General features: G+C 42.9%; 5 protein-coding genes across 6 annotated transcripts; 4 read left to right on the forward strand and 1 right to left on the reverse strand.

Moving 5' to 3' along the window:
- The first annotated feature begins 19,050 nt into the window (after positions 1–19,050).
- On the forward strand, positions 19,051–43,181 carry LOC149277513 (RNA-binding protein 20-like). The gene is made up of 14 exons (XM_089502802.1): positions 19,051–19,137; positions 23,194–24,051; positions 26,287–26,348; positions 26,469–26,554; positions 26,981–27,081; positions 30,948–31,088; positions 31,516–31,647; positions 34,988–35,067; positions 35,191–35,843; positions 36,345–36,418; positions 40,029–40,647; positions 40,886–40,987; positions 41,215–41,336; positions 43,071–43,181. Exons 1-14 carry the CDS (start codon positions 19,051–19,053, stop codon positions 43,179–43,181), a joined length of 3,228 nt encoding a protein of 1,075 aa, XP_089358928.1.
- Positions 43,182–59,929: 16,748 nt separating this feature from the next.
- LOC149277514 (programmed cell death protein 4-like) lies at positions 59,930–72,184 on the forward strand. The gene is made up of 11 exons (XM_089502771.1): positions 59,930–59,975; positions 61,375–61,629; positions 62,077–62,171; positions 63,037–63,150; positions 67,624–67,845; positions 68,711–68,808; positions 69,237–69,351; positions 69,475–69,582; positions 69,782–69,892; positions 70,653–70,792; positions 72,124–72,184. The coding sequence occupies exons 1-11, from the start codon at positions 59,930–59,932 to the stop codon at positions 72,182–72,184; spliced, it is 1,365 nt and encodes a 454-aa protein (XP_089358897.1).
- A 3,950-nt stretch (positions 72,185–76,134) lies between these two features.
- Positions 76,135–77,218, reverse strand: LOC149277515 (BBSome-interacting protein 1-like). The gene is made up of 2 exons (XM_089502804.1): positions 77,173–77,218; positions 76,135–76,301 (listed from the first exon to the last, which is right to left on the reverse strand). Exons 1-2 carry the CDS (start codon positions 77,216–77,218, stop codon positions 76,135–76,137), a joined length of 213 nt encoding a protein of 70 aa, XP_089358930.1.
- Positions 77,219–88,571: 11,353 nt separating this feature from the next.
- Positions 88,572–97,032, forward strand: LOC149277516 (leucine-rich repeat protein SHOC-2-like). 2 transcript variants are annotated; one of them, XM_089502773.1, is made up of 8 exons: positions 88,572–89,265; positions 91,575–91,712; positions 94,002–94,132; positions 94,831–95,019; positions 95,224–95,346; positions 95,631–95,768; positions 96,258–96,375; positions 96,824–97,032. In XM_089502773.1, the coding sequence occupies exons 1-8, from the start codon at positions 88,572–88,574 to the stop codon at positions 97,030–97,032; spliced, it is 1,740 nt and encodes a 579-aa protein (XP_089358899.1). The 2 variants fall into 2 exon arrangements, with proteins under 2 accessions (XP_089358899.1, XP_089358901.1); XM_089502775.1 differs by lacking the exon at positions 91,575–91,712.
- A 14,988-nt stretch (positions 97,033–112,020) lies between these two features.
- LOC149277517 (alpha-2A adrenergic receptor-like) lies at positions 112,021–113,322 on the forward strand. Its single transcript, XM_089502776.1, has one exon. The coding sequence runs from the start codon at positions 112,021–112,023 to the stop codon at positions 113,320–113,322; it is 1,302 nt and encodes a 433-aa protein (XP_089358902.1).
- The last annotated feature ends 30,857 nt before the right edge of the window (positions 113,323–144,179 follow it).

A 144,179-nucleotide genomic window follows, 5' to 3' on the forward strand; every position in this document is an offset into this window, starting at 1 on the left:
TGCTAAAAATGAGTAATTTCAGTACAATCTTTAAAAAATGAATGAAATAATAAATAATCATGTTATGTGAAACTTTCGCCGCGTTTTATTAATAAATAAGAAAAAAAAAACACTTATTTATAAAATAAAGGTATTTAGATTTACTAAGGAAATATCAGATTGTAGTCACAATCCGTTTTAGTTTGATTTTTATTTAATTGCCGAATTTCTATATTTTTTGCGTCAAAATGCTGCCTTAATAAGAGACGTAAATGTTTAAAATAGTGAAATGAATTGATTTTTCACGAATAGAATCGTGTTTGGATATATCCAATAATCGTTGTTTTTCTTCCCCCAAAAAAGCCCAATAATTCCCTGGACAGAGTGAGGGGCCGCATTCTGTGGGGGCAGCAATAGACACAGCGGTGGGGGGAGGGGGGCAGATGCTCCGGATTTGGGTAATTCACAGAGGCGTGAGACTCTCTCAGGCTGAGCTTTTATGAGTGAGGCTCATGTACCTATACTTACATTACATTAACCCTTCGCGCGCAGGCGGTTTAGTCCTCCCCGTCACCAGGGTATAGCCCTCTGAGTTTATGTCAACCATATTTTTTACTTTAGTTACTGAAATGTGAAGTTCCTTTAAAGCTTAAAGAGACGGCGCGCCTTTAATGCTGCAATTTTTAAAAAAAAAGTTTTTTAAATGTTTTTTTTATTTTTACATGTTCTAGCCATCTGGCAAATGCCTGGTGCACGGGGGGGGGGGGGGGGGGGGGACCGATAGGGTCATAAATTTACCGAACCAATCGTCGCATGCTTTGAGAATATAAAAGCGTATCCGGCCGGTGACCGCGCTTAACGTCATTTCGCACCCACTGGCCTTAAAGCGCCGGTGCCACTCAGTTATCCCCAATCCGGCCCCCTGCATATCCCCGGCCACTAGGGGGGGGTTGCACGGGGAGTGCAGAAAAGCTCATGCGCAATAGACCTGCCGGGGCTACTAGCCCAGAGCCAGGCAGCGGTGGCCAGGGAAGTAAATTCAACATATTTCTTAGAGCGCTACGCACAAGAGGTTAATGTTTTTATGTAATATTCTTGAGGCTGTGATGGATATTTTTGAACCAGATGACGTCATAACAATTCTATGAGGATAGAGAGTATAAAAAATGTGGATTTTTCCCAGAAAACTCTTTAATTCAGTGGATTATTGACCGGCCACCCGGAGGGTTTCATGGGCCGGGAACGCCCGCTATGCTCTCTGCAGAGTTTTTCGGAGGCCGTAAAGTTTTTATACGTTGCAGCCTAGTAGCCCCACGCTGGTTACTGGAAAGCATTCCGACGTTTTATGACCTCATCGGTCGTGCCTCGGGCTGGTTCTGCTTCATTTCCGTGGTCAAGGTTTATTACATAATAGTAAAAAAAGGAAAAATAATAAAAAATACATTTTTAGATAAAAATTAATTTGATCTCACAGGTTCTTCCAATACAACGAGGCTCGGGTAACAATTTAGCGGACACACAGTGGCATTTCACACACACATCCCTAGTAATCATAAATACATATCTGCCAGCTGTTCCGAATTTACTAAGACAGTCCCGAGTTTTTTGTTTAATACGTCCCATTTCCCAGAAATTTGTACGATTGAGCGTGTTTTGTAAAAAAAAATAAAAAATTATTTATTAATAAAAAAATTTACGTCACTTTTTCATTGGCTGTCTCTTAACCTCAGTACTTCATCCCGACTCGGGAAAGAGGACTATTTTTTTTTTTTAAAAAAAGCGTAAACTGACTTTAGGTCAACTTTAGCATCTAATTTTATTTTTCATATTTTAGTGGGTGTATATTACACTAAATACCCGATGTGTGGATAAACTATATATACGATGATCTCTATAAAACCCCATATTATTATAATTTAAATATTTAAATAATTGCTAGAATTAGTGATTTTTTTTTATATATGTAATGAAACTGTTATTCATACTTTTATTGGAATTTGGGATATGGATTCATTTTCCTTCTCTTTGATTGTCGCTTTCAGATTTTTTTTTAATCATAGATAATATTGTCCCCCCTGCAAATTGCAAAATAGATTCTCCCAGCAGATCGGCCCCCGTCTAGTCGCCCGTTTCTCCTGCTGTAAAGACTCAAACCTTAACCAGTCGTTGGTCTTGTCATAGATTCAGGAGCCGTATGCCTATCCCATGCGTGTTTAATCCCCCTCACTGTGTTACCCTCTACCACTTCTGCTGGGAGGCTGCTGCACTTATCTACCACCCTCTCTGTAAAGTAAAACTTTTTATTCTGCAAACCATTTGTAGCCCTCCTCTGACTCTCTCCAATGTGTCAATATCCTTCTATAGATGGGGTCTCCAGAACTGTCGCCAATACCCTAGGTGAGGTCCGACCAGAGATCTCCAAAGTAGCTGAACAACTTTCCTCTCCACTAATGCCCCTCACTATACAATCCAGCACCCCTTTTATCGCATTGCCTGCTTACCTTTTAAGTCCTCAAAAACATTTACCCCGAAGTCCCCCTCTTCTTTTGTCCCTGACGGCACAGGGTCCCCAGCGCTATATTCTGCATTGAAAATCCCAAGTGCATTCCTTTACATTTATCAACGTTTAAATATATCCATGTATGCTGCATCCTCTAGATTGTAAGCTCTTATGAGCAGGGCCCTCCTCACCTGTTGTCTCTGTAAGTCAAATTGTTCTGTTATAGACTACTTGTTATGTCCTGTCCACCCATTGTACCGCGCTACGGAATATGCTGGCGCTATATAAACAATAAATAATAATAATAACCATTGGAGGTGAATCCAGAGCTCCCAACTGTCTCAGAATTAGTAGCGTTAGTACTGACCTTAACAAGTTGCTTATGTTTACCCACAAGGCATCTTGGCGCCGGGATCTTGTGTTTGTTTCAATGTTGCGACATTATATCTACGCAGCAGCGGGGTAAAACCCCGATCTAATTGCGGAGCTGGCAAATTTAACACAAATTACCAGCCTTCCTCGCCTAAATCCGCAGGAATGTATCTGCTGGGCTGGAGGCTTTTGTATTCTCCTTCTTGCATAATTTCCCTGAATATTTGGCACCCTGGGAGCGTGAAGCACACGGCGGTCACTATTTGTGGGTCGGAGATTGGATCTCTTCTTGGCCCGGCGGCCTTCGATTTATCCAGACTTGTCTCTGAAATCACCAAACACGCAGCGGCTCCGAAGATCCTGGTTTTTGGGGTTTTTTCGGGAATTAAAAAAATTTAACGTCGGAAAAGCAAAATGTTCCGGGGGATTGAATGAAAATTTTTTTTAAGATATTTAGAAAATACAATTTTTCCTGTAGGTTTTATTAGATCCGTTTTATTTTTGGGAAGTCGCGAAACCCAAAGGGATGACCGGGGTTTGATTCGTCGGCTCGTCGCCCCGGAACCGGTCCCGAAGCTGCCATTGGTCGGGATCTCAGCTTCGTTGGCGTATTAACGGTCAATGTGTGGGGATTAAAAGAAGGTTTTTTTAATTCATTTATTTTCCGATTTCTGATATTGAGGATGTTTGAGTCGCTTTTCTTCCGTACCGGATCCTGGTGAGTGAATCATTTAATGATCATCATTATCTTTTATTTATATAGCGCCAACTATTCCCGAAGTGCTTCTTACAGTCCCTACATTCAAAGGGTCTAGAAACGGCAGACTAAGGCGACCCCATAAACTATGTCAAGAGTGCTCGGCTCGCGAGCTTACAATCTAGAGGCTGGCATTGAATGACACCCCCCCATGATATATTTTACATATCCATAATAGATTCAATATCTTTATAAATTATTCAGTTTCTGACCCTTTCTGCCATCACAGAGCATTCATTACAAATGAAGGGCCCTGTTCAACAGAGCTTGCAATCTAGAAGGCGTTGGGGGTATATTTCACAAGATGTAACATGATTCGGATGGAAAGTTTTGGAAAATGTAGCTGTAAATTAGGCAAGTGTTATAACTGAGTGCTTATTATACGCGAGGTTTATGGGAATTAATGTGATCTTAATAAACAATAATAACCGCCCTAAATTTAAAAAAAAAAATTGGATTTTTAAAGTTTATTTTTAATTTGATATCCATATTTGGCACTGGAAAAATGTCATAATAATAATTATAAGAGCAGATAACTGGATATAGATATTAGTAAGAATATATTACCATTTTTTTTACATTTAAGGACATTTGAGAAGTGTGGATACAAGTAAAAATTATATAAATATGTTTTTTACAACATATATCAATTACATACATTATTATTATTATTATGACTATTATTATTATTAATTATATGGCGCCCTCATAGTTGTATCTGATTAATATTTTTTTATATTTGATTATTGAGGCTGAGAACTGGTTTAGAATTATGTTAAATATATAAGTGACAGCAGATATGCGCTGAATAAATAAGCCCCCCACCATGATATCCAGAAAACTTCATGGCAGATCGGCCCCATTCGGCCCCCGTCTAGTCGCCCGTTTCTCCTGCTGTAACGACTCAAACCTTAATCAGTCGTTGGTCTTGTGTTAGATTCAGGAGCCGTATGTCTATCCCACGCATGTTTAATATGTTGTAATATCCCAGTCCCATGTAATAACATAAATGTGACAATAGAATATTTTCATACAAGAATAAACCCAAAGTTTTTTTCTATTAAAAAAAAGTATATATTTTTAAAAAAGTATATTTTTTTTGCAAAAAGCTCAGGATATTATGTCTGGAATGAACAAATGATTGTAAATGATGAAATAATTCGTTTAGATGCAGTTTATGAAACATGAAGGTCTGTGTGTTAAAGAATGACCTCTCAGAGCTGTGACATTGGCCGGGAATTACTGACAGCTGTTCCTGTTCTGATGTCATCGGCACGAGATGGAACGCTTACTAATTTGCAAAATGCCGAGTTTATTAAATTTAATTAATTTCCTATCTTTAAAATTCCAATTTTCCACGTGACAATTATAGCGCAGGCTTAGAACGGAACTCCTCGGAACGGTAGATAATCTGTAGAATTCCGCGGCGTAATTCAGTATTTTTCAAAATATATTTTTAAAAAAGAATAAAATATACACTTTTACGTGGGGGTTGAATCTTTAAAAACAAGCACTTTAAATTATTATATATATTTTTTTAATTTAACTTTAATATTTAATGTATTCGATTGCAAAATCCTTTAAAATTTGACAGCAAAAGAAATTAATAAAAATGTATCAATCCTTTGCCCTTTTTTTTTAACACAGCCAACCTCCTGCAGTTAAGATACTGAAACAATATAATTCTTTAAAAAAATGTAGGTTTTGGTAAACATCGCAAACTCATAGGGCTAAAGAAGGGTTAAGATGTTGACGTTTTCGCAGCCCCACAGACCCCTTCCTTGTTCCGGGGACCCCAGCATTGGGTTCGGTTTTGTCCTCCAGCTCGAGGGTCTTTAGAAGTCGTTGGCAGGCGGTCCTCGCTGGCTGTGCTGTGCCAAACATTTGTAAGACTACTCCGGTGTTTCAGTGACTTTCGGCGACAAGGACGGGGACAAACGGCACTTACTCAGCGAAAGACAAACTTTGAGAGAAAAGTAACACTAATTGTAAATCAATCACGGCGACGGCGAGAAGTCCCGAGACGTCAAAAACGAAATGGCAATTATTTAGGGCTCGGGGTTTATGTTTCATTTCTTTTTTTTTCTTCTTCTGAAATGCTTTTTTTTATTATTGGCCTTGGGAAATCTGTTGGCTGTATTCGGAAGCGGTTGCTTCACCCAGACAGACGAAATGCGACCGTACGTGATCGAGAGACACTTTGGAACGTTCTAGAAAGCAGGAGGTTTGGAGTGGGTAAGCGCCAGAGTCTTCGGTCACGCCGTGGGGTGATGTCTCCCGTCATGCGCTCAAAGTAGCCAGAAGCCAAAGGAGGCGACTGATTCCACTGTCTACGGAGCTGGGAAGTCTGTTTCTCCTCGGAAACTGTATACAATAATAACCCCCCCAGCGCTATATACAGTAATATAACCCCCAGCGCTGTATACAGTAATATAACCCCCAGCGCTGTATACAGTAATATAACCCCCCCAGCGCTGTATACAGTAATATAACCCCCAGCGCTGTATACAGTAATATAACCCCCCAGTGCTGTATACAGTAATATAACCCCCAGCGCTATATACAGTAATATAACCCCAGCACTGTATACAGTAATATAACCCCCAGCGCTGTATACAGTAATAACCCCCCAGCGCTGTATACAGTAATATAACCCCCAGTGCTGTATACAGTAATATAACCCCAGCGCTGTATACAGTAATATAACCCCCAGCGCTGTATACAATAATAACCCCCAGCGCTGTATACAATAATAACCCCCCCCAGCGCTGTATACAGTAATAACCCCCCCAGCGCTGTATACAGTAATATAACCCCCCAGCGCTGTATACAGTAATATAACCCCCAGCGCTGTATACAGTAATATAACCCCCAACGCTATATACAGTAATATAACCCCCCAACGCTATATACAGTAATATAACCCCCAGCGCTGTATACAGTAATATAACCCCCAGCGCTGTATACAGTAATATAACCCCCATCGCTGTATACAGTAATATAACCCCCAGCACTGTATACAGGAATATAACCGCCAGCGCTGTATACAGTAATATAACCCCCCAGCGCTGTATACAGTAATATAACCCCCAGCGCTGTATACAGTAATATAACCCCCAGCGCTGTATACAGTAATATAACCCCCCAGCGCTGTATACAGTAATATAACCCCCAGCGCTGTATACAGTAATATAACCCCCCAGTGCTGTATACAGTAATATAACCCCCCAGCACTGTATACAGTAATATAACCCCCAGCACTGTATACAGTAATATAACCCGGCCCGTATACAGTAATAACCCCCCAGCGCTGTATAAAGTAATGTCAGTTGGTGCCAAAAACCTGGTTTTATCTCATTTTGCTCCAATAAACTCCTTTTATCTGCAGACCCGGAGCTGCCGTTGCTGTCAGTCATGTGATATTTTGGGTGAATTTCCTGGCTCAAACACCACACTGAGCTGACGCTTTATGGCAATGCTAATGAAGTCCGTCACTCCATAGACTTTCATTAGTCAGAGAGTCTGACTTGGTGATTGAGACTGAGCCATTCTATTGTTCCCCACAGGCAGTATAATAAGGAGTCGGGGTGTTTAGTAGATCGGGGGGTCAGATAACAGAGCGAGAATCATACAAATGGCTGATATGCAGCTGCCTGAAAACATTTATATTATGGGGGCAAAAACTACAACTAGTTTACAGAAAACACATGTCCCTAGCTTACTCTTGAAGTTGGCCCAGTCATATAATCATTTTGAACTGACTTTCTTACTAAGAATATATTAACCAGATATTTCCTTTTAACTTAAATATTAATATAAAAATGACTTTGTTAAATATATGTTGTGCTGCACATGGAAGCTATGGAAGTTATCTTGCTGCCCCGTCGCGGGGTATAAATCTCCCCGTCGCCCTGAGATATCTGTGATAATAGCGTTACGGAGGGACCTGCGCGGCTGGAAACAATCTCTAGCGCTAGAGGCTCATGCGCCGTCCGCTAAAATAACGCGGGGAGAGAACAGGAAGCAGCTTACAACTTCCTGCTTAGGCTGACGGGAAGATTCTGATACAGTCTGCACTGAGGGATCATGGGAAAGGAGGGGAATTTGCATGAAATGTATACCTTTAGTGAATTTTAGTGCTAAGAAATATAAATATGAAAATCCTAAAAAAGAAACGTTCGTTAGAATGACCTCACACGTGACAGATGGGTTTCAGTGCTGCATTTAGCGGCGGGGTGAGGTCATTTATGATGTCATGGTTCCCTCATAGTTGTCATTCCCATATACATTTTGTTCTCCCGAGATAATGTAATGTTGTTGTAATATTGTAGAAGGGACGATGCTGTTGAGTGATGAGTAGTAATCATACCTGGGAACATTTATTTGTATGCAATTAAAATTATTGTTTTAATCAGGTTTAATAATGTGTTTTTCCCCCCCCTTAAAATTTAACATAAATAGGCTTAACTTTTTTATGTCAGTCGGTTTTGGAGAGGCCCAAGAAATCATTGGTTCTATCGATTATAAGATAATTAAGATGCTTATTCCTCCCCATTGAAGTTGCAAGTCATTGTGCCACGCTCGTTAAATATACCCCATTAAATGCGTTGTGCGTTTCCGTGGACTGGAGAGTCCAACGCGGGGCAAGAGATTGACAGCCACATCTTGATCATAATGACAGATGTGAAAGTGCTGCGTCCGCAGACTCCCCGGTGAGGGTGGGCAGTCTGCTCTGCGAGAGAGCACCGTCCGCAAAGTGGCCAGACCACAAACCACGTCCCCCCCCCCCTTCCCCGTTCAGGGGCAGTTTTTTGGCCCATTAACCCCCTTCCTGCCCCCTTTACAGAACCTAGAATACCTTTCATGGAAGAGACGCTTAAAGTAAAGCTGTCACCTAGAAAAAAATTATTCATGAAAAATAAAAAAAACCAACAAAAAAAATGTTGGGTTATGTAATTAAATGTTATTAAATTTAAGGTTTTGTTTTAAAAAAACCCAAAAAACAAAAATAGACAAAAATAGTTGCTAAATGCAGTCATATTTTCAGTTTTTATTTCCTCGTTAATTTATAAATGTAGGTTTTGTTGTTTTTTTCTCAAATATTATATATTTATATGTATTATTTTTGCGGCCAAAAATTGCTTTAGCATAAAGTGGAAAGCAAATATATTTGTGCCTTAAAAGCTGTAGTGTGTTTTTCAGTACATTTTGATTTTTTTATAAATATTAGCAATTGAAGATTTGCATTTTTTTGTGTAATTTATTTATTTGTGGGTTTTGTGGGTTAAATCATAACCATAGCCACTTTAATAAAGTTCCAAATAAAGTTGGAAATGTGTGTGTTTTTTTTTCATGAAATATTTTCTCTATTTATTTATCTTATTTATCTTTATAATAGTACATTTTCTAATTTTTTGGGCGTAATGTTGAAATCTAATACTTTTAATTTTGGCAACAAATTATAATTATTGATAAGGATAATAATGATTATTATTGAATGATTTTGAGAGCTGCTATGAAAATGTATGGAAAAAAATTATATTTTAGGGATTATGGATATATTTAAAATATTAAATTTTTTTGGTTTGTGTTTTGAGAGTCTGTTTTCTTGATTGTATTTCTTTCATGAGTTAGTTTTGCTAAACCCATAAATATAACATCCTCTCCCCCAGACATGGAGTAAGTTGGTGTCTCTCTCGAGATATCCAGCAGTAGTCACAGAGATAAAGGGGTCTCTGTTGGGTCTATGGAGAAGTCCTCTTTGGCCGGCTATGGTCGATGGTTAAATGTAGCCTTTGAAGTGACTGGACATGTTGGCCATCCAAAGGCTTGATGTGGCCCTTCGGGTCTTCATATGGCTGGTTAAGACATACCGGTACAGAGAAGAAGACCCTGCTCTTGAGAGCTTACGATCTATTAAGAGGTTGAGGGGGAATGAGGCAGCAGGAGATGGAACCCTTTGGATGAGGTTGACTTGATTGGAGGAGGATGTGGAGAAGTTAGTGGCAGGGAGATCATGGGGAAGGTAGATGGCTGGTATCAGGAGGATAGAGTGTAAGCTTCTCTGAATAGGTGGATAAGTAGGGGGAGAGCGCGGTAGGGAATTCCAGAGAATATGGTCAGATCCTGGATAGTGGGAAGAGGTGATAGCGGTTGAAGAGAGACGTCATGGGATGAGTGAAAGGGATGGTTGGAAAAGTATTTGGAGATAAGAATAGAGATATAGGGGGCAAATATTTGTTGAGGGCTCTGTAGGTCAAGAGTTTGAATTTAATTCTGGAGGGTGTGAGGAGGCAGTGGTGAGGATGAAGAGCGGCGGGAGAGGAAAGGTAGTCTGGCAGAGCTGTTCAGTAGGGAGTTGTAATAAATCAAGATGGGACCTCTTTTTCAGCAGTGTCTTCTCTGAGGGAAAGGCACATTTGTAAAGTTCGGCAGGTGAAGGCTGCGGGATTTGGTGACTGGGCTGAGGGGGGATTTGGGCAGTTTGGTAGATTGCGTAATTCTCAACAGGGGATTGGAGAAAGAGAAGACGAGGGGGGAACCACAAGATGTTGAGCTTCAGGAGGTGGGAAGCCATCCAGGATGTGATTTCAGAAAGACGGGGAGGTGGGTTAGAACAACGTGTGAGCGGTCAGGAGGGGGGAAAATTTAGCACTTCATCGGCACTGAGGTGTTACTGGAATTCAAAAGAAGACAATGGTTTTCAAAGAGGGGAGATGTAGACAGAGAGAAGCCGTGGAACGGAGCCCTAAGGCACCAACAACGAGCTGTCCTTGTCATTAAGTCATATTCTTTTTTGAAGCTTCGAGGTGAGGAGGACTTCACGTCAGGGAATTCATTGGAAAGCTGATTTTGTCTTCTTTTGTCTCACATCAAACATTCCAAACGACCAAAAAGGGATTATTTTATTATAACCTAACATTATTTATCTAACACCAGAAGCAAAACTTTACCCAGCAATCCCCTTGGTGCTTAATTTGGGACATCGAGAAACCAATAGATTGTTTAGAACAATCAGCCTCGGGAACCCAAATCCCTCTCTTCTCCCCTGATGCCCCTCTTTTCTAGGAGCTTCGAATACTTGTATGACTCCTTATCATACTGCCTGTGGGGAACAATAGAATGGCTCAGTCTTAATCACCCAGCCGGGCTCTCTGACAAATGAAAGTCTATGGAAGAACGGACTTCATCGCCATAAAGCATCAGCTCAGTGTGGTGTTTGAGCCGGGAAAGTCACCCAAAATATCACATGACTGACAGCAACCGCGGCCTAGGGGCTATTACTGTATACAGCGCTGGGGGGTTATATTACTGTATACAGCGTTGGGGGTTATATTACTGTATACAGCGCTGGGAGTTATTAATGTATACAGCGCTGGGGGGTTATATTACTGTATACAGTGCTGGGGGTTATATTACTGTATACAGCGCTGGGGGTTATATTACTGTATACAGCGCTGGGGGTTATATTACTGTATACAGTGCTGGGGGTTATATTACTGTATACAGCGCTGGGGGTTATATTACTGTATACAGTGCTGGGGGTTATATTACTGTATACAGCGCTGGGGGTTATATTACTGTATACAGTGCTGGGGGTTATATTACTGTATACAGTGCTGGGGGTTATATTACTGTATACAGCGCTGGGGGTTATATTACTGTATACAGTGCTGGGGGTTATATTACTGTATACAGCGCTGGGGGTTATATTACTGTATACAGTGCTGGGGGTTATATTACTGTATACAGCGCTGGGGGGGGTTATTACTGTATACAGCACTGGGGGGTTATATTACTGTATACAGCGCGGGTCTTTCCCGGCATGTGGCGGCCGGTTACACTTGTGTGTGACTTGGAAGAGAAAACGCAGCCATTAACCCAACGGCCGCGGTGTGACTTTCACGCAAAAACCTCCCTCCGCGCAACGAGACAAACAGCAGTAAACCTATGAATTGTCTCGGCTGCCAAAAAGATTGTGTTTCATATAACATGGTTTATCCCCCCCGGTAATTCCAGCTTGGCAGTGAAAGGGTTCCCCTGGTACCCGATTACCACCCAGTGGGGTAACTTATTGGATATCAATTGATTTGCTCACCAGTTTTATTTCTGACATCGCTGCACTAGTTACAGATTCCAACGCACATCATGTAATCATTTTTTTTTTTTACCCCTTACCAGTTTTTGCCCCTCTACCTGGGCCTGGTAAAAGGTGTTCAATTGCCCTTTATCACTCCCATCACTCCTGTGTTCCAATGGCCCTTTATCACTCCCATCACTCCTGTGTTCCAATGGCCCTTTATCACTCCCATCACTCCTGTGTTCCAATGGCCCTTTATCACTCCCATCACTCCTGTGTTCCAATGGCTCTTTATCAGTCCCATCACTCCTGTGTTCCAATGGCCCTTTATCACTCCCATCACTCCTGTGTTCCAATGGCACGTTGTGTTCGCTGATCCAAGTTTAAGTTTAAAAGGCTAATTGATGGTTAGAAACCCTTTTGTAATTATTGTTACAGCCAGAAATTTCCTCGTTTTCCATAAAACCAGCTGAGTGACCCCAAACTTTTGTGTGTAAATAATATTCATCTTTCGCAGGTTGGCGCAGCACTGCCCTCTGCTGGCTCGTGTAGGAATTTGCTTACAGGCCTCATTCCTTTGATTTATTTATGAATGTTACATTTGTAACAACTATCAACACCATTAACCAAAGTCCAATTCATTTGGGGAAGGTCAGGATCCTATGAAAGAAAAACAAAAAACATTAAGTTAAATTTTCCCCAAATCCGGCAACTTTGAGGAACTTCATTCCCGTCTAAAGACACAAATACAGTGAGGGTATTAAACATGTGTGGGATAGACATACGGCTCCTGAATCTAAGACGAGACCAACGACTGATTAAGGTTTGAGTCTTTACAGCAGGAGAAACGGGCGACTAGACGGGGGCCGGATGGGGGCCGATCTGCCGGCAGGTTGTATCTGTGATTGTTGGCTTTTTTAATCAGTTCTGTGTTTTTAATGGTAATTAAAGCGCCTCTGTGTTGGTTGCTCCGTCTTCTTCTAGTGTTCTGGGTATTGTTAGTAGGGGGTACCTGCGGCGTGGCGGGGGGCCGGGGGGTCCTTTCATGTACCTGATGTGTGGTGTAGGTTGGAGAGAGAGAAGCGAAGGTGTGAACGGGATTTCCTGAACAAAAGGCGTCCGTGAGAGTAAATAACAAAGAAAACATTGAGCGGAGAGGCAGCTGCTCGGACGGCGATGTCAAGAAAAGGAGGGTCTTAGGAAGCCTCGGGCCGAGCGAGCCGAGCATCGGAGGCAGAAACCCCTCGGACTACGCCGGGAAGGATTTATTACGGCTCCGTCCTGCACAGGGCCAGGAGATTTGGGCTCAGTCTGATGGACGTCACAAAATCCACTCCGTCCAGGTAACGTCAGGATGATGGGGAACGCGGGAATTATGTGGACAATGTTCCGATAAAAGATATTAATGTGACTGAGAGCACTCAGTGGAGACGCGGCTTCTAGAGATAATTATTATAATAGCGTTCCCTAGACTCTGGAAAGTTCCCTAGGCTCTGCCGGAAGATCGGCCCCCATCCGGCCCCCATCTATTCGCCCGTTTCTCCTGCTTCAAACCTTAATCAGTCGTTGGTCTCGTCTTAGAGCCGTATGTCTATCCCATGCATGTTTAATATCCTCACTGTATTACCCTCTACCACTTCTACTGGGAGGCTGCTGCACTTATCTACCACCCTCCCAGTAAAGTAAAACTTCCTTCCGTTCCATCTGTGCCTCTGACCCTCTAGTTTTAGTAAGCGGCACACTTTTGAAATGTTTCAGTAATTATATATCCTGCAAAAATTGTTAATTAACTCGATTTTTGTTACTGTAACAATAGTTACAAAAGTGTCTTAAAATACGCAATATTGTATTCGTTCACCAGTTGTATCTAAAAGTAACGCTGTTGAGCCAGACCACAATATTACATCTGATCTACGTCCAAAACACGTCCATTCTTATTCTTTGGGCAAGTCGTGGGATTAATTAAAAACACAATTTGGCATAAAGCGTCCCTTTTAATGTTACATTAATCAGTCTAGGATATTATTATTATTATTATTATTATTATTATTATTATTATACTTAATTTATAAAGCGCCGACATTTTCCGCAGCGCTGTACAAAGAAGAAAATGTTACAGATATATTATAACTATAAGAGTTGCCAGCATACAGCATTAGACACTTACATTTGTACAGCGCTACAGAATATGATGGCGCCACATACATCGATGCCTGCCCAAAGTGCCCCTCAGCAGCTAGAATGAAATATTATTTATTTATATTTTTATTGAATATTTTTTTTTTATTGAAAAACTGGCCTGTGATGCTTAAAAGAAATAGAGAGTTTTATTGGATAATAAAAATATTAAATATAAATAGTTAACCCATTAAACACCCGCTAATGTAAGGTAGTTTAAAGAATTAGATTGCTAGCTCTTGCGTCATATTATGAAGCAAGATATTATATTATGGGCCCCCTTCTCCTTCTGTACCCGTACGATTCAACTTGTGTTCATGTTATTGTTATCTTTGTTAAATGTTTGCACTGCCCCCCCTATTGTAACAGCGCTACGGATTCTGCAGGCGCTGTAGAAATAAATGTAAAGAAAGCTCAGGACTGTTTTTCCCAGCGAGGGACTTCGGGCCGCGCGGAGGGATGGCGTGTGCTGTAAAGCGTGATCATGTTGTGTGATATGAGAGCCCCGTGCTCTGGCTTCGGCCCCTGGCGTGCCGGAGGCTTGTGACCGGAGCACGTGAGGCTTTATCACCCGGGGAGAGAACGCTTTGAGAGGCTGGGGGGCAACGGGTGAGGGGCCGACCGGGGCATTTGGATTTAAATTTTCTGTACCCCTCTTTTTCTTCCCCTTTTGCCCCTCTTTTTCCTCCCCTGTTGCCCCTCTTTTCTAGGAGGTCAGAATGTTTGCTGGGTATGAGGGTATCGCAGGGTTCTACTGCCCTAAAAGCCCCGATAATGTGTATAGAAACAGCGGGGCATTATTCATATCAGGGCAGATTAACACTCGGGTTGAATCCTGCTTAGTGTTAAAAGCTGATGTTTGTGACTTCCTGGTGTGACCACTAGGTGGCGCTCCTGCTATAACTGCCCCCCTCCAGCCCCTCACGCTGAATGCATACGGGTGTTGCTGCTGCTGAGTTCCTACCTGGTTTCTTACCCGCCATGTCCAGGAACCCCCTGGTGCGGACCCCCAATACCCCATTATATGTGGTGAACCTCCCCCCAAAAGCTCCTTCTTTTAAGATGAAGCCCCCTGTGGATTCCTGCAGGGGGCAGTTTGAGCTTTTGCTTGGTTTTAGCCCCTTAATTCCTGATCTGCAGCCTAAAATTATTAATTGTATGTAAAAAAAAAATTGCCCTAGAGGGGGCTAAATCAGTAAAAACACTGATTCACTAAAATCAGCCATTCACAAAAAAAACCCCTACTGACATCTTGCCATCGGAACTGTGGAGAGGCTTTTTCCTTCGTTTAAGGGGTTAAACAGGTGGTATTCACTGTGTATCAGCAGATTAGAATAACCACTACTGTGTACGGCCAGGGCAAGCCTGCCGTGGCCTCCAGCAGCCTCCCGCCTCATCCAGTAGCCGGCTGTGGCCTCCAGTCTCCTCCAGTAGCCTCTAGTAGCCCGCTGTGGCCTCCAGTAGCCCACTGTGGCCTCCAGTAGCCCACTGTGGCCTCCAGTAGCCCACTGTGGCCTCCAGTAGCCTCCAGTAGCCCGCTGTGGCCTCCAGTAGTCCGCTGTGGCCTCCAGTAGCCTCCAGTAGCCCGCTGTGGCCTCCAGTAGCCTCCAGTAGCCCGCTGTGGCCTCCAGTAGCCCGCTGTGGCCTCCAGTAGCCCGGTGGTGATGTTCTCATTAAATTCCCGCAGCTGTCAGGAGGTGTTAAATGGAATAATCAGCACTGAAGTACAGCTCATTCCTCTTCATTGACAGATCGCTTACGGGGCATCCCCCCCCCCCAAATTATCCAAATATGTTTTTTCTGCCTTACAATCTATTAATGCGGCAGAATCCTGAGCTGAAAATCCTATTCTAAAAAAAATATTTTTCATTTTATATTTTATTTTTACATTTTATATTTTTAATGTATTTTGCAAATGTATCTCTCTATAAATTTCTGCGATGTATAGATTGATTATTTCTTTTTTTGAGCCCACGCCGTAAGCACCATTTAGGTGACGGCAGCTTCAAATTAATGCCCCTAAATAGAATAAAATGTATTAATTTATTTATTTTTTTTAATTTATTCATTTATTAAACCTCCTCCGTTTTATGGATGATTTTTTGTGGCCTTTGTGCTGCGTTTAAATAATAATACAAATAAATAATAAAAGATAGTAAGCAAATAAATAAATACAGATTTAGGGGTTCGGGGTGTATTATCCTGTACCTTAGCTGTATGACGGTTGGTGCTTTAAAATGGGGTAAAAATTAGCGGGTCCGAGGCTGAGATGGAATGGAGGGAAGTTTTACTTTTATGAAGGAGTTGTAGATAAGGTGAACAGTCTCTCAGCAGAAGAGGTAAAGCTAACCATTTTTGCCCCAAAAATCTATTAAAATATCTCTATTTCCAACAAATAAAACATAAATTAAAAAAAGTTCAGTTTAATGATTAAATCTGGATTTTCGGGGCCGTCTCGGCACCCAGCCTGGAACGATCGCATCCCTTTCTGAGGATTAAAATATCATTGGCTGAGGTCCCGACCGATACAAATGTTGTGAACCAGAACCTCGCCTGGAGAAGGCAGAAGGTCGCATATAGGAGGTAATCGCAGACATTGAGAGCGGTGATCGAGTGGCCCCCGCGTGCGCGCCGGCGTTCACAGCAGCACATGGGAAGGAGCCCCCGGGCGGCGGATCCGGTTACAGAGCCGTACCTTCCCCTAAATAGCCACATGGTGTTCCATGAATGCCGGGTGCTGACCCTCTCTCGTACGGCAGGCATGTTCAGCTGGTGGCCCTCGGGGGTATAAATCCTCCAGGACCGGCTAGGGTTTCCAAATATACCGGCCTCGTGCGTCTAAACTCCAAGTCATCGTTCTGTCGGCAGAAGCCGCCGAGCCGCCGAATATCGTCTAACGTTTTATTCAACTTTCACAAAACTCACTAAAATATTAGAACATTACGGGTAATTTAGTCGGCTTTATTAAACCAATATTATATATTTTGCTCGTTTTTGTATCGCATACTTTTGTGGGGAATGTTTTCCCCGCTCGCTATTTGATTTTCCGGGGGGGGGGATTAAAGGAGCAAATCTAAAAACAAGAGGATCAGAAGCTTAGATGGAATGTAATTAAGTTTTACTTTAGTGAGAGGGTGGTAGATAAATGGAACAGATTCCCAGCAGAAGTGGTAGAGGGTAATGCAGTGAGGGTATTAAACATGCATGGGATAGGCATACGGCTCCTGAATCCAAGACGAGACCAACGACTGATTAAGGTTTGAGTCTTTACAGCAGGAGAAACAGGCGACTAGACGGGGGCCGGATGGGGCCGATCTGCCGGCAGGTTCTACGTTAAGTTATATACAGTCATTGTACAGCGCTACGGAATTTGATGGCGCTATATAAAACAATAAATAATAATAAATACAAAAAGCTTCATTTAGCTCGCTGTTACCCTTTTGACCTATAGAGGGCGGCATCGCTTCCCGCACTGAATCTTAAAAAGAACAATTCACGAAATTCTCGTAAACGTCTCGTCTTTGAGCGGGGGGGGGTGTTGGGGGCTGCGTGACGCTCACAGGTGGCCGTTTAAAGACCTGAGAGCTGTGAGATCCCAAGTATGTTGTGAAAAGTTTACGAGACGTTACCGAGCAGAAGAATAATAGGAACTTCGGGCTTAGGAAGGACTTAGACAGCTGGGGTTTAACTGGGGCGGCAACTTTGTATGGAAGCGGGGCTGGGGGGGGGGGTTGTGTTGGTTCCGTGTAGCACGAGCCATTAACCTTCAAAAGTTTCCGACTTAAAAATAGCTTTTACAAGAGTGCGGTGGCTGAAGGGTTAATTACGGGTGACACTGAAATGTACCATTAAGTTCCACCTGCTGGGCAACAAATTACCCGAGAATGACTTCATGGCAGCCGATGGAAGCATACGTTATACTGTAGTAATATACTAAGATATATAATATGGGATGAAGCCCCCCCCCCCCAGTATAAAGCAGGGAACATTTTGGGAGAAAATGAATGAAATGTTCTATTTCTGTGGTAAGCGAGACACGGGCGGCATCGTCACCCTGCGGCTACGGAACGCGGAGAGATCATAGATACAAAATGACATTCCTAGAATCTAAATCTAGATATTAATGAAATCATTTATCACACTTTAAGATATTTTAATTATTATAATTCTCGAAAAAAAAGACTTATTTAAAACGAGTTGTTTAACCATCAAAATAATGATAATAATTTATTTACCCCGTTTAATTTATAAAGCCGTTTCCTGCTGTTTCTATACACATTATCGGGGCTTTTAGGGCTGTAGAACCCTGCGATCCCCTCATACCCAGCAAACATTCTGACCTCCTAGAAAAGAGGGGCATCAGGGGGGGGGAGAGGGGCATCAGGGGTCCAGGGACTGGTTATTTTAAACAGGGGCACTTGGGAGGTATGGGTTTATTTCCTGTGGTGTATTTCAGTGTAATAAGTATTTTTGTTCACCATTTAGCAATTTGTATGTATTTTTTTTATTTATTACGTTAACTTTTTCAGTCATCAAGGTTTCTGTCTCTAAAAACCATTTAAAAAAAGTTCTTCTAAAATGAAATTTGAAAGGGTTAAAATGAATGCAAACCAGAAAAAAACACCAATTAAAAAAACAAACAACTTTTTAATACTAAAATTTACCTGTATTTATATTTTTTGTTGCCTATTTATTATTTTTTTATTTTATTTATATAGCAGCATCATATTCTGCGGCGTTGTACAATACTTCATAAAAACTGTGTATTCCAGAAAAACAGAGAGATTTGGAGCCTGAAATTAACTTTGTACTTTGTCATTTTTTTGGGTTGCTGTTTTTTTTATTATTTATTGATTCAAATAGCACCATCCTATTCTGTGGCGCTGTACAATAGTTAAAAAAAAACCCCACAAAAATACTGTGGATGGGAAAAAAAATTGCCGTGTTTGTAATCTGGGAGAAAAAAAAAATGTGTTATGTATTCGGACGGCGGGTTTAAAAATAGAAAAACACAACATGGAAAGAAGTCAAAGTCCCGGCTCGGCTACTTTGCTGGCTGCGAATTTAACGCATCCAATTATAACGAGAGAATCCGCCGGGAAACATTCTTCGCGGGTTGGGAAGCCGGCGATCTCGGACCGTCAGCGGCTCCGGCGGGGGGGGGGACATCTGCTACGGTCATCAATGATAGATACCGTCTTCCCCGAGGAACACGTGACGGCCCTGCCAGCCCCTCCGCGTCTCTTCAGCCTGGGAGACAGGGGGCAGATTGTAAATACGGCGAGCGCCGAGCCGACACGATGTGAAGGGACCCCGGCGTGCAAATAGTGCCAGCGGGGAAGGGATTTCCAGACGCGCCTGACACAAAGCTGTGGGAATCGCCGCCCGTCGGGCGTAAGGTAGGATCGTCCGAGGGAGACGCTTCGGTGCGCGTCCAGAAACCACTTATTTTACGAGACCTCCTTTAAAAAAAATTATTTTGGGGGTGTGGGGGGTCTGTATGTGACCTCAAATGCCACGTAAATGCCACAGACACCAGATTATCGGTGAGCGCCAAGGTCACCGGGGACACGGAGAGCATTACCCGTCAGTGCGGACCCCCGCGGGCTCCGCCGTTACGATTGTTAAGTGTGTTGAGGTGTGAATTCTGCCCCTGACCCCGTCCCGGCGGGGGGTTGTTACTACGCAGCTGGGTCGGGGTCACGGCACTCTTGTGCGAGTAACTAAATAAAAACACAAGCCCCGTGGATATCGTCACAGCTGTGTGCGTCACACTATCATATATATATATATATATATATATATATATAAAAAACATCGGCCCCATCCGGCCCCCGTCTAGTCACCCATCTATGAAGACTCAAACCTTAATCAGTCGTTGGTCTCGTCTTAGATTCAGGAGCCGTATGTCTATCCCATGCATGTTTAATCCCCTCACTGTATTACCCTCTACCACTTCTGCTGGGAGGCTGTTCCGCTTATCTACCACCCCCTCAGTAAAGCAAAACTTTCTTACATTTCATCTAAGCCTCTGAAACTCTTGTTTTATTTTGAAAAGGTATATAGTAACACACACTGTATTTTGATAATGTATATAAAATCATCTTGGTAAAGGGCCAGGATCTGGGTGAAAATCTCCATTTCTGGACTTTATATATATATATATTCCTGGCTCCAAGCATTTTACTGCCGCACATAATTTTTATACTATCTTTGTAAATATATATATACTCTTAAAAAAAAGCCTATATTTAAATATGCTAAAATTGTGGTGATTTTGTTAATTGTGTGAAAGTCCTAGAAATGTTTTTTTGTGCATGAATATAATACTAACCCAGTGCCTTAAAACAGAAAAAAGTTGCATTTTATGTTTTTTTAATTTATATTTTTAAATATCATGTGCAGCGGGAATTTATTTAAAAACATTTAAGAATTTTTCCTATTGGTGGGAATTTTAAGCTAATGAGCAACAGCCCGGTAACCAAGGTTTCATTTGAAGGTCATTTAAACAATTGAAAGATTTTTTAGGCTACATTAAAATACATTGTATCTGAATACATATTAAATTAATAATAATCCTAAATTGTAGCCAAACTGTATCCATATCATATCAGAGGTCTCTACTTTATGATTCCACCTGTAGAAGAGACCTCTGAGGCCCTGATGGTTTACGTGGCTGTATATTTTTCTGTGCTGGCCCAATAAATGATATTACCTTTGATTAAAGTCTCCTCTTGGGCCAATTTGGTGAGATTCTTTATTATTATTATTATTAACATTATTATTAATATTATTATTATTATTATACGAGCTCCACAATCAAAGCCACAAATCACTCAATGCTGGCAATGAAACCGTTACTAATAAAATTATTCGTTTTGGAAAGTTTTATAAAAAAGTTAAATTTTTGGAAGTTTGAAATCTATGATAGATAGACATAAAACGTAAAGCCGCGACGTTCCAAGGAGGAGGCTACCGTGTTTTAAGATAAAGTTGAAACGTTGGTTCGCAATAAATTACTGTTTTAGTGTCGATTGTGTCGTGATGTCATCGTCACCGAACCTTACCAAATAAGGTGATTTCATAAGGTTGGCTAATTTTGAAACACACATCACTTAAATATAGACTGGGGGCCAATGCACCCCATATGTGAAGAAGGGTCATTGGAACCATATAGAATATATATGTTGGATCTCCATGGGGACTACGGCTCCATCAAACAACATTGCGGTTTCCTTGATTTTTTTCTGTTAAAAAAAGCAAAATTAATTGCAGAATTATCTAATTAATCCATATATATAAACTAATATCCCAACTAATATCGCTACAGCTATTCTCCCCTCCTTTGAAAGCCGTAGACGTTGGTTATCCAAATGCATGTTTTGCTTTATCCATACAGTTATATATTCTAAAACTAGTTTTAACTTGACTGAGAGGGTGGTAGATAAGTGGAACAGCCTCCCGGTAGAGGTGGTAGAGGCTAGTCCCTAGTATTCGGTTGCGTAAGTTAGTAGCTAGTAGCGGGAATTGCAAGCGCTGCTTGTTTTTCTAATTTAAACATTTCATCACATCCATACCCGGCATTGCTTAACTAATCCCACAGCCTTGACACTTTAGCTCCGTGGGATCGTAAATAAACTGCCCCGGCCCCTTAACAGCACCGAGCGAAAAGGCGCTGAAAAGAGTTCTATAAATGCAAAAAAGCCCTTTTTATGTATAATATGAATATAATATATATAAAAGGGGAAATCTCTCCTTCTCGGCTTTTGCCGTAACTCTAAAAATTTATTAAAATGACCAATAATTTGTGTTTTTTTGTGTATATGAATTTAGTGTTTTGGAGACGTTTGCTTTAAAACTCCTACCAGGCTGGGATCGGTGGCAGCCTGTGGCAGAGCCAGCAATATCTGATCAATTGCCAGTCCTGAAGTTCTCTCCCTTCTCCCTTTCCCCCCACCGACCCATAAGTCACCCATCGAGTGGAATCTAAACGATTGTTTTAAAAAAGAAACTCCTGTAAAATATCAGAATTTTGGCTAAATATATAAATAATCCATATACTGCATATTCCTTATTTTATTCTGTAAGCAACATTAATATTCAGGGCACTTAATAAAAAAAAGACATATTGGAGCTTGCAGCTACAAAAATAATAAGAGGAACGGAGGAGTTAAAAGGCGTTTTAGAGAGAATATGATGTCATTATTCAAAATAGGTACAGAGATAACACCAGCCGTTTTCTGATGACCTGTTCATTAATAGAACTCTAAATAGAACGAGAGGCCGTCCATTCAGACTGAAAGAAATACATTTTTACTTAAAGCAACGAAAAGGGTTCCTTATAGTAAGAGCAGTAAAGATGTGGAATCCGCTCCTCACAGAGACTGCGCTATCAGATCCAATAGATGCCTTTAAATACAGGCCGGAGAGTATATAATATATAATATGAGGAATATACAGGGATATAACGGGTTATAAGGACGGGATTAGTTATACGGCCAGAGAGTATATAATATATACTATGAGGAGTATACAGGATATAACGGGTTATAAGGACGGGATTAGTTATAAAGCCGGAGAGTATATAATATATAATATGAGGAATATACAGGGATATAACGGGTTATAAGGACGGGATTAGTTATACGGCCGGAGAGTATATAATATATAATATGAGGAATATACAGGGATATAACGGGTTATAAGGACGGGATTAGTTATACGGCCGGAGAGTATATAATATATAATATGAGGAATATACAGGGATATAACGGGTTATAAGGACGGGATTAGTTATACGGCCGGAGAGTATATAATATATAATATGAGGAATATACAGGGATATAACGGGTTATACGGCCAGAGAGTATATAAAATCACTGCATTGAGGGGTTTTTTCTTCTTCTGGGTGATCAGTGGGGTTAAGCTTGATGGACTTGGATATTTCTCTTACTAAGTTGTTTAGCGTATGTATGGTTTAAAAAAAGGGACAGGTCGGCTATAATTATGTTAAAGGTTCATTTACCTACCAATTGCGGACATGTGATAGTTACTGTGTAGGGACTGAAATGCAGGTTTCCAGGAAAGATGGTAGAAGCAAATGCGCGTTGGGGTAGGGGGCGAATGCGTAAGACGATACTTTGCACTTAATATGTCTTGAGTCGTCTCGCAGTTACCAGACAAAACACCACTTGCTGAATGAATGCGATCTTTGGGAGGTTTTTGGCTCGCTGGGACTTTGGGACTAATAATAAAATTTTTGGGGTTTTAACCGTAAATATATATATTTTTTCGTTTTCTTTTAGTGCATCCCCCTTTGTGGATAAGAATCATTTCAATGCCGCTCTGAGCGGTGGAGCCGCCAACCCTCTCTTGCCGTCTCCGGCCAGCATCCAGCTCGCTCAGCTGCAGGCTCAGCTCACCTTGCAGAGGTTAAAATTGGCTCAGACCGCGGTGACCGGTAACACGGCGGCCGCCACCGTCCTCAACCAGGTCCTGTCCAAGGTAGCGATGTCACAGCCATTGTTCAACCCGCTGAGAAACGCCATGATCGGGGCATCTCTTGGACCTTCCATGCACAATAACAGATTTCCGTCGAGCGGAATACCGTTTTCTGCCCAGAATACCCCGGTGGCACCAAAACACGTTCAGAATCCCAACCAAAACTCCACGCCTGGCTTTGGGAAAGGCGGGGGTGGAAACAAGCCTGGTTCCTTTTATGCGGGGTCTCAGGCCTTCGCTCCAGATACTGACCAGTCGGCGTACCACAGGTTCACAGCGGGGGCCACGGGCTCCGGCACAGATGGTCATTATGGTTCCCAACATGGATACAAAAAGGAATATTTTGATAGCCAAGGACAGCATCATCCCATGAACCAGAAAGGAGATCTGGGTCCGACATCTCGTGGAAACCCAGCAAACAGCCAATGGGAATCAAATCGCATGTGGCAATCGCCCCCTCAGCGCTACGAGGCGAGGAGTGACCTGTACAATCCAGAAGAACCCACTCCCGACACCAAGTTCAGCCCCTCGAACTCCCCGGCGTTCAGCAGGCACAATAACGGGAACGCGTCCAACTGCGTCACCAACCTCCAGCCACATGAACTGAATGACATCCACGGGATTCCCCCGCTCCACCTTCCACACACCTGCAGCATCTGCGACAAGAAGGTTTTTAATCTAAAGGTACGTAACAAAAAGGGTCTGTCGGTGCTAAACATAAAGACAGGAGCTGCGAGAAAAGAGGGGCATCGGGGGGGCGATGGGGAGGAAAGAGGGGCATCAGAAGAGGAAGAAGAGGCTCAGGGGAGGAAAGAGGAGCATCAGAGGAGGAAAGAGGGGCACAGCAGATGAAAGAAGAGCATCAGAGGAGAAAAAGAGGCACAGGAGGAAAGAGGGCAACAGAGGAGGAAAAAGAGGAACAGGGGAGGAAAGAGGGGCATCAAAAGAGGAAAGAGGGGCACAGCAGATGAAAGAAGGGCATCAGAAGAGGAAAAAGAGGCACAGGGGAGGAAAGAGGGGTATCCGAGGAGGAAATAGTGGAACAGGGGAGAAAAGAGGGGCATCAGAGGAGGAAAGAAGGGCACATCAGATGAAAGAGGGGCATCAGAGGAGGAAATAGAGGAACAGGGGAGGAAAGAGGGGCACAGGGATTTGGAGTCCAGGGAGGGACTTTATTTTTACCACCAAATAATGAGAGGGAGACTATGGAACACATAGCTTTATATATATATATATATATATATATATAATGAGTATCCCATATAGTGTGTTCATCTCTAATTAACCGCTCACCCAATATTAATGGACAGCGGGGAGAGATCCTTGACTTTTTTACATTTTACAGCCACAGATAATAGATGGAGATATGAAGACGGTTATTAATGATGGTGGCAGCAGTGGGATACTTTTCAGCAGTTTATGCTCAGTGAATGTAAAACGCGCTGCAATAAATTCCCTGACATGTTGAGTGGCAGCTCATTCATTCACACTCATTATACTCATTCATCTCGTTAGATTATTGAGGTCTGTTTCCGACATAACCAATAACTGGGAATTAAATGTGGATTCTTTTTTATACTGTAATTTGTTAAAAAATATTGTTTCAATGATGTATCATTGCATTGAAAGTTAATTTTATTAACCCTCAGTCCGTGGCTGTTTAATGTTGGGTGAATTTTTAGTGGGTCTGCCCCTCTGACAGTGAAAAGGTTAAACCCCCCCCCGGAAAGCCTCTGAAAATGTTGATGCAGCAGGATATGCAGAGCACACTCGCGCACGCATAATCCCTCAACACGCTGCCACGGAGGTATGTCAGATTTAAAAGTATCGTCTGATATAATCCAGGGGCGTTGATATTCAGGAGCAACTGCCGAGTGATACAGCCAATGTCAGCCTGACCCTGGTCTAACCCGGCCTTGGCACATGCGCGGCATGCCTCATTACACCTCATGTAATCGGGATGCCTTTCTAGGATCACAAAGATCTCTGTCACTTTATAAACCTGGCCCCGGGCCAGCTAAATCCCATAAAACGTCTAATAGGTTAATGGAGGTATAATGATTGGAGCGGGGCAGAAGCTGATATACGTGGGGTAAAAGGATATGATCCACGGGCCTGGGGTAATTACGGAGTCTGAGTTAGATTGTTTGCCCCTAAGAAACAAATATAATCAGTCTGAGAATCGGGAAATAGCACTCGAGATATTAGATTTATTTTATAACTGTTACAAATGCCCTGTATAATGTATAAATCAGTGAGCCGGCCCCTGTATAATGTATAGATAAATCAGCGAGCCGGCCCCTGTATAATGTATAGATAAATCAGCGAGCCGGCCCCTGTATAATGTATAGATAAATCAGTGACCGGCCCCTGTATAATGTATAGATAAATCAGTGAGCCGGCCCCTGTATAATGTATAGATAAATCAGCGAGCCGACCCCTGTATAATGTATAGATAAATCAGCGTGCCGGCCCCCTGTATAATGTATAGATAAATCAGTGACTTGCCCCTGTATAATGTATAGATAAATCAGTGATCCGGCCCCTGTATAATGTATAGATAAATCAGTGAGCAGCCCCTGTATAATGTATAGATAAATCAGTGAGCAGCCCCTGTATAATGTATAGATAAATCAGTGACCGGCCCCCTATATAATGTGTAGATAAATCAGTGATCCGGCCCCTGTATAATGTATAGATAAATCAGTGAGCTGGCCCCTGTATAATGTGTAGATAAATCAGTGACCGGCCCCCTGTATAATGTATAGTTAAATCAGTGAGCTGGCCCCTGTATAATGTATAGATAAATCAGTGCGCGGCCCCTGCATAATGTATAGATAAATCAGTGATCCGGGACACTTCTGGATCCAGAATCTCTGATGTCACCTGATGTCTAATTGTTCTGTTTTTCCTCCCCAGGACTGGGAGCTTCATATTAAAGGCAGGATGCACATTCAGAAAGCTATGGCCGTGTCTGAAAAGTGAGTTGGTTGTGAGGGGGTTTGCACATCGCTGTGCGGTGGGAGTAGTGGGAGTAGTGAGTGTGGGATTAGTGGGAGTGGGAGTAGTGCGGACACTAACCTCCGTTTCCATCTCTTTAGTGCCGGAATACACTGCATGTCCAGCGCGCCCGACGGGATCTCCCCATCTTCCATGAACGCCGAATTTAACCCCCTCGGGAAAGACGGTGAGCGATTCCCTGACCCTGCGCGAAGCTGCCGGCCGTCACCGAGAATAACGAGCGCCCCGCCGCACATTTATTACCAAATCCGCACATTTCAGGACCCAAAAACATTCCATTTAAATCACTCAGGAGCCGGAGAGAGAAATCCATCGGTCTCCGGCTCCTATAGGTTACAGCACAGTTCTTATAGAACTTTATATGTATTCCACATACACCGCATGATTATTCCTCCCCATTAAGTTATCTCTACTACCATAAAGTCTCTTCTCCGTGGTAGTGCTGCTCAAAAATTCTCATTTGTGTCTTTCTTTTTATTACCGTAAAGTTGAGTAACTTTAATACATTTTGGTTAAATCCGCACCCTGTGGACATGCGCGGCTGCAATCGCCTGCATTCCGGACCAATTCATTAATCTATCGACCCCTCCAGGTTACGGAACAGAAATCGACCAATTATTCACGCCGGCCGCCCCGGCTGCTGCTTTCCTTCAGTCCGGATTGTCCTTCGCCGGACCCCCCTCTGGAGTCAAGGTAATTGCCCCCGCGATTCAGCAGCTGGTCTGTATTATTTGGCGAAAATGCAGAGATTTGACTTATCGGTAGCACTGTCAAGGAATTTCCAGGGGGGGGCAATTTTCCAGGGGGGGCAAGTACCCCCCCTTGTGGATGCCCCCCAAAAATAATTCTTAAATTAAATACAATTTTGTCCAATTTCTTTTTTTTTTGCCAGGACAGCCTAATTGTCACGTGACACTAAAGCAGGCAGTGATAGGCTGTTACCATAGAAACTGAAAATGCTTTTTTTATGTGATTAACCCTTTCAGAGAAGAGGATAAAGTGAGCAATCTGCTAAGATTTGTTTTCCCAGCATGCCTAGGGGTTCTCTCCATGTTTTGCGTAAAGTTATTCTCGATGAGACACCTCGTCGAGTTTCTGTGCGAGTGAGAATTAGAGATCATATTAAAGAGTCTATTAAAGAGCGCAGCCATTCCGACCCCGGCCAAGAGAGGGGCAGGAGGTTCCGCTCCGTCTATAACTGAGGTCTCGGCGATCCATTTCTCAGATGTTGAGCTGGCAGCGCCGGTCGCGCAGCACGAAGGTGATAATAGCTTCTTCTAAGCTCCTGTGAGATTTACGGGAGCTTCGCCACTCGAAAGGGTCAGTAAAGCTTTAGCACTGACGGCTTTTACTTTTTGATATTAGATTGTAAGCTCACCTGCGCAGCGTCGTCCCCAAGTTGTTAAATTGCGTGACGAATATTACAAAGCCCCGCCCCAGTCATGCCTCTAGCCACACCCCCTTAAAAAATGCTCAGTCATTTAAAATGTTGGGAGGGACACGTCTGTTTGGGGTGTGGAAAGGGGTGGGGCATGTAACATACAGTAAGCATCCCTTTAAGGGAAGAGGACTCTGGACAGGAAACAGGAAGTGGGGAATTGGCTTGCTGGGAGCTGGGACTTGGAAGGAAGAATATGGTGATGTTAAGAAAGAAAATAAAGAAAGTTGCTGTTAAAAGTCATCTCTGAGTGTCTGCTGTTTATGACAATATTACAGGGAGACGCTGGAATTTGGAGGGGTTGGGGGTGTGGCCAGCAAGCGCTTCCTGGGCTGGTCAAAGGAGATCAGGGGGGATCCGGGGAGGTCAGGGGAGGACAGAGGTCAGAGGAGATCAGGGGAGGACAGAGGGGGTCAGAGGAGATCAGGGGAGGTCAGAGGAGATCAGGGGAGGACAGAGGGGGTCAGAGGAGGTCAGAGGAGGACAGAGGGGGTCAGAGGAGGTCAGAGGAGATCAGGGGAGGACAGAGGGGGTCAGAGGAGATCAGGGGAGGTTAGAAGAGAATCTCCTCAACCAGCCCACGCTCCCCTCACTGCCTGGAAAAGTGAGACAGTGGGGTAGCTATCCAGGCCAGTTGGCCAGTGCCTGAAAATCATGACTGTCGCCCCCCCACTGGGCGGTGTGTGAGAGACACAGATCTACTAAAAGGAGATTTGTTTGCGTATAAAAAAAGTTCTAGATTTTACTTCTTATTAGCGATTGGCTCGTTCGCGGTTCTTCGGAGAGCTCTATGCGTCTCTCAACTAAATAAACAAACCTTAAATAGAATTTCATGACTTTTTGTTTTATAAAATAACTTTTTGTTCCCTAGAATAATTACGTAAAAAAAAAAATGAAAAAATTAGCATGGGGTTTTGGGACACTTGGGAGGTATGCGTTTCACAGCCCCGCCTGCCCTTTGTCTTCTGCAATTAGCACTGCGATCGTCTGGCGATGTATCGGAAGATCTTTTTGCACTCAGAGTTTGTTTGGGGTTACCGTCTGGCCACGGAGACCCCGCCTGGTTATAATTCAAATCTAATGAGCTTCAGCTGCTGGTTTATCGGGGGCTGTGGCTGAATTTAGCCGAATTCCTGTGCATCTGAAACCCTTTCGGAGGACATTCGTCTTCCGGACGACATCTCACGGGCGCCGAACGGACTCGTTTCGGGCAGAACTCACCGCGCCCTCCAGCAAAACTGGGATCAGCCAACATTTTTTGAACAATTTTGGCCAAATTGCCCAATTGCGTCGGGTGTGTTCCGTGCGCCGCCGTCGTCCCTCCGCGTTGAAACTTGGGAGAGGCACAAGGGACGCTCGTCACCAAATTTAGTTGGTTGTAGAGGACGTCCGGTGAGAAATTTCTTTAGCGGATACTTTTGATGGCATAAGATTAAAAATTAATTTGAGCGGCAATATTCACTTCCAAATGAAGCGTCAGCCTTTTCGCTCCGCCGGGCAGCAGATACACTTTGGCCGCCGGGTTTTATCATAAACAGAGTGGTCAGGTTTCGGAGAAGAGTCCAGCCACGCATTCTGCAAACGGATATTTATGTCTTCGGCGAGCAGATCCCAGCTGCTATCACGCCGGAGCCGTATTCATGAACTTCGCCGACCGGGGATTGGGTTCTGATGAATAAATAGAACGACGCGGTTCTCAGCAAAACCCTAAACGCTTATATCTGTCGGAAAAAATCAGCCAACAAAAACCCTTCCTAACCCTGAATCTAAGACGAGACCGACGACTGATTAAAGTTTGAGTTGTTACAGCAAAAAACACGGGCAGACTAGACGGGGGGCGAACGGGGGCCGGTCTGCCAGCAAATGAAAAAAGAATTATGTTTCTGTTTTATATGATTATGGCATGTTTGTAATAATATGAATACGGTCAAACCAAATCTTTGCACAATTATTTTAAATGTCTTGGAAACAGTTAGGAGTCGTTAGTTAAAGTTAGAGGGGTTTTTTAGGACATAACGTGAAATTTTTTTTCTCAAGCCTTACAATTTTTTTTACATTTTTTATTTAAATAAAATAGAAAATAGGCAGACAGTCGGAATGAGGCGTATCTACCGGGAATATGTTCTACCACATGCCAGGTTAACCAGTGGGTCCAGTGAGGTCATGTGGCTCAATCTTGCTATATGATGTCATCGAACACTCTCTCTTACTGGAGCGGGCTGAGAAGAACCGGGTGGGATCCATATCAGAACAGATGTGTGGTCATGGATCTCCTAGTAAACGGGTATGGGTGTCCACAGAAATGTTTCCAGAAGGGGGAACATTTAAGACCCCATCCAATGGGCAGCCCATAGGGAGAATATGGTGCCGGAGAGAGAACCACCTTGGACTTGATTATTCTCCCTTAAAATCTTGTTTTTATGACATAAATGATGTAGTTATATTACACAGCAATCAATGACTTCATTCTAGACGCTTCCCGAGAACACGCGTTCCTCACTCAAGTGCTTGTCTGTTTCTTTTCCGAGTCCCGGAGGACATTCCCAGATACGTCAGATTATTCTCAGACAGACTAAGTTTATTGTCCACCCAGGAACATGCGTGTCGGGGAATTAGCTCATCTCCATGTCCATCAGTAATCAAATAGATTGTAAACTCACCAGAACAAGGCCCTCTTCTAATCCTGCAGTATGTCTCAGCGTGCGTTAATCTTAACGTCCAATCGTATTTTAGGAATTTTAATGTTCTTTTTATTCATTGTACTTGTTTTAAAAGCCCCACGGAATCTGACGACGCTCTATTAATATGTAATGCGATATTTCTTGGTGGCTGATGAACCATTGGATGGAAACGTAATGGAAGCAGCCTGTAAAAACATTTTGACTGCTGTAGCATGGAATCGAGGAGTTTCCATGACATGAAATCTCTTACTATAATCCTCCATGTCTGAATAAATACATTTATTCTGCTCTGGTTGGCGTCTGCCCTCGAGAATGTTGACATTCCCACCTCATCATCTTAGAAGCCCATCCGAGAAGCAGTTGGTTCTTTTCTGATGTCGACGTAGAAAAAAGCTTGACCGTCAAGTTCTGATAACTCATCTTTTCTTCCCCCATCCCAGTTCGCCCAGAGGAAGTCCAGCACGGGTCGCGTGGTCCATATTTGCAACCTCCCAGAAGGAAGCAACGAGAACGATGTTATTAACCTGGGGTTACCTTTTGGGAAAATCACCAACTATATCCTCATGAAGGCTACAAATCAGGTGAGTTCATGGATACCATGACGACAAGAAAGTTGTGCTTGTTCGGTCCAGATTCTGATGATTCCCTTTATTGTATGTATTTGCATCCAAAAATAAAAATGTTTCCCTTCCGTTATCCCCCTTGTGCTGTATGTGGGAGCCGCCATCTTGCTGCCACGTCACAGGGTATAAATCACCCCGTCGCCCTGAGATATCTGTGATAATAGCGTTACGGAGGGACCTGCGCGGCTGGAAACAATCTCTAGCGCTGGAGGCTCACGCGCTTCCAACTTCCTGCTCGGGCTGACGCAGGGAGAGGACAGGAAGCAGCTTCCAATTTCCTGCGCGGCCTGGCGGGAGGCTGCCTTCTGCACTAAAGGATCATGGGAAACGGAGGGGAATTGGCTTGTTATTTGCTTAAATTCCTATTTGTTTTCCCTCTAATAAGGCGTTTCTGGAAATGGCGTATACGGAGGCCGCCGAGGCTATGGTCCAGTTCTACCAGGAAAAGCCGGCAACGATCAACGATGAAAAGTTACTTATCCGCATGTCGAAGCGATACATAGAGCTGCAGCTCAAGGTAAGTTAGCAAAGCCGAGGAACTTGCTGATCTCAGTACTTTTTTTAACCTGGTGACACTCGAAGGGATGTGAAGTCTGACGCTCGCGGGTAGACCATGAGATCTGACGTATCTGCGAAGCCGGTCCCGGAGGCTGCCGGTGTTGGAAACGCCGAGTCTCTGTTGTTCTGTCTCTTTAATTTCATGGTTTAGTTACCTTCGTATGTAACAAGTTTGGAACCTCGCAGGAATCCTGAGAATCGGTTCGCTGGCTAAGCCCCTCCCACAGTTTAGCGTAGATAATGTTACCGACGCGCGCTGTGCTTGCCGTCCCTTTAAATGTCGGGGCCGGAGGCATTTACTGCTCTGCGGGAGCTCTCTGCACGTGTCACGGAACGTACTGTCCTGGTCATCAGGTCAGAATAACATCTAAGTAATTCAGCTCAGTATTCAGACTTCTCAGCTGGAAACCCCGGGCAATGGCGGAGCGTCTGGTGTTTCACCCCCTACCTTGGGGGTCTTTTCTCTCTTTCCTCTTTTCGGTGCGGATCTGCTTCATACACATTCCATGATTTTTCTCCGTGTCCTTCTGACCTCTTCTGTGTTTCTGTATTTAGACAGTCAGGGTAAGACGGGGCATCAGCCACACAGGGCTAATTCTTGGTGGGCTGCTGCCCAAGGGCAATTCTCACTTACTTTATTGGAGGATCGGGGGAGAGGTTTTGCCCAGAAGCAGATAACAGAGCGAGAACTCATACAAACAGCTGCCTGAAAACTTTATTTTATGGGACAAAAACTACAACTGGGGTAAAAAAAAAAACACGCAATGTTTTTGAAAACGTATTTTTAATCTGATACGAGGAATAAAAAACCGACTGTCTGCTCGTAGCTTAGAGTTATTTTGTATTTGATCTTCGTCAATGTCTTGGCTGTTGGCACCTTTTTGGTCCACAATAAGTTTCATCGCCCGGGAAGGACATTTTAGCGGAAGGTCGGCCGAGAACCCATTTGTCCATAAATTTTGTCGCTGGATTCCAAGAGGGTGAGGTTTTCGTTACCAAACGGTCACAAGATGACATTTTTAACGCCGTAGGAATGTGTTTTTACCAAAAGCTGAGCTCAGGTTGTCGAAAGGAATCCAGGCCACCCACTGCTCTCGGCCAGCGCTGGACGGGTCAGAAATGGAAACCGCATTCTCCAGAAGAGACAGCTGTTTGGATTCAGTGTTCACACATCCCTGCCTCGTCTCAATGAGACACTTTACTGTTCAATTATTTTTAATTAGTTTGCCAATTACACAACTACACCACCGGAAAACAAGGACATTTCTGGCTGTAACATAAATTACAAAAGGGTTTCTAACCATCAATTAGCCTTTTAAACTTAAACTTGGATCAGCGAACACAACGTGCCATTGGAACACAGGAGTGATGGGAGTGATACAGGGCCATTGGAGCACAGGAGTGATAAAGGGCCATTGGAACACAGGAGTGATGGGAGTGATAAAGGGCCATTGGAACACAGGAGTGATGGGAGTGATAAAGGGCCATTGGAACACAGGAGTGATGGGAGTGATAAAGGGCCATTGGAACACAGGAGTGATGGGAGTGATAAAGGGCCATTGGAACCCAGGAGTGATGGGAGTGATAAAGGGCCACTGGAACACAGGAGTGATGGGAGTGAAAAAGGGCCATTGGAACACAGGAGTGATGGGAGTGATAAAGGGCCACTGGAACACAGGAGTGATGGGAGTGAAAAAGGGCCATTGGAACACAGGAGTGATGGGAGGGATAAAGGGTCTCTGTACGCCTATGAAGAGATTCCATTAAAAATCAGCCGTTTCCAGCTACAATAGTCATTTACAACATTAACCCCTTCTGCGCTGGATTTCTGACCAATTTCATGTTATTTTAATGGAGAAAATGTGCTTTCTTTCAAAAAACAAGGACATTTCTAAGTGACCCCAAACTTTTGAATAGTCATGTTTATAAAGTATACCATATGCATCTTATAGCTGAGAGATCCTTTTAAATTTACTGATTCAATCAGCCAACCGGTGGTGAGAATCATTGGAGTACAGAGGAGGGGGGGGGGGGTCTGCAGCTTCACAGCTGCAGCTTCTACTAAATGATTATATTTATATTTAATTTCTAAAGAATGCATATTAAAGCACTCATAAACGAATATTCTCATAAACTCATATTGTAGTAATAGGATTTGCTTTATGTTGCAGACACAATGCCCAGAGCATGAGTTAAAAAAGTATTTATTCAATAAAAAAAATTGAATAACAAATAGACAATTTTTACCTGGTTTTGATTTATGTCGATAATAATATTTGATGTTTTGCGTTATTTAGCTGCGTTATTTTTAAGAGTGTATTTGGGGAAGACAGTAGCGGTATCACGCTGTTTCATGGTGGTGATTGAGAGGGGTAAATGTGCCGGGGATCCATGCAGATGTGAGAAACCCGATAACCGTTACATTTCACACGAGAGCAGATACACAAAATAGTAAATCATCAATGAGCTGCGCGTTATTAATAGAGCGAACCTGATAGCTGCCAATGCGCGGCTATACATTAAATGAGGATTAAGCCCGTTAGTAGGGGAGGCGATGGGGGGGAGGCTGTTTTTAGATGTTCTTTCTGAGTCTTATATAAAATCTGTACACAGTAAGACCCGGGCATTTAATTATTATTCCAGCCGTGTAAATCACATTGCTCAGTGGACAGGGACTTATGTACCTAGTTTGTGGGGTTTTAGTGGTAGTTTTCAGCTCTTGTCCATATAATTTATGTTTAGTTTGGTACCCAGATCCCTGTGCCCCTCTTTCCTCCCCTGATGCCCCTCTTTCCTCCCCCGATGCCCCTCTTTTCTAGGAGGTCAGAATGTTTGCTGGGTATGAGGGTATCGCAGGGTTCTACAGCCCTAAAAGCCCCGATAATGTGTATAGAAACAGCCGGTAAACAAAACCCCATTATTCTTCTTCTAAATGTAAAAAATATGACTTTGCGGCATAAAGAAATTATTTCTAATCCAGGATGACTTGGATAATATAAGTCATTGTATATCACATGAGCGACTTAATAAATAATAAATATTATTAAATAATAAATATTTTATCAGGTATTCAACACTGGGATACTTTCTTGCTTAGAGATTTTCCATTTGCTTGTTTGTTTTTAGTTTTTTTTGAAAAAAAACATAAATCCCTTTTCTATATAAATCTGTCCCAATCGGAACATATTTGTATTAGTCGTGTAAAATCTCACATGAAACATCCCCATCTGTTCTCTATTTTAGGAGACAAACTACAGGTTGATGCCTTTTCTTTTATAGCTTTTTCTGTTTCTTTGTAGAAACCGGGTAAGAATGTCGATGCCATAATCCATGATATCCATTCACAGAGGGAGAGGGACCTGTTCCGTGGAACAGACAGGTACATTTGAGATAAAAAAAACACTGTGTTGTTATATTCTGGGTGAATTATCCTCTGTTTAAGGTGTATGTGACGTAGACCAATACTGCAGCATCCATTGTCGTGTTTTATCTCCATGCGCAGGTACCAAAACGGGAGAACAAGGTCTCGTAGCCCTGTGAGCCGTTCCTTGTCCCCGAGGTCTCATACGCCTAGTTTCACCTCCTGTAGTTCTACGCACAGTCCTTTAGGAGCATCAAGAACTGAATGGGGGAACGGGAGAGAGTCCTGGGACCAGTCATCGTACGGGAGGTGGGAAGATGAACGGGAACAGGGATCATGGAGGGACAATGGAGAAGACAAGAGAGATAGGACAGACCACTGGGTGCACGACCGGAAGCATTACTCCAGACAGCTGGAAAAGCAAGATCTGGATGATCGCGTGGACGGATTGAGAGGACACCGGGATAAATACAGTAACTCTCACTCATCCTCTAGATACAAAAGCAGGGAGGGAGAATACTATAGGAAGGAGGCCAAGTCGAAGGCAGATGGAAAACCTCAAGACACGCTTGGAAAATCTAAGAGAAAAGAGGAAGGGAAAATGCGGGAGGTCAAAGGAAACCATAAAGAGGAACCGAGTAAGAAAGACACACAAGAGGCAAAGGCAAACAAAGAGTGCGATGGCAGCAGTCAGAAGAACACGGAGAAGAACCATAAGGGTAACTCAACCGAGGAAGAGACCACAGAGAGCGTTCAAGAAAGCAAAGAGAATGAACAGGTAAACCTCATGGAGGGTTGGCACAGATAGATTGGTGCTATGAAGCCTATGAGCTACTTTCCTCCCCATTTGAAAAACATCTTAGGGTTTAGGAGTTCCACTCGAAATAATGGTCTAAAGGAGGATTCTCGCCCCTGTGGATGTTCTCATGGGATTGGGCTGATCTCGCCAAAACCCAGCAGCTGATGAATGAGTTCAGGTGTCTCCATTAGCTGAGCCGCCTCCAAGAACATACAAAACCAACATCTATTCCCAAATCCCAACAACTTTCAGTCAGACTTTTTGATGGGATACAAAAGTTTAAAAAAATAAAAATAAACATGCTTATTAGATGTTTATTTAAAATAAGTGATTTTAATTAATTTATTCTGGTTAAAAATATATTATTTTTAATAATACGGACCTATAATTATTATAATTATGGACCTAATAATTTCAGACCATTACTATATTGTGTTCTGTGAATATTGAATATATCAGATTTTTCTGTTTCCATCTCAGGCAGAAGCAAAAGAAGACAAACATAACTCTGCGTTAAGCAAAGAAATGAAAGAACCGGAGGAAGGAAGGGCCGAATCAGTAAGACTTAAGGTATGCTGAGCCAGCGTGACTGCGTCCCAGACCGCATAGGAACATACAGGGCCGGCCCGACAATGGAGCCAAGTGGGGCAACCGCTCCAGGCGGCACTTTTGGACGGGCGGCACTTTGCTGCCCCAAGCCCTTTTTTTTTAAAAAAAAAGCGAAAGAGAGAAAGGGGCGCCGAGTGGTTTTCGCTTACCACGATGTCAGTACCCGCTCGGCGCCCCTCTCTCTCTCCTCTGCGGCGAGTCTCCCTGTTCGGTCTCGGTGCCGGCTTGTAATGCTGAGTGCCGGAAGATTTCCTCATAGCCGGCACCGAGACTGAACAGGGAGACTCGCCGCAGGACTGCTGAAAGGTAAGTACAGGGGGGGGGGGGGAGAGGAAGGGTAGATAATGGGGGGGGGCAGCAGGGATGGAGGGAGAGGAAGGGTAGATAAGGGGGGGGGCGGCATTTTAAAATTCGCCCCAGGCGGTATTTTGCCTTGGGCCGGCCCTGGGAACATAAGAAAATAAATCCATAAGTAGATAAATGATAATTCAGGTATAGGGGCTCTTGACTGATTTTAGCCCTATCATAAGTTCCTTTCCTGGTCATTCCAAGGGAATGACCCGTAAGATGTGTCTTCCTCTAACTTTGACTATTAAAACAGTAAAAATATACATTTTTATTTAAAGATAGACCAGATGGGAGTTAGAATCATAGATCTATAGATTGAAATAAAATAGCGGAGTCTTCACCAAATTCAGGCTATAAATAAGCCAGATATCGCTGCGTACAAAGTAACACCACGCTCTACGGGGCTTCGCCGGGCCATCCGCTCCAAGGCAGTGCTTAATATCACTGCAGCAGTACGGAACCAGCCTGCTGGGTTTTGGGTTTCATAAGATTAGGTCACTTTTGGGTCTGCCGTCTACCTACTCGGGACCCTAAACTGCGGTATAAAAGCTGACTCGCGGGGAATGTGACTTTTGTCCCTATTGCCGGCTACAAATGTCCTGGCAGCCGCGCGGCACGCGCACAGACAACCCGGTCATCTGTAATCCTGGTCACACTCCACGGGACGCGTCAGACTAATAAAACGGGACTCCAGCCTCTCGGTCTCATACGAGAACCAAGGAACTGTTATTGTGCCTCCGACAGCAAACCCGGTCTTGGGGTCTGTCTACGCAGACACATGGAGCATTCAGCCCTGGTGTTTGTTATTGAGCCCTCTCCCGGAACTCAGTTAGTTGTGTTACCGCTAATTGGTGCTCACTATTAGTTACATGGACACTCCGGTCCCTAAAATCCTAGTGGCTGCCTCTCAGCTTGTGAGTATGCAGATTGAACCCTTATTGGTTCCCATTGGAGCTCATTTTGTATATATATGAGTTTAGCTATCACACGCTACTGCGCATGTATGGGCTACAGACTCATAGTGCACGCTACAGCTGAAATAGGTGAGAGGATAAAGGTGACAGAAGTCTCACTTTCTAACATATTAAAAGGTAATATTAATATATATATATATAATATTACTGCAGTCCACGCAAAATGTTCCATTACACTGTGCGGCGAAGCCGCTATCCACAGAGAAACTGTGCTTCTGACTTTGCCTGCCCTAGATGGTCATATTAATAGGAGGAGAAATGTTAGAACAACATGAGGCCGTAATCTAAAACTAGAGGGTGAAAGTCTTAGATATAATGGAGTGGAGTTTTATTTTATTGAGAGGGTGGTAGATAAGTGGAACAGCCTCCCAGCAGAAGTGGTAGAGGGTATTAAACATGCATGGGATGGACATACGGCTCCTGAATCTAAGACTAAGAGTCTTTACAGCAGGAGAAACGGGAGATTACCCGGGGGGGTCGAATGGGTCTTATCTTTCAGCAACTAAGAGTTAAAATGAAGAGGTGTCTGTGAGTTCCTCTCTGATCTACCTTAATTCCTTGATCCTCCAGCATCTCCGCTAACACGGCCTTCAGCCGAATAATAAATCAACAATTTGCCGTGTTGAGCAGCAGTCATTAAGCCGCAGGGCTGCGTGAACTTAAACTATAAAAAGAACTGGATCCATTGATGAAAATGATCCCGTCGACTTGTGCCCCGGCCTCTGTTATTTCATCTGCACAAGTCAGGCTGGATATATGGCTGACACCGGTTTGCATAGCTGTTGTCTGAGGGATTTGCCCCGCGCTGACCTCCCCCTTGTAACTTTGCTTAAGGGAATATCCAGCCTTCAGAGCGTGCCTGGCCTGGTCCGGGGCATCTGAGTATTTCATACCGCACACGGAGCGTAGACATATATGTTGTGTCCCGCGTTCTATACACACGTAATAGAAGCTTTGATGCGTTCTGATGGCATCCCAGCGAGGGGAGTTGAGGTTAGTGCATGGCTGGGGTTGAAGGGATATGTCCTTGGAGAAGGTCCAGCTTGGTATGTTTCTAATCATGAGCTAACGGTCAGATGGAGACGGTATCAGTGTCTGCGTGGGCAGGAATCCCGTCCAGTTAGCACGGTAGATATGGCAGAACCAGTGTTTATTTTGAGGTCTAAAAGGGGAGTATTATTAATATTATACCGGCAGGTATGGCTGTGATGGGCAGGGCCGGCCCAAGACTTAATGCCGCCTGGGGCGAAGTTTAAAAAGCCGCCCCCCCTGCCAACGCCGGGGGGGCGGCATTTTAAACTTCGCCGACGCCATTATTTACCCCCCCCTTTGTACTTACCTTTAAACAGTCCTGCGGCGAGTCTCCCTGCTCTGCCACGGTGCCGGCTTGTAATGCTGAGCGCCGGAAATGAACGTCACTTCCGGCGCTCAGCATTACAAGCCGCACCGAGACCGAGCTGGAGGGCTCGCAGGGGAGAGAGAGGGGCGCTGAGCGGGTAAGCGAAAACCACTCGGCGCCCCTCTCTCTCCTCCGCTTCAAAAAAAAAAAAAGCGCTTCGGGCAGCAAAGTGCCGCCCCTTCAAAAGTGCTGCCTGGGGCAATTGCCCCACTCGGCTCCATTGTAGGGCCGGCCCTGGTGATGGGAAATTAGTGAAAGCCCTCCGTGGTACATAATCCGATAAAAATAAAAAAATGTAATGTTCCCTGATTCGTATATCAATTTATAACTTGAGCCTCCCCTTACCCATATCTGGGATCTCTCAGGATTTGCCCCCGAGTCTCAGGGTTTTTGCCTTCAGGGTGAAGGGACAGATTCTGGGGGTCACACAGTCTGACTGCTTCCTATCCCCCCCCCCCGCTGTGATTATATAAAAGACTCCCAGTTGGTATGTTATGGTTGATATTCCTGCTTGAATGCAGGTGACTCAAGTAAGTGTATCTTTAAATAATGACAAGTCAAAGAGGTATGTGAGCCATTTGGGTGACACATTTGGCAATCACTACTTTTTTAATATTTAAGTTTTTTTTTGCACCCTATTTTGCAACAAAATACTAGAACGGGGCATCACAGTTATTTACACGATCAGACGACGTTTGGTTGGAAGTCTGCTGGTTACTGTAGCAGGATCCGGGTGCTGAATTATTCTGATCGCAGAGGTCGGATGTTGTCTGTGCAAATCAGATTATTAATTATTCATGTTAATAATATAAAATATAATATATAATATTGATTTCTTTATCAGGAAGAGGACTGGGAAAGCGAAAGTGACGTTTGGTATCCAACAAATATGGAGGAACTGGTAACTGTGGATGAGGTGGGAGAGGAAGACTTCATTCTAGAACCCGATATCACAGAACTGGAGGAGATTGTTTCCGTGGAACCGAAGGACAATGATAATTGCGTTCAGATGTATCCGCATGGAGTCGGGACTTTGGATCTGGAACGCCGCTTGAGCCAATCGAGCCGAAGCGAATGTTCCTCTCCTCGTGAGGCGTCCATCGCGATGAGCTGTACATCGCTGAGGGAAACCGCGAGTCCCGACAGCAGCTGCTGCGATCCAGTTGCCAGCGTCCCGGATGTCAGCCTGAGCGCTGAGCAGAAGTTCCACGACGTGGAAGAGAACCGAGTTCCTGGCAGACCAAGTTGCGTCCGAGAGGAGGAAGGACGGGCGGAAAGTGCGGAGGGTGAAAGTAAGACCACAGAGCTTCAAAACATGGACTACAGAGGGGAGATTGGGGACAATCCAGATCCATGCGCGGATATTTATCAGAGGACAGAGCCTCAAGCAGACCATAACCTGAAAGCGTGGAACGTCCAGAGCCAAGAAGAAAGGCGGGACGGGAGAGAAGCAAATCTCTCCATCTCCGGTAACTGAAATCACATTTCTTGGCTTAAAGTTGCTTATTATTAATTATAGTTTTTATCCCAAAAAGTATATTTCTCAGCCACCAGAACAGACTTGGCTAGCACTAAGTACTTGCTAATCCATACCATGGGGAACATGTACGGCGGGGGGGGGGGGGGGACCAAAGAAACCAAATATAAATCTCTTTATGCACTTAGATTACGAATGGATTTATTAAGGCCAATTTCTTTTGTCTTCAGAAGGGAAATCTGTTGAAGTCTCAGAATTTGGATCAAAAGAACTTCATTCATCACCGTCATGGGAACAAGATGACATATTTACTGACCTCAGCATACCCCTAGGTAAGAGTTTAACAGTAAACAGATTATATAACTCTAGTTGTGCCACTTTCTGCCACAGATCGTAGCTTCCAGGGGTAAATTAGAGCTTACTTTTGAATAAAAAATGTTACCGTCTCGTTAACGCGCTGTTGGCTTCCTTCATGGCGCCGGCCCGGCCTGAGGAGAAAGTCTCGTGAATGTATCCAGTGCTGTCTAAACGATTCAATTATTGTAACATTGTTTTTAAGGTGTGGAATTTGTGGTTCCGCGGACGGGTTTCTACTGCAAGCTCTGCGGTCTCTTTTACACCAGCGAAGAGACGGCGAAAACATCTCACTGCCGGAGCCGGGTTCACTACAAAAACCTCCAGGTATGTTATCCCCCATGCTGGGGCCGGGGCCACGGAGCCCCGCAGTCATCCTTCCCACAATTTCACTGCTGATGCTACATTGTTACGTTGATCTTATTAAGAAAGCCGACTCTTAATATTTTCTGTATAGATTTGCCTTGTTTTGGGGCACCTTTTAGGTTGGCCGTCCCAACCTGATAATATATGTATATATAAATGTATATATTGCACAGTAATAATCAAATCTCAACAGGTTTGACCCTCACAGGTATCCTTAGAAAGCGTATCTCATACCCTCTCCAGTGCATGTGCTAGAAAATAGGGGTAATTATAAAATGTCGTCCCCCCCCCGCCAACAATCCTTTGGAATCTTGGCCTGGCTGAGTACTTGATTAATATTCTGTTTAAATAAAAGTTAGTTGTCCGAAATGTAAATTATTTTTGGTGTAAACGGTTAAGAAAACATCCGCGGCCCAAGTAACTGTAATGTAACCTTCGGCAGCGTTATTACCGCAGAGATTAAGCCGGACGAGAGTCGGCGCAGCACCGTTAGACACAAGATATCATTAGCGAAAGCTTTTTGTATTCCCGAAGGGCCACTCTCTAGCGATGGACTCGGTCGCTGTCTGACAGCCCTCAGATCCCACCTTACCAAACGTTGTTTCTCAATAAAGCCATAATCCGAGTGCAAGTGCGAGTGAAGGATGAAGACAGATGCTCTCGCTTAAAAGGTTTAAGCTCCTGACATAAGTTGGGCTTCGCCCCCGGGATGCGGACACTAAAAGGCATGTTACGCTTGTCATTTTTAATTGCTCTCTGCTATCGTTATCCCGCAATTAAGGCTCCGAGTCCGAGGCCAACATTTAAACTGCGAGCGCACAGATCTCCGCGATAAGCGGGGAGTTCCTGTAGGAAGCCGTGTCTTGGACACGTGCCACTGGAACCCATTAAAAATACATTAAAAAAACAACATTAATCAGTAGAACGTTGAAAAGTTCCTGGTTTCTCATATTTTCCAAAAAAAAGTTTAGAACTTTGATAATTCGTAATAATTCAGCTGATATTCACATTCCAAAGATCTGGCTGCACTAAGGAGATGGACAGAACATACCCTCAGCCGGACAAACGGATGTTTTTTAACATGCGTATTTTTTGTGACTCCAAATATATATTTTTATTTCAGGCAATAATATTAAGTCTGGTTTTATTTCACGGCCCATTGGATTGATTACATTTTTATCTTCCAAGTGGATGAGTAATTTCGCCTTTTTTTTTTATTATTAAAATGTTTTTATTTCCTTTGTTTATTTTATGGAAAATAAATTATTTCGATTATTTTGCTCAGAGCTCTAATCCTCTGACTCTTCTCTGCCCCCTGCTGGCACTAAAACGAAAGGCATGCACAGTTGGTGACCCAAGCGCACTTGTCATCAAAGTCCTTCTAGTGTGCTTTCAAGCCGAATTGGCAAGTAGACACTTGGTTAGCTTTCTACTAACCTACCCCTAATTTAATTTCGGTGGCCGGTCCACTGTCGTAAAGTTGGACAAGTTGGCCCATAACCCTAGAGAGACCCGTCCTCTGGAAACACAGGAGTTTGAGTTGGCCGGCGTCCAGCTTGTCCTCCTGTGTCTCATGATCAGCTGGACCGAGCAAGGAGCTGTGATGGAGCCGAGTACCTCAAGCACAAAGTTTAGGTTAAAATAATAGTTCTAGTTCTAATTCAATGCCTTTTTTTTCTTCTTTTCTTCTTCTAGAATTACTTGTCGAAGCTGGCGGAAGGAAGTTTAGGAATAGGAGGAGTGAATGCAGGGTCCCAGCAAGAAGATGTTGGTATCGTCCCTCAGTTTGAGAAGAACAGGCCATAAAAATAAGTTGCGTTCTGAGTGAAGAACAATGGAATAGTTCTAGAGCAACGCAAAAAAGGGACGCGTCTCAGCCATTAACCCTCTTATATCGAACGCCGAGCAAGTAGGGGAAGGGCAGAGATACAAATAAATGAAAGGCTGCTCGACCGAAAGCATCAGTCCTGGAACCAAAATCAACTTTTAGGATTCATTTCACCAGGAAACCCCCGTGAGAAGTTTGGATTTCTTTCCTTGAAAAACCAAAAACCCAAAGTGTGAGACGAACCACAAGAGCTCAAAGTGCGTCGTCAGACCGGAAGATCACCCGCCACCGAAGTGCCTTTTAGATAAAAACTGAACAACCTCAGAGATTTTTGGGTTTAATTTTTGTACAACGTCGATAGAATTTCCTTTTAAAATGATAACGTTTGGAATTCTATGCGACAGAGGTAAGAAATTTGTAGCATGGATGAAGAGGTTTAGGGTCTCCCGTGCAGACTGTGAAAGTATTGGAAGTATTTACGACGTGGTGACAAAAAGCCACGAGGACCCTTTGTGTGCCCCCCCCCCCGAAAAAAAACACTCCTGCACCCCTGTGTCCTTATAAATACAAATTCATTTTTTCAAGAACTTTTTTTTTTTTTATTCTAAATTCTCAGGGACCTTTTTTTTTTTTTTTTTTAATACAATGTAACTAAGAATTAGTTTATGTAACGACCGGTTTTGGTTAAAAGATGCTTAAACTAAAATAAAACTGTTATACGGTAAACGAGTTGAGAATAGGTAAAAGTCGGAGCTGAATTTATACTTGTTTGTCATTTTCCTCAATTGTGTGAAACGTCGTCGCTGTTTGAGAGGGCGGCCCGGCCAACCTGTTTCGAGCAAAAATTCTGGTTTTCAGAATTGTGAATTTGTATCTACGATAAGAAATTGTATAATACACATCGGATGGATGAATTATTCAACTAATACAAAGTTAAGAGTATTTATTTATTTTGAAAGCTATATTTATTCTACCGAGACCATTACTTTTTTCTGATTTGCTATTTAATACGTTGCGCACGACACATAAAACGTCTTGATTTTAAAGGGGAACTGTCACGTTCCAGATTATTCTCAATTCCTATAATGTTCTATTTACTTAGATATTAATATGAAAAGTACCTTTCATTGCACTGTATTTGGGAGCCGCCATCTTGCTGCCCCTGCGCAGCTGGAAACAATCTCTAGCGCTAGAGGCTCATGCGCCGCCCGCTAAAACAACGCGGGGAGAGAACAGGAAGCAGCTCACAACTTCCTGCTTGTGCTGACGAGAGGGAGAGAACAGGAAGCGGCTTACAACTTCCTGCTTGGGCTGACGTAGGGAGAGAACAGGAAGTGACTTACAACTTCCTGCTCGGGCTGACGGGAGGATTCTGATACAGTCTGACCGAGGGATCATGGGAAGCGGAGGGGAATGTGCATGACATGTTCTGGCTATACCTTAGGTGGGGGCAGATGCCCTGTCAAAGCTGGCAACTTAAAAATGATACATTCAATAAACATAACAATATGTTACAGATGTTCTTCAGTGCCAGATTCAGGTTAATTATTATATTTTATATATATAGTGCCAACAATTCCCGCGGCGCTTCTTACAGTCCCTACATTCAAAGGGTCTGACGCAACTAGAACCAACAGACTAAGACGAATACATTAGGTGAAAAGGGCTTGGCTTGAAAGCTTACAATCTAGAGTTAAGGCTTGTATCTTAATTGTGACAGTTCCACTTAAAAGAAAAATATTACTTATCGTTAAAAGTATCAAACAGTTTGTTTCTGAACAAAACCAAAAAGCTCTCCCGTAGTGACCCCTCGGCTTCAGTGGAGATGAAGGGGTTAAGCTCCGGGGGTGAAGGAAGACACACACGTGTTATCAAATAATCCCGAGGAGCGCCTGCTCTGCAGTTTCACGTTATTTACATTTATCGTCCTCCGCCTTTCACCAAACGGATCTGTTACATTGTCGCTTTTTCTGCACACGTGTGGCGATTGTCCCGTGCGTTTTGTGATGCGTGTTTTTTGTATGATATTGTAATCTGTTCTTTTAGTTCTTATGCTGAGTTTGGCGTGTCCGGTTATCGGCCGATTCTCATTTCCTTCCATGTAAACTGAGCTGCACTGAGCCGCGAGGAATATGCCCTTGGGGGGGTGATATAATTTACTGGAAATTTAATTTGTGGCATTGTGTCTGGTATGTCTTGTTGGGCGTGCGCAGCCACGTGCCCAGGGGTTACAGGTGTGTCGCATGTCATTTTCACTAATGGACGCTCACTTTTTATGCCCATCAGCACAAGAGATGTTAGCACCATAGCACGTCACACCATTTCGCTTACACTGAAGGTATACGGAACGTGGGATACGGAAGATTCCGCCCCTAGAACGGATCGAGGAACGAATCCTGACTTGATCCGGAGTGAGGGTTCATATAAGCGGCTAATTGAGTATATTAGCCACCTTTATATGTTGGTCGTTGGGGCAGACGGGTTTAACCGCTCGGCCAAGGACGTGAATAGTTAGGCTTCCTCTAGGCTGTTGCGATGTGGAGTATATATGTGTCAGGACCTGCAGTGGGTTGTAAGCCACCTGAAGAAGAGACCTCTGAGGTCCCAAAAGCTTGCCTAACTGTACCGAGGAAGCATAACCATGCGCATACTTTAAGAGTCGCTGATTGATTCTTGCCGTAGAAGGAGTAGAAGCTCGGAACCGGGAAATTATTATTAGAGTTATATTGGTTTTGCCCATTTTGCCATATAGCTTTTTTTTTTTTTTTTTTTAAAGTCACAAGTCCGTCAGGTTCAGCCTCTCTGTTTAGAAGAAGGAAGGGTGAAGGGTATATAGCGTTTCTCTATTAGTTGCTGTGGCCCCCACATTGCCCCCCAGGCTGCGTCTTCGGTTATCTTCATGTGAAACGTTTAGTAAATGAAGTCACGTGTCGTCCATAAGTTTTAGGTGCAAACGGCTCCTGAAATGTAACAGAACCATAAACCCGTAGACATGATCTACCCGTGTTACGCTATAATAGGTCGGTACCGCCGGGCCGCACTTCCCAGCCGCACTTTACTCTTTCTTCACTTACAGTAAATGCCACAGGGATCAGTAATGGTTAATTAGACCCAGGTACTCTTCATGGCCGTGCAACACGTACCATATCACTGCAAGCCTAATACTCGAGCCACATAGACCACACGCCTCCTTAGCCAAAGGGGTGTGTATATATATATATACCCCAAATCCTTGGCCATGACCCCACACTGGACTTTTAGGTCAAAAATTACTCCAAATGTCCCTTTAAAACACACCCATCAATTAAAATAATAAATCACAGAAAGGGAAATAAAGTGTCTAAAAATTAGTTTTTTAACTTCTTTTTTTTTTTTTAGCCTTAACCGCCCTTCGTGCTTATCCTGTTCCCCATCATTCACCTGAACCCCTCTTTCTGATTGGCTGCTCATCTTGCATCGGTTTGGAATTGATACTTTTTATTCTCAGGTTTTTACTTCCGTTGGGGATTCCCTTTAGATTCTTCTATTTATACAGTTTAACATAAAAGGTGTTTAAATAACTTATCTTTCTGTATTCATTTTATTTCTGAAAATTATTTTTGTTTGCTCCATAAGTCATTGCAAAATAATTCGAATTAATTCACAAATAAATAGATGTAACAGTTCTGACATAGATTTTAATTTGCATTTATTTACATTAAATTAGCCCAACAGCAGACAAAGGAAAGCAGAAGTTGTCAGAATCTATCAACATCAGAGCGATCTTGTTTTGCTGCTGTGAAATAGCGTTAATGATGATAATTTATTCAGCTGATAATTATTATTATTATTGATGTATATAGCGCCATCATATTCCACAGCGCTGTACAACGGGTAAACATTTCATAACAAGTAGTGCATCACATAACATTTTTGAGGGGTTTGCCCAATAAGCTTACAATCTAGAAGAGAAAACAGTTTCTAAATAACGAATGATATTCCTCAGACTATTACAGTGTATGCAGCTGCGTTATATTAAAGGTCATTTTAACAAAACCAAACAATTATGATCACGAGGTGAAAAAATAATATTAAGAAACAAAGTGTAAAAATGCTTTCGGAATGCTTTTGTGCTTTTTACGCTATTTTTGATAATATCCGCACTTTTGCCGCCAAACCTGTGCTCATGCGCAGCGTTACCGTCAGACTGTGTTCAGGAACTCTGTGTCCGTGGGTTATGAAGCTGTGATTGACACGTTTTTACTTGAATTGGACCAGAAATATATATATTTATGCTTTATTTAAATAAGCGCTCGTCTGTCACCTGATTCCTCACCGCAGCTGCACCGTAAAGCATTTCAAACTGTTTGATACAAATTATTTTAATAAAGAGGATTTTCATGCATTTTGTTTTAAACGTTTTTATTATTGTGCCCATATTAAAGAGCATAATTCAATCGATCTACACACACACACTAAAACGGCCAGATACTACGTAGCGGGCATCCACATCACCCACAGACACCACGCAGCGGCCATCCACATCACCCACAGACACCACGCAGCGGCCATCCACATCACCCACAGACACCACGCAGCGGGCATCCACATCACCCACAGACACCACGCAGCGGGCATCCACATCACCCACAGACACCACGCAGCGGGCATCCACATAGTAAATAGTTCTAAGCTATGTAATAATGAATGCAATATTTTTAGCATCGTTTTAATCATACAATGCTCTGTCCATATTTACAGAGGACAGACTGAGGTAAGAGATCTGTAATAATTAAATAAATCATTAAAACAAGATTCATTTGTCATCCGATGTTTAATGTTTTAAGACAAAGGGTTTCTGTACAAATGGACCTGATCTAACCACCACAATGACATACATGGGAACGTTTGCCCCAGGGTCTGCGGGTACGGTGTTACCGGGCTTTCTTTTGACCACTGTGGAGGGGGGGATATTAATAAGCCGTCCCCAGGATCTGCCCGCTGTCCTTGAGGTTTTTATACCCCTTTCTCTCATTTAACCCTAATGTTTGCTGATCCCAGGGTACAGACTGGGTGTATCCTGCAGCCAAATCACGCACAGGGAGTAAATATGTTCTCGGCACTGAGTACTACTGATTGATGATGGGTAACTAATGACGGAATACGGCTGCCTCTGATACAAATCCTGTGATTATTTCTTTGCCCTCTCCTGGAAAGCTTTCCCTGCTTATTCTGCTCCAGTCGCTTGTCTTCCAGCCGCTGTCCGGACTGAGCGGAGACTCATAGATCTTGTCTATGATAAAGGAGTGGAACACTCCCTGAATTGAGTAGACGTGTTGACTTGTCCTTGGGTGATGGGTCGCTTTAAATGTTAAGCCTCATATCACCTGCTGCTTATAACAGGATACAATAAGTGACATGTTATAACCGGTCCGCGTATACACAAGAGGTGGCTTGTATTATATACAGATGATGAAATCGAGGGCTTTGTTGGTGCTGAATAAACAGCGTTTGAATGCCTGTGAAGAAAGGGGTGCCGGCTCATGGAACCGCAAATACTGATACTACAGGAGAGGGAAAAGGAAGATTCAGAATACCTTGCATTAGGATCAGAGAGAAATGAAACCTATGCAAAAAAAAAAATACAAAAATAGAACATTTGCGTTTCTTTAAAAAACAAGGACATTTCTAAGTGACCCCAAACATTTGAAGGAGGCTGGCTGTTCAAAAAAGAAGGAAACAACTAGAATGTTCTCATGTAAACCCAACGGCGTTCTTTTATTTATTGTAGATATCCTCTGCTCGAGACCCCACAAATAACCTTCATTACAACACATTACATTTAATTATAAAGCACAGGCAGGTTCCGCAGCGCTGTTACAGTCAGTAGAAAGAATTATAAACACATACAATAAACTGGTGCAAAGGAGAAGAGGGCCCTGATTTTGTGAGCTTACAATCTAATCTTCCAATTCTCCCGAGAAACTTCTCATTACACAAAATCTCCTTCTCACTTGACTCCTTTGTTCATTACAATCAGTAATACGTTTGTTTATTACTTAAAATACCATCTTTCCTTTGTTTTTGACCAAAATGTCACTTTGTTTTGCTTGTAGAGAAAGTCTTTCGGATACAATTGTTGGAGAAGTTCATTAAGTTCCTTGACTAAGTGCCTCAATGTTTGTAATTTTATCCAGACCTCCATGGACTCATCAAACGAGCAATTACCCCTAATTGCCCCACCAGTATCTATATTACCGGTACATCTGTTTCCCTCCTTCATTCAAATCTTAGAAATGTATACTTCGAAATAACCAAAATGTCTTCTATAACCTGGAGCCAAAAGATGCATATCCCATGTCTATCGTGTAGTGCCAAGAACTATTTATTTACCCCAGTATCCAAGTAGAGAAGCTTAGATGAAGCACAAGTTGCATGATTGTTGTATCTAATTTTTGAAGGTAAAATGTTTTATTGAAACATTAGTGCCGTAAATATGTCGTTTAGACCCAGCGCTCCCTTGCACACCCACAGAGTAGATTGGAGGTAGATAATGAATACAGAAAAGAAAAGTAGAATGCGAGAAACAATGATTTACTGGACAACAGAAATTATCATTTAACCCCTTAAACCCTTCAGTCCCCTATGGACGTACTGGTATGTCCAAAAAACCCCCCCAAAAAACGCATCCCAAGAATCCCCTATGGATTCTTGCACACATCCCTGCCGCTACACGGGAGATCAGCCTGGGCTACCCCCTGACAGCAGAAGCCAGCATCACCGGCTTTCTGCAGCCCGATCTCATGTAACAGCTTCTGGAATGAAAGCTGGAAAACTGTTTCATTTTTAAAAATTACAGATTTAAAAATAAATAAATAAATAAATAAATAAACCAAAATAATACAATAAATAATAATTTAAGAAAAACAGTAGCTAAGTGATGTCATTGTGACATCACTGGCATGTTCAAGAGGTCCCTTATATTTAAAAAATATATATATATAAAAAAAAAAAAAAAAATGTATGAATAATGTACACCTTATAGTATAAGTGCTGGGAAAGTATGGAAAATCTATATAAATTAGGTATTTCTGAAATCAGGACACCTGAATTGATAAACTTGGAGGGGATTTTCCATCAGTGTACCTAATTTTGTGAGGATTCAGAGGGAAAATGTATAAAAAAAAAATAAAAATTGGTGTTTTTTTTCTAATTTTTACAAAATTTCTCATTCTACATTTTTGGCTAATCATCTAACTATGGTATCAAAAGAAAGCTCTATCTCTCCTTGAAAAACAAATATATAGTTTACATGGGTACACTGTTCACAGGAAAAGAGAATAATCACTCAACCGACATGGGATGGGCAGCTGCTGGGGGGTTAATGGGAGCTGAATGGTACTCCCTAAAACAATCGCCGACACAGAATCCCGGCTGGGAAGGGCAAGAAGGACAGTAGAATGAAGTGTCCTTCCTTTTGCCTTTCATTCGGCACACTCTGCATTCCTTTTGGTGGTTTCTCTTTTTGATTGTTGGGGGTATTTTATAAATAAAGTGGGCTTCAGCAGTCCTTCCCACTGCTGAAACTGCCGAAGGGCCAGGTGCATCAGAAGTCAACATTTCGGAGATCAACCGGAGCTGAAATTGGAGAAAAGTTTTTGCTCCCGGGTGTGACTTTTTGAAAATGAGGAAGGCATTGTGGGTGGCAATCTGCATCATGTAGATTGCCACCTTTTTGTACCACGCCCTACACTTCCTCATGATAAGGTATGGCTGTAGCAGCTGGTCTGCCAGGTCCACGCCTCCCATATGCTTGTTATAAGCCCTGACGCACACTGGCTTCAAAGTAACCCCACCTCTGCCATGGACAGGAATGCCCATAGTGCTCTCATTATGGATAGTGCTGAGCATCCTCACATCCTTCTTGTCTCTAAACTTAAGTGCTAGCAGCTCCTGCTGGCGCAGAGCAGAGTATTCCCCCTTTTTTAACTGGGTCTTTGCCAATTGTGCTGGGAACCCCTTGCGGTTACTCCTTATAGTACCACAGGCGACTGTCTCGAAGCAGTAAAGCAGTCGGAACAAAGGGACACTGGTGTAAAAATTATCAAGGTACAGATGGTACCCTTTGTTCAACAGGGGGAGCATAAGGTCCCACACAATTTTAGCACTGGTTCCCAGATATTCTGGGCAACCAGGAGGGTCAAGGTGGCAGTCCTTTCCCTCATAGATCCGGAATGCATGAACGTACCCACTTTCACTCTCACAGAGTTTGTAGAACTTAACTCCATACCTGGAGCGTTTTGATGGTATGTACTGTTTGAATGCGAGTCTCCCCTTGAACTTCATGAGAGACTCATCAATGGCCAAATTCTGCTGGGGGGTATACAACTCAGCAAATCTGGCCTGAAAGTGGGTAAGAAGGGGCCGTATCTTATATAGCCTATCATACCGGGGGTCTTCTTTTGGGGGGCACTGGCTATTATCATTGAAATGCAGAAAACCTAACAGCATTTCATAACGTAACCTGGGCATTGTATGGGGGAATATTGGGGTAGACATAACAATGTCTTTGCTCCAGTAGGAGCGTATAGAGGGTTTTTTAATTATGCCCATGCAAAGGGTAAGGGCCCAAAATCGACGGAGCTCCATGGCATCTGTTGGATCCCAGTTTTGCTGCTTGGAGAAGCTGCAAGTTGGGTGGGCAGCAATATAATTCGCTGCATAAATATTAGTTTGGGAGGCTATCATAGTCAGAATATACTCCCCAAGAAAGAGGTCCAGATATTGGACCGGGGTAAAACCTGCCACATCCACCTTTATGCCAGGCATGGCAGTAAAAGGTGGGATGACTGGTGAGGTTTGGTTTGGGGGAACCCATACGTCACCATCACCTGCGGCAGGTGAAGGGTGAGTAGTATGGCTCCTCTTTGCTGCTGGCTCATCAGCAAGAGGAACTGTGACGCTGGCATTGCTGTCAGTGTCAGAAAACTGACCTGGGTCAAAGTCTGATGCAGTGTCAGTCTCGTTACCATCAGAGGGAGATGCCAACATGGCATAAGCCTCTTCAGCAGTATACTGCTTCTTCATTATCAAAAAAAACTAAAACTAACTCCTAATGCAAATTAATTCTAACTGGATATTTGGGGAAAGGGTACCTAAACTACTACTAACAAGTTTTTTTTTTATTTTAACAAAAAAAAACGCAATAAAATAAAGATGAAACAAAAAAATCAAATAATCATATAAGAAAATAAATAGAAAATAGCAATGGAACCTCCCACTCTATTTGCCATATACATGATGCCACTGGGGGACATCATCAGACAACATGGATTAAGACACCACTATGCAGATGACATGTAGCTCTACCTTTCCTTTACACCAGGAACTAAGGATCCAACATCTCTTTTCAACAGATTCTTATCAGATATCTTAGAATGGGTGCAAGCTAGCTGGTTAAAGGTAAATCCTGATAAAACAGAAGTCCTGTTGATCAGAGGACAAAGGATAACTGCGCCAATCCTAGGAAATACTAACACAACTGGCATAGAATTCGGGGGTTCAGAGCTACTCTGTGAAGTGCGAAATCTCTGAGTACTCCTTGACAGTGGTTTGTCACATAAACGTCAAATCTCTGTTGCAACAAAATCTGCCTTCTTCCACTTGAGGAATATAGCCAGGATAAAGCACCCAATCCCACCAGAGGATACTTCCACCCTTATCCATGCATTTCTGACATCTCGTCCGGATTATTGCAATGCACTGTATGTAGGCCTGCCAGAAAAAGAACTTCACAAACTGCAGTTGGCTCAGAACGCAGCAGCCAGACTATTAACAAATCAACCCCGCTCTTGCCATATTACACCTATTTTACGGTCTCTCCATTGGCTTCCTATCAAAGAGAGAATTCACTTTAAGATAGGCGTGTTGTCATTTAAAGCCCTAAATGACCAGGGACCCTGTTACCTGAAAGAGCTATTAACACCCTACATCCCTGCTCGCCCCCTTCGATCCACACATATGTCTCTTCTCTCAATACCTAAAGTGTACACAAAATCTGACTCCAACGCATTCTGTCATGCTACTCCCACATTCTGGAACTCTCTACCACTATCAATCAGAGAGGTTCCATCTTTAGAGACTTTTAAAACAAGACTTAAAACCCATCTTTTCTCCCAATCCTTCAGATAATTCACTCTTTTTCTCGTATGCATATACCTGTAAAATGCTTTGAGTCCCACCGGCAGAAAATCGATATATAAATACTTGTTGTTGAATAATGTGATAACTGCTCAGTAACACACAAAGCCTCCTCTCTCTGATACAAGATCAGAAAGTTACGAAGAGGTTGGGCTTTGTTGGGTCACGAAACGGTCATTTTTTGGGATGTGACCACTGTGATTGTGTCAGGACCCAGGCAAGCAGGTCAGATAGGAGCCCAGTTGCAGGGGATACTTGGGAGTCTGTCTGTACCCCTTGATGCATCTTGGTAGCGAGACAGGGGAACTGTAGCGAGATAGAACTGTAGCGATACACACGGCTTGGAAGTCCTCAGGCAGATCAGACGGCAGGAAGCCCACTGGCAAGGCGGACGACAGGAAGCCCGCTGGCAAGGCGGACGGCAGGACGCCCGCCGGCAGGGAGGACGGCAGGACCCTTCTGGCAGGGCGGACGGCAGGAAGCCTGCCGGCAAGGAGGACGACAGGAAGCCCACTGGATAGCTGAGTTAATGGGGGTCCGCACTGAGTAGCTGAGCTCAGAAAAGCCAGATATGGTAAACAGGAGAGTGGTCAATATCAAGCCAGGTCAGAAGCTGAAGATCAGAAACAGGATGCCAGGAACAATTCAGGACCAGGTACAAAGCCACAGCAATAGACTGCTAACACTGTAATGCAAAGGCATTGTCTGAGGGGCAGAGCCGGTTTATAAAGGTAGGCCTCATCTCCGATAACATTGCTCAGCTGGGAAGGGTGGCCACTAGTGGTTGCAAATAAACCTGAGCGTAAATAACGACTGCATGGTCCAGGCTGAGCAGGGTGGAGCCTGACAGTACCCCCACCTCAAGGAGCGAAAACGCTGCGATCAACAGCAAATAACGCTACCATGTACATGTACAGGCATTGTCACTAACAGATTGCATCGTGACCCCGTACATGTAAGTGGATTGTCACTAAGGGGTTAAAAGTGCATCAAATGCACCACTGGATGTTTTCTTCATGATTTTTACTTTTCTCTTGCTGGCCCGACTTTTTGGCTGGCAAATTATGGTTTTGTTCTTAAAATGCAAGACATGAGAAGGACGCAAGTTCCGAGCGAGCTGTCCGCACAGACGAAGGGTCCGTTACCTTACCACGGTTTGCTGCACCAAACCCATAGTAAGAAAAAAGGAGCACTGAAAAGCGAGGGAAGTTCTTACTTTGTTATATTGTGACGGGAACGACCTGTACCCCAACTGGGTACTCCCACCAAACACTGCTTCCTCCTGCCGGGACACCAACATTTAACCCCTTCACTGCCAGACAGAAGGGGGGATGCCGCTGCAACAGGGCTGCTTTACCACTGTGGCTAGCCGAAGCTGAGCTACACTGTGTGGCTATTGTCCTGAAAAGGACAATAAAGGATCATAGATAGCAGCCCACCCCAAGCATCAGATAGCACAGTCACTTCCACTTCACCAAAAGCAAACCATGACACCGCAAGTTTGAAAGAACTGCATTTATATTAAAAAAAAAACATTTTTTAATGGCAAATTAATAGTTTTGGGGTAACTCCTTATGTCTAAAGTGTCTACTCAGCTCTTTTTTTGGGGTAAACTAGGCTGAGTACCTTTAACCACCTTTGAGCCAAGCGAGTTAACGAGCGAGCCTTCATATAATGTATATTTGAGGACCGGCTCGTGATTATTGACTAATGTTGCCAGAAATCATAATGACAGATAATAGAATGAAGCAGACGGCTTCTAAAAAGCTAAACACGCGCCCATGAGTGCTATTCATGGTGCGTCACGTTTAGAGACCCAGCAAACAACTGAAAATGTCACCGAAAGTTACTCAGGCAGACAAAAAAATAGAAGAAAGAGTTTTGGAAATGTCTGAATGTAAATCAGGCCTGAATTATAATGATATTATTGATTTATATTGCGTATATACAAATTAGCAGGCTTTGTCCGTATTTCTGTTGCAGAGAAGATACCCCCGGTGGGTAATTTTGCTAGGGTTTAGTCCCAATAAACCCGTGCATAAGATACGCCACTTTTTACGGAGTTGTTGACCTGAAAAACTTTCCATCGTCTCTGTCAAAGTTTCTCGCTCCTTACTCTTGCTTTTCGTGTCTACGATCACTTTTTTTTTAACAAAACGTAAAAATAAACATGACATCTCGAATGAATAAACGAAAAAAGGATTGCTGCATTTACACGGATAGGGAAAAGGGCAGAATTTGGGGTTTTATCTAGGAATTTACAGGGGAAAAGTTAGCATGACGCCAACAGCTCTGCATAAACTCGAGTTTTTTCTTGAAATCCTGTCACAAAAATACTGGAAAATTAAAATACCTAAACATATAATATTATATATATTATTTCTGACAGAATATTAGATTTTTGTAGTTAAATCATTCATGATACTTTTCATAGGAGGAATGCTGTGGAAGAAGGCCCTTTATATAATCTACCACAAATAAACGGCAGCAATTCATATTTCCGTCTGCCTGGGCGTGAATGCCGTGGCACTGTGGCAGACCTAACCAAGTCAGCCCCATCCCTGACCCACGCGTCACGAGTGTTTTGACGTGACGCGTGACATGTGCGGACAAGATCGACACAAAATGGCCGCCTTTGCCAGAACCAAAGTCAGCCTGTGCCGTGACGTCTCCCTCACAAGCCGCTCCCGCCCTAGGAGCCCCGCCCATTCCCGCTAGTTATTGGCTACCTCCCTCGCACACCCTTCTCCGTCGGCCAATGGGTGGCGTCTCCGTCCTCCTGTGCACGTGACACTGTTACTGGGCAGACGTGCTGAGGGAGGATACAAAAATATTGGGATCAAAACAAAAACGGCGAGTGCGCGGTCTGGACCTGGGGGAGCGCGGACCGGGGTGAGCGGGGGCCCCGCACCTGGACTGCTGGGGGGGGGGGAGATGGGTAGATGCATAAGGAAGGGGTTTCATGGCCTGGGCTTGTCAGCTGCTGCAGAACCTCTTGATATTTAATTTGCTCTCCGAGGGTGACACCTGACAGAAATAACATGAGCGCCGAGAAGTTCTGCAGCAGCTGCGTCAGGGCCCGATAGTCCTGACAGTGACTGGTTTCCAGTGTCCTGCGAGTAACTGCCTCCATTGTGCATTCTGCGTGTGTATGGGGGGGCAGGGGGTGTGTCTGCCCTGTATAGTGATATCCCCCAGGGGCAGTTAGATGTCTAAAGGTAACTGGGTTTTATCCCCCTCATTAAGGGTCATCAATATACCGTAGTATTTTTTTTTTTTTTTTACTTTATAAAAATTAGTGGTGTGGTGGGAAAAATGTAACTAACACTGGCTGGGGCAAATGGGCTAGAGTGGGGTAAGTTTAATTAGGCATCAATCAAGTACCCATGAGTGGAGACCGGGGCAGTTGGTGACACTCAAACTGCAAAAAGAAGCTCCCCTATAGCTGTGACGTAAAGCTGATGGCCAGGACCTTTCCTGCAGTTTTAATTTCTGGCAAAAGATCTGCCCCTCCATATGTATTGGGGGGGGGGGGGGTATATGTTGTGGATATATTACTGTAAAGATGGTTAAGCATTTTTGGTGAAGGTTATAACTTTATTGGGGAACTAAATTGTAAGCTTTCAAGGCTATTTAGGTCTGTCTCTCTGTGTGTGTGTGTGTATATATAATATATAAATCTATCCATATCTCCACTGTACTTTCCTGCCATTTAATTGCTATGGTTACGTCGGTTCCTGAATTCTGGTCTCCTAAATTTTAATTAGATCTCTCCACCTGTCTGCACCAGCTATACTGGTTTTTGCTATGTATTTTTTTTTTTTTTGGCCAGAATGTACTGTTTATGGATTTAGTGCAGCCCCCGCAATATGCATCATATCCCCAGTTAAATGGAAAATCCAGCCATGTCCTTCAAGAACAACCACAAAGTTTTATATTAACCCTGCTGTTTTTCTGTGTAGTTGGAACATCGCTGAGTGTCCATAAGAGGCTGCAGATATACCATTAACACCATAAGAAAAGCTGATCGTTGTCCCTCGTGTTTGCAGACAGGTAACTACTATTATTATTTTTGTTATTTATATAGTGCCAACAGTTTCATACAGCCCATACGTTAAAGGGGCCTGACAAAAGTAGGACAGACAGACAGAAAGACAGACTGAGAAGAGCCAATACACTGGGTAAAAAGGGCTTGCCTTTCAGGCTTACAATCTAGAGGGCAATCTGTTAATATATACATATCCTTTTGTACATTTTGATAGCATTCTAGAAAGTCTGAGGATTTCCTGGATAGAGTTTCTGGCAGTGGAGCTTGCAGAGCTGCAAAATGTAACATTTAGCCATATAAAAGTTGGATGATACTTTGTGTATTAAGGATTGTTTGTATGGTCAGATAGAGGTCCTGTTTGCCTCCTTGTTACTGCTGTCAGTATACAGAAAAATTAGGTTTATGGCCAAGAAAAATATTGTTTCTGTCAGTGCTATAAAGATCACGTTACGGTATTTATTGGACCTGCCCATCCAAAGGTCGGAACAACACACTTTAAATCTAAGCTATTACCTTGCACCTTTTTTGTAAGCATCCAGGGATCACTGCTTCTTGTTTCATTCATCTGGATTGTTTTTAGGAGATGCAAGAATCAGGAGCTGAAATTTCCCTGAATCCTGAGGATATGGGTGTTTTGATATAAACTACTGCTCAAAGGTTTGGGGTCACTTATTTTGAAAGTAAAATCGCATAACATGAAATGGATCAGAAATCCAGCACAGACGGGGTTAATGTTGTAAATGACTATTGTAGCTGGAAATAGCTGATTTTGAATGGACTCTCTTCATTCCCATCACTCCTGTGTTCCAATGGCATGTTGTATTCGCGTATCCAGGTTTAAGTTTAAAAGGTTAATTGATGGTTAGAAAACCCTTCTGCAATTATGTTACAGCCAGAAATGTCCTTATTTTCTATGAATTCAAACTTTTGAGTGACCCCAAACTTTTGTATATAAATGTTATGTATCTGCTTAAGGGTGACAAATGCATGGACGGTTCACAACCATGTTCTTCAAGTTTACATGCCAAGGCAGTCAGTTTGGATTTCCTGAGCGCTACCTCCTGTGCTGTAAGGCAGATCTGGTTTGAAGCGCTTATTCTAAAACCTCTGCAAGTGTTTATTTGGATCCTTGTCCATTGTTAATGGCTTTTTCCAGCCTTAACACATGTTCTTGTTTGTTGAACCATGTGCAAACATATAGTTTTATCTGGTACAATGCACTGAAAAAGAACATTTAAATAGAACAACTTATAGATAACATTTAACCATTTGTGTGCAACACCTTACATCCTTCTAATTGGTAATGGCATTATTCCAGAGTCTCCATTGGAATGGCTAATTTATCCCTTTTTTCCCACCTACTGTTGATATAATGTGGAATTCCACACATTTTATTTATAAATACAATCCAACATCGGATGTATTAATCAGAGAATTAGGTGATTTGTTTCCGAAACGTGATCTTTGAATAAACGATTTTCTAAAATCCAAAAACAGATTAAAAGCCCAAATGCTTGGAAATATTTGATAAAAAGCTGTGAATAACGGCGCTAATTTGCTACTTTGCGTGTGCCATAATCCAGAGCTGAAAAACTTGGTGTGCAAACATGTATGTGCTGATGTGTGGTTTTTCACTTAAAGATGTTGCTTCACTTGTAAACCTTAGCAGATTTTTTTTAATTTTTTTTTTCCTGAAGTTAAGAACAGATAAAACCACCACCAAAACTTAGAAAGCTATTTTATGGTTTCCTAAAGCAACAGCCTATCAGTGGCCATTATTGTGTCATATGACGATTAAGGGTAAACGTTCTAAACAAAGCTAACTTTTCCTGGATAAAATTATTTTGGGGAAGGGTTCAGGCTCTTAGCGGGGTTAGGAATGTTGTTTCTAAGGTTGGATGTAGTTTAAAAAAAATATTCGGTAGGTGGAACGGCACCTTCGGCTGTAATCAAATTATGCAAGCCTTGGTTCATGCGGTGCACATACACAACTTCAAATTTTAACCCAAATATGTATGTGTGTGTGTATGTGTATATATATATATATATAATGGCCCTAGACCGTAATGCATTCAATACTTAAAGGATGTGCCCCCTCCCCACCAGCATTGAGGTTCTAAATCACTGCATCAGGCTGATAAAGACCACCTTTGAATGTTGTGATAGACATTCAGGGTTTTGTAAGTGTGTTGTATTATAAAGTGATTCTGGTGCAGAGTTATAGAAGATCACCGAGCAGCAGGAACATTCCTCTGGTTGCTAAGGCATTACAATCAGTTTATCACTTTGCACCCCGGGTTCTGTTTAACTTGCCCTCCTTTTAGTCCACGTTTGCATTTCCAAATGTTCGTTGCAGCAGCACATACGCGCGGCATGTCCTGCATTTAGTTATATTATTTACCAATACAGCATTTTTTTATTTATTTTTTTCTTCTCTTTTCAAAAATCTTTTTTAGGTGATACTAGGAAACCAATCAGAATACTCGGAAATAATTCACAATGGAACTTGAGAATCCAGTTGAAATTAATGCTAATGTTGTTGTTGGTAAGTATCTCATCGCTCCATTTCGCTTTTAGGGGTAAATAGATGTTTACTATTGCTTGTCCCGCTGGGCCATTTTCTACAGACTGCTCAGATTTTACTTATAATCCTCAGACCGTTTTTGGGGGATGTTCTTGTTTATTATAAAAAAATCAAGTGATCTTTCATGGGATTTCCAGAAGCACTGAGGAAGTTTACACAGAACAGAATGTTTGTGGTTACAGTGGTTTGCTTTTTTTTTTTTTTCTCTCTTTCTTTCTTTCTTTGTGGGATCCAACAAAAAATGACAACCAAAACCGTTTGGTTTTTATCAATTTACTATATAAAAATGTATTTATGCCCTTACAAAGTCCTACAACTATCTCTTTTCTACTTACCTCATTTGTTTTTTCTTTCTGTTCTACGGTTGTTTCAATCAAATGTGACCACTGTCTTCTGTGCATCGCCTGATTCCCTGATACATTCATTATTGCTCTACTTTATGGATAAACGATCTCCTTTGATTCAATAAAATTCCAAGTTATAAAAATGTGTATCAGTTTGTGCTTTTTCTGTTGGAATGATTCCTTGGTCTAATACCATATTTGCTGCTGTGCCTTAATGGCATATAGAAATGTATGTGACCTTGAAAAACAAAAGTGTGTGTGTGTGTGTGTGTGGGGGGGGAAAACCAGTTTAAATATTTCCAATTTAGCTCTGACATTTCAGTGAATACAGACAAGGGTGGAGAAGAACCGCCGGTGCAACATTACAATCTGAGTTTCGGCTTTATAACTTTTTGGTGGGGTATTATTCCACTCGGGGGCTGTTGTTGAACATAAATCAGGGCTTTTGTGATCAGTGGCACCTAATTTGTGGGGGGAAAAGATACTATGTAAAATTGCATATTCATTTATTTTCTGACATTTCGTTCATGCTACATGACAGACTATACAAAAAAACAAACGTATAGTTCCTTGAAGAGACAGTATATTTGGCCAAGTACATTAAACATGGAAAAAGGGCAAACATGATATGCCATAAATGGCAAAATTGCTTACTTATGGAGGAACCCCCCCACCATGTCACAAAGGGGTTAATGTTTTTTTTTATGTTTAGTTGCAGAGCTCACGCTGGCTTATTGTTGGTAATCACTTGACTTGTGTGCAAGGCTGACATTAGCCATAGCCGCGTTAGTGTTTTCACAAAATATTTATGCAGTCCCATTGTACAGGCGCTCTTTATCTGTTAAAATTGTTAGGCTTCTTTAATTCATTGGTGTATATAGGCCACCAAATGGTGCAAATGCCCATTCTTTTGTGTAGAATATATTAACAAGGGGCTAGTACATGTTAAGTCTGTAAGAAGCCATATATATTTATTTCAGAATCTGATGGTCTTAATGATTCACTCTTTTATGGAGATGAAGATCTATCCGGACTAGAAGAGAGCAAGAATGAAATCAATGGGAACTGGCCGGTAACGTCGCTGAACGAAGCCAAGCTCAACGCCAAAGCAAAGCGTCGCTTAAGGAAGAATTCTTCGCGGGACTCTGGAAGGGGAGACTCCGTCAGTGACAATGGGGAGGGACATCGAGGGATTTTACCCACAAGTCCGAAGACAAAGCTTATGGACAGAAAATCTAGAACAGGGAAAGGAAGAGGGCTGCCTAAAAAAGGTACACATTTATTTTTGGGTCTCATTTATTTTTTAAGAAATTGCAGAATATGCTTTTATGTAATATATATATATATATATATATATATATATAGTCTGAGCACATGCACACAGTATGTCCCTAAGTATATCACATGGCAGTTGTTGTGTTTGACCGAACACTTCTGCATAACAGGTACCTGGGGCAGGGAAAGTCTGCAGAGCTGCCTCCCATTGCATTACATGCATGGGACACCATGACATTTTAAAGGCACCTCTCTATTACATGCATTAAAGTGCACCAGATGGCTGAAGTGTCACTTTAAGTAATTATTAGCAGCACTTTAACATTATATGAAGAGATTTGCAGTAATACATGGAATAGAAAAAATAATAAAACTCCATGTGGTTATACATTGTATATTTATGTGCTCTATACAGCTTCTCAGTTTTTGCACTTTCTAATTAGGAGGTGCTGGTGGTAAAGGAGTCTGGGGCCCACCCGGACAAGTGTATGATGTAGAAGAAGTTGACATCAGAGACCCAAACTATGACGAGGACCAGGTAGTTGTCAATATTGTTTGGCAGAAGCTGTAACAAATTATCTGCATGAAACTTTGGAGACTCCTTGATCACACAGTGATATTTCTTATTTATCTGATGGTTCAGGGGAAGTGAAACTCTATAACCGGACAGGCGGGATGCATCTCTAAACAGTGAGCTCATTTTAGGGAAAATCCAATGTGTCCCTGAGCTCAAAAAAACCTTCACAACATATATTTTTGATGGTTGGACAAAAATAACAAGTTCTTCCACTTGTGCCGGTAATATGTCCTAATGCCGCCAACCCTGCATAAAGGAAAGGCTTTATAAAAATATTCCCATTAGAGCAGTCCATGTTTTTACTGCCGCAGGCCAATGTTTGATTATTTTTTAATTTCTCCAACATTTGCCTGCTAAATGCATTCAGAAAGTTGTGTAAATGTCTTAATATATTTTAGCCATGGTGATGTGATTTTAGAGCACACCATCTGCAAAGATCTCTATTTCCAAATGTGGGTATGGTTGAGATTCCCTTTTCTTTTCTGTATGGTACTGTTAATTGGTGGCGTTATCATGCCCCCTATCTGGGAACCGTAATGCCAAAGAGAAGCAAAGAATAGAACAGCTGTAAACCTGTCTCTTCATGACAATGGATCCCTCCCCTGCGAACAAGTTAAGCCTATAAAACAGTGTGTACCTTGCTACATACCCCTCATTGTTCTTTAAAATATTGTTGACTACCCTTGCAATGAAGAGGTTAAGGGGGTTAAGCCGTCTGACTGCTGACTTATCAAACGTGGGAAAATACACGGCAAAAAGCTTCTTTTGTTTTCACGGCCACATTTGCTGATCCTGCATTTTTTTCCCCTTGTTTGAATTTTTATAGGAGAACTGTGTTTACGAGACCACTGTCCTTCCTCTGGATGAAAAGACATTTGAAAAATCAGTCACGCCGATTGTTCAGGAGTATTTTGAGCACGGGGACACCAATGAAGTAGCAGTATGTTCCTTTTATTTTCACTACTGTAATATGTCGCATGTATCTTTATTAGGCGGCTGCTTGTGACGGCTACAGGGACTGGGAATTTATATAGGCTTATTCCATTCACTGGCTTTTAGGACACAAAGGAACATGTCTACCCTGTTCCTTAAAAACTTGGACCCCTGTAAGGTCCCTTACTTTATTTCCCAAAGTGTTGGTGCTTTAACAGCATGCACAGCGCCAAATTGCTACCTTAACCTCAAATTTGGTATTTGGGGTACCTACTGAAACACACATAGAAAGATAACCCTGTGCGAGACACGATGTCTTCTCTGTGATTTTGAAACTGAGCGTGGTAAAATGAACACACTTTTCGTCTGTTTCACGCTCCTCAATATTGACCCAGGTTCTTTTTTTAAAAAAAAAAAAGTAATTTGTACATAAGCATGCGCAGCTTCGCAGTTTAAATAATTAGCTGGCAGACTGCTATCCCTTGATGGGCATTATTTTCGGGAAGTACAATGCCATTTTTTCCAATAATAGGGAGTATAACTTGCTTGGTTACTTTAAGCTTCATATAATAAGTCGGATGTGTTTTCATTTTATTTTGAACCCATGGGCCAGTAGTAGTGACCGCTAGGGCTGTGGTGGGAGCAGAACATTGGCTTTTGCCCCATGGTCTGTAATAGGACTAATTCCCAGCATTTGAGGTGCCCTCTGTGTCTGTCTGGGATGCTTCAGCCTCCAGGGAAGGGCTTTTATGGTGGCGCTGTCTGACTCTGAGTGAATATATATTCTTTGACACACTAGTTAGAGGCTTCACATTAACGTTTAATTACAGTTGGTTTTAAAGGAACAAAAGAGTATTGTGTAGTCTCACGGTGGCTGTGTTTTTAACCCATGAGGCTTGCCTAGGAATTTTACGTTTTACGATTACAAACTGATTATGTAACCAATAACACTAGCCCCCTTTACTGACACATGGCACCGGGCTAACGTCAGGGCTGGCACAAGCCTGCCTTTGGCATTAGCCGCATGCAGGAGCATGGTGTATTAATATAGCAGATGGGCTCATTGGTCTTGTCGTGGCTTTGAGAGCGAAAAAGAGAACATGACTGAGTCGTCGGGGAAACTAATACGATGGGGCTTAAGAGAAGAAAGCGATGACGCTGGAGAGGAATCAAAGAAGAAAATGCTAAGAGGGTGCATGAGAACTCTCCGATGCCTCTGTGTGCCATGCTGGTTACATTAGTTTCTAGTCCTGCATTCGGATTTTTTACCATTTACTGTTAGGATTGGCAGGGAAATTAGAAAGTATTAGTGAAAGCACTTATTTTTACAGTATAGAAATATCTGGGTAGAGTCTTGAAATGTCTCCGTTTGACTCGGACTGGGTAGTTTGCTGAAAATTGCTGTGTGTTTCTTCCTGAAATCTTTTCCCTTTTTTAAAAGTCTCACTTGTTTGGAGGAGGCGTTCGGGCTGATTCTCCGCTGGCGTTTGGAGGCTCATTCTGAGACAATCCAACAAGGGGAAGGAAAGTTTCTTATCAGCAGAACAGATTTGGCTCCATAACAATTCCCGGTGGGGCGTAACCTTGAATTCCTTGTCAGAGGACTTCACAGCCTCGTGCCAGGTGTTATTTTTCAGATCTGTTTGCCACTGTAAACACAATCTAGGTGAAGCTACATGAGCAGCAAAAGCTGGGTCTGGCCTGATTACAGAACCGCAGTCTGTGCATTTAATCAGGTCAGATATTTCCTTTCCTGGGTGGATGAATCCGTCCTTCTGTTTTCGAATTTTAAAGTTTATAGCCAACTGCATCCTTACCCATTCAAATTAGCACCAGCATCTGTATTGATGTAGACGTACAGGTATGTCCACAGTAGGTGCAGCAAAACTACTTTTTAGGACGTACCTGTACGTCGTGTGTTTTTCACAGCTGCGTGGGAGATCAGCCTGTCTAATGCACCCATACAAATGATACACCCTTTCTTTGTATAAAAGATACTGGCTTCTGCTGACAGGGGGTAGTCCATGTTGTCAATAAACACGGAAAAGGGGAATCATGATTAAACCAACAAATGAAAACGTGAGGTTAAAAAAATCCAGGTCCAGATGGCATTCACCCCCGCGTTCTAAGGGAGTTAAGTAATGTAATAGACAGACCCCTATTTCTAATATTCAAGGACTCTATAGTGACAGGGTCTGTTCCCCAGGACTGGCGCATAGCAAATGTTGTGCCAATATTCAAAAAGGGGACAAAAAGTGACCCGGGGAATTATAGGCCTGTTAGTTTAACTTCTGTTGTGTGTAAACTGTTTGAGGGTTTCCTAAGAGATGCTATTTTGGAGAATCTCAATGAAAATAAGTGTATGACTCCATATCAGCATTGGGTTTACAAGGGATCGGTCCTGTCAAACTAACCTGATCAGCTTTTATGAGGAGGTGAGCTCAAGACTGGATCGGGGTGAATCGCTGGATGTCGTATATCTTGATTTTTCCAAAGCATTTGATACGGTGCCACATAAAAGGCTGGTACATAAAATGAGAATGCTTGGGCTGGGGGAGAATGTGTGTATGTGGGTAAGTAACTGGCTCAGTGATAGGAAACAGAGGGTGGTTATTAATGGTACATACTCTGAGTGGGTTACTGTTGCTAGTGGGGTACCACAGGGGTCAGTTTTGGGTCCTATTCTTTTTAATATATTTATTAATGACCTTGTAGAGGGATTGCATAGTAAAGTATCAATCTTTGCAGACGATACTAAGCTCTGTAACGTGGTTAACACAATAGAGGACAGCGCACGATTACAAATGGATCTGCATAGGTTGGAGGCTTGAGCTGGGATGTGGCAGATGAGGTTCAACACAGATAAATGTAAGGTTATGCACATGGGGAAGAAAAATCCAGGCTGGGAATATGTATTAAATGGGAAAACACTGGGGACGACTGACATGGAAAAGGACTTAGGAGTTTTAGTTAACAGTAAATTTACCTGTAGCGACCAGTGTCAGGCAGCTGCTGCTAAGGCAAATAAAATCATGGGGTGCATCAAAAGGGGCATAGATGCCCACGACAAGGAAATAATTCTACCCCTGTACAAGTCACTAGTCAGACCACACATGGAATACTGTGTACAGTACTGGGCACCAGTGTACAAGAAAGATATAGTGGAGCTGGAGAGGGTTCAAAGACGGGCAACCAGAGTAATAAGGGGAATGGGAGGACTACAGTACCCAGAAAGATTATCAGAATTGGGGTTATTTAGTTTGGAAAAAAGACGGCTTAGGGGGGATTTAATAACTATGTATAAATATATAAGGGGACAGTACAGAGATCACTCCCAGGACCTATTTATACCCAGGACTGTATCTATAACAAGGGGACATCCTCTACGGCTGGAGGAAAGAAGGTTTCTACACCAGCACAGACGGGGGTTCTTTACAGTAAGAGCGGTGAGATTATGGAACTCTCTGCCAGAGGAAGTGGTGATGGTAAACTCAATAAAAGAGTTCAAAAGGAGCCTGGACGTGTTTCTTGAAAGCAATAATATTACAAGTTATGGATATTAGATTAATAGGGACAGAACGTTGATCCAGGGATTTATTCTGATTGCCATATTTGGAGTCGGGAAGGAATTTTCCCCCTGGTATGGGGCAATTGGCATCTGCTTCATAAGGGTTTTTTGCCTTCCTCTGGATCAACACAGTAGGGACACAATATGTATATAGGTTGAACTTGATGGACTTTGGTCTTTTTTCAACCTTATGAACTATGTTACTATGTATGGAAAGGGTTAAAAAGATGCGGTTTGAAGATAATTTTCCGGTGAGTGTAATAGGAATCTTGTGATATCTGTAGCATCCATAACATGCAGCCAATTGCCTTTTTCTCCTGGTCCGGAAAGACCTTGTAGGATTGGAAAAGCTCGGGAGACTCCAAATTTCTTTCGGTTCGTTAACTAACTTTATAACTGCAATAAGCATAATTAAATAAGGAGTTGGCGCTGTTGTCGAAGCGACTTCTGTCATTTTGTAACTACAATAATAATCTAATCTGAGTCACAGCGACGCTGACCTAACTTTACAAAGAGAACACTTGATGTGCAATTAGCAGACATTTTGGTGTAAACATCTTTTCCATTTTTAACGCGAAACATATAATAAATATATTTATTCATACTCGCACCCAGATCCTATAAAGTAGGGGCATAGGGATTTGGGTCCTGCAAAGGGATTTATGGGACAGTTTCGAGTGTAGAACAGTTCTTAAAATGGGCATAGCATTCTTTTTCAGTGGAACATTGTAACGTTCATGGCATAGGATTAAAATTCTTTCCAGCATACAAGTAAAATGCCAGATAATTAACAGACACTATCCTTTCTGTCAGTGGTATATAAAGACCCAATGTCTGTCTGTCTGTCTTTTTTTAAATCTAATTAAATCTTATTACCTTTTTTTACCAATCTATTTATTTGATTTACTGCAGGAAATGTTAAAGGATTTAAATCTTGGTGACTTGAAGTGTGGCCTCCCAATGCTGGCGGTATCACTGGCCTTAGAAGGAAAGGCAAGTCACCGAGAAATGACATCCAAGCTTCTGCATGATCTGTGCGGCACGCTTCTCAGCGCTGAAGATGTAGCTTCGTCTTTTGACAAACTTCTGCAGGAGCTGCCTGAACTGGTCTTGGACACCCCTAAAGCACCACAGGTATGTTCATAGGGGCGCACCTACCTATATCTGTCTTCTGTCTCATCTGCCTCAGGACAAAAAGGTTTCTCACTTGCCTTTTTGGAAGCAACGCAAATTACCGTATTTGCTCGATTATAAGACGAACCCCCAAAATTTGAATATTAAGGGGGGTAAAAGAGCCTGAATATAAGACTACCCTATAGGAAAAAGTTTTACTAGTAAATATTAATCTACATGTAAACTATTTTTCCGTCTTAAACATTTTACTCTTTTCTTTATTTTTTTTAATCTCCTTTTCTCTGCGCCCCCCCCCCCCGACTTACTAATGCATCGCCAGACTTGCCTCCTGTGCTCCAAACTGCCTGGTATCTAGTGGGCACAGCCGGTGGACATCTGCGTGATGCGCGTAGACAACCTCTGCTGCTGCCACCTCTGCTGGGGCTTCTATGACGGAGTGCCGGAAGCTCATGTCATGCCAGCGCTCCGTCATAGAAGCCCCAGTGCCGTGAAGCAGCATCTGTTGCCAGAGAGAGAGAACCACATCCCCTACAGCGCTGCGGGGGATCTGGATCTTAGTCTTATAGTCAGACCTCTATAACTATAACATGAATACTTTAAAATATCCTGCACAATAGCTGCTTTCCTTTCAGTGCTCTTCTTCTTTTTTTTGTTTTTTTTTTTGTTTTTTTTTTTTAAATTTGTTTTTTTTGCCACCTGCAGGAAACACTCTTGTTTAGAAAACTGGGTTAGGAACTTTGTCCATTTTTAAAACTTGTTTTCCCCGTTCAGAATGACTGTCTCGCAGACTCTGAATGTTCTGCATAGAGCAGCTTTATAGTGTAAGTACAGCTTTTAATGTTGCTATTTGTGATTGTCCCTGCAGTTAGTCGGGCAGTTCATTGCTCGAGCCGTTGGAGACGGAATCCTTAGCAAGACTTACATTGATAGCTACAAAGGCACGGTGGATTGTGACTACTCTCGGTAAGTTACACGTGGCGCAACTGTAATACAGGAACATGCGAGGAAAGCCTGCGCTCCAACACTAAAAGCTTGTGGACATACATGCATATATGATAGTCTAAAATTGTGATGGGTTTATTCAGGTTTAAAATTACGGGATTAGACATTCTATTTTTTTGTGTATTGAATTTTAAGAAGTATTTTCTTTAGTGTCTCTGGGCCCAACACCTGCCTTTGCCTACGCTGCTTCTGTGTTGAAGAGGGTAAGCCTGAGTAAATTCTGTTCAAGCTGCCCCTCTTATTTATTCTTGTGGTCCTTTTTTGCTGCAGCAGAGTCCCTCTTGGGCTCATCTGCCAGTGTGGCCATGCTGTCTGAATTAACCTTCATTTGCAGGCAAAATAAATGGGGCTAATTTTCATAAGATTGCTTGATATGTTTTTTTTTTCAGAGCGGCTCTGAATCGGGCAACTATTCTGCTGACCATGAGTAAAGGAGGAAGGAGAATAGACAGTGTTTGGGGAACAGGCGGCGGGCAGCAGCCAGTTAAAAAACTAGTTAAAGAGGTAAGTGTGCCCTCAGTTTACATTTATTATTTTTTTTATTGGTCAACATGTGTCCAAATATTATGGTCTCCCTGCGGTATATGAAAATCTTTTTTTTTTTTTTTGGTCCACTCCGCCTGACAGATTGACATGTTGCTGAAAGAATACGTGGTTTCTAATGATGTCTCAGAGGCCGAACGTTGTCTCCAAGAGCTAGAGGTCCCGCACTTCCATCATGAACTTGTGTATGAAGTAAGTGGAAATTCTGTGTGTGAAACTGCAGTTGCCAGCATGGGCCACGGAGGCCTTTTTCTTTTTTTTTTTAAAGTCATGTCCCGTGAGTAGAGCAAAAGTGATTGCCCTGGGCTACCGTTAAGACCTGTGCTCCCACATTTGCTGTAACCTCAGGAAATTCCCAGTAATTTGAGTTTTTGCTTTATTTTTCTTGTAGGCAGTCCTGATGGTCCTGGAATCAACTGGTGACACCACCTACAAGATGATGCTGAGTTTGTTGGAAGCCCTGTGGAAGTCAGCGGTCATCACTTTGGACCAAATGAGAAGGGTAGGTTTTATCACCTGCTGGCTGTATATTTTCAGATTGTAAGTTTGCGAGCAGGGCTCACTTCACTAATGTATTGGTTTGTCTTACTTTGTCAGTTCTAGTTTTGTCAGACCCTTCAAGTGTATGGGCTGCAAGGAGCACTGCGAGAATTGTTGGCGCTATATAAATACCAGTAATATCTAGTCCACAAAGCAAGCACTCTACTATGGCTACAATGTATAGTAAAATCTTAAAATCTGCTGACAAGCAGGGATCAGAGATTGTGGGATCATAGGTACCCCCTAGACACACACTGCAAACCCCTAGGTTACCCCTAGGCAAATTTTAACCTTAATATATTGGTAGCAAAACTAACTGGAAGTATTATATGCGATCACAAAAGTGTAGAATAGAGAGGAGTCGGCTCCAGACTCTGTGACCCTCAGAATTTGTCCTTTCACTCTGAGACCCTGAGATTGGTGACAAAATCTAAGCGCTCCAAGTTATGATTATTAACCCTAAACTAGGTATATGAATAGCTTAACTTGTCCTGAAGAAAAAAAAATTCCCCCTGAGTTAAAGTGTACTAAAGACTAGGAATGTGTCGAGGCACTCAAAGGGTTAGATTACCTACATCAAGTACTGATCCACTATAAGTAAGGGATGCCACTAAGTGTTACTGCTTTTCTTTTGGTGGATGAGCAGTCTTGGCACACAATGATATTGCTGATGTCTAATGGCTTTCAAAGTAAGTTATCTATTCCGATCTTTGTGTTTTCAGGGATTCGATCGAATTTACCATGAAATCCCTGACATTAATTTGGATGCGCCTCACGCATACTCTGTGCTGGAACGCTTTGTCGAGGACTGCTTCAAGGCGGGGATAATCTCCAAACCGATAAGAGACCTGTGTCCTTCCAGGTGCTTCTCTCCTCTAACACTCCTATATGTAGCTTTACTAGTAGTGTTCTGCCATCCACTGTACTGAGGCTCTAGCTTTAGTATAAACTTTAACGGGTGTCCTAAAGCAACGAGGTCCAGCTCCGGTTTCACAGCATTACTTAGTACAACATATGGCAACAGGTGGCTCTACTGCTTTACCTGAACTTCAGCTCACATGGTCCTCAGCCAACAGAAGATGATAAGCATCATAGAAATAGTGGCAAAAAACAACCCCTGAGTTTAACGGTAATTCGAATAATTCTAACTCCTGATGGCGAAACGGATTTACAAGAACAGATGGAGGATTTCTTTTGGTTTAGTTGTTCACAGCCGGTTGTATATGCGTAATAATTGAAAGGCAGCCACCACATTTTTATTTTTTTTTCTTTTCATGTGGATTCGTTGGTTCTGTCTTTGAACTATTCCAAATATGTGTTTTTATTAGAGAAGATGCACAAGACATGGAGGCTTTAAGCAGGTTTTAGAAACCCAGCATTCAGAAGTAATGAAAAGAAAACAAGCCCAGCCTTTTACCGAGACTTCCTCTTCCCACAGACACTTAAACAAACAGTCGAGATGAATACGGTCTTACTGAATGTTTATTATTCAAACGCGGGGAGCACAGAGGTCTCCCTAGATTATAATTTTTATTATATTCAGAATTTTGGGGGCAGCAGGCCACAACCAGCCTTCAGTTTTGGGTGTACCCCCACCCCGAAAGCAGCCTGGTATATACGTTTCAGGGGGGCTCTTAATAAGTAAATCTCACCCTAATCAATTTCAATTACTGCATGCTACCAAAATGTGTTCTGGTTCTCATCCAGATTACAAGCCATTTTCCCATAATATGTATACAGCGAGGAACAAGCTGCTTCATGAATTCACTAAAAGCCTTTGGACAATTGTGCCAGCAGTCTACTATCCAGTTTCTACACACCCATGCCCTCAGTGGGCACGACTGTAGCTCCATCTCTTTTGTAACCACAAATCCCAGCATTCTAGGCTATGCATTGATGCTTTGGCATGATGGGAAGTAGTGGTGCCTTAAAGGTTACCCATCCCTTCTTCTATTTCTATACCTTAGACACCCAATTGTTTCTGTAGCAGTTTATAAACCTCAATGCCTATGATGCTTTTCCAGCCATATGGCTGAGCATCATAGAAGTTGTAGTTGAAAAGAGGGAGGAGTGTGCGATGAGCGTCCCTAGCTGTCTGTATTTCCTCTCTCTCCTATTGCGTTATTTTATTTATAATTCCATTATCTGACATTGTGAATAGTTTCTTAATATGACTCAATGTTTCTTTTGCAGAGGAAGAAAACGTTTTGTGAGTGAAGGAGATGGAGGACGTCTGAAATCAGAGAGCTACTAATGGGCATCGCAGTCTCCGCATCAGACATGCGGGGCAATGGAAAACAAATCACTTAAGTCAACAAGCACGGTTCATGTTAAATACATTTATTTCATCATTCTAAAATGTTATGGGTACTAAGCCTTTCTTATATAGTTTATACATTCACTTTCTCAGTGACTGGGCATTTAGGTGCAAGGAGGCTCCAGAAAGGAAAATCCACATACGGGTGGTGAATTGAATAAGCTAATTTTCTGTAAAGTGCCATTGGTTTAGGGCCCAATCATTCCATGATCTGCATCCCTGTGCAAATGCCACACTTTCCTTTCAAGCTCAGTGCTTTTTGTAGTAAAATCACTGGTTTCATGAAAAGCTTTATAATACGGGGAAGAGGGATACCCAAGCCCCACGTTGGCTGCTGCGGTTTAACACTTTTCAGTAAGGGAGAATTGATTTATTTTCGGTAATGCATTGACTTGTGGGGGGGGGGGGGGCATGTCTTGCTCCCTTGAAGCAAATAAAGGGGAAATTGAACCTTTGTATTCATCTTTCCAGAGAACATTTTAGTTTTGACACGAGTGTTCAGAATATGGTGGCTGGAACATCTATTTTTCTACAAAAGTATTAACTGGAAATATGAATGGAGTTCTGCTAGAATGTGCGAGTGTATATATGGAAAAAACTAAATAAATATTTAGTGATGCAAAGGATTGTATAGTGGTCTAATTTAAATGTTTCTTCTCGCTCACCAACTTTCCTTAGTCTTTTCTGATCATTTTTATCTGGCGTACAGTGGCATATAATGTGATAGAATCCCCAATTTCTATGCCTCAGGTGCTTTTAAGCCCTTGGCAGAAAATGATTTACCAGGTACTTCATCAGGAAAAGTCTCTTGAGGACCAGTGACGTAACTGGTATGTCATTGCTAGAACATGCTCTTGCTTTGCCACAATTGTGATGGGGCGCTGCTGCTGTCTAAAATCCTGCCTTGACCTGAAAGTCAAAGGTGCTTCCATGTCTGTCATTTAAGGCTCTGCTGCAGTTCAGACTGCTGCAGCACCAATCAAAGTGGGCTGATGGTAATCCGATCACTCCTGACTAATAGGAGTGATCAAGTCATTATGCCACTTGGTGATAAACACTAATTATTGATCGGTATCAGTGATCAATGTCGGTGGCCTAAACTTGTCACAAATAATCATGTAGTCGTTTGGGTATTGCTGTACGCGGGGGTTGTCGCTGAATACAAAACTTGAGTTGTTTCTCTTGCACATACCCTGGGAAAGAACTCTACGAAATGAGACGGGTGTCCTCTATCGCTGCTACTTTTTACCTTTTAATCCCTTTCTTACAATGGTTTAATCCACTGTAGACATTAAAGGACTGACCACAGGGGAGTAATGTGGCCGGGGATGTGGACCGGGTCCGCAAACTTCCACACAAACAATGGATTAAGCTACAGCGGGCATCCTCTCGGATCCTACTGAATGCCGTCCCTTGGATCATTGAGGTGGCCGCAAGTTACAAACCCAACGGCTTCACCCTCATTAAAAGTTCTAGCAAATTCCAGCTTACAACATACACTCCCACTTTACCCCTCTCCACTCACACCGCTGCTCTTCAACCCGGACCTCCCACCGGGCATGATGACGTTGCCTCCTCATCGCCTATTCTTGAGGCTCCAGCAGTGTCTAGCGCAAAGCTCGGGTATTAAAACATGGAAAGAATGGCCTACTACGACCACAGCTGGGCCAGCTGATATCTTTCCCTTCCTGCAGCTGAAACGCTTGATCCGCAGCGGTCACCTCACATTTAATTTAGATCGGGGCTGCGGGAAAGGAGACGGTGAGACATATTGAGAGAGAATGAATGACCGTGAAACGTGACCAAGCATTCTGAGTTCTCCGCTTTGTTTTTGTTTCGTTGTGGTCTTCATTTTCAAAAATTTGTATGAATTAACAAAATTATCAAATTTTTAGGGAGCGCTTCCCTTTTTTAATTTTTTTTTATATATGTTCAGAAACACAGGCACTGACATTACGATAGATCTGATCATTCTGAGATTATTCGACTCGTTCGATGGGTTAGTTGTTAGAAATGAATTTTCTTTTGAATTGTCTAAATAATGAGCCTCTTTCTGCCAACCAGTAATATTTATGAAATTGGTACAAATGAGTTTTATTGTAATTTAGGCGGAGTATCATATGTTTAATAATTTGAGGTAGTAACAGAAAATAGGTTAGAATGGGGGGGGGGGGTGAGCATGATGACATGTCTGTAGATTAATGTAAGTATGTATCTGTGTGTGACAATGTAACTGTATCTGTGTTACTTACAAACAAAAAGGCCAGCAGCCAGCAAACGTGAGAAGGTTAGACAGCGGCCAGGGTTTAAAACCATCGTGCCCCTCCTTACCTACCCTGCGGGTAAGCCATGCCAAGTGAACCCAGACTATTCCCCTTTCCAGCACAGAGCTCTGTCTGAACCACAATTACGTTAATGATAGAGTTCTGCGCCACATAAGACACAAATCTCCTCTTCGTGGGGGTGTAGACGAGACACTACTGCGCTTATACCCAGCAAGCACCAAACACATGGGGCTTGGTTAGAAATGTAGCTGCTAATGAGTAGTCCATCAGTGGAATAACCGACTGATGGAGTAGGCAGAGGAGTCGATGAGGAAATCCAGATGTGCCTGGACATATTTGAAATCAAGTACATCTTCAAACAAAGAAGTGCTTATTCCCAAGAAACTCTTGGCTCCGGTTGCTTCTGTCTCTTGCTAAAGACTATAATGCACGTTAGATTACAGAGCGACGATAATAAGTGGGGATACTTCCTACGTTGTGATTTTGTCTAATAATAAGTTGAGGAAATCAGAACCGTCTGTCGCCCTCCAACTAATACGGACTTTCTACACGATGTAAACGGACGGCAGAGCCTTCCCGCAAACAAACGCTGATTTAAAGGGACAGTAACATTTTAATACAAATTAAAACAAAAATAGCATTGGACGTGCTCAAAGGTAGTACTAAGAGTATGAATTAAAGCTTCTCTGGGGCTTTCTGTTCTCTGAGGAATATACAATGTGCGGCGGGGATGAGATTTGTACAGCTTTTACTTTTCCCTTTCCATAGAAAAAAGTTTGATACCTCGGCTTAACCCTTTCCAAACCATGAAAACATTACGCTGTACATAAAACTAAGATTTATTTTCTTTTAGGTGTGTGGGTTTTAAAAGGTTAAACAATTGGTTATTGAGTACATCTTTAGAGCCGATAGGCGGAGAGTTTTAGTCTCAAATCCTCGCTGTCACCAAACCTTCTGAATGTCAAACACGGGAGAGCGGCTGCTGCATGATGGTCCTGTGTAATGTATAGTTAAATCAGGTCACCCACAAAGGTTTTTCCGGATTTATTCTAGAACCCAACTAAGCCAAGAAGCAGCATTTGTTAGATGTGACGAGGTCCCTCCGGTTCACTAAACGGTTTATGAGATCTGTTGTTTAAATACACGATCGCATAAAGACACCCAGAAATTCCTGCGCCACAAAATGACTTACAAAAAAAAAAAGTTCACGGTGTGCAGGATCCTAGCGCTCTTTATTACATTTTTATAAGCATAAAATAGAGAAGGATACGTTTAGTGTTAAACAAGGGAAAAAAAAGACAAGCACAATAGTTACCTTTTTTTAAACTAAAAAGCTGAGCTTTACAGAGAAACTAAACTGGCTTGAAGAGAGATGGAAAACCCTCTCGCTGACCGTATCTGAGCTACCGAACCGAACGTGTTTTGGGGCGTTTTTACACATACTGGATGACCGGGTAGCTTGTGACAGGCGGGTTTCTTCTCCATCCTCTGTCTGGTTGGAGGGTCTGTGGAGCTGAACGCACCCTGAAGCCCGCGTCGCACCCCCGAGTCTGTTCTAGCTTCTGAACTAGTTTGTTCTAGCAGCGTCTCACGGCGGTTTTCTCAGGGCCGGGGTAACGGCTGGTCGCTCTGGGACAGTTCCTGCTCTCGGATGGCATTTTGAGCGTCGCGCTGCATCTTCTCCAGCTTGGCCAGGGTCACGGACTTCAGCGGCAGGAGCTTCGGTTTGCACAAGACCATCGTGGGTAAATCTTCCACGCACAGCTGTCCTACACGACGGGAATGGAAAAAGAACCGGAGGACATCATTAATGGGCAGACCGTTTCCAACGGCTTTAACTCATGTTAGTGAAAATTGAAATATTCAGATTCTATTTGGGATAACGACTGGCCGGCGTCGGGAATCACATCTGTACTACTAGTTATTAACGCTCCCCGGCTGCTCATCTGTTCATGGAAACCGTTATAACGTCCGGGGGAAAGTACGTTTTGCGGTTTTCAATCCTTTTCGAAAATCTAGACAGGTGTCTTCTCGGTTTGCTGTGTTTAGAACTCTTACATTCTGCTATGAAAACCCATTCTCATGACATTAAACCTTTCAAATCGAACAATAGAACCTCTGTGTCCAAACAGAAGAACTTAACAGATCTGTTCCCAGAGTTGGACTTGATCCCAGAAACCTGGCGACCGGCGTCCGTGTATGAACACGGCAGCGATAACCCTGCAGAGGAAGCCGTTAAAGGTGCCATCATACGCCCCTTAATGCATGTGATTTGGTTTCCATGCCGATCAAAAGAAGGATTCATCAGCATCTTCTCTATACAGTAATCCGTTTCCCCCGACCCCCTCAGCTACTTGCCGTGCAGGGGATGCATTTAATCACATGCAGCACCTGCTTGGAATAGCGCATGCGCTGATACCCACGGGCCGCCAGTGCCACCTCTGGTTTGGGTGAGATTTCTATGGAACGGTTTACCTCCCCGGAGCCTAAACTCCCGCAGCGGATAATGGAGGGGGTGGTACAGTCCAGTGCCTTTAGTGGATGATACAAGTTGGGTGTTTGGGGTCAGCAGACGCTTACAGATATTTCCCATATGCAACAAGCTGAGATCGGCATATATATTGTTTATTATTAGCTCACCTTGTTTAGGAAGTACTTCCCGGAACATGGATTTCACCTCCGGCATTCTGAATCCAGACCCTGCAAAACATCAAAAAAGGAGCAGCATTAAATATACATTATACAGGGCTGCTCAATCCTTCCTGTAGAAGCCTCCCAGGGGTCAGTGCTTTTGAATAAGTCGAAATATTAAAAATAATTGCCCGATAATTCCACCCCAGACTCTCTTGTCCCCGACGTGCCACTTCATCACACTTCCAAACCATAATGCCCCAGGCACTGGCTGTAGTGGGGCTTTCCTAACTTACACCGACTACCTCATGGGTCCATGAAGGCGACCCTGCCCCGGACACTGTTTCTTAACAACAACTGCCAGCCCCGTCCCTGGCCCAGACCATAACCTTCTGGGACACCAGGCAGCTCCGGCCCATAATCACTCTAACACCCCGGCAGCCCCGTCCCTGGCCCGGACCATCACCTTCTGGGACACCTGTCAGCCCCGTCCCTGGCCCGGACCATCACCTTCTGGGACACCTGTCAGCCCCGTCTCTGTCCGTAATCAACCAGACTCACAATATTCACTCGGTAAAGCTTAATCCGCCAGCCCTTAGCAACGCCGGGCGTCACTATTCACAAACAAACAGCGCGCAAGGTGAGCTGGGACTTGTAGTCTTTAGACTCTTTAAAACGTTGGGTTGGCTGTCACTGACCCCGCACATCGGGAAAGGGCTGACCATGACTACACTGTAAGCAGTTCTGTCAGCAAATTGCAAAACGGTCATTACGTTCATGTACTAAATACAAACCAGGTTTCGGAATCCTCCGCACGGGCCAAGCTTCACTTCCTGTCCGAATGCAGCGCTTCCGAAGTTTCGAACTCGTCACCCGGATCTAATTGCTACTGGTGACCTACAGTTTGTCAATAAAGATTGGAAGAAAAAAAAAAAATAATAATAATCCCAAACCGAGATTTACGTGGGCGGGGCCCAGTCTACAATGAGCCGCAACGTATCATGCGACAGCAGGGCGGGGTCTTGTCTGCGAACGACACAGTGAGTCATGTGACAGGAGGGCGGGGCTCCGCGTGGTGACGTCAGGCGTCGCAGCGCGGAGGAGGAGGAGGATGGCGGCGGAGTGCAGAGCGGGGTGACGGGCTGAGGTAAAACAACAATAACACCGGCCGCCGCGGCCTCACAGCGGCACCTGGCACCGTCGCGCCCACTGGCTTACACCGGGGTACTGGCAGGTCGGATAATGGTGAGGGTTGGGCGACAGGCCGACCCCCCCCTCCCCCGTCTGCACCACCTCACACACAGAGCCGTGCCTGTACACACAGACCTGTCTGCCCCCCCCCCGTGTGTGTGTGTGTGTGTGTGTGTGTGTGTGTGTGTGTGTGTGTGTGTGTGTGTGTGTGTGTGTGTGTGTGTGTGTGTGTGTGTGTGTGTGTGTGTGTGTTTTTTCCAATGTTACGAAGACACTTCCATGACACAGAACCCGCCGACGGGTCGGCCCCATCCGGCCCCCGTCTAGTCGCCCGTTTCTCCTGCTCTAACGACTCAAACCTTCATCAGTTGTTGGTCCCGTCTGAGATTCAGGAGCCGTATGTCTATCCCATGTATGTTTGATACCCTCACTGTGTTACCCTCTACCACTTCTGCTGGGAGGCTGCTCCACCTATGTCTCTGTCCCTACCCTTTACAAAGCCACATGAATGCACATCTGCACAGTTTGTATAAATTAGAGAGTGCCTATATCAGTGTTATATAGTCCTGTGTTGCTGTAATCGTGTATATTTGTGTTGTTCTGCATAACTATAAGATCATGTATATATGTATTGTGTGTATATATATATATTTACTGGTAATGACTGGATGCCGCTCCTCGTTGCGTAGACATCGTGTTGTTAGTGTGAAGCCGCTGGTAACGCACACAGCCGCACGTTAAGGTAAATCTGGTGCTTCCTTATCTATAACGTGATGAGCAGATCGCCTGTCGTCGCTGGGCAGGCAGGGCGGTTGAGTAATTTTAGGTTTCTTCCTTTCTACATCTTGTGTTGTAACCTCGGTGTCGCCGACTGTTTGTTACCCGCAGTCTGACGGCTGACTCTTCTCGGAATCTTAGGTTGTGTGCGACTGACACGCTGTTTGCCCCTGAGTTTGCGGCGTTGTGCGGCCCGGTCGGTTCGTGGTCTGCTGATGTTGTCGTGGTTTGTTCTGTGAAGTTTTGTGACCTTTGCAGAAATCTCGGTTGTTAGCGGCTGTTATTACCAAACGTTACTCTTTCTGCTCACTAGCCGGAGAATCAATAACATGCGGCATCAGCAAATATCACTAATAAACAGACCCCTCGTACAAATAGGGTAAGATATCTGACTGTGTCCCATCACAGGTGGTATATATAATAGCACATGGCCGCTCAAAAGTCTGTTATTCAGTAACATAAAATGAATGAGAAATCCAGCGCAGAAGGGGTTAATGTTGTAAATGACTAGCTGGAAACGACAGATTTTTAATGGAATCTCTTCATAGACGTACAGAGGCCCTTTATCACTCCCATCACTCCTGGGTTCCAATGGCCCTTTATCGCTCCCATCACTCCTGGGTTCCAATGGCCCTTTATCACTCCCATCGCTCCTGTGTACCAATGGCACGTTGTGTTCACTGATCCAAGTTTAAGTTTTAAGACTAATTGATGGTTAGAAAATCCTTTTGTAATTATGTTACAGCCAGAAATATCCTTCTTTTCCTTGAAAACAGCTGAGTGACCCCAAACTTTTGGTCAGTAGTTGTATCTATCTGAATTCATAGTTTTGTTACTTGAATACTCTTGCCGTTGGTTTATAGAAGGATTTAAATCTTTCTGCAGCTATTTATTTTAATCCTAAATCTTGCTCATCTTTGGCCAAATCAGTTTGGTTGCATCCTCGTACGATGAAATCTGGATCCAGGAAACATTTATGGAGGAAAAACTTAAATTCAAGCTAATATATGTTATGTAAAAAAAAGCAATTTTGTGCCGAACACCATTGACCTCACTAGAATATCTCAACCTTTTTTTTACTGGTTTGCACCGGAATAGTTTATTGATAACCCCGCGTTTCTTCCTTCATCCTGGCTTCTTGGACCGCGTGGCCCAACATGTACGAGATCCCCTTCTGGGAAAGCTGTGTATTGGTCATCTCTTCATCGAGAGATCTCTTTTAGTGAATGAAATACGTTTGGCGTTTTCTCTGTTTTGTGAGGCAAGGAGAACTCTTTAAACCCAGAGTTCTATTAAAGTTGTTGAGCGTACGGCAAATCCCACTAAGCAACGCCCTGGAGACCCGGCTTCCAAAGCGTGACGCTGGTATCGGTTTGTCTCGGTCTGTCAGTTCTTGTCTCGTCAGACCCCTTGAACGTATGTATGTATTGTATGAAGCGCCGCGTAAATTCTTGGCGCTATATAAATGTAATATTAATAATTTTATTGGACCTCGATGGTTGTATTTCAAACGTTATTTGAAAACCTTAATTTACAAAAAAAAGCCAGTTACATTGTTTAGAAATTTTTTAAAAATCTATTTTTTTATTTTATTGGCTTTTTTGGGGAACAACTATTTCCTTGGAAGGTTTTTTTTTTTTTTTTTTTTAACACAACTTGATTGAAAAACGAATTGGGCATTAATAAGAAAAGCATTCCTTTGTCTTAGAAACCTCTGTTTTATTTGTGCTACTTTGTAGCAGAAGAGCTTATACATGGCTGTAAATCCCATATGTTTAATATATATATATATATATATATATATATATATATATATATATATGCTGTTATTTAGGCCTCATGCTTTTGCATTTTTAGGCTCAAACTGTGTGATTGTAGTAAAATGACTTAAGGAGCGTGTTCTGCGCTGGCCGAGTGTTACTGATAACTGCGTCTGATTCTCGATACCGGAACACAGCAGTGTATTTGGTTGGATTTACTGTAAATTGCCCGGTGAACGAGTTTGTTGGCTGATAAAGACTCAATGCAATGGCGCATTATACTGAATTTATTGCATCTGAATCCTCCCATCTGTGAAGACAAAAGTGTCTCCTCCAGCAGCTGCCGACAGACCGTCCTACACAGTATATTATAGAAAACCCTTATTCCGCCCCGGGATCTCTTTGTATGTCTCTAACATTTATTTCCGATGGTAAATTCCTTGCTTTTATTCAGAAGTGTTTTTATAATAAATGATATTAGTCTGAGAACAAACGAGCGACTGGAAATTCCATTTGGATTTTATCTGCTGTCAAAAAGCATTTTTTTTGTCTTTAATCTCCTAATCCTCCGATACGCGGGATTATAAACAATTGTGATGAGTTTCTTGGCCGTCCGGCAGGACATCCAGATGTTTAAACGCAAGTGGATTTAATTTGTGTATTTTTTTTTTTCTTTCTTTCTAAAGCATTTTGTCACAACTCAATAAGGATTAGCGAGCGAAAAACGTAGCGTTTTGCATTGAATCTTTCTTGCTGTAACCCTTTAAATGCCGACGCTGTGAAGGTGAAGCGTGTTGGGCTCTGGCGGGGCTGCGTTCCAGTTCTGAAGGATTATGTCACGCCGCACAAAGCATCGTCCCTTAAAAGCAGCCGTCTGTCGAAATCCTCGCACGCCTTTCCTGCTGGCTTCGCGGACCCCGGGAAAGGCGAAGCCGCTGAGCTGCCGTAGCACGTTTCGAGGCGTGTGCGGCTCGTACAAATAACTCGACGTGAGCTCTGAGTCTCTGCTCGCTTTTCGCAGGGAAGGAAGCGTCGGATTGTTGGTTCAACTGTAAGACAATAGTGGGGGCGCAGGGAGTGTGAAGGGTTAATGAGCTCGGAATGGGTGGAGGTGGTTGGAACTTCGCATTTAGTGGACGGGCCTGCGGAGTGATTTAATGAGGCATTTAAAGAATTTGGCCCGTTGATGTTATTCGGTAGATTGTGAGATGAAAATACTGGAGGAGTTTTGTAGAACGGGAAGATTATGTCCCCACAGATAACGTCCATCACACATGGGGTTATTGTGATCGGAGGAGGACTGAGTGGACTCCAAACATCCGCTCTTCTTCTTTGCATTGATCTCAAAAGGCTGTTTTTTGGGGAGTGTGCCTGGGTATGGAGTGAGGCACAATACTGAGTTGGAGTGAGTGTGCCCGGGTATGGAGTGAGGCTCAATACTCAGTTGAAGTGAGTGTGCCCGGGTATGGAGTGAGGCTCAATACTGAGTTGAAGTGAGTGTGCCCGGGTATGCCCTAGAATGCCAGCCTATGGCAGCTGGAGGATTCCCCGTTATATGGTCCCGGGCTACCGAGTGTCTGTTTAATGTGGCCCACTAGTTACCAGCCAGGGACAGCCGTGCGCACAAACGCAGAGACAATCCGAGACTCTGGAAGTGTAGGTAGCGCCAAAAACTTTCACAAGCTGCACAGCACTGCTAAACCTTTCTGCCAAGGGGTTAATGTCCTGCTCACGTTAACCCTTTTGCTGCCAGTAGCATTCGGTTCTCTTTCTGCTCCGCGAGTTGCCGGTGTGATCGGACCTGTTACTGCAGGTCTGGGCTCGTGTCTTTTGGCTCTTGTGCTCTTCAACTCCATCTAGATTGTAAGCTCATTTGCCCAGTTTCTCTAACCGCAAACTATCAGGCCTCTTGTACAGCTCTGCGGAATATGACGGTGCTATATAAAAAGAATGAAAGGCATCATCGGGGAGTTTTACACCACAGTAATTCTTAAGGCTGATGATAAAATCTGTCTCTCTTGCCCCCGGCCCGTCTTGGCTCGTCCCAACGCCTCTCTTGTTGCGCTTTACGTTTCTACGCAGGAAGCGTCTGTGTTTTCTAAAAAAGCGGCGGCCGCAACGAGACACATTTCTGCTTCAGAACTTTAACCGAGTGCAGGAAACCGCTTACGGCGAGAGGTTTCAAGCAGTGCTCGCTTATATTTATGACATTATTTCTTTCTTTTTTTTTTTTTTTCAGAATTGTGAAATATTCACCTGTATTTTCTTAGTTATGTTCTTAGCATCTTTGCTGTCACATATACCTGTCACCTGCACTCTGTTATACAGGATTTTATTCTTATTATTGATATTATTATTTCCGCGGTGATGTACAATGCGTAAACGCGACATAAGTTAAATAACATAACCGTCCAATTTACAGAAAGCTCGGCTGAAACGGCTCAAAGGATTTCAGCTTTAATGCAGCCCCTCGCTGTACCTAAAGGGGTTAAAGGGGCATTCTGATAACCCCCCCCCCCCGACAATGCCCCGCAGCAGCGTCAGTAAATGCATTAATATAGGAAGCTCTTTTAGAGGTAATTTTGCTTTTCTGGGGATCGGGGGTAAGACCCGCTCCCTTTATACGGTACTTTTTTGGGGTTTACTTTAGTTGGGCGAATCCTATAAATTCAGTCTACGCTTGTGCGCTGTCTGTACTTGTTGGGGGAAGAATCTAGAGGCGCGCAGAGTCTTCCACGACTAGAATGTCTTCTGGTGATTAAAAGAATGTTTGATAAGCAGGTTTTGGGCTCTATCCAGCTACCTGCCCGGCTCTGCTCCGAGGCTGGGGATTGCCATTTTCCCACCACCTTTATTATATTTTAACATTTTATTATTTTATTATTATTATCATCAGGGAATCATATTGGCTAATACCTCCTTTTTTCCTCCGGTTGAGCCGCGTTGGATGTAGGCGGCTGCGTTACGGGTGGGTTTCCCCACACTTGTTCGTCTGAAACCCACCATGGAGGCATTTCAGCCTTTTGAATATTTAAAGGGACTCTCGAGTCCCTTTAATGCATGTGGTAGCTGAGTGATCCTTTTAAATGTATGCAAATGCATAGGGGGGGTTCTATAGTGTCCCCTCTGTACCCTTACACCCCCAAACTATTTTCCTTGGAGGAGATTTGTTTGGCCAAACACAACCCCATGCGCATGATATACTGGCCACCAGTCAGCTCCAGCGCTGGCTCAGCGAATGCTCATGGGGGCACGTCTAATGAGACCCCCCCATGTGCGCACACAGCATTATCCTTCCAAAAGTACATTTTTTTAATTATTATTTTATCTTCATTCTGAACAATCAATGTGCTTAGGAGACTCCTGGAGTGTCCCTTTAAGTAATTAGTAGTTATGGATAGTGAATAGGGGCCCCTCCACTCTCCATAACAAGATTGAGGTCAAATCACTGAGACCCTATTGCATCTTTTCTCATACCACGGCGCATTAACCCCTACAAATCCATCGCGGCGAGGCATACCGTGCAACATGCCGCTACCCCCTCTGATGCGTCCTCCGCCGGTCGATGCCGCCGGTCTCCTAAATAATAGCTTTGATGTACAAATGCCGTCACTTGCAAAATACGTTTTGGAATCCAATGGTGTTGACATCAGAAATGAAGGAATTTAATATGAATTGATTTATTTTTTTGGCCAGATAAGTTGCGTCGGATAATAGTGTCTTACGATATCCGCGAATTACCGTCTCCTCTTTGGTCCAGGATTTATAAACCGCTCGTGTTTATTCCCAGATGGGCTTCTGCTCTGTCTGATCTCCCCCATAAGCTGTTAACCCTTATCGCTGAGAATGGATACAGAAATCCACCCGTTACATATTAATGCAATATAATATTTAATATTATTAATAGTAGCCATAAACATTGAGTTCATCTGATCTTGTTCCCGAGGTGAAGCGTGACCCATGAAAATGTGACTATATATGACTGGCTCTGGATTGACCCTTCTCTGCTCGTGGGATCAAGTAAGCGTATGTGAAGTAACTTCACTTGGGTTTTCACAGCTCTGTGTTTGGCCCCCTGCCCGTTGCGCTGTAAATCTGCCGAGTGGTGTCCCGGTTTCAGCGCGGAGACTGCGGAGTTTAAAGGCGGAAGTGGGAATCCTGCGGGGGGGTTGTTGGCGAACGAAAGGGAAATCCGAGGAAAACCTCTTTCTTTTTACTTTGTCTTCGTTTTGCTTTTTCATCAATACTGACGCAGTTCACACAACCGTGGTGTGCGTGTCACACGTGGCTGTACAGTTTTCGGTTTGCTGTGCTGTTCCTCTCCCCCTTATAATATCGTCTCCAAAACACGACTATAATTTGCCCTGAGCCCCCCATCGCCATGGGGAAAAAAGAAGCCCCTGTACAGAGCGCGCGCACATTGGGTGCGTCCTCGTCCGCGGCGTGTGATGTCATTCATTTATAAGGATTTTTATTGTTTATAAAACCTGAATTCTTTTGTTCTTTATTGAAACGTTCAAGCTGGAACGCGCCCTCGTTATCCCCGGATCGCAGCCTCTCGAAGGAAGGGGATCGCAGACGGTCTCGTAGCTTTGAACGTTTCCAGTCCGGCGTCGAGGGGATTCTGGGGTCTCGGTTCTCAGAGGAGGAACTTTGTCGGTGTTCGGCGCGAGGGTGCAAGCTTTGGTTGTTTCACCAGCAAAATATTCTTCTGCGGATAGTTGCTCTGAATATTCAATATAATTGGGAAAGCAAAACCTGGGACGTTGTCTTAAAGGGACCCCCAGCGTCACGGGCAGAATATTACATGAAGAAGGCATCTTAAAGTACTTAAGTGAAACCTAGGAGAAAAACTCAGTAGAAGCTGCAGCTCCATAGCTGCAACAGAACACTTCTCCTGTGTCCCATCACTGATTGGCTATTTGAAATGAACGGTTGCACTTTCTGCGTGTGCTCACAGGGGTCTCGCTAGACCCCACTGACCGGTGGGTACACCAAGCTGACTGGTGGTAAGTATGCCACGTGTCGACCAATCACATCTCCCGCACGGAAAATGGCTTGGGGTGCGGGGGAGGAGCAAATAACATGGGAGGGGGGGGGATTCTGAGAAATGGGCGCCACGCTGAAATTTAAAGGGACCACTAAGCTGTCATCTGCACTAAAGTGCATCTGATGGGGGGGGGGGGGTCTCTAGTAAAGGAATATTACTGACTTCAACCACCTAGATCCCCAAATCCTCACAGTGCTCTAGTGTGCGCTCGCTATTAACTTCCCCTGTAGAGTTTTAGACGTGGTTCCTCTTTCGCTTTCCTCACTAGCAGAAAGTGAAGTGCTTAGTAAGCGAAGTAAACGTTTATTGCCCTGGAAACTAGAGAAATAACTTGAATTCCCCGCGTTACATTATTTACATTTTTTCTTTTAAATATTTTTATTCTGTCATTTTTCCGAAAGCCTGCATTTTTTTAGATCATACAATCGACTTTCTGCGATGGATTAAAACAAGCCGTCTACGCAGATTAGAAACTCCTCTTATGTCTGTACCACGGGGCAGCCGTCTTCTTGTTCTCGGCATAAGCGTGATTATTCCTCCCCGATCTAGTTAGCGTTGGATTTGGAGCGAACTGGCATTGTATGTTGTGCAGACGGATGAGATAAAGGACTGCAGGGTAGGAAATTTTAAGATGCTATTTATGCCACAAACTGCCGCGTTGATCCCTGGTTGAATACAGGCGGCTTTCTTATTGTGCCGTCGGATATTACGGTCCTTAAATAAGTATTCTCAGGCCATTTAAATGACGGCATTTGGTTAAAACAAAGCCGGCTCCGTATTCCTTGTACGGTGTTTTCAAGACGAGCCGCCCTGTCTGCCAAAAGCCACCTCGTGCCGCTGGACCGGTCCTCCTTGGTCCAAGAGACCCCCCCCCATCATCCCGTTTTAAATAATAATAAATGCGTTGGCGTGGAGCGTCGGTGTTTCTGCCGCGGGACGCGCGGCTCTCCTGCCTTCCAAATTAGGCTTTTCTCTCTCTCCGTCCTCCCGACGTCGCTCTCCAGACTTGGCTGAGTTTGCAGCGCCTTCTAATTTAGAGCAGAACCTGACTGCGGGCTGAGAACGCGCTTCTTACGTAGCCGAGCGAGGATCAGGGATATTAACACTTTGCATGCCGGAACGTATCCTTCAGGGAAATCTCACCCCCGGTGCTTCAGAGCGTACCTGACGCGGTATGATGTCCGCCGCGTCACCAATACACTGTCCTGAACCTAACGAACAAGGCGTTTGAGAGCCTCATCTTTAGATTCTCATTCGCCGCTCCTCAGGAGGGACGGGGATCGGTGGCAGGAGACGGTGATCCAGGGCCGTTGGCAACACTTTGATCGGTGTCGTGACGGAGCGTTAGTGCGGCGATGCAGCCGATGCTCTAACGCCCGAAAACTACTCGGGAGGGTCGCCGGGACCGGGTGCTGCTTACCGGCTTTACGAAGGTGAAAGATTTAGTGTGCGGCCCCCATGCCTCTCGTCGTTAAAGTACTGGGGCCGGTTTCCAGTCCCGTTCTATTCCTTGCACTGCGGCTGGTTTTCGTTCTGGGAAGGCGGTGGGTTTTTAAGGTTCTTCTGTTTCTCCTGCAATAAGGACGTCCTTATTATCGCCTCTGTGATAGAATTCAAAGTTCAAGCTAAAAGTGGAGGCTCCAGAAATAGTTCCTCTGGAGTGATGTATGAGGAACCGGGGACAGGTGTAACGGGGGTACCGAATGGAGATTGAGTGAGATTACTCCTTAAAGGCGCTCTCTGGCCCGGCTTCTTTACCGATCGTCCGATACTAAGGAAAATAGTTATAATTTGCCAGAAAAACTCCCTCGTGCCTCTTATTGTACTGCCTGCGTGAAAGCACTAGAATGGCTCGGCCTCAACCTAAACAGACTCTGACTAATGAGAGTCTACAGATGAACGGACTTCATTAGCATCGCCATAAAGCATCGGCTCAGTGTGGTGTTTGAGCCGGGAAAGTCACATGACTGATAACAATGGCGGCCTCCAGGTCCGCAAATAAGGGGAGTCAATTGGAAGAAAATGAATTTGGTTTATAACGGTATACGGCACTGGGAGGTTGTTGCCGTGTAATGCGCTGGGGGGGGGTTTGCCGTGTAATGCGCTGGGTTATCCGATAAGAAACCGTATAGTAATTTATTCCCTCTTGCTCTCTAAAGTAAATCAGAGATACGGGGACCCTCTCCCCAAAACCAAGCACCCCCGCGTTTGTTCTCACTTAATAAGCCGAGCGCTTCTGTTTGATGACGTAGCGGGTTACTCGGTTACCCAAATCTGTCTTATAATAGTCAGTGCTGGAGTTTATGCTAAAGAAGAAAAACAAATTCTGGTTTTCGTGGGGTGTAAAATGTTTTTGTTGTTTTTTTTTTTTTTTTTTTTACAGATTCTGTGCTTGTATGAAATAATGTCATTGTTTTTAACTTTTTTTTTTTAATTTAAAACCCCTAGATACCCCAGTGAGGGACTCTGGACACCGCGACTGACTGCTTGATTCTGTAGGTTGAGTCCTCGCAGACCAATATGTAGCATGCAGGAGCGCGAGTCGACACTTACACGTTTCGGAGACAGACTGCGTTCGCCGTGTTAATTCAGACTCATTTCATGAGGTGCCTGCCCTCCATTCTGTAACCATGAGCGCCAACGTCGGAAAGGAGAAGGACCCCAAGGAGAAAGAAGCCAAGGTGACGGCCGCTTCCAAGGACCCTAAAGCCGGCAGCGGTCTCGTGAAAGAGACCAAGGATAAGGACCTCAAGACCAAAGTTAAAGAATCCAAAGAAGGAAAGAAAGATGGCGGCGGCGCTCAGCCCGGGGTGGCTTTTTCCGTGGATAACACGATTAAACGTCCGAACCCCGCACCCGGCATGCGTAAGAAGGCCAGCAACGCAGAGGTGATAAAGGAACTGAATAAATGTCGGGAGGAGAACTCCACGCGCCTGGACTTGGCCAAGAAGTCCATTCACCTTCTGCCGGCTTCCATCAAGGAGCTGACGCAGCTCACGGAACTTTATTTATACAGCAACAAGCTGCAGTCGCTGCCGGCCGAGGTGGGCAGCCTCGTCAACCTGGTGACGCTGGCGCTGAGCGAGAACTCCCTGACCAGCCTGCCCGAGTCTCTGGACAACTTGAAGAAGCTGCGCATGCTTGACTTGCGACACAACAAACTGAGGGAGATCCCTCCGGTGGTTTACAGGCTGAGCTCCCTGACCACGCTCTTCTTACGGTTCAATCGCCTCACGTCTGTGGAGAAGGACATCAAAACTCTGTCCAAGTTGACGATGCTGAGCATCCGAGAGAACAAGATCAAGCAGCTGCCTGCGGAGATCGGTGAGTGGAGATCTTACCTGAGTTACTGCTCCCTTCTGAGAGCAACCCCCTTCCTCCCGGTTTTACCCATTATTTGTGAATTTAAAGGGACTGCCAGCTGAGTATTAAGTGACATCATGATGGCTGAAGTCTCCCTCTATGCCAGGGGTATCCAACCTGCGGCCTTACAGCTGCTGCAGGAATACATCTCCCACAATGCTCTTTCAGCTAAGGGGCTGGCTGAGCAGTATGGGAGATGTAGTTCTGCAGCAGCTGGAGGGCCGCAGGTTGGACGCCCCTCCTCTATGCAGAAGTTAGAATTACGCTGGCCGTGAGTTCCCGGCTGTGACGTAGAGGATTGAATTCTCGCGGGAAGCGGGTTAGAGTTCAATTCCTCAACGGGGAAAAAAAGAGAGACGGGCAAAAGCTGACCCGCGCCGTTTCGTGTGACTGTTCTGCTGTCGGCTGCACTCGGCCGCTGACGTCAAACCGCAAACTTGTTGCGATTCAGAAACTTTTTGTAAAATGGATAATTTCCTACATCAAGAAAAGTGTTGTTTTTTCCGCTGTATATTTTTACTGGAAGTAAAGTAAATTTAATGACACTTCCTACAATCCTCGGTTTGTCGGGATATTGCTGTTAATAAAGTTCTAAAAAAAAATATAAGCTTTGCAGCATAACGGGCCATATATTTATTTTCTTTTGCTTAATTACCAGGAATTTAGCTTATTTGGGGTTTTTAGGCCGTCTTGGTTAAAAACAAAATGAGTTTCTTTCAATGTACTTTTTACTGCTCTGTGTACGAATTCACCCGATATAATAGTGTTTAGGGGTTCATGAAATAAAGCGTCTCCAGTGCGGATGTTTAATGAATGTGTTTGCGCTGAATGCTGGGAAAGTGACCGTTCCGTCGAGCGAGCCGGAGAGATGCCGTTTGCCCTGAGACAGCTCCGCGTAAAGACGAGACCGCTTTTTCCTCCGGCCTTTGCTTTCTTGGTTCAGGATGAGAATTTTTTTCGGATTCTCTCTGCCAGGGTCTTCAGAGTTTCCAGAACCTTCCACGTCTCGCTCCGTGACTCTGGGGAGTATCGCGCATGTTTACTAAAACAAAATAGCTGCAGGAGCCGAGAATTTTGCAGCTAAGATCTTCCTCTTTGTTTTTGTTTTTTTATTTTTTTTTTATTTATTAATCATTATTATTATTTTTATATGAATTACATTTTCAAACATTTCTGCTTTTATTTCATTCCAGAAATGTTTATCCGTTAGGGGTTAATAAAGTACAGGAGGGAAGATTATTCCAAAGGAGGAAACAAGACTGGAATCTAACACTAGAGGGTCAGAGGCTGAGATGGAATGGAAGGAAGTTTCACTTTACTGAGAGGGTGGTAGATCAGTGGAACAGCCTCCCGGCAGAAGTGGTAGAGGGTAATACATGGGATTGGGATATATGGCGTCTGAAGACAAGACCAAGGCCCAAGGATAAGGGGTATACTAGAAAGGCCCAATGTTTATTTGCCATCAAATTCCATTTTAATGTTCTGTGATTCTGCGGGAACGCGTCCCATGTCATTAAAATGAGAATCGTGTATCGTTTATCACCATGGAAACTGTGCACAAAAGTCTGACAGACTCTGGTTCCCGCGTATAGAATATATTTTGTTTTTTATGATGTGAGCGTGAGACGTTCATCTGCCGCTCGGATTTAAAAGTCGGATTCTAGCCCTGAAATATACGGCCTTTTAAATCGACCCAAATCCGTAGATCCGAGCATCGTGTGTGTGTGTGTGTGTGTGTGTGTGGGGGGGGGGGATCGCTTGCTGGCCGCCCGCTGATCAGCTTACACCTGTTTATGATGTCATTCGCTTATTATGTCGTCATTTCTTTACAGAAGATGGAAGAGGCCGGTCAGCGTATTGAAATAATATTAGTAATAGTCATGGCGAGTGTTAATATGTGAAGAAACCTGCTTTGTCCTTAAAAACCGAGCAGCAAACTAAGGAAGTCTGTCTTTTAACCCTTCGAAGTGAGATGTGACTTTAATGGATAGCCATGTCGGGCTGTTTTTTTTTTTTGCCTTTTTTTTTTAATTTTTTTTTTATTTTTTATATCCACAATTTTAAAATGATTTTTTTTTTGTCTGCTTCGTCTCCTTTCATTAAAACGTGTCTAGCGAGTGTACTTCTCGGACGTTCTGCTTCTTGTGAGTGCTGACGTCTGAGGCAAAACAGACCGAAACCATAATAACCTCAAATATGTCGCCGTCCCGGGAACGCCCCGCCGAGGCTGCGCAGTTTTGGGTTAATTTCCGTGTTCTCTGTCTCTCCAGGTGAATTGTGTAACCTCATTACGTTGGACGTGGCTCACAATCAGCTGGAGCACCTTCCGAAAGAGATCGGGAACTGCACCCAAATCACCAACCTGGACCTGCAGCACAACGAGCTCCTGGACCTGCAGGACACCATAGGTAACGGCGACTGCCACCAGGGGGCGCTTTACACAGCCGGCGGCTGTCAGATATTTATATTACATACATACACACATATATATATTATATATATTATATATATATATATATATATATATATATATATATATATATTAGCGATGTACAATGGGTGGACATAAGTAGTAGGAGGGCCCTGTTCACAAGAGCTTACAATCTAGAGGGATATATATATATATATAATATGGTGGTGTCTCAAGCTAAAAGACGTCTGCCCATTTGAAGCGGTGTATGATGTATACGAGACTAACCCTGTCTGTGTCAGGGGCTCACGGTGTTAAAAGGGATTTGGGTTTAGACTATAAAGGTCCAACCCTGGTGACACTTTGATGTATTAAGAGCTTGGTTTGCCCCGTATGATGCATAGTTTAATGCGGCTCAATCAATCAATGGCTGGTTATTCCCTTTAAAAGCTTGCTTTGTTACTTAAAACGAAGCCTTAAAAGACAGGATCTCTAGCATGGGAACGTCGGTAGAACAGCGACGGCATGTTTTGTAAAGCTGGGATGGTTAAAATGTTGTGTGCTTCCGAAGCAGTGATTGAGTGACGGCCTTTATGGAATCAACACATCTTCGGAGCGTTTAAACCTCACGGGTTCCGTACCGAGCCTTAAACGCCAGCTAATAAACATAGAATAAAGGAAAACTAAAACGCTCAAACCCGCAATATGAGACGTTCCTAATTCTCTGGGATTATAAAGCTTTCTAACGAGCTGCCGGCTCTTAGCTAATGTCTGCAAGACATTCTGTTACTAATGAACGTTTTAACGCCATTAACCTTTTCCCTTGTTGTTTTCATATTTAATAAGCGTTGAGTGCTGGCGCGCCCGGCCAAGCCCTGTTTTGTCCGTATTAGAAGCATCAGATGCAGGCTGCGGAGAGCAAGGGAATTCTCTGCGGCTGCATATCAGCCGTTTGTATGATTCTCGCTCTGTTATCTGATCCCCGATCTACTAAACACCCCGACTCCTTATCATACTGCCTGTGGGGGACAATAGAATGGCTCAGTCTTAATGATCAACCCGGACTCTCTGACCAATAAAAGTCTATGACGAGACAGACTTCATTAGCGTCGCCATAAAGCATCAGCTCAGTGTGGTGTTTGAGCCGGGAAAGTCACCCAAAATATCACATGACTGACAGCAACGGCGGCTCCAGATCTGCAGAAAAAGGGGTTTTATTGGAGCAAAATGAGATAAAACCGGGTCAACCAACATTACTATATACAGCGCTGGGGGTTATATTACCGTATACAGCGCTGGGGGTTATATTACCGTATACAGTGCTGGGGTTATATTACTGTATACAGCACTGGGGGGTTATATTACTGTATACAGTGCTGGGGGTTATATTACCGTATACAGCGCTGGGGGTTATATTACCGTATACAGCGCTGGGGGTTATATTACCGTATACAGCGCTGGGGGTTATATTACCGTATACAGCGCTGGGGGTTATATTACCGTATACAGCGCTGGGGGGTTATATTACTGTATACAGCGCTGGGGGGTTATATTACTGTATACAGCGCTGGGGGTTATATTACTGTATACAGCACTGGGGGTTATTACTGTATACAGCGCTGGGGGTTATATTATTGTATACAGCGCTGGGGGGTTATATTACTGTATACAGCGCTGGGGGGTTATATTACTGTATACAGCGCTGGGGGTTATATTACTGTATACAGCACTGGGGGTTATTACTGTATACAGCGCTGGGGGTTATATTATTGTATACAGCGCTGGGGGGTTATATTACTGTATACAGCGCTGGGGGTTATATTACTGTATACAGCGCTGGGGGTTATATTACTGTATACAGCGCTGGGGGTTATATTACTGTATACAGCGCTGGGGAGTTATATTACTGTATACAGCACTGGGGGTTATTACTGTATACAGCGCTGGGGGGTTATATTACTGTATACAGCGCTGGGGGGTTATATTACTGTATACAGCGCTGGGGGGTTATATTACTGTATACAGCGCTGGGGGGGGTTATGCTAGAGGAGAAAAAATATTTTCCAAGGAAGTTCTCCTTTAAGTTACTGTTGAGATGATATCATCAGTCCTGGCATTATAATGATAGGATGGAGTTGCTTTGTTTGATATCTGAGGTGTTTGGATTCCGGTAAAATTTGCGTGATTATGACAGAAGCAGAGAACAAAATCTAACCTGAGATTAAACGGCTCAGAAAGTGTCCAAGCCGAGCGCGGTTATATTAACCCTGATCTGTCTGCCCGTCAGGGAACCTCTCCAGCCTGAATCGCCTTGGGCTGCGATACAACCGACTGTCCGCGATACCCCGGTCCTTATCCAAGTGCACCGAGCTGGACGAGCTGAACTTGGAAAACAACAACATTTCTACGTTACCGGAGGTAAGTCGTGTGTTTTCGCCCCCCTGTGTCCTTCGGTTGCTCAACGCGGAGCTGACACTGATGTCAGATGTGGGGTTTAATGTGGCCCTCATGGCCAGCTCTGACTGCGATTTATAGGAGGACGGACACAGAGGGCTTTAGGGATAAATAGCAATTTTTGGGCTTAGTGATAAAAGAAGAGCAGTAGCTATAGTAACCAAACATTCTCATCCACCGTGATTCAAGGTTTAATGTGTTGTTGGGGCTGTTGCTGTGTGCAGCGGTTGGGGCTGTTGCTGTGTGCAGCGGTTGGGGCTGTTGCTGTGTGCAGCGGTTGGGGCTGTTGCTGTGTGCAGCGGTTGGGGCTGTTGCTGTGTGCAGCGGTTGGGGCTGTTGCTGTGTGCAGCGGTTGGGGCTGTTGCTGTGTGCAGCGGTTGGGGCTGTTGCTGTGTGCAGCGGTTGGGGCTGTTGCTGTGTGCAGCGGTTGGGGCTGTTGCTGTGTGCAGCGGTTGGGGCTGTTGCTGTGTGCAGCGGTTGGGGCTGTTGCTGTGTGCAGCGGTTGGGGCTGTTGCTGTGTGCAGCGGTTGGGGCTGTTGCTGTGTGCAGCGCTGGCAGCAGTCACTTCCGCTGACATCTCGCCCTAAGTAATCAGGGGCTGGTTCTTTATTATCACAAATATTATCAAATGGACATAAGATTGGAATATTTTATCTCCGCAGGGTCTCCTGTCCAGCCTGGTGAAAGTGACCAGTTTAACCCTCGCCCGGAACTGCTTCCAGTCCTTCCCAGTAGGGGGTCCGCTGCAATTCTCCACCATCTACTCGCTTAATATGGAGCATAATCGCATTAACAAAATCCCATTTGGGATTTTTTCCAGAGCTAAATTATTAAGCAAGCTGAACATGAAGGTACTTTTATTTTACTTTAATTCGTTTAGCTGACCCTCCACACACCCAAGGAGCAGATCTACTAAACCCGTTGGCCGTTCTCTTGCTTTCCGCCGCACACGTTTGCTCGCTCGCTCGCTGCGTCTCGTATAAATATTGTCTTTTCTGCTCTTGGGGTTTAGACTTTTTGGCTTTATTTTGATTTCTTTATAATCCGTTTTAAAGGACAATCAGCTGGCCTCTCTCCCTCTGGATTTTGGGACGTGGACGAGCATGGTAGAATTGAACCTGGCCACCAACCAGTTAACCAAAATCCCTGAGGATGTCTCTGGATTGGTATCCATCGAGGTAAGGACTTCACCTAAGATAAAAAATCGGATTTGGAGTCTTTAAATGATGCCAATGCCTGACTAATGGCGTCCACCTAAGGTGTCTTTGATACATCTGGCGGTGTTTTGAGTAGTTGATACATTGTATTGAGCCAACGCAGATAACGGATCTTTAGGTTACGTAAGCCGTTTGGTCCTCGGAGGTCTCTTCTTCACATGTAATAGCTAAAGAAGACTCCATCTTCAGCAAGGTCTCCTCTGTGATTATATATATATATATATATATATATTTCTTTCCTCCAGGTCCTCATTCTGTCCAACAATCTCCTTAAGAAACTTCCTCACGGCATCGGGAATCTCCGCAAGTTACGGGAGCTGGATCTAGAAGAGAACAAGCTGGAGTGTCTGCCCAACGAGATCGCGTATCTGAAAGACCTGCAGGTAATTTGCATCCTTTCTTCCGTACCAAATCCTTTCTTCCCCTTGAAGGTATGAATATTAAATTGGGTTGTAAGAAGGGGACGGTATTTTGTATGTGATATGGAGGGAAGTACAAATCATATAGAGGGTGGGAAAGATAATCCATCGATACAAAGTAGCGAGCGTCATAGTGTAGAAACACAACCTGGCCTGTGCTACGCAGCCGAAGGGGGTGAAAAAAGCTTAAAAACGTTTAAATTCTACATTTAAGGTAGACTGAGCTGCAAGAGTGTGATGAAAGGGTTAAGGCATTCCGCGCGAGCTGCTGGTGACTGCAGGAGTGGTTTTTTGCAATACGTCACCTGCCTTTTTTTTTTTGACTCAGCTGAGTTAATTCATCAGTAATAATAATAAATTTGGTTTGCCAATGAAATGAACCCCCCCCTGACGCATAAAAAGGACTCTTTTGGCATCTTGCATGTTTAATGGGTTTTTTTCCCCCCCACACAGAAATTAGTCCTTACAAATAACCAGTTGACCACCTTACCGAGAGGCATCGGGCACCTTACAAACCTAACGCACCTGGGGCTCGGGGAGAACCTCCTCACCCACCTCCCGGAGGAGATCGGTAAGTGTGAAACCTCTGAAGGATCTCAGTCAAAGAAGGTCAAGCGTGGATGTTTATTTATTAAATATTCTTACCTTTTAAACTGTAAATATTCTGTGTATTCGCCACCTTTTGGAGTCCTAATTTCACAATTCAATACACTAAATAAATCATCTAAAAGGAACAGCGGAACAGCCATCTTTAACCTCCTATTCTCAGGAGCTGCATAATTGTTCCTCCCCATTAAGTTATGTCTCCCCTGTTATGTTTGCCGACCGGGTCGGGGTGCCGCTAGGTTTAGTTGTAACACGCAAAAGGACAGAGGACGCCGAGGCGCACCGAATACAAGCGCTGCGGCTTTTATTAGTTGAGTTTAATGAGCCGTTTAGGTGACGTGCCAGGTATAAATATTCCTGTTGCCGCCGGCTCACTGTCGAGGCATTAATGCCCCCTTTTCTTTCCGTTGCAGGTACGCTGGAGAACTTGGAGGAGCTGTATCTGAACGATAACCCCAATCTGCACGGCTTGCCTTTCGAGCTCGCTCTATGCAGCAAACTGTCGATCATGAGTATCGAGAACTGCCCCCTCAGCCACCTCCCGCCGCAGATCGTCGCAGGGGGTCCCTCCTTTATCATTCAGTTCCTGAAGATGCAGGGTCCTTACCGTGCCATGGTCTAGCGCGGGCCCGACGTCCTCACACTGTACAAACCCGCATTCATGTTGTGTTCAAACATATATCTGTATCTAAGCCGGGATGTGGATATAGATATATAAATTCTATATATATGTACATGTACCGAAACGCCGATTATTAAGACTGCATTATGTGTTTCTGCTAATAGAGGAATCATAGCCATTTAGACTTTTTTTTATTATTATTACGTAAACAATATTTGCTTTGTCCGAGCATTTTCTTTGCTGAGTTTTGTGTCCCCCCTCCCCCCCTTCATTTGCTCTGTTTAGTTATTGTACCCCCAAATGCCGTTCGGTGCCGATTGGTTGACAGCGTTGTGACCAGAGCCTGTAGCTGTGTTACATGGGATGTTTTGCCATTTAGCAGGTCAGCGCCTACCTACGTGTAAAAGGCTTTTCATCTCTACCACTGCCCCATCCCCTCAAAAAAACCCAAAAAACTGCATTTAAAGGTCCAGCTGCCCCGGGTTGTGATGCTTTTAACTTATTATCCTGTCTGGAGAAATGCAAATTTTCTTTTTTCTTTTTTTTTTGATTCTTGTAATGTTTACAGCCGGCCCCAAGTCTCCATCTTCTTGGCTCGTGGTCTGGAGCTGGTTTTTAGCTACTCGAAGGGTTTTTTAATGCTTCCCGTTTAGAGCTGATCTGTCAGCCGTAGACGGACCCTCGTCATCGTGTAGCCGGTTCCCAGGCCGCTGGAGTCGCGAGCCGTTCTGTTACATATCTCCTAACCCCGTCCTTTCCCGCTCTGGCTACATTCGGATATCCTATCACAATGAGATTATTCAGTAATTTTTTTTTTTCCATAATTTGTATCCTCCTTTATGGCTTGTAAGTAATTTCCACCGTAACGTCATATACTTTGCTGGCTTTTTCTTTTGTTAATATGGCACATAAACGTAGGAGTCTGTCTCCGCTTTGAGCGACGTGACTATTCGCTTTCCTTGTACCTACTATTCATTAAACAAACGCCTGGTGACATCAACAACAACTCGGGATTCTAAAATCTTGATCCCGATGACACCCCAAATCATTGCGCATCTTTTGAACACTCAAAAAATCCCCCACAACGAGTCTTTCTATGAAACACGAGCATTATTTTTAATGTGGGGTTTGGTCGTTTCCAAAGGGTACAACCTCATGCAAATGTTTGAGATTTCCACTTCACCGCCATTGGTATGATCCAAGATGGCCACCCAGACATGTGTCCATATCCCCAGAGATCTCGGCCTTCCCCTTATGTGTTATTTTTTGTTTGTTTGTTTGTAATACATTCAGCTTAAATGTGCCGTGGCGCTATTAAGCTTTCATCCAAGAGCCCAAAACATACGTTTTTAAGTCAACTTTTGTATTGCTAATTATTAGGGCTTCAAATGAACGTGGATGTTATATATAAATCAAGGCAGAACCTATGCAAAGGTGAAGTGTGACGCGCTTTTTATTATGCCAAGCTATGACATCATAACATGCCAAAGTAACTTTTGGTTAGCGGTGTGACTTTTTCCTTATCGCTGTATCCAATGAGATTCGTTTTTGAACAGAGGTAGGCGACGTAAAGGGGGGGGGGGGTCCAGCGGGGCAGATGGATATTTTTTATTTTTTTTTTGGTTTTGTTAAACGTCTAAGCATCTGGAAACTCCTTGTCTTTATTAACCCAGAATTGATTAATCTGCCACGTCTATAAACCACTTCGATTAAATGAATCAATTCGGCCAAAAATATATATATTCTAATATATACATTTTTTATTTTATGTCCTATTTCCATGACCTCTACGACGATTCCACTTCGCGTATTTGCATGTTTTTTCGTATTAAAGAGGAATTCGCAATCCAAGCGCAGGACTCTGTTTGGCCGCCAATGATTTGTATCAGCCGAGCGATGGAGAATCCGTGTTTTTTGGGCAGATACGGTCTGATATTTTGCGGTTTTCCGTATCCAAAGCGTCGCTTTCTCGGTATGTTGTTACCTGGCGTTGAAGTGGCCCCCTCTGGATAGCTGCGCAATATCCTTGAGTTTGATGAATTTGCTCCGATTAGGGACGTCCGACTCGTCGGTGGCTTCGGATCATAGACTTTTGGGGGGGGGGGGATTATAAAACGCCCGGACAACGTGTTAATAGGGGATGTGAAGCTTAGCGCTTTAAAGGACCCCCTAGATCTCGCAGTAACTTTTCTACCCGTCAGTTTGAGAGCTGAAGGAGTTCTTGACACGATGTCCGTACCAGTCCTGCTCTGAAATGTTCCTGGCGTCGGTGTCCGCGGTGGAAAGTAAGCTGTCCCCAGACGATCGTTGGCGGGATGCAGTAAACGGAGTGTCGCTAGTCTTATTTGACACATCCCGCCGTTCTTTTGTCTTCTCCATGATGTTACATTTTTTCCCCCTATGAAAAAAATAAATAAATAAATACTGGCCTTTAAATGACGGTATTTTTTATAAAATCGCTAGTGTAAAAATTGCAGAATATGTTTGACATGAAATGTACTTTTAGTAAGTTTATTCCTCGTGGTATTTTTGTTAATTGCGTTCTCCCTTGTGTTATATTCATATTACCATATTAAATATACAGAATGTGGACTCGTACGTTGTCAAAAAAAACAAAAAGAAAACAGATCTTGAATGTACTATTGGTTTTTTTTTTTGTTTCTTGCTGTGATATCTTTGGTAAATGTTTGGCCTTTCAGACGGTTAAAAAAAAAAAAAAAAAAAGTTTGGTCCCCAAATTACTAAATATTGGTGCCTCGCGCTGGGACTCGGCAGAAGAAATCAAGTGAATTAGTTTCAGCTGCCATTAACACAGCGCACCGCTGTAAGCAAATTACGTTCCATTCATTTTTTTTAATTTTTTTTTATTAGGGTTTTTTTTTTAAATTTGAATATTTTTTTTTGTTTTGTTTTTTACACTCTTGATCTGTACATTTGCTAGCATAACCACTGTAAACCATTGATGTGTCAGTCCTCGGAGTGCCATCACAGACGGGTGATTAACGGGGTGAATAGAGAATGTTGGCATTGCTACAATGTATCAGCCTGGTATTGGAACATGGGGGGGGGGGGGGGGACGTCGACAGTAGAAACTTTGTCGCGTTCAAGAGAGAGGGGCTTAAAATCTGTATTAAAAGGGAAGCTGGGTCCTGCTTACTGTACGTCTGTTAGATTGTGAGTGAATATTATGCCACAAAGTATAAGTTTCATTGAAAAACTTTCATAAAATATGCAAAAAAAAATATTCATAGTATTTCTGACCTCAAAAAGGGCCATATTATTGTATTTTAGTGTTCCTATTTCTGTAGCCATCTTTGCATGTATTGATTTCTCTGTTGGCTTTAATGGGCCGTGATGAGCTGTATTGTAGATTTTAATCCAGAAATGGCTACGGAACTAAATTTGCCAAGATTGTAAAAATGTGGCCATGGGGAGGAATAATAGCTTTTAAGAAGGTGACAGACATGTTCCCCAAGGACTCTGATTTGGGGTTTTTATCCTTTTGAAAAGAAGGTGTTCATAGATTACACGGAGCCAACTGAAGCTCCAGGCTCGTGTAGTAATCCTGCGAAGGGTCCGCTTGTCACTCACTGGAAGCAGTTTTAATGTTTTATTATTACTTTTGGTTTTCTTTGTATGGCAGGTGTTGCACTTTTTTGGTTTGCCTCCCTCTTAATCATTGTAAATATCAATGTGTCATCAAGTATCACATTAAACAACTGGTCAAACTGTGTGTGAGTCTCTCGCTTGTTTAACCTCCCTGTCCTGTTACCTTTTGGGAAGTTACCTCAAATATACACTTACTCAAAAGTTTGGGGTCACTCAGCGGGTTTCATGGAAATCAAGGACATTTCTGGCTGTAACATAATTACAAAACATTTCTAACCATCGGTTAGCCTTCTTAACTAACTTGGATCAGCGAACAGAACGGGCCATTGGAACACGGGAGTGATGGGAGTGATAAAGGGCCATTGGAACACGGGGGTGATGGGAGTGATAAAGGGCCATTGGAACACGGGGGTGATGGGAGTGATAAAGGGCCATTGGAACACGGGAGTGATGGGAGTGATAAAGGGCCATTGGAACACGGGAGTGATAAAGGGCCATTGGAACACGGGAGTGATAAAGGGCCATTGGAACACGGGAGTGATGGGAGTGATAAAGGGTCATTGGAACACGGGAGTGATGGGAGTGATAAAGGGCCGTTGGAACACGGGAGTGATAAAGGGCCATTGGAACACGGGAGTGATAAAGGGCCGTTGGAACACGGGAGTGATGGGAGTGATAAAGGGCCGTTGGAACACGGGAGTGATGGGAGTGATAAAGGGCCGTTGGAACACGGGAGTGATGGGAGTGATAAAGGGCCGTTGGAACACGGGAGTGATGGGAGTGATAAAGGGCCGTTGGAACACGGGAGTGATGGGAGTGATAAAGGGCCATTGGAACACGGGAGTGATGGGAGTGATAAAGGGCCATTGGAACACGGGAGTGATGGGAGTGATAAAGGGCCATTGGAACACAGGAGTGATGGGAGTGATAAAGGGTCATTGGAACACGGGAGTGATAAAGGGCCATTGGAACACAGGAGTGATGGGAGTGATAAAGGGCCATTGGAACACGGGAGTGATGGGAGTGATAAAGGGCCATTGGAACACGGGAGCGATAAACGGCCATTGGAACACAGGAGTGATGGGAGTGATAAAGGGCCTCTCTACGCCTATGAAGAGATTCCATTAGAAATTAGCCGTTTCCAGCTACAATAGTCATTTACAACATTAACCCCGTCTGCGCTGGATTTCTGATCCGTTTCATGTTATTTTCATGGACTAAATGTGCTTTTCTTTCAAAAACACGGACATTTCTAAGCACCTCTCCAGCGGTGTATCGACGTTTGCTGGGTGCAAGGACAGGGCCGTTCCGCGCAAAATCATCTGCTGGAGGATCCGAGCCGATCCCGCATAATATCTAGATCTGTATTCTCTCTTGAGAAAGTGGAACGTGTCAAATCCAGAGAGTTCCCAACAAAAAGCCCCCTTCATCCCGGTGTTCATCCAAAAAGACCCAGAGGGTAAAGCCGTTAACTAAATAGAACCAAATCCAACTGGTGACCTCCCTGTCCTACTCCGGCATTCCCTGGCCATGCGCAATCCGGTCCTGTTGTAGGAAGCATTTTTTGTGATTGATTTTTTTAAGTAATATTTTGTTTTTAGTAATTTTTTTTTAATCTCTAAGAGGTTATTGGTTTTTTTTGCAGGATGTTAATGGTGCTCATGAATTGGAAAATAAGGTACAATAATTAGAGTGCTAATTACACGTAGGTTCTTTGTTGCATGTTTTGGGAAGACTTAATGTGCCTTAACAAAGGCTTCACCGGTGGCTGCTTTAATAATCAGACAAAGCACGACGTGTGCTCCGACCGCGTCGAGCAGGCCTTTTATTTCACCTATTCAGAAGTAATAATTGTAACCCGCATTGGCAGGATAATTACGCAGCACTCTCCGGCGGGGAGATTACAGATATTACATGCTTGTGATTTGGCAGAATTCGCCAATTCGACTACGTCGGCCGACACGTCAGCCGCATGGCGCGGTTTAAAGTGGCCCCTTCGCTGACGATCTTTTCGGTTAATCTCCGTGATTAGTACGAGCCGTCGACGGGGTTAAGGTGGCCTTGGTAGTTATAAAACCCCCAAAAGGGTTGAAACCTAGATGTTCCAAGAACACAGCCGCGGTTCTGCAAAGGATCCAGCGAGGTTCCATGATACAACAAAATATTAAAAATATTATTAAAAATATTTCATTTATATATATTTTATATATATTTTTATCTTCAAAATCACAGAAATATGTCCTGGTGATTAGAAATTGGATGAGTAAGGGATTTAAAGGAGAAAAAAACAAATAGCTGTTTAAAAAAGGAGGAGTAAGTTGTCGTTACAACGGCTCCGAAACGGTCCTGGATAAAGGGGTCTGACATTCTAATGGCCCTGACCGAAAAAAGAATGCTCGTCGATGCACTTCATGGGACTTTATTGTCATTTTGTATGCTGCGGTTTGCTTGGATCTTCCGGTTTTGTATCACTCGTTGATACGTTTGTAGCGAAACCAAGTGTTTGTGAACTGAGCCACGAGTGATGCCCCCCCCGGCCCCGAATGGAAACCTATGAACTACTTCTGGATATTCCAGACTCGTCGGCAGATTCCATGCCTCTTCTCCTTGACAATATGGCGCCAGACGTGTCATTTTTCTTATTAAAAACGTTTAAACCGCGGTTCATCCGGTTAATCAGCTTGCTGTTTAGATAGTGTATCTGGAACAAGATTTGGGTCACCTGGCGTTGCCCCGTCCATACAACCCGAGAGTCTCTTATCTTATCGTGGAGCAGAGCGTTTCTCGCTTGGCTCCGGCCCAAGGTGTTCAGCGAGTTCTAGGCTATCCGTCATTTAAAGGGCCGAGATAAGTTCCATTGATTAGAACAAATATCACGGGCACATTTACTCCTAGATCAGGAGATACCCGGAGACTGTTTATTCTGTACGCTGCGTCAAAAGGGCTTTTATTTGGGTTGCTAAGATCCTAGATGCTCTTTTTATTGAGACGTAAGTAAAATAAATGGAATAACAGGTTTGGCCGTTTCCGAGACGATTGTTCGTAACGACCCAGGGTAGGCGCTGGCGGAAGAGATTTAAAGGCTGAAATATAAATGGTTTAAAAAGGTTTGTTTGAAGGACGTGAAATCGGCACAATTTATGATTCGGTGCATCCTATGGAGAATTAACTTTTTTTTCCCCATGTTTTCTTATAGTCTGTTGCAAAAAATAGGACCTCTTAAAAGCAGCACTGAAAGGTAAATATCACCGACCGGGGGCTTATTTTCAGCCCAGCTTGGATCTTGGTGAATAGACCCTTGAGTCTGTGAAAATTGGTGCAATTTAGCAAAATTATTGATTTTGTAAAATATTACTGAGAAAAATGGCTCACTCAAGATACCCCATTATTTTTTAAAAAAGTGTGTAGATAAAATTTTTATTCTACTTTTAACAAAAACAGTGCAATTTATATTTTGGTTTATACCGGTATATATATATAATTTTAAAGTTGTGCGTATAAATGTATGCATTTATTTCATTATTTAAGGAATAGTTCAACCCATTGGTGTATTTACCTTGGGTGCTACCCCAAGGCATCACCCCCAGCCACCCCCTCTGCAGTCAGCACCCTTAATTCATTAAATGCCCACAGCGCCTTTAAGACGTGACGAGCAGGTATATGGCGCCGTATCCCCGCCGTGCCCCATCACGCACACGGAAAGTGCTCACGTTGGTTTCAGTGGGAGTCCTTTCCTGCGACCGAATGGCTGCTTGAAGAACCCGCAGGGGGTTAGGGGGTACTTTATAGGCATAGTTTTATAGTAGAGCTGTCAGTCAATAAACTGCCCCTTTAAGTGCCAACAGACTAACCTAGCGCTCTACGGAGTGCCTTAAAATGTCAATAATCGCTATCACAATGAGAGATGCCGTTTGGGTGTCCTGGTCCTGCTTTGCGCCGGGGCGGCCAGTAGGTGGCACCAGCTCACTGGTCTGTTCCTGCGCAGATTCCCATCACTGTGTGTCATTGTGCATCAGAGTCCGAGCTTGGCTGAGGATACTCGGATTGGAGTTGTGTCAACCACCTTGGGAGTCTGCAGCTGTTGTTGCGCTATTATGACCATCACTCTCAGACAGCCGCTTACTTAGTCCCCATTTAAAAAATCCTAGTAGTTATTAAGTGGTGATGTTAGACAGATCCATTACAGAGGCGAGGTTAACCCTTCAATCATCTCTTACAGTAGCAGATTATCCCAAGACTGCCTTGGCTACTCCTGGTGCTCTGGGGCCAGGGGCCACAACTAGAATCATGGGATTCTCCATTCTATCTATCTATCTATCTATCTATTTAAAAGGGTTGTAGACAGATGGGTAGATAGACAATTGGTCACCAGCCCCTCCCCCACAGTTTAAAAATCACATTCGCTGCATACTTGCGCATGTTGGGGTGAAGTATGTGAAGGTCCATTACTATACAGAATCCCTCTGATTTGCTCCTATTGTGCTGCACTAAATGTTCTCAGAAAAACACATTATGTATTCTACAAAACATACACCCGATGTGTGTCTGTGTGTGTCTGTGTGTTTGTGTATGTATATATATATATATATATATATATATATATACACACAGATTTAGTCTCTATATGGCTGTATATCCACTTCTTGGGCTAATGCCCCTCACCCTACAAGGACCTCGTTAACGATGGAGTGAAAATCATACGATTAATGGATTTATGAGATTCTGTTTGATTTCCCCACTTTTTTGTTTCTGTCCAAATCGTTATGCGATGCACTACTTGTTCTGTCCCTTGTACAGGGCTGCGGATTATGGTGGCGACATATCATTAAATAATAACGATAATTGCTGCTGCTGACCTGTTTATCAGTATTTTTCCCGCATAGATCTGTGCATTTTCTCCCCGTTAGTAATTAAAAATAATATCTCAGAGAGGCATTTAAAGAGAAATCGAGAGCTTTTAAAGGCTCCAAACTCTTGCTTAATTATTGATTTTCAATAAACTGAACAGATATAACAAGCCCCGTGGGGTGAATACATCAATCCCTTCCTACGAGCCACGCAAGTGTCCCATACAGCCGTCTCAGCAGAAAATGCACATGAAAGTGCTTTGTAAAATAGAATCACTTACCTTAGAGGGAAGCTGCAGCTCCAGAGATTGGCTGCAAGCTACACGTCTTGTTTTACTCCTCCTGTCTGTCTCTGGAGCTGCAGCTTCTCTTTAAGGTAAGCTGGATCTGACTGGTGGTGGGTATATTATGAAGCATGAGGGGTTCTGGGTGGGTAAGGGGCAAGTGGGACCATACTGACATTAAAGGGACCAAAATGGGAGGGGTAAAGTTCGGAGTGGGCAGGGCTACCCTAAAGCCCTGTTTAGCTGTTTATAAATGTCTAAATTGATATCAAATGCAAAAAAATTATAATAAAAAAATAATAAAATTTTATTAAAATATAATCAATGTGATATAACGAATTTCTAGGATAAGTCTAAAAAAAGTATCGAAAACTAATTTTGTTTCAGAAAAAAGTGATAAAATATAACCAGGATAGAAAGAAGCGATCTATCCATTTATTTTTCTAATCAATGTTCACTGTCACCTAAAAACAGAATTTAAAGTTTTAATAAGACACTGGTGCTGCTTAGCAACAGAGCTCTGCCATTCAACCCCAGCCCTCCAAGCAAAGCTCCTCCTGCCCTCGACACCTGCCCCGCGCATGGGACGATTTTCTTGTTACCCCTGCTCTATTCTATCCCGATTGCAAACAGAGCTGCCCCCTATAAGAGGCGAGCCTTCTCAGGTTTACGCCCCCTTCTCTGATGTCAGAAATGGGCGGACTTACAGGAGCAGAGGCTGTTGTAAAAGAATTAAGTGTTCCCTGAAAAAAGAGATTTCGGCAACAAATGATAGGGTAATAAATAATCAGAGGAGGATTCCAGGATGGGAAACCGATCAGAAAAATCGGATTCTGCTACAGGCTGCCACTGAGCACTCAGCGTTCATTGACATTTTAGAATATTATTATCAATATTATTATTATTATCAAGTTCAAAGTACCCAATATAGGTTTTAATTACTCAGTTAATGCTTAGGATTAATATTTGAGTTGGGTCATGTGACTCAGCGGCTCAGAACGTCAGGGATCGGCTATTAACAGAAGACAAAGTAACAATTCAGGGAGATTTATTATGGAGGAGATAAGAATACCGGACAACAATAAAAACTGAACCCACGAGGAGCGACAATTCCAAATAATGCTACAAGTAACAGATTTCTACAAAAATCAGCCATAAATCTGCGCCGGCGCAATTACAAAAATAGCGCGTTTTCGCTTTAAACGGCGGCCTGGTTTGGGGTCTTTGGGGTTTAGAATTCTTATCTAGAGGAGGCTGATAACAATCATAAGTGTAACTAAGGCCGTGTCCTTCATAGTTCCACATAAATACCAAACCTGACATTTATAGTACTGAAACTGAATTATGAAATCAATATACAATGGGGGGGGGCAGCGCACGGTATCGGCGAAGGGGTTCATTTGTCTCCGGTACGGCTGCTCACCTGACACCCGGCCAGCAGTCACACCGGGAAGGTTGGCAGATCTATAAGTCATTTTATCTGCTTCGTATCCCGTAGGCTTCCATCTTTCACACCATGTTCTGTAACGCTCTACCTTTTCTATTCAATATCCCCCAAGTTTCCCTCCTTCTTACCTAAATCCCTGTGCTCTTCTTTCCTCCTATGAGTCCCTCTTTCCTCTCCAGAAGCCCTTCTCTCCTCCCCTGATGCCCCTCTTTTCTAGGAGGTCAGAATGTTTGCTGGGTATGAGGGGATCGCAGGGTTCTACAGCCCTAAAAGCCTCGATAATGTGTATAGAAACAGCCGGAAACGACTTTAGTATTTAACCTGCACTGGGGGGTCTCTTTCTTGAGGGTCTAGATAAAGAGGGGGCAACCTGTGTTTCTCTGGCACGTGTCTCTATAATTTGTCAGCGAGAAAACTCACAAGGTCAACACGGCGGTAACCTGTTACTTCCGGGGCTTCGTCTGACGGCATTTATGTTGCTGCTGTTTCGAGAATAAATAGTTTGTCCTCTCATTATTCCCGAGAAGTCAGACGCAGCCAGTATTTAAAAGGGAAATAAACAGGGAGGGGCGGCAGTGCCATCCTCCGCCATAATTATCTCAAGAAGCAAGCGGCGCCCGGCCCTCCGAGACATTACACGCGTGCCACGCAGTCTGAAGCCACTCTGGGCATGTGGTTACCACCCTGTGTGTGACCCTTAAAAACGTACTTTTAATCAATTAAAGGAATTTATATATTATTGTATATATAATAAATATTATTATATTATATTTACATCATTATTATTTAATACAATATAATAATATATATTATATTAATATATTATATAATAATATTTATATTATATTCATTATAAAATATATTACACAATTATTAATATTAGTAATATTAATATGATTATTATTATTATTTGTATAGCACCAGCAACTCCCAAAGCACTTCATACAGTCCTTACCTTTAAAGGGTCTGACAAAACTAGAACTGACAGACTAAGACGACCCAATACATTAGATAAAGGGAGCTTGGCTCGCAAGCTAACAATCTAGAGGGAATGGGGTTTAAAAAGACGCTAAAGCCTTGTAAAATATATATGTTTTTTAATTTCTTTCACAACTTGAATTGAACAATCTATGTAAATATTAGGATGACCGAGAAAGAATAAAAAAATGTTTTAATAAAAAAAAAATGCAAAAGGTCTTATTGGGAATTTTTGGGCACCGAAATTAGTGGCTAGCTTCATAAATGCGTTACTGTCCCTTTAATACCCCATGAAAATTTATCCACAGATACAGAGTATCACATAGACCTACAAAGTGTGAATGTGGCCCCCGGCAGGTGGACTTTAACAGGGTCCGGGTTAATATCTCATCTGCCACTTAGTCCTGAGATACTCATTAAACTGCATCTGTTACCTGGACAAAAACTTTACAATAATTAGCTGGGCATAAATAATTGGCCATATGTTCCAATCGAATTAACGGTCACGTCTGCTGAGAATATTTCCCATAATGCACCTGACTCCCTCTTTCTGATTGGCTACTTTTTACATCTATGAGGTTTTCAATTTTTGCCCAAAATGCCCAAATAGCAACAGGTAGGCTGATATTTGTTAATAAAAATATAAAAAAAAACGCTGTTAAAAAAATATGTTAATTTTAATTTAAATAATAAAAAATGTTTAATGTTATTTAAATATTACATTAAAACCTGACAATCAGAGACCCCTTTAATTTTTGTATAGATTTGCAGATTTAGGTTTGTTTCATATGAATAATTTTTTTGTTTTTAATATTGCCCCCCGATTTGCCGTTACACATGGGGTTAAAATAAAATCTGTGTGAATTCCAGGCCATTGAGTAATTCTTGCTTTTCCCCCCCAAAAACCAGCGTTATCCATTGACCATATGGCTGATATACGTTTATCACCTGTCCGTCTAGGTGCAGCTAATTTTATGCCGAACACTAATAATAATCTGACCCTGGAATAGTCTGCAGCTCAAAATAAAACAAATAACAAATAAACAAACAATAATAAACAAATACAAACAAATATAAGTTGCTTGCATCATAATTCACCTTTACAATGAATTACACAGGCAGCTGAGAGAACCACGTACCCCCCCAACATGTCAAATGGCCAAAGAGGGGCACTTTTGTTTTGGGGTGTGGTTAGAGGTGGGGCTGTAGGTGTGGTTATTTGTATAACTGTGTGGGGCATTTAGAAGAAGAATAATGGGGTTTATTTAGCCCGTTTAATTTATAAAGCCGTTTCCTGCTGTTTCTATACACATTATCGGGGCTTTTAGGGCTGTAGAACCCTGCGATCCCCTCATACCCAGCAAACATTCCGACCTCCTAGAAAAAGAGGGGCAACAGGGAAAGAAAGTGGGGCATCAGGGGAGGAAAAAAGGGGCATAGGGATTTTGGGACCACAGAGGGACTAGAAAGGGGGGTCATCAGGGGAGAAGAGAGGGGCATCAAGGGAGGAAAGAGGGGCATCAGGCTCTTATCAGCAGTTTATTGGTAACTTTAAATAAAAGTTTTGTTATTAAATTTACTATTAAGTTGTTATTTTCAGGGTAGGAAAGTTATAAAAATGCCGCATCGCCTGCCTGCCTACGAGCAACTTTCTAAAAGTTTTCCTGACCGTGCGCCTTCGCCCAGCGCTGCACAAGGAAAGTTCCGGATTTTGAACATGGGGGGCCGGGGGGGGTTGGGGGGCATGTTACTGAAGAGTGCTGAGGGCAGTTATTTCCAGGCAGGGCCCCATTTTTTATTTGCCCTGGGGAAAATTCCCCCTAAAACCCCTGAAATCTAAAGGAAAATCATTTTTAAGTAACATCGGTGATAATAAATGTAACAAAAAATTTTAAAATCAGTTTATATCTTTATTTCATTTTTTTTTTTTTTGGAAACATTTTCTGTCCATTCTGAATACATTGTATCCTTTCTGCTCCTCTGACGGAACCTGTAGAAATGAAATAAAAAATAAAAATGTGGTAATTTTAAAAATTAGGGGCTAATCCCAGATGGCACTGTCAGAGGTGAGCGGGAATAATCCCAGGCAGAGGTACTAGAGGTGGCGGTGGTCAAGGAGAGGGGGTAATTCCAGGCAGAAACATTAAGGAGAGGGGGTATAATCCAGACAGAACCAGGGGGTATAATCCAGACAGAACCATCAAGGAGAGGGGGTAATTCCAGGCAGGACCATAAAGGTGAGGGGGTATAATCCAGACAGGACCACTAGAGGTTCGGAGGAAATGGGGTTCCCAGGCAGAACTATTAGAGGGGAGGGTCGTTTTAATGGCAAGAATAAATTGCCCCATTCACCAAACTGCCCCCTGGAACCCCAGACAGGGCTTTGGGAGGCTTGACACTATTCACTAGTATTGTGAAATGAGGCAGTTCTGGGACCGTCACCCTGGCTGGCGCAACTTGGGCACATTAGCCCCTAGATGGGTCAGGTTGGGCACATTTCCCCCAGGCAAGGCAGTTTTGGAACACTAGCCCCTGGATATTATCCCATTAACCCCTGGGTGGATCAATTCTGAATCAAAGATTTGCCCCTGACTGAGGCAGTCCTTCCATATTTACCCCTGCCCGCAGCAGTTCTGCTATATTAGCCCCTGGTTGAGGCAGTTCCGCACACTTGCCCCTATTTGAGGCGGCTCTAGTCCCTGGCTGAGGGTAGTGAGACTGTGGCAGGCAGTGTCGGGCTGTGGGAGCAGAGGATGTGCGGAGGGTGTAGATCTGGCTCGTTCCCACGTGGGGGCTGACGCTGCCTGCGCTGCACTCAATGAGCGGCTATAAAACGGATCCAGAGCCTGGGAGCAGCACCGGGGAGAGAGGCGGACAGATCGCAGCTCCACACACACTGCGCAGGGAGCACACTGCAGGGAGCACACTGCCGGCAGCCGGGAATACAGTGACCAGAGACCAGAGCTTAGCAGAGAGACCAGAACCTAAAACAGAACCCAGAGCAAAGCAGAGACCAGAACCTGAAACCGAACCCAGAACCCCGAGCTAAGCAGGGAGACCAGAACCTGGAGCAGAATCCAGAGCAAAGAAGGGAGACCAGAACCTGGAGAAGAAACCAGAACCTGCTTGAGGATCCACATCAAAGCAGAGAGACCAGAACCTACCATAAGAAGCTCAAGGGAAAGCAGGGAGCCTTAAACCTGGGAGTCCATAGGAGATAACCGGAACCACAAACACCTACAGGAGACTCCAGATACAGAGGCAGGCTGCAGGGACCCCAGCAACCAGGGAGACCCCCACCTGCAGGACATGCACCCTACACTCACCTGTCCTGCGAACCAGCATCTTCTTGGATCAGCTGCCCACTGATGGTCTGGTCAGGGGTGGGGTGGGCAATCTCCTTCGCAGACCAGCAGGAGGCTGGAAAGTTTACAGTGAGCCACACCATAAATCTAATTTCTCACACACCTCTCCCTGAGCTCTGGATTAAACAATAACATGTCCTTTGGCTGCTCCTGAGCCCAGTATCTGGACAAGGTAAGATTCCAGAATTTATTACTGATCAAATAAAAAGGGGGAAGAGAAAAAACAAACAAACAAGAGAACAAAGGGAGGGGAGAATCTTAAAGGGAACTGATTTTCACAGAAAACTTTCATACATCAGACTATTCTGGGATTAAGGTGTATTAGGAACAGAGAGGTGATCTCCAGAGAAGGAGGACATGGGAACACAAGGCTATCACTGATGAGTTTGTGGTCAGGCTCAATGTGACTTCAGAAGTTTCTATTGGAATTCCCAAAGGCCCGAGAAACTCTGAATTTCATGATTAACTTTGAGAGCGCGTTAGTGGAGAGGGGGGGTATTTCTTCCATGGATTGCCAAAGTGACTGCCAAAACAGCACCATGTACAATGGCACTGACACGGAAACAGGGACTTACCCCTACACCTTGCAGATCACACTTGCCCTCATCACCTTGGTGGCCATCCTCATGCTCTTCACTGTGTTTGGAAATGTACTGGTCGTCATAGCTGTTTTCACCAGCAGAGCCCTCAAGGCCCCTCAGAATTTATTCTTGGTTTCTCTGGCATCAGCAGATATTCTGGTGGCCACCTTAGTGATCCCATTTTCCTTGGCCAACGAAGTCATGGGGTACTGGTACTTTGGGAAAGTATGGTGTGAGATATACCTGGCATTAGATGTCCTCTTCTGCACCTCCTCCATAGTTCACCTATGTGCCATCAGCTTGGACAGGTACTGGTCCATCACACAAGCCATTGAGTACAACCTGAAGAGGACACCACGCAGGATCAAGTGTATCATATTCATAGTGTGGGTGATCTCTGCTGTCATATCCTTCCCACCTCTCATCACCATAGAAAAAGAGAGTGGCAAAGAAGAAGATCCCAGATGTAAAATCAACGATGAAAAATGGTACATCATATCATCTAGCATCGGTTCCTTCTTTGCCCCTTGCGTGATCATGGTTTTAGTCTACATCCGTATTTATCAAATTGCAAAAAGGAGGACCAGGGTCCCACCCAGGCAGAGGAGCAATGGGGAGCCTGACAAAAAACAGAATGGCTTTGGGGACAAGGACCTCCCGGTCAAATTAAATGGAGAGAAGGCTGGGGGCTCAGATGACCCCAGGCACAGAGAAGAGGAGGCCAATGGTGTAGACCTGGAGGACTCCTCGTCTTCTGAGCACCAGGAGGACCATCCATATTCCTCCAAGAAAAAACATGACAAACTCCCTAGAGGAAAAGGTAAAACCAAGCTCAGCCAGATCAAGCCAGGAGACAGTTTGCCCAGGAGAGAAGAAGAAGACATGAATGCCAAAGGGTCCAGGTGGAGGGGAAGGCAGAACAGAGAGAAGAGGTTCACGTTTGTCCTGGCTGTGGTTATCGGGGTTTTTGTCATCTGCTGGTTTCCCTTCTTTTTTACTTATTCCCTTATGGCTATCTGTGATAGCTGCAATGTCCCAGATACCTTGTTCAAATTCTTCTTCTGGTTTGGTTACTGTAACAGCTCCCTGAACCCAGTGATCTACACGATATTTAACCAGGATTTCCGAAGGGCGTTTAAAAAGATTCTGTGTAAAGGGGAGAGGAAAAGAATTGTGTGATTCAAGAAACGATCCCATCGCTGACACCATCTTTTTATGACAATCTGTACGATCAGTTTCAGTGTCTTCACTCCTGGAGACCCCAGGACATCAAATAAAACATTCAAAAGACTTTATTTTCTAAGGGGCTACACCCAACAGCAAAAGCACTTTGATTTTTTTGGTGGGGAGGGGGGAAAAATGAAGGGGGGGGCAAAGAACCCTACAAATCGACATATTTCATGCAACTTGCTTCTTGGTATCCAGATGACATCCTGATTCCTTTTTTAAGGCACTCTGCTTTCAAACCAATATGATTGCTTAAATATATTTTATTACTAAAAGTGAAATTCTTTATCGATACCGGCAGGCATCTCATCATTCGTATATTTTTTATATAAATGTGCGAGGTTTAACCCATTAATGAGTATGTATTATTAATATCGAGTATCAGGTTCCTCTCTGTTTGGTTAACATTGTATAGAGCACGTTATCCTTTTTTTTGTTAAAATTTTGACATACATTTTTTTGCTTTCCAATGTAATATTTTGACATTTTACATGGGGGGGGGGGGAGAAAGAAGGGCTTTTTAACCCTTCCAGTGCCACAGAGGAGTGCAGAACCAAAGCCATTTCAAGATTTTCTGATCAAAGGGTTAATCCACTGCTTGCTGGTAAGCAGGATTTGTTAAGTGTAACCAAGTAGTATTTTTTGCAATCCCTTAGTGATAGTGAAATAGTTAAATTCAAGTGCAAAGGATGCATTGGCTTCCAGCACTGGAGAGGTTAACAGTGCTATGGGAGAGAATGCTGAGAGCTCAGAGCTTAACAATACATAACAAAACCATCCAATATGCATTTACAGCAGGGGGACAGGTTTAACCCTTTAACTGGGGAATGCTTTTGGAAAAAATATATGCTGTAGTGTTGCATTGAAATTATTGACTGCTGCAAGAGGTTTGATAAATAGGGTTTTCACCTAAACGGGAAGAATTTACAAAGCTGCATGATACGAATAGATAGAGTATCTGTAAAGCTGCACAAGGGCCATTAAGCACTTAACCCCAAAAGTGCCAGATTACTGCGTTAGGCCTCGTGAAGCGCTATTTCCACCTTACTGCTACTTAAAGGGTTACTGTACAATGTTTCCCCACGCAGTGACCCAGGGCTGAATTAACTGGACTATATGCTGCCTGTAGACGAGGCAGACTGCAGCTCCCATGACGATGAGCCAGCCATGAGTTTACTCTGTTGGGATGCTGGTTTAGGATTATAGGAATTGCAGCTGGGTGGCTTCCTGGGAGCTGAGTGCGGGACTGGAAATGAGAGGGTTAAAACCCAGCAAATGCAATGTGTCTTGTTAGTGAACTCAATTTTGATATTAAATTTACGGCCGATAATTCTCTGCGCCATTCGGTGACTTACCAGGCGTTTAAAAGCTGAAAATATAACCTTTAATGGAAATGGCACTCGTTCTTGGGCCATTTAAGCCACTTTCAGTACTGAAAGTGTTAAAAGTACAGAACGTTGCACGTTTAATTCTGCAAACGCCATAGGGACGTGCGATTCACTACCTAGCACCACCTCTGATAACAAAAGGGTTAACAATGTATATCTGCCCACCAAGTGCTTCTCACGCTGAGTGTGACCCCGCTGAGTGTGGCCCGTCCCGGTGCGGACGGCACGTCAGGGGGCAACAGCTGCTAGACAGGGACAGACAAGCTCCTGCACCCCAACTCTCATCATTGCCAGCCAAAGGCAGGCGTGACGTTGCAGCGGCCATCGGTTGTTGAGCCACAGAGCTCTCTTTTCTGTAGGAAGGGAAACGTATTGGCATCTATTAACCCTTTATATGCCTTTGTTTGACGTTTCGATCAATGTGAAACTGCATGTGACGATGTTTTAATGATGTCAGAATTAACCATGTAAGACAAAGGGAGCCGTCCGTCAATGTGCCACGTGCCCTGCGTTAATCTTTGGTCTAAGGTGACACCTATGGAAATTTGCCTTAGGAAGGAATTCTTTTCAGTAAGGGTAATGGATGCATGGAGCAGCCTTTCAACAGAAGTGGTAGAGGTTAATCCAGTGAGTGGAGTTAATATTGTAATGGGAAAGACACTATGCTGACCTTAAGCCAGGGCCGAGTTAGGCTCGAGGTCTTAGAACAACTGAAATAACAGTTAGATTAGACGGCCCAATGTCCCTGATCTGCCAAGACTGGGTTAAAATAGTTGCCACGCGGTCACCATACTGCTGGGGTAACCATTGTGTCTGTGGGAAACTAGACACCTATGAGTATTACACACTGCCCTGCCATGTGTATAATCCATACATTGGCCTAAAGAGATTTCCTCAGTGTATGCGTTTTACCCTCTACCCCTGGCAGTGAATAGGTTAAGAAGTAGACAAATACGCATTCACTCTTGGACTGAAATTGTTAAAAGGCTTCTTTAATGGGAGCTTTGGCAGTGAATAGGTTAACATCAGTCTGCAATGAGGCACCCATGAAATGGTTAATGTGCCTTCTGGTCTAGTTATTATACGAAGGATGTTCCATACAGTGTATATGCAGCACTGGCGTGGTACCTGCTGTCACTGCGCAGCTGCCCGGCACTCGAAGGGTGAAAAAAATTATAAAAACTATTAAAAAAAACGCAAAGTTCCTCCTCAGCCGCAGAATTTTAAATAATTCTTCAATTAAGTGCCATTTTCTTCCTTCATAATTTTTTACAGGGAACATTTAATTGTCATGTGATACAAAGGCTAGCATTGATAGGTTGTTGCCATAGCAGCTGAAAACGTTTTTTGTTTTTTTTTTTAAAAAAGAGAGAAGTCAGTGCTGGGTTCAAGAAATTTTTATGAATTTTTATCTAATTAATAAGGACATTTAAGTAGCCGCCCGATTCCTGCACCGGTTATAAAATATTAAAATAATAATTAAAAAAAATACAGAATAAACAGCCAATCGGGACGAAGCGATCGTCTGTATGGTGGGAAATATGTTTTAAGCACAAGAGACAGATGTTGAACGTTTTATTCGTTTTTTTTTAATATAATATTAAGTATTAATGAATTCATTGTTTTACGGATTAAAGCAGAATAGAGGATTTTGTATCGATTAACGGAAAGTGTCTTTTTTTCAGGTGACAAACGCTTTAAAAGGTCAAAATGTAACAGAAAATGAACCTGTTTACATCTGCTAATCTACCTCATGATTAACCCCTCCAATTCCAGAGCGGAATAAACGCACACCTTGGTCAGTGTTAAATCTTTGGTTCCAATGTTTATCCCCCAAATCAACCCCCCCCCAAAGGCAGAGACGTTAATATTATTGCAGGAAAACCTGTGATTTTATTCCCCCCCCAATCAACTGAATAACTGTTTCTTAATAAAAGCAGCGGATTTCATGAACCGTGGCTGAGAGTGATGATGTGATGCTTGTAGCCGGACTACTCAAACACACCGTTTTTATTTTGTGCATTTTATGATTTTACCCCATTTTTATTTGGATGAATTTATTAACCTATCGGCCTGAACTGTATCAGGTCCCGTGATGATGTCATTATAATAAGAATCTTACCAAACTTACCGTAAAACTTCTTTTATTGCAAATAAAGTAAAGGGGTAAAAAATTATACACTGATTTATCTATACATTATACAGGGGGCCGGCTCACTGATTTAACCATACATTATACAGGGGCCGGTCACTGATTTATCTATACATTATACAGGGGCCGGCTCACTGATTTAGCTATACATTATACAGGGGCCGGCTCGCTGATTTATCTCTACATTATACAGGGGGCCAGTCACTGATTTATCTATACATTATACAGGGGGCCGGCTCACTGATTTAACCATACATTATACAGGGGCCGGTCACTGATTTATCTATACATTATACAGGGGCCGGCTCACTGATTTAGCTATACATTATACAGGGGCCGGCTCGCTGATTTAGCTATACATTATACAGTGGGTCGGCTTATTGTTTAGAACCGTTTGTACGGATACGTTCATTAGATGTCCGGGATCAGCGCATGCTGAGGTTGGCTGGAGTCAGCGGTTTGTATTAATTGTTCGCTCGCTCGGCCCCCCGGCGATGTTCTCTGAGCAAAGCGTTCTGATTATTGGCCGGATAAATCCGAATCCCCTAATTAATAGGAACAACGGAAGATTTACCCCCCAAGTGGTTGCACCAGACCAATAGCTCTACCGTTTACAGATAAAACATTGTTTGCGTTTCTACTTCCTGCATTTATTCCTCCCCAACAAATGCAGCAAAGCAGCGCAGGAGCTCCGTGCACCTCAGTGGCGCTAGATTTGTTTTCTGTTATTTTTAGGAAGGGGCGCCTGTCATCTCTCTGTGACATTTTTTGCCGTATTACGAGGATTTCTTCATCGCCAAACACCTGGGTGTTAAGTTCACGCGGCTGCACTGTGCGTCTCGGACACGTTAATGAGTTATGGGCTGCGCATGTGGGAGTGAAAAAGGCACTGGAAATGTTTAACATCAAAATAGGGTGTAGATCGGTTACCCCTGCTTAGTGCACCCCTCAGAGAAGCAGAGAGATCAGCAGGGAGATCAGCAGAGAGATCAGCAGGGAGATCAGCAGAGGGATCAGCAGGGAGATCAGCAGAGGGATCAGCAGGGAGATCAGCAGAGGGATCAGCAGGGAGATCAGCAGAGAGAGAGATCAGCAGAGAGATCAGCAGGGAGATCAGCAGAGAGATCAGCAGGGAGATCCACAGAAGGATCATCAGAGAGATCAGCAGGGAGATCCGCAGGGAGATCCACAGAGAGATCCGCAGGGAGATCAGCAGAGAGATCAGCAGAGAGATCCGCAGGGAGATCAGCAGAGAGATCCGCAGGGAGATCAGCAGAGAGAGAGATCAGCAGAGAGATCAGCAGGGAGATCAGCAGAGAGATCCGCAGGGAGATCAGCAGAGAGAGAGATCAGCAGAGAGATCAGCAGGGAGATCAGCAGGGAGATCCGCAGAAGGATCATCAGAGAGATCAGCAGGGAGATCCGCAGGGAGATCAGCAGAGAGATCATCAGAGAGATCAGCAGGGAGATCCGCAGGGAGATCCACAGAGAGATCCGCAGGGAGATCAGCAGGGAGATCCGCAGAGAGATCAGCAGAAACCATTCTTTCAGTTTTTATGGAGACCACTTTCACCACTTTGCACCAGAATATCACTATATATATATGTCTGTTCCAATCCACCGCCCACTGCCACTCCTGGGTCCTTCCGGCTGACAGTGATGGGAGTGTCTGTTAGAAAAAAGTGAACGCAACATCATTGAAATATGAAACAGTCGAGTCCCGTTCACCAGGCTTTTTTTTATCCCATGAATAGGACATATTTGTCCCAGAAACTCCGTTTTTTGTCACTGGTGGGTTTGAGGTGAAATATAGTTTATTAAGGAGAGAGTTATCTTGAGGTTGTAATAAGCATAAAATCCCACTCTTATTTAGTAAGTTTTGAGGAAGGGACTGCTGAGGTCTCGCAGGCTGCTGTACATCTTACACACAGACAGGTGTCACAAACTTCATTTGTCTTTTTTTTGTGACAATGACGTCAATATCCATTTCCTTTTCATTATAATCAGCTCAGCCCCCCACCCCTAAACCTGAGACCCCATCATTGATCTCTCCCTGCCCCGGCCATACCCCCCAATGTACACTAATAACCCGGCAACGTCACAGCGATCTGTTCTTCATGCGACGCGGGGAAACACAGCGTCCTTCGCGATAAGTGATATTTCCTGCCTGTCTCTGGGATTATAATTGGGTTATCTCTTCTCGGAGGAAGGAGAGGTTTCCCTCCATGTCCCGGAAACCAGAAACTACCACTCCCATCAGGGCAGCCGGGAAGACAGGGGCATATTCTCCTCTCACCCTATCCCCAATTCCACGGAAATGTGTCTTTTTTACATTTTTTTTTTTTTACAGTTTTTGACTTTTTATTACGAGACCTTCACACCCCAGACATGTCAATTAAAGCTGGAGGGGCCCTCTGACGTCATGATGATGTCACTGGGGTGATGGCTATCATTATTTAAATACAATTATTAATTGAAATCATTATTTTTATGACTAATATATAAATGATGTAACTCTGAGATATGCCACGATGTAACTTGAGACCAGGTATAAAATTGAACATTCCACTGCCAGTCACCGTATATATATATATTTATGGGGGTAGGTTGCTGCCCTAAGTATGAACAAGAGCAGCACCCTCAGCCACCACTTCAGACCTATCGCTCCAGTTTCTGCCTAAACCCCGCCCCAATCTGCTTATATAAATGTTACAATGTATCCTATATACAATGTAGCTAAATGCACAGCACCAATCACACGCAGTTACTGTCCAGCACAACATATAGTTAGTTACTTTATGCTCGATATTTGCTCAGCGCCTTCATGGAAGGGACCATTATTAGAGGGGAGGATATGATGTAACTCTGAGATATGCCACGATGTAACTCGAGACCAGGTCCGAAATCGGACCAAAATTTCAATGCCAGCCACCGTAGGCTGAGCTGATGTAACGAGAGGGCTTTACTGTATAGAATGCCTCCTCTGATGTACGGTTTTGTTCTGCCGGCCGGCAGTGTCCTCAGCGATGCGATATTGGACGGAGGTCCCAGAGGTTTTTAAATGCTCGAGACGTGTAAATGAATCAGCGAGCGACTGAATGAGCGGAATTCCCTCGGCTCGGAGCCGACGGGCCGACGACTTCCAATCACTGCCGGTCAATACAAACGATGGACAACCGAGCCGTATCATGAACTCAACGGGCAAATTATACGAAGACGTCCCTTCCGAGACCTCTCCAGAGGGGACATTAATGACTTTAATTACTTATGAGGATAAAGTTACTGACAATGATCTAAAAATGATGATATTAAAGGGCGCTTTAATGCATGTGATAGCTGAGGGGTCCCTTTAAACGTTTATGTGTTCTGCAGAATCCCCCCCCTTGTGCATTCTCCCCTCCCCCACCCGAGGTATTTTCTATGCAGAAGATGTGTTCAGCGAACGTATCATTCAGACACACACGCACATGCGTTATGCTGCTACCGATTGGCTGTTTCATTCAGCCAATCGGTGGCAAGAAATGTCAGACCACGGAGGAGGAGAGCAGCTGCAGCAGCAGGGCTGCATCTTCTTGGTCATGTAAGTGCTTTATTTTTTTATTTTGAAGAATGCGTAGAGGGTTAAGGTTACTTTAATATACATTCTCTGGTCAGAGACATTAAACTGTCCCGTTAACGTTTCTAGGTTGAAGAAAAATCACATTGGTTTAGAAAATATATCTGAAAAAAACATTTTATTTTTTTTTTTTTAATAAAGCACCACGTATACCGTTGGGAAGAAATACTCTTTTCATGCGTCTTTTTTTTTTTTTTTTAACTTTAAATCTATGTAGAATCCAGAAACCCAAAATAGTTTTTTTCTTTTAGTAATTGCCGATAGATTCTTCCATAGGCAGCAGCGTAAGTTTGGGGTAAAAAAAAAAGTAGAATTTTTGGTTAGCAGGCGCTTGGGACTTTAAATTGTCTTTTTTTTTCTGAAATCACGTGTCCTGCAAAGGCTTCCACACCGTAAACAAACCGTATTTCACATGGAAGGCTAATTATTGAGAAACCCAAGGAAATCTTGGCACGCGGCACCGTGTAATTATCATGGGCTATACGTTACGCGCCCGGCCCACCGCGCTAAACTTAGCTCTTTATTTCTGGATATTTTCTTCATGCGGCAGAACAATTATTATTATTTATTGTTTTATGTAGCACCACCATATTCCGTAGCGCGGTATTATTACTCACAGATATTACGCTATCTATACGATGCGCACAGCGGGGTAAGAATCCACTCGCAATATTAATCTAAAGCTCTATTAACACCCAAAAGATCGTATTTATGGAATCTGTAACTAAAATGAATTAATTTTTTTTTTTTATATATAATGATTCCCACTTATGACATCATAGCCTTGATAATAGCCAGGAAGTCATGTATAAAGATATTGAAAGCGGAATGGTCTCGCTGATTGGACTGTTCTGATTATTCTTATTTATTTAATAAGCGCCAACATATTCCGCGGTGCTGTACAATTTAAATACGGGGGGGGGGCTCTATTAATTTACATAGAGCCATCGCAGACTTTTGTAATGATCTTTACTTATTACAATTAGCACCATATTTGTATTTGACGCCCGTGGTATGTATTCCATTGGAGCAGTCATCTTAACTTCCGCTTCTCAGGATCCGTATGATTATTCCTCCCCATGAAGTTATCTCTCCTCTATTGTAAAGTTGCTGATTGTTGCTGATGGGTTCAGGCAGCCTTTGTAGCAGGGGAGGAGAAAGGAGAGAACTTCAGGACAGGAAATTAATTAGATATCCGATAACGAGATTTAATTTCCTTTTATACAAGGCACAGGATATACTGCAGTATCTATCGCCCGCAATATTACGTTTGGTTTTACAGCTCCAACATATTGTACAACATATTGTACAATAGTGGGGGTCACTGGACTCTCACCGGGGGCCCCAAAGGCTCGACTCCGACTCCCTGTTATAATCATGCGTGTGTAAGTCGTGTGAAGCTTAACACGTTTCCGACAGGGGACCCTCCTCATTCCGTATTTAGTGATAAATATACCCTCTGGACACCGTAAACAGCTCTGTTTTTTTTCTCCTGAACACATTAACCCCGGCAATGTGGTTTCCTAAAGAACACAAAACGATCCGGGAGGGGAGGGGAGTCCTAAAAAAAAAAGAGCTTAGAATGGAAAACAGAAGCCGTGTTTAGCAATTAGATGCCCGGGGGCAAACCTGACAGCGGACAGGTTCACGAGAGGGCAAGTTTCACGGTCAAAGGGTTGGTATTTTTTTAACAGCGAGATGAAAAAGCAGCAGGTTCACATTGATTGGTCTGATAGCAACACAGAAGAGAAACAACCCCTGGTGGAGGATACCACGGGTACCCACATCTGGTATACAGGCGGGGGGGGGGGGGGGTCTCAGAACCAAAAACCATGATGGTTTAGTGGGTTCGATGGGAACCGGATCCATGTGTACTGGGAGATATCACAAGCTGGTGCCTGAAAGAGAAAGCAGGGGTCAGGAACTTAACAATAGGGGAGAGATAGCTTAATGGGGAGGAATAAGATGGCTGCTTCCATGGAATTTATTTAGTTATGTAAAGCATTTGGGGAGGTGTCAAGTTGAAGGTAAATGTGACTGTCTAGTAACACACCTGTGTTCAAGCATGAATTACCTTCTGGGGCAGCTGTGATACTGTTTCAGTAAATCCAAATAATTAGAATGTTTGAGTTATGTGACCAACATGTTTCATGCGATAAAAACCCTCAAAGCTGACGCTCGCACACGCCCTGATTAAAAACGTGAAGTAATATTAAATAAATTAAATAAACATGGCTAGTTTTGCCACATTTTGCCATGGATCTCAGCTTCCCCGAGGTCAGTTAGTCCCTAACTTTTCAACTATAAATCCAAAAACAACAATACCAAAAATGGGGAACAAAAGCACAAAAATCAATTAATTTTTTTCTACTAAAGGCTGGTTTCGGGTTTCCGGATTCTCTCTCTTACGGGAAGCCTTTGAAGGACGTCTCCGTCGGGACGTTTCGCTCGAGTTCAGGATATGTAAGAAAGATGGAATCGCCGTGCGGCTCCGAAGGGTGTTATTTCCGAGTAGAAATAAAAACCTCTCAGAAAACAATTATTGGATTGTTTTTCTCAAAGCTGTGAATGGCCGCAGTTTGCTGACCCCCCCCAAAAAATAATTAAACTGGGATTTCAACCCAAACATCTGGAAAAAAGCAACGGAAATCGCCCACCAAGAACTAAATACACAAAAGGCAAAGAAACGGAGTAAAAACTTTTTAACATTTTAGGTCAGTAGAAAAGCTCTTTTAGATTCACTCTAGAATGAATGGAACACAGAATTTAACAGTAGATCGGCCCCATCCGGCCCCCCGTCTAGTCGCCCGTTTCTCCTGCTGTAAAGACTGAAACCTTAATCAGTCGTTGGTCTCGTTTTAGATTCAGGAGCCGTATGTCTATCCCATGCATGTTTAATACCCTCACTGTATTACCCTCAACCACTTCGGCTGGGAGGCTGTTTCACTTATCTACCACCCTGTTAGTCAGACTTCCTTAGATCACATCTAAGCCACTGAGCTTCTAGTGCTAGATTACAGTCTTTTGCTCTAACATTTTCCCTCTTTCCTTTTTTACTTTAAGTGCCTTAATGTATCATAAAGTTAGGTTTTTCAAATGAGCCCAACAGCGTGACTGCTCATTGACTGCTCATTGACTGCTCATTGACTGCTCCTGACTATTCTTCCATGATATGTGAGGATGCATATGTATATGTTATATGTTATGTTGTGAGGATGTATATGTATATGTTATATGTTATGTTGTGAGGATGTATATGTATATGTTATATGTTATGTTGTGAGGATGTATATGTATATGTTATATGTTATATGTTATGTTGTAAGGATATGTATGTATATGTTATATGTTATATGTTATGTTGTGAGGATGTACATGTTACTACTACCAGGTTATGATCGCAGGGTTTTTCGAGGTGTCTCACTATCAGTATTTAAGTCTTTCTGCGCAAAGTGGGTATTGAGGGGTCTGCAGTGTCCCCTCTCTGGCAGTCAAAGGGTTAAAGCTTTGCATCGATGTGGTTTGCAGAAGAGTTTATATTATATATTATACCTTATTATGAAAAGCCAACCTTGGCAAGAGCTTTCCTTGCAGAAAGGGCCCTGCCTAATGTATAGTTAAAGCAATGAGTGGACTTTCAAGAAATATCTTACTATACGTGATCAGGGCCGGCCTTTGGGGTGTGCGACCTGTGCGACCGCACAGGGAGCCACACTCCAGGGGGCGCCGCCGCCAGGTCCGACGCCACCGTGGCGTTCCGCTCCCGCCAACAGCGTACCTAGCGGGGGGGGCGGTCCGCACCGGGTGACGCTTATCAGGGGGGCACAGTAATGTCCGCCGCTGGAGGAGCAGGCTCGCTAGGGAGCGGTATCGGAGGTCTTTAACAGACCTCCGGCTCCCTTGAGTGATTTTAAGCCGGTTCAAGGATCTCCTTGTTGTCAGATCCCGGCGCACAACACTGAAGCCGCGCCCACCGTTGTCCGTGCCCTCTGACCCGGAAGAAGACAGAAGAACTGAAGAAGAGGCGCGAAGAGAAGGAAAAGAAGCTGTAAGGAGAAAAGAGGAAAGGTAGGAAAGCATTGAGTGAGAGTGAGAGTGAGAGTGGATTGGATTGGATTGGTATGTGTGTGGATTGGTATATGTGTGGATTGGTGTGTGTGTGGATTGGTGTGCGTGTGGATTGGTATATGTGTGGATTGGTAAGTGTGTGAGAGTGATGGGTGTTATGCTGTACCATTTCCAATGTCTTTTTCATCATTTAATTATGCTCTAAAAGTACATCATAACTCCCATCATTCTATACTGTTCCATACAAAGCTGGGAGGCAGAGGCCTTGCACCCCCACCGCAGGACTCCTGAAAGGTAAGCGAACTTCAAAGAGGGAAAGGGTAGATAGTTAGGAGGGGGTAGATAGGGAGAAGGGAGTGAGACAGGGGAAAGGGGGTAGATAGGGAGAAGGGGTAGATAGGGCAGAAGAGAGTGAGAAGGGGTAGATAGGGCAATCATACTCCTATCATGCCAAGTCTGCGAGTACATCCTGGAATCTGGGCATGATAGGAATGTGATTGCTGTTAATCATATATATATATATATATATAATATTATTTAATTGTTTTGTCCTATTTTGGTGTGTTACTTACTTTAAATAAAAGTGTTAGATTTTTTATGGTGTTGGGGGGGTCATATTCGGTTTTGGCCAGGTAAATGCTGCACTTTCGGTTTCAGTCCAGAATTCGTTTCGGTGCATCCCTACTACTAAGCCAGACAATTAAGTGGTAGGCCTAGACCACATCAATGTTTGGCGTAGTATATAGTGATTGGGGTTTTGTTACAAGTTTTGTTACAAGTTTTTATTCCTTTCTTTTTTTGGGATGGGGGGGCGCCAGAGGAGTAGTCGGCACAGGGCGCCAGAACACCTAAGGCCGGCTCTGTACGTGATACAGGGGTCGGCTCGCTGATTTAAATGTACATTATACAGGGTATCAGATGGATTTAACTATACATTATACGGGGGCGGGTTTACTAATCTAACTATACATTATACAGAGGGCCGGCTCACTGATTTAACTATACATTGTACAGGTTATCTGACGGATTTAACTATACATTATGCAGGGCTGGCTTACTGATTTAACTATACATTATACAGGACCACCTCGCTGATTTCAATATACATTATACAGGTCACCTCACAGATTTAACTATACATTATACAGGGCGATTCCGTGTCTGCAGCACGTGACATTCCATCGAGCCTCACGAGAACACGCAGGACGTGTTCTTGGAAATAACCTTTCCTTATCTGCCCGGCCCTCCATTACAATTCATTCATTAACCATAATTTAGTTCGTTACCAAATAATAGGAGGATCTGATAAGCGTTCCTGGGAACCTCCGAAAATAGCTGAACATGAAAATATTAACCCTTAATATCACAAAGAGCCGACATTCTTTGTTTTGTAGACCTCTCTGTTGTGTATTAATATTATCTTCTATTTCGGAGGTTATTTGGCTGAACGCATCTCCCGGCACATAATATAATAACCGGCCCGGCGGCCGGCCCGGTGAACGCTCCACGGAAGGAGGTCTAACGAGTCCGCTCTGCGCATGCATGTAGAGCGCGCCCGATGCATTCAATGATTTTTTTCCTTGTTTTATTTTTGCAGGTTACTTACAAAGTTCTTTCAGATTCATTCAAGACCCAACATTCCCATTTAGTTTAACATTGAAAACAATTTGCATGTAAAAGGTGCAGAATCAGGACAGAACTGGCACCTTCTGGCCTTGGGGGGGGGGCAAGTAGAGCCAAGCAGCCCCATCTGCCCCTTGGCCCCCACAGTTATCTAACATATGCACTGACACACATATTTACACACACTCATACTTACACACATTTACACAGTCACTCTAATACATATGTACTCACGCTTACATACACACTCATGCTAACACACACGTACTTACACTAACACACACTTTTGGAACTGCCCGGGGGCAATTACCTCCCTGCTCCCGGGGGCCATCCTACCCCTGCGCTGAACGTCATTTTATTCCTCCCTCTAACATTCTCAGATTTATTGTTTGATACGAGTGTTTGCCCGACACAAACAGAAGGAGAAACGGGAACTACGGATCAGACGGTCCAAAGTTAGAACGATCTGTATTTATACCCCAGCAGAAGTTGTATTTATTGCGCAGGCACACAGACTGGGGTTATGCTTAATGCCAATGGCGTGTTTTAGAACAGGCAGCAGGTGTTGGTTGGCAGCAGCCCCTATGCATCTTAGCTTTTTGTTATTATTACTACTATTTATTGTTTTATATAGCGCCATCATATTCTGTAGCGCTGTACAATGGATAGTATATAACATAACAATTTGACTTACAGAAACAACAGGTGAGGAGGGCCCTGCTCATAAGAGCTTACAATCTATTTTTATGCAAACTGCATATTTTTTTGCTCCACCTAGAATTCTTTTTGCAAAATTCCAAACAAACGCAGAGGCAAAAAATAAAAAAAAATATTTTTTAAATAATCTGCTAGTTTTAATAAATCTGCCGAGAACAAGGAACCTGGGAAATTCGGTAATTGGGTTTAAAGACTTTTTGTTCTAGGATTCTACAAATACGGAATAAAGAAACACAAATCGCTAAATCTGAATATTTGAACAAATTCCAAACAAATTTTGTATTGGGCCAAAGCGAGATTTATTTAAGAAAATGATGAGGATTAACAGAAAGAACCCAATTACAGAACAATGGCTTTGTTTGTTACATTTGATATTTGTTATGTAAACAAAAAAAGATTTTTTTTTCAAGAAACTGGCTATTTTAGGTCATTCGGTGAAAGACTTTGAAGGAGTTTTAATTGTTTATCATGAAAACTATCAGGAGTGCGTAAAAATACTATTTTTACTTTACGTGTTGCTTTTTAATTAAAACTTCTCTCCAAGGTGAGGAAAGTGAAGATGTTAGAATCGTTGTTTTTATTTTTTACGGATAATTTATGCAGCGCCGGGTCACAGCTGCACTCATGGAAACTTTCCTAGTTCTACTACCGTTAATGAACCGTGATTGTTTAGGCAGTTCCAAATATGCTTAGTTTTGCAGGTCAAAGTTGCGCAACTTTCTTAAAGGGACAGTCTATTGCCCCTGACCCCCCCCACCATAGAAGAATGCCTATTAATGGGCGCTGAGGACTTGGATGTACATTCTTCCAAAACGAAAAAAGGGTTAAAATAAAGCACTTACCCGACACAGAATTTGCGGCCCTGCATCTGATAATCTGGTATTTCTTGCCACTGATTGGCTGCTTAAGCTGTCAATCAATGGCAGGAAAGTACTTCCATTGAAATCAGTGGGAAGACGTTAGACATGCACACTAAAAAGACCCCCAAAATGCAGCGTACGCCAGCTCTGGGGGTGACTGGAGGTGAGTACATCAGGTGCATGGCATGCATTCGGCCAAATGCATTTAGTTGGGGGGAGGGGCAAATGCATTTGGGAGGATTTGCTCCATGAATTTGCAAAATGGACCAAATGAAAAGTATCCCTTTAAAAGAAATATATAGCTTGTTTTTTTTTCTCCCAGAGACCATTATGAAACTTTGTATCCCTGAGAACTGATACAGTTACCCAACGCCCAGCAACCTCCAGCTTTATGAGTTAATGCTCTATACCTGAGTGCAGGGTATTGGGGTGATTTGTAATGCTCTGTGTTTTTTAAATTGGGAGCTTAACCCCTTCACGACAAAGCCCCGTACATGTACGGGCTCACAATGCATTGTCATTAATGGGTTTAAGGACAACCCGTTGTCTTTAAGGGGTTAATACATTTTTTTGTACAATTCAAGCCGATTCGAATCAGTCCGGGGTTTATTAGATTTTTTAAAGACATGGCTTGATATTCTATTAATGCCTTGAGCTGATTTCTGTACACAGTATAACATTGTTCCTTGAGCTTTAATTTTATCTTTATCTATAATTATTATTAATAATAATAATAATAATAACAACAACAGTAAAATATTAATAATAATTAAACGTATACAATATTATTATTAGGGTGTTAGAATAATACCTTTATTGCATGGTTAATAAAAGTTAAATCTTATGCCACTTAATGCTTGTTATGTCCTTTTTTCCCATTGACCTGCGCTACGGTATAAGATGGTGATAGTTCTGTATTTGTCCTCTTAAGCACCTTTTTTTTTTTTTTAATACAAACTATCAGCTTCTTAAATCTCAAACTATTTCGCAAGTTTCGAAGGAGCGATGGCGGTTGTTGCCCAGAAATCCTAATGTTTGTTTTCAACCCTTTTTTTCCGCATGAGTAATTAGATCTTTGCTCCGCTATGCACAGCCGCCATATGTCCGCACATATCAGTGATATTCTCCTGCGGCCGAACATGCTGACGGTGAGTAGAACGTGGAAAATGCATTAAAAAAAGGATAATCTTACTTATAAATCACGCAAATAACCAAAAATATCCAAGAAACAGTTAAGTTTAGTTAAAATATGCAGTATTTCAGATGGTTCAGGATTTTTTAATATTTTTTTTAACCCCGTACCTGCCCCAGAGTCCTACACCAGTTACTAAAATGAAAAGTATCTTAAAATGTCAATAAAATATTCAAAAAGCATGTCGTTTGCTGAAGGTTGGCACAGGGAGCCTGAAAAGGGGCACAGGGCAGGGATATATTTGGGACACAGGTCTGAAGTGGCCCCTGGGTCACTAGGGGCAGATTACCATATCGGAACCAGAATCCCTGCCCCCCCTTATCTCCCCTAATGTCCTTCTTTTCTAGGAGCTCAGAATGTTTGTTGGATACAAGTGTATCCCCGTGCTCTAAATGTAACAATAGAACAATGCAAAGGCGAAACTGTGTTTATAAATAAAAATGTGTAAACAAACAACGATATGGTAAATACATAAATAATGCAATTTAAAATGAATAAAAGATGAGGGGGCGCCAAAGAATAATCATGCCTGGTGTCTCATCTCACTGGCCCTATGAAAGGCGGAGAATATAACGTAGATTTATTAACTCTACTGAACTCTAAAAAAGAGAATTTTGGAAGCGTGACTTCACTGCAATAAGGAATCGGTTGGAGACCCCCCTTTATTTCAGTTTCGCGCCTTTGGGCCATTGTCATATTGAGCGATAGCAGAATGTGACGCCGAACATGCGCGCTATAATCCAGCAGCCTTTACAAAGCACAAACAAGCCGTCTTTCCAAAAATCTCAGGCTCATAGGGGAGAGAAATTTCGAAGGAAAAGCTTTATGACCAAACTGCAAGACTTACTAATTAACAGACGGGGAATAATTAGTAACGGGATGGGGAGTGTGTGTGTGGCTGTCTTCAAAACCGTCTGGGAATTTCCTGGTCTATTTCTAAAAAAAAAATAATAATTAAAAAATGCACAATAAATCCCGTAACCCTTTCACTGCTATTGTGCATCGTCCCAGTAGTTAAGGGGGTTTCCTTTGAAAATGGTACCGCATTGAAATTTCACCGGCAGTCAAAGAGTTAACAAACCCCTCTAGTGTCTTCCTTCCTTTTTTTACTTGTATATAATCTATGTTTTTTTTGTTAATTAACAAAAAAAAATAATATAAAGAATATTGGTAAGAAAATAGATTTCTTGTGTTTCCGGAGAGGCCCTCGACGTGGCACAGGGACGCCTGGAGGCTTCAATAAAAAAAAAATAATAACAAAATAATAACATAAAAAAATTTAGTAAAATTGGTTTGATATTAATCAATAATAAAATAATAAAAGAGGAGACTGCTGGGAAATATATCTTTTCCTGGATCACTTTCTAGTTGGACGAGCCCAGGGTTCCCAGGCTCAGTTATCCCTGGCTGGAGACAGTAAGTGGTCTTATTTAGCCGGTTCCAGCTGGGTGCGGAGGCTAAACGTATACAAACACAATATAACTAACATACAGCGGAGTGTTTACACATCATGTTACACATCACAGTAACTAATGGAACAGATACACACAAAGAGATTTTCCATCTGAGGCTGACAAGTCGCTGAACATATGCTGCGTAACACATAGAAGCCAGTAGCAGATAAGCAGCCGCTGGTTACCAGTACACATGCTTGCCTGTTATATAATTATTTTGTTTAATCTAAAATGTACATATTGTAGATAATAGAGACCCATCCTGATTGCCCTCACCTGCAAAAGAAATGCTGGTGTGGGGGCCCAGCAATCTACCCGTTGACAAATGCAAAGTTATGCATTTGGGGAAAAGAAACACATGAGAAGGACTCGGGAACAGCCGTAGATAATAAACTTAGCAACAGTGCTCAATGTCAGGCAGCTGCAGCAAAGGCCAGTAAGATATTATCATGGATAAAGAGAGTTATTGGCTCACTGGAGGAAAATATAGTTTTGGTAAAACCCCCAGCTTGTATATGCAGGGCAAGTACTCTTAAAAAGGACATTATAGAACATGAAAAAGAGCAAAAGTGGCTACAAAATTAATAAGAGGAACGGGGCACCTTAGTTATGAAGAAAGGCTGGAGGAATTAAAAGGCACCTTAGAGACATTATGACATCATTATACAAATATGTACAGAGATAACACCAGCCGTTTTCTGATGACCTGTTCATTAATAGAACTTTAAAAAGACGCTGTCCATTCAGACTGAAAGAAAGGAATTTTCCCTTAAAGCAACGAAAAGGGTTCCTTATAGAAAGAGCAGTAAATATGTGGAATCCGCTCCCCACAGAGACTGCGCTATCAGATCCAATAGATGCCTTTAAATACAGGCCGGAGAGTATATAACATATTATATGAGGAATATACAGGGATATAACGGGTTATAAGGACGGGATTAGTTATACGGCCGGAGAGTATATAATATATAATATGAGGAATATACAGGATATAACGGGTTATAAGGACGGGATTAGTTATACGGCCGGAGAGTATATAATATATAATATGAGGAATATACAGGGATAAAACGGGTTATAAGGACGGGATTAGTTATACGGCCGGAGAGTATATCATATATAATATGAGGAATATACAGGGATATAACGGGTTATAAGGACGGGGTCAGTTAACGCTCCAACATAGTCTGCAGCCATGTACAAGAGTGTTCCTAATTGAAATAATATAACTATTTAGTGAAAGGAACTTTGTATGGTGCGAAGGTACTGTGTTTATGAATTATTAGGGGAGTCCAGTATCGGCCCTTGACGGTTGAGGAGAGAAAGCTTGCAGGTAATACTAATGTTGCACAGAGATACATTAACATAATTGCCTCATTAACCAACAATTACAGAATCTCAAGAATCCTGGCAGACCCGCGGCCTCTAAGGGCCGTATATGACGGCCACGTTCTAATTCTAATGACAGACGAGGAACATAATTAATGACCCCTTCGATCAAATGCGTCTTTTTCAGTCTGATCGACTCGCCTTGTGCTCGTCGGACGGGCTCCAGGAAAACGTCCTACGGCCCCCCGGCCCCCCGGAACCGAGCTTCGGAGACATCATTAGCGCTATTCACAAAACGCCAGCAGCTTGTGAGATATCGCACGGTCAGCAAATATTAATTGCAATCTGGCAGCACAAGGCATTTCCACATTTTTTTGTGAAATATAAAAAAAAAAAATAAAAAAAATGTTAACCCTTTATATGCAGCTTTCCCATCAGAATTTTGTAAAATATGCAAAAAATGTTAACCCTTTATGTGCATCTTCCCATATTCGGGGTGGGGTGGGGGGGTTGTCTCCTTCCGCTTTGTGATGAAAAAAGTTGAGAATCCCCAAATATTAACCCTTTCGTAGCTCGCCGCACAGATTCTATTGCGGTGGGTCGCTAATGGCGGCAGCAGAATATCTTTAACCCCTGACAGGTCACGTTTTCCGTAAAAGACTATTAGTGAGTGGCTGCAATAGTGGCTATTAAAGGGTTAATATTTCTCAAGGGGAGGGGGGGCGATTCATTTAGGAAGCTACCACGTTTATTATTATTATTATTTATTGTTTTCTATCCGGGGTTTTACTCCCCAATAGCACTTTGTTAAATCCCAGTTTGCGTCTGCTGCGTTCCGGACACTAAACCAAGTAAGGGAAAAGTCTTTGCTCTGTGCTGATTTGTTGATTGGAGCCAGAAATGCCGCACCTACTAATTAGTAAATAATTATATTGCTTTCTGTGAATAATGTATACTAAGCCCTTAATACCGGTAGTTCTATTTCGATGCACGCGGCAAGCAGTAATTATATATGTCGTGAATCTTAGGCAGAGGCGCAGCCAAGAAACACGAAACTTAACCCTTTCCTCGTAAGACACCTTGAGATGATTTTAAGGGGCAGATATTACCTTCAGGAAATCTAGGTTTTATTACTCATAAAACTGCTTCATAGCTTAAAAAAGCGATAAAACAATGTTTCCCACTTTCTCTTTTTGCGTTAAGCCTATAATATTGTAATAATAATAACCGTCATTTACCCCTTTTAAAACTCTCTGGGTATCATTTTTGTTCCTTTTTTATTTTTTTACTATATATATATATATATATATATATATATATATATATATATATATATAGAAGGTAGGGTTATCATTAGGGTCCTTTTTTTTTTCCAGGACACGTATACGTTTCGCATGTCACATGACCAACGCATGCAAAGTGCTGCCCCCTGCAATATGGGCAAAATATTGGCACACAAATGAAAAAAACTGCAATGCGAGGGAAATTGATGAAAAAAAATATTTAAAACACCAGCCCAACACTGATGCCCCCTCTGGACCTCCCTGGGGTCTCAGAGTCAGAAGCACCTTGGACCTCAACCCATCTTGACCTTAAATCCAGATGTTTCTCTCGGGTACTTGACTTGCCATGTCCTGACCTCTTTATACCCATTTCCTCAATTAAAAAAAGTTGCCCCTCTGCCGCCATGTATTGTACACTGGGGTGACAGTGCGCCTGGCTGCAGGGGTAATTTGCATAGATTAGCATGTTTATGAATATGTAATGTAATTATTATTTCTGCTGCACGTATCCAATCAAGAGACTAATGAAAGTCACGCTTTGTGTGGCATGACCTGAAAGAGTTAATAATGCAAATCGAGCATGCAGCAAGATTCAACAGACTCATCTAGCATGCAAAGGGTTAAGCCGTGTAATTATTATTATTATGATTATTATGCACTACTATTACGCGATATAAATTCCAGGCTGTAGCCGCGGGTTCTCTGTATATTTCCTTTCCTCGGCTGCCGCCAGCACTGCGGGGATGAGGGCCTGCCACTTTAAGGCCAGCGGCGCCTCATGACGTAAGTACGACCGGTGTCCTGATATGTGCGGCAGCGCGATATGTTTTAATGCTCGCGTTAGAAATCCTCCTAACTGTCTCAACATTAATCATTAAAGGTCATCAGAGACAGGAGAGGTTCGATTCAATGACCCGGATATCTATACTCACCGGTAAGCAATTCACCCTCCAGTCCAAACAAAACAATGGCTAATTGCTCAAGTGAATGCACACATTCAGCAAGTGTATCTCCTAATCCCAGCACGACGTGTGCTGATTACACATCCCAACCACGGCACGTCTAAACCATTAAAAGAAAACGTGTAACTGGCACAAGTGCACTTTTTTTGCCACAGCAGAAGCTCATCACAGCCGGTAGGGAGAGAACTATTATATTTGCTGATGTTTGTTTGTGTTTAATAATTTTGATTTCTTTTTTGTAGCTAATAATATTTGTCAACCAATATAGTTATGTTTCAAAAAAATAATAATAACATGTTACATATATGTGTCAAATATTGGGATGGAAATGGAAATATGTGATTGGATTAGAGAAGAAACCATCCCAATGAAAGTGACTGAATGCGATAACTCCTAATTTAGTGACCTATAGTTTAGTAGGAATGGTGTCAGAGAAGGGCTGGCACCCTCTGGCCCCGGCAAATTAAACCAAGTGGCCCCATTGGCCCCTTACCCCCCACGATAACTAACATGCACTGACACATATATTTACACTCTCACATTGAACACAATCCTACAAACTCATGCTAACACGCACACATACACACTCACGCTAACAGACACTTACTCATACTAGCACACACACTTACATATACACAATTACACATACATGAAGGCTTAGATGGGTCATTGAATAGAACTCTAGTTATGTAGAACACAAAACATTTTATTTATTTTACACCTTAAAATCATTTGAGGTGGAAAAACCCACCTCTCCTCTTTATAGGGGGCTCCAGCTGTATTTGTGGGGCTCATTGTAATTGCATAAAATAACCTTTAGTAAATGTAGTAAATGTAATGTAAAAATGATATTTTAGCTCTTTAACGTATCGGGCCTTTGTGACAGGGCCAGGCTAGCTGGCTCATGTGTCATATGAAGTTTAGCCGGGTCACGGAGCACTTTTGTGTCCGGTTCTGTATACTGTGATCCGGTAATATATTATATTGTGTTTATTGTGTAACCGGCCCAGAGACTGATGTGGATTCAGCCCCAGCCTTCAAAGAGACGATCCTATAATCTGGCTGGGGCTCTTAATCAGCCAACACAGCCCTGTCTGCCCAGACGGCACCCGCACTACAGGGGGGATAACACAGGTGGGGGAACCCATTGTATTCTGTAATCCCCTCACCTGATACATCCCCTGTATACTGATGGGATTTGTGATGGGATGTGGCTGATGGGAGTGGGGGTTGGGTTCGGTGCACATTGCATTGAGATTGTATATAAGTTCTGTGTGTTTGTAATAAAGAGAGTTCTTCTTGGTTTGCTACGAATGGTGGTCTGGATGATCCGGGGATAGCTGAGTGCGATCCGTATGAGGGACTGACTGGTGATTCCTCAGCCCTCAAACAGGGGGACCCAGCCTTGGGTACGGTGACCCTGTAACAGCCTTGTCAGCTGCTGTTAGAACAAAACGTGAAGTTCCCATCTGCCATCGCGACGTACGAGGTGTGGAAAGCCAACTGACGAAGGAAAAATAAATAATGTATCAATCTCCGAGATGTGTCCGGCCCTTTAAGGCAGGTGTTGCAGTGATGGAAGCGTTCGTTATGTTAGTGACTGATATGGAAACACGTCGTAGACACATATTGTCCTGCCAAATACTGCAAGCAATGCCCCGTCCTAACGTAACTAAAGCTTTTAACTCTACGCATACCAGAGAGGTATTCGTCATGGGACGGTCAACTTAAAGCGCCTCTTAGTGGGTGCGAGAACTCTTATGATTTGGAAGCGTCAAAGAAAAAAAAAACACCCGGCGCATTGCATACCGCAAAATAAAATGTATATTTTTTTAAAGAATATGAAATAAAAGACATTTTACGAGTGGAATGGATAGTAACTGGGAAGAAGACAGTAGACAGGACTGTAACTACATTTTAAAGTCATCCCTGAAAGAAAAAGATGGCGCTCATGTTTCTGCCCCAGGAGGGAACCTACCTATGAATATGCCCCCAGTGAATTAAAATGAAATATCTCTGATCAACCCACAGAGTTTTGGCTTCTGAGTTATGATCGTAAACCTCAGGTAAGTGAGAACTTGTTAGAAATAACTCGATATTTGCAGAAACCGCAAGGTTCCTCCATGCCGGATCCCAAGACCCTTTCACTGCTCTGTAGAACCTTCTGAAGTCGGTGGTTAACGATAAAACTTTCGAGGTTCTGGACTACTGAGACGTCCTGGACGGTTCTGTGCGGAACCCAGGAGAGATCTGGCTAAGTTCTCTTTTGAATTTCGATTTAGTGAATAGACTCCCTTTGACGCTACAAGGGTTAATGCCAGAGCTAATACAGGTCCTTAGGTCAAGACGTTAAGGAGCTCTGTCCTTGTTCCCTTTCCCATAACCTTGGTTGACCATGGTAAGTTTTGGGACCACCAAATTCCAAGAGCCTTCCAGATTAATACCCTTTTAGATATAATGTATTCCTTCTAAAAACTTTGTTATACCAACCTTTGTAGGGTGTCTCCGATCCTTCCCCAAAACCCGAGGGTTCCCTTCAACTCTTGCAGGGTGAAATATTCATCGTTCTTTCGTATTGCAAACACCATCTGTCTGTCCGTCCTAAAGCACGTCTGTTAGCGTAAGCTCTGTTGCTGAGCGCGATGTCCTTTGGATGCCATGAGAAATTATAGGATTTGTGATAGTCGGTGACCATTAAACGCATCGCAAGGAAAATTCAGATAAAAAAAACAACATATTTTTAGATTTCCTAATAAATAATTTTAGAGATGAAAAAAGAGTTGGCCGGGCAAAGGTTGATGACATCACCCCCAATTTTTTTATATTTTATTAATTATTTATATTATTAATTATTTAGTTAACGTGTTTTGCATCTGCCAGGAATATGGAGCTCTTTACTGGGGCCCACGCATGCCAATCGGTGACCACTGGCCTTAAAGTGCCAGGGCTGCCTAGTCAGCCCCCAGCCTGGCCCTGGCGGGGGGGGGTGGGTTAATTCTATACCATGCATTGATTGAAGGGTAGTTGATCCATTGCAGAGAAAGGTTCCCATAATCAACAATTCAGAATGTATCAGAACGTGAAGTTAAGATAGCTGCTCCCATCGTATACACATAACGAGGGTTTCTAATGTATAGGCGAAGTTTATTTCACCATCGCACAATTTTTGTATTTAATTAAAAAGTAGGATTTGTGAAAAGTAATTGATCAGCTTAAATTGAAAAGAATCCACGATAATGGAATTAGTGTAAATCCTGTAATGTGACAATATCTCTTCAAAGCAATATATTTTAGGATTTTTCTTTAAAGATAACATTGAACACTTTCCAGCACCCCCAAAATATATCAAATATATATATTTATATATAAATCTACGAGACGAGAAATTCAAATTTTGTTGGACGGTTCACACACATATATATATATATATATAATTATTATTACCGTATTTATTATTTATTTATTATACAATGATGTTTTTGATATAGAAGCTAGATTAGATATAATGTTTAAGCAGGGCTCCAATTTATTTATTCCTCGTAAAATTACATATATTTTGGAAATAATGCTAAAGAAAAGCTATTCTGTTGATCCTCAGCGCAAAGCCGGACCGATATTCCAACATGAAAACCGGATTCCCAAGTATTTATTATACCGTATTTGTGTAGCTGTTTCCACTTGAAATAACTGGCGGGACCCACCTTCCCCAAACACAAGGGTGTGATTTTTTTTTAGTTTAGCATAATTTACATATATTTACAGAAAATAATGTTTGTTTGTTTTTCTTGCTTGGGGAGATAAGCAATAATTTATTTATTTTACATAAGCTTGTATAATATAAAACATTTGTAAATATATAAAAAAAAAACAATACAAAGGGATCGTTATACTTTTTAAAGTTTGGTTTTTAAAAAGTTTTCTGTTGTGTGATTGACACCTTAAATATCTTTTTCTAGCCTCTGGTTCTCAAACGGTTAAGGCTATTGACTATCTTCCTATGTTTTATATAAATAAGGATTGATAGCTACCTCTCGGCTTTTGCCATGGAAACCGATGACCACGGCATAAGAGTCTGGTTTATACGCTCTAAAAGGGCATTACATGGCCATTAACCCCTGTGTTGCTGGGATGGCCTGCCCTGGGTTGTTATACTCGGTGTTGTCACACAGTATGATAATAACACTTCCGGGCTGGATTGATTAAAATGCAAAAAAATTTATATAACATTTTAAGAGAAATTAATAAAAAAAAAAAAAATAAAAAAAAAAAATACTGGTAATTTGGCCACATTTATGAGCTAAAAAAAATCATAAAAAAATATTACATTCGAGAAAAATAACTTGTAAGGAGTAAAACCAGCCAATAATTAAAAAATAACATTATATATAAAATATATTATTAATAAAATGCATTAAATATTTATAATAAAATGTTGTAATGTTACTGGTGTAATAAAAGTGCCAATGAATTATAATTTACATTTATTTATTGCATCCCTTTTTCCTTAATGGAGGCCAAAGAATAATTCCTAATAACAACGTGGTTTAGGTGTAAATGCAGCGCAGAATTCTTTTTTTTGTTTTTTTTTAATCAAAATGACTTTTTCTTAGTGTTTCCTCTACATAAACAGTACTTTGCCCCGTTGTTCTACGAAGTGTTTGTCTTTGTACTGTAACAACTCGAGACCTTTGGGAAACTCCTCTGCATCATCTATCAAGGACCTTTTGGAACTGATAGAAACATTGTTTCTTCGACAAATATTGAGTTAAGGTCGAACGTTGATCTATCTGCCCGTTACAGGTGTTTCTGGTTACCTGGGCTTCACAAGCCTTGTTTGTTCGCAGGCCTCGCCGAGGACGAAGGGGCTGATAGTATACACAACTGCGCTGTATTCAGCAAACAGCTTGCGAGTTGTTGGGGCAAGTTATGGCGATATTGGCAGGTTTGGACTGGTTTGTTCCATATTGACCATTTATTAACAAAAAGATGACGGGACGAATGACATCAGAATATTATTTACTAAAGGAACAATAGTTTTTTGTGGTTGGTCTCAAGTGGCTTTTTGAAGTGTAGTAGAGTTGCCACGTGCACCGGTAGGGACTGTCATGAACAGCTGGGGAATATTGGCAGCTATGGTATGCATTAACGTCAGCCGCTGCTCTATGCTGATATCTGCCATGCTATAAGTTATAAGAAGCAATTCATCCTCGTTCCTCTTATTATATAATAATTGATATTATTGGTTAACCGTTGGGTCATCTCAGGATGGTTCATTTTTTTAGTTTTTTTTTTTGCCCCGTGTATATTTAAAGTTTTTGTTTCTCATGTGATTGCAGGCCCTGCGGGTCATAAAATTCCTGCTGGGTCTTTATATCCAATCAGTGAGTGCCCCCGGGGGTCCCCCTTGCACATGCGTTGGGGTAGAAGCTGAAATGTGTCGACCTCTTGATCTCGGAAAACTCTCTGATCCCTGCGAGGATCGATCATGAGCCGTGTGCTTCGTTGTTTCCCCTACCCCCAGCCCCAGACGTAAAGAAGATTAATGATAATAAGTATAATGGCTGCAATTATGTCTTTCAATATAGCAAAAATTGCCCGGTTTAACCCAAATTATTATGGGGTATTAACCCTTGTCCTGCTGGACTGAAAGCGATGAAGAATAACATTTCTGCACATATAATGTAAGGTAAGACGTACATGCGCGGAATACATACTGTACCCCATAAAGAGGGGTACTTTTGTTTTAAGGGGTGTGGTTAGAGGTGTGGTTGGGGTGGGGCGATCTATGTAACTGGGTGGATACCAAGTTCTAAATGGATCATCTGTGGACAGCGAACTTTACCATAAAACATTAAAATTTCCACAAATAAAATATCAAACAGAAAGTATAAAACACGATCGTTTATCACCGATAACATTCTTATCACGAACGCTTTGTTGTGAGGGTGCGATGCGTCGCAGGCGTGAGTGTCCTTTAAATGATTGCCTTGTTTTCTGTTACTTACGCCATCAGCGCTTTGGTATTTTAATATCCTCTTTCGTTATTTATGTCTCAAGATTCCCCATTAAAGCGGGCGGTGCAGGGATGTGACCGATGTCGCAACCTTAACATACCAGCTTTTTAACTGATTCCACGAATACGAGGCTTGATCTTCCTGTTTAAATTTAGTAGCAACTTTAATTTAAAATGACAGAGGGTAAGATTGACGGAGATGTGAAAGGCGGTTACCCACACCTGACCTAAAGCGTCGAAAACGGATCTTTATAGTGAGAGCAGTAAAGATGTGGAATCCACTCCCCACAGATCCAATAGATGCCTTTAAATACAGGCCGGAGAATATAAAATATATAATATGAGAATATACAGGATTTAACGGGTTATAAGGACAGGATTAGTTATACGGCCGGAGAGTATATAATACATAATATGAGGAATATACAGGGATATAACGGGTTATAAGGACGGGATTAGTTATACGGCCAGAGAGTATATAATATATAATATGAGGAATATACAGGATATAACAGGTTATAAAGACGGGATTAGTTATACGGCCGGAGAGTATATAATATATAATATGAGGAATATACAGGATATAACGGGTTATAAGGACGGGATTAGTTATACGGCCGGAGAGTATATAATATATAATATGAGGAATATACAGCGATATAACGGGTTATAAGGACGGGATTAGTTATACGGCCAGAGAGTATATAATATATAATATGAGGAATATACAGGATATAACGGGTTATAAGGACGGGATTAGTTATACGGCCGGAGAGTATATAATATATAATATGATAATATACAGGATATAACGGGTTATAAGGACGGGATTAGTTATACGGGGGGGAGAGTATATAATATATAATATGAGGAATATACAGGATATAACGGGTTATAAGGACGGGATGAGTTATATGGCCGGAGAGTATATAATATATAATATGAGGAATATACAGGGATATAACGGGTTCTAAGGACGGGATTAGTTATACGGCCGGAGAGTATATAATATATAATATGATAATATACAGGATATAACGGGTTATAAGGACGGGATTAGTTATACGGCCAGAGAGTATATAATATATAATATGAGGAATATACAGGATATAACGGGTTATAAGGACGGGATTAGTTATACGGCCGGAGAGTATATAAAATATAATATGAGGAATATACAGGGATATAACAGGTTATAAGGATGGGATTAGTTATACGGCCGGAGAGTATATAATATATAATATGAGCAATATACAGGATATAACGGGTTATAAGGACGGGATTAGTTATATGGTCGGAGAGTATATAATATATAATATGAGGAATATACAGGATATAACGGGTTATAAGGACGGGATTAGTTATACTGCCGGAGAGTATATAATATATAATATGAGGAATATACAGGGATATAAGGGGTTATAAGGATGGGGTTAGTTAGAGGTTGTTGATCTAGTGAGAAACTAGAGGATAGGACCAGGTAGACGGGTAATCTTCCCACTCTGTTTTCCTGCATTCCTCTATTAACTAGGGGTTAATGAAGTTGGACCCATCAAAATTGAATTTGGTGCTAAGTGTCCTCTGAGCCTGGGAGGTAAATTACATTCAATGAATACTCCAGATTACTATTCTTAGATGCTGTATTCTAATTTTTGTTTTTACCCACAACGTGTAGAAGCCCCGGTCTGCCTGATATATAAATCTGTTTCTTGGATTCTGTTTGTATCTCTTTAACCTCCTCCAAAAAGTAAAAAACCAAACCTTATTACATTATACGCAAGATAATCGTTCCCATACCTGCCAACCCCAGACCAGATTATATAAACGCAGTGAATATGAAAAGAACGTGGATTTAAAGCCCAGTCTCTTAGGTGTCATTTGCCTTAAATATTGAATCACGCTCTACACTAAATAATGAGGTCGTAGACATAAAAGAAAGAAGAAAGAAGACAAAGGAAAATAAAGAATAAGAGAGACAAAAGGGAGAAAAAAAGACCAATGAGATGGTATGACCTGGAAAAAGACGATATAAGAATGAGAAGAAATAAGAAGAAAAGATCAATAAATAAGACAGAAGATGAAAAAGGATAAATCTGAAGGAGGAAGAAAAAGCAAAAAAAAGGAAAAAGAAAGTCGATGGAAGAAAATGTTGTCCAGGGAAGGCTGTTGCCCTGCAGCAAAACCAGGGGGCAGATATGATGAGATATGATGTCATAACCCGGTGGTTGAGGTGGGTTACCAATAGGTGTCAACACTGGCATCCTAGTAATATGTTTATAAGATCGGTACTTTCCCCCAAAAAACCTCTTTTCATTAAAATGGAACCATCTCTACCCCTGTGACCAAGAAGAACAATTCCTCTAAAAGCATGGGTTCTAGCGATACTTTGTTTCCCTTTTCATTGCTCATGTATGGGACTTTGTGTGTTAAAACTCATTTTTTAGTGTAAAATTGTAAAAAATACCTTCGTGATTTGCCTCAGGTTGTAAAAAAATATTTAACTATTTAGCCATTGGTTTCATATAATTAATTTCCAGTTATTATTGCCCCCAAGTAATAATTTTACGGATATTAATGTAATTAATATTCCCAACATGCTGTAAATATATTTTTAATATTTTTTTTTTTTTTTGCAGTAAAATCAGCGATTTGGCAGTTGGGAAATAAATAACTATTTCTGACGGACATTATCAGCATATTTCACACATTCTGGAATGTTGCGAAGCTCTGTCATATGACCTCATCGGCTATGCTATTTTTATCCAATTTTATGGAACAATATCCAAAAAGTAAGAATGTTTGTCATTTGTTAGTTTAGCTGCTGGCGCAAAATATCAAAGTATATTTTTCACAAAAATGAAGCTTTCAAGTTGTTATCTTGGCAAGAATCCCACGGATCATTGGAACGGAGTAAACAAAATGTATAGTTTACAGAAAACCCACTCCCTCTTTCATCTCCAATTCCATGAGTCTTTCCTCTGCTTTACTCCTCTTTCCTCCCCTGATGCCCCTCTTTCCTTCCCTGATGCCCCTCTCTCCCCCGCTGATGCCCCTCTTTCCTCCCCAGATGCCCCTCTTTTCTAGGAGGTGAGAATGTTTGCTGGGTATGAGGGGATCGCAGGGTTCTACAGCCCTAAAAGCCCTGATAATGTGTATAGAAACAGCCGGAAACGGCTTTATAAATTAAACGGGGTAAATAAAATTATTAGTGTGGCACCAACAATATCATATTATATATTATATTGTTGCTCGATTCCCTGTTTTCAACTCATTTTAACTTTTAAAAGTAATATTTTTGTTTTGCCAATCAGAATTCGTTAAAACACACAAAAAAATATTCTCATGTTCAGTTTGGGTAAAAGGAGGAAGTAAAAAGGCATCACAAGCGTCCTCCTAGATAAACTTGTATTAAGAGTCTATTTCATTCGACGATTTTCATTGTATTCATATGGAACGATTGGAAGACTGTTGAGTTTATTGATGTTCTACAACGTGAGTTGGAGAGGAGACTTGGTATTTGTTTGGTTGTCATAATGCGGGTTTTTGTTGGGAAGATTATGCCGGACCCCCCCCCCCCCCGCAGCTGGAATGGATGGAATCCAAATGTATCCATAAAGTGTGAATACGATTTAAATTGTCCCACCAGGACGCGGAGCCCCCGGAGGAAATAAAACCTGAAGGTTTGGCCGCCTGGTCGAGGATGGGAAATCATTCTGTGTCATTATCGCTCCGCATGGAGCTTCAAACACTTGAGCTGCCAAATTCTAAGATTCTGAACCCTGGGTGTGACGGCGAACGCATCGAGCGGACGCTACGAGGACCGCAGCCGGTTCCTTGGATGAAGATCCAGCAGCAGGTGTGGAGATACCTCCAGGTTCAAACTCAACAATGAGAGTTTGACAGAACCGGGCCATAAAGAACCGCTTTATGTTCCAAGGAGCGGAATGTTCCGGGACAATCGGACCTCCTCTTTGTTCTTCTCCTCTTTGATATTTTCTCACTCCCCAAAGGAAGACGCGATCCAAGAGGTGACCTTAAAAACTCCAGGTTCGGGGTTGCACCAGGTTGACGGCCAGGTCCATTTTCTATGACAGATCTGCAGGAGTGACAGTAGAGGGACAGCTGAACCCAACTCTCTCCTTACCCCCCTAT

This window comes from Sceloporus occidentalis, unplaced genomic scaffold (assembly GCF_023333645.1).
Source record: "Sceloporus occidentalis isolate IW3139 unplaced genomic scaffold, rSceOcc1.0.p SCAF_212, whole genome shotgun sequence".
Classification (NCBI taxonomy): Eukaryota; Metazoa; Chordata; class Lepidosauria; order Squamata; family Phrynosomatidae; genus Sceloporus; species Sceloporus occidentalis.

What these genes read in the sequence shown, in the direction of transcription:
- LOC149277515 (XM_089502804.1), bottom strand. Translation starts at nt 77,218, where the DNA reads ATGCCGGAGGTGAAATCCATGTTCCGGGAAGTACTTCCTAAACAAG. An exon ending in GGAAGTACTTCCTAAACAAG is followed by an intron (nt 76,302 to 77,172) that starts GTGAGCTAATAA and finishes CCCGTCGTGTAG; the next exon opens with GACAGCTGTGCGTGGAAGAT.
- LOC149277516 (XM_089502773.1), top strand. Translation starts at nt 88,572, where the DNA reads ATGAGCGCCAACGTCGGAAAGGAGAAGGACCCCAAGGAGAAAGAAGCC. An exon ending in TAAGCAAGCTGAACATGAAG is followed by an intron (nt 95,020 to 95,223) that starts GTACTTTTATTT and finishes TCCGTTTTAAAG; the next exon opens with GACAATCAGCTGGCCTCTCT. An exon ending in CCACCTCCCGGAGGAGATCG is followed by an intron (nt 96,376 to 96,823) that starts GTAAGTGTGAAA and finishes TTTCCGTTGCAG; the next exon opens with GTACGCTGGAGAACTTGGAG.
- LOC149277517 (XM_089502776.1), top strand. Translation starts at nt 112,021, where the DNA reads ATGATTAACTTTGAGAGCGCGTTAGTGGAGAGGGGGGGTATTTCTTCC.
- LOC149277513 (XM_089502802.1), top strand. Translation starts at nt 19,051, where the DNA reads ATGATAGATACCGTCTTCCCCGAGGAACACGTGACGGCCCTGCCAGCC. An exon ending in TCATGAAGGCTACAAATCAG is followed by an intron (nt 31,089 to 31,515) that starts GTGAGTTCATGG and finishes CCCTCTAATAAG; the next exon opens with GCGTTTCTGGAAATGGCGTA. An exon ending in TGACCTCAGCATACCCCTAG is followed by an intron (nt 40,988 to 41,214) that starts GTAAGAGTTTAA and finishes ATTGTTTTTAAG; the next exon opens with GTGTGGAATTTGTGGTTCCG.
- LOC149277514 (XM_089502771.1), top strand. Translation starts at nt 59,930, where the DNA reads ATGGAACTTGAGAATCCAGTTGAAATTAATGCTAATGTTGTTGTTG. An exon ending in CAAACTATGACGAGGACCAG is followed by an intron (nt 62,172 to 63,036) that starts GTAGTTGTCAAT and finishes GAATTTTTATAG; the next exon opens with GAGAACTGTGTTTACGAGAC. An exon ending in TTAAAAAACTAGTTAAAGAG is followed by an intron (nt 69,352 to 69,474) that starts GTAAGTGTGCCC and finishes TCCGCCTGACAG; the next exon opens with ATTGACATGTTGCTGAAAGA.